Source organism: Lolium perenne, chromosome 3 (assembly GCF_019359855.2).
Source record: "Lolium perenne isolate Kyuss_39 chromosome 3, Kyuss_2.0, whole genome shotgun sequence".
Taxonomy (NCBI): domain Eukaryota; kingdom Viridiplantae; phylum Streptophyta; class Magnoliopsida; order Poales; family Poaceae; genus Lolium; species Lolium perenne.
The window spans coordinates 159,886,115-160,030,293 of NC_067246.2; positions in this window are offsets into that span (position 1 = coordinate 159,886,115).

The following is a 144,179-nucleotide window of genomic DNA, read 5'->3' on the forward strand; positions in this document are numbered from 1 at the left end:
AGAAATACATCGCCATGCTCGTCCGCATGAGCGTCCTCCACAAGCTCAAGGCCTTCAACAAGATCGTCACCAAGCGGATCGCCATGCTCACCATGGGCGTGATGGCCATCCCCAAGACCAAGATCCTCAAGATCCACCTCGGCGAGATCTTCGTCGCCACCCTCACCATGACCAACGTGGCCGAGGAGAGCCTCACCATGATCAAGATGAGAGACCCAACATTGAGCATCGTCCTCAACCGCGACAAGATCTTCAACCACATCCTCACCGTGAACCAAGTGAAGCAAGTGTTCAACTCCAACGCCAACCCAATGCTATGGTTGGCCATAGAAGACCTCCTATTCCACCTCTAGCCGCAAGAGTTGACGGCGCCCCTCCTCGTAGAAGAAACTTGGAGGATGAAGAGAACATGTATGGCAAGCTCAAGTTCAACATGCCCAAGTTCAAAGGTGAAGACGACGCCTTGAAGCATACCTCTCATGGGCACTCAAGGTGGACAAGATTTTCCGCATCCACAACTACTCCGGTGCCAAGAAAGTGGCTATGGCATCACTCGAGTTTGAAGACTACGCCAACACTTGGTGGGAGCAAGTCCTCACTCTCCGAGAAGAGAAGGGTGAACCTCCAATTGACACTTGGGAAGATATGAAAAAGGAGATGCATGCTCGCTTTGTCCCAAAGCACTACATGAAAGACCTCTTCAACAAGCTCCAAAACTTGAAGCAAGGCACCAAAACCGTTGAGGAGTTCTACAAGGAGATGGAGCTCACTATGATGCGAGCCAACATCCAAGAATCCGAGGAGCAAACCATTGCTCGCTTCTTCAATGGCCTTACTTATCCCATCAAGAGGATTGTCGAGTTCCAACCTTACTCCAACATGGTTGAGCTAGTCCACCAAGCATCGAAGGCCGAGCGCCAAGTGATTGAGGACATCAAGTACTCCAAGGCCAAGTCCTATTTCTCCTCCAAGCTCGCTACATCGACTCCTCCTACTACATCAACTCCTTATGCTACAAGTGCCAAGGCCGACGCATCCTCTACACCGTCCAAGAAGACGACTATCCAAAGTCGCATGAAGCAAACGGTCTCCTCCACCGCCTCCTCTAAGGCATCCACGGGACCCTCTAGTGTCACTTGCTTCAAGTGTGGCACCCAAGGTCACAAATCGTTTGAGTGCAAGAACACCAAGGTCATGATCACTATGGAGAATGGTGACATCGAGACTCTTGATGAAGATGAATATGAAGCCCTTGTGCAAGCCGCCGTGGCAAGTGAAGAAGCCTATGAACAAGAAAGTGGAGAAGATCCTCTCTTATGTGAGCATGACCCAAGTCCCTCACTTGTGGTCACAAGGGTGCTAACCACACAACCTCATGATATGGAAGAACAACGGTGCAACATCTTCCAAACCCGTGCCGGAATTGGTGGCAAGTCTATCAAGGTCATCATCGATGGTGGAAGTTGCCACAACCTTGCGAGCACCGAGTTGTGTGAGAAGCTCCACCTCACTCTCCGCAAGCATCCTCACCCTTACCATATCCAATGGTTGAGTGACAAGGGCAACGTCAAGATACAACATACCGTCACCGTCAACTTCAAGATCGGCCCTTATGAGGACACCATCGAGTGTGACGTGGTACCCATGACGGTGTGCCACATGTTGCTTGGCCGCCCTTGGCAATATGACAAGAAGGCTATACATGATGGACTCTCCAACACATACACCTTCAAGGTCAACGACAAGAAGTTCGAATTGCGCCCGATGACTCCTAGCCAAATCATCGCGGATAATGCGAAGGCTTTAGCGAGGGCACAACTCCGCACCCACCATAGTGAGATGAGAGGAGAGGGAGCGACCCATCACAAAGATAGTGAGCACCACAAGCCATATATGAGTGAGTCCAAGAGTGTCCTTCTAGCCACCAAGAGTGAGTGGAGAGAGCTACAAGAGAACCCATCCACCATATTGCACTATGTGCTCATATGCAAGGGACCCTCGTCGGAGACTAACGACTTAACCAACATTCCTCCGTCTTTGTTGTCTCTTTTGCAGGAATTTCAAGACGTCTTCCCCGACGAGCTCCCTCATGGACTACCACCACTCCGCGGCATAGAACACCGCATCGACCTCATACCCGGCGCTCCGCTCCCAAACCGTGCCGCCTACCGCACCAATCCCGAAGAGACCAAGGAGATCAATCGCCAAATTCAAGATCTCCTCGCAAAAGGGTACGTCCGAGAAAGCCTTAGCCCTTGTGCGGTTCCCGTGATTCTTGTGCCTAAACCGGATGAGACGCAACGGATGTGTATGGATTGTCGCCCCATCAATGCCATTACCGTCCGTTACCGCCATCCCATTCCGCGTTTAGATGACATGCTTGATGAACTTAGTGGTGCCACGATTTTCTCTAAAGTCGATTTGCGTAGTGGTTACCATCAAATCCGCATGGCTATTGGTGACGAATGGAAAACGGCATTCAAGACCAAACTTGGTCTCTATGAATGGCTCGTTATGCCTTTTGGTCTTTCCAATGCACCATCTACTTTCATGCGCCTCATGAATCACATCTTGCGTCCTCTCATTGGCAAGAGCGTGGTTGTCTACTTCGATGATATTCTTATTTATAGCAAAAACCTCGAGGACCATGTGCAACATGTGAGAGAAGTCTTGTGCATCTTGCGCCATGAAAAGCTTTATGCTAACCTCCCCAAATGCACATTTGCTCAAAACAAATTGGTTTTTCTTGGTTTTGTGGTTTCCGCTAATGGGATTGAAGTTGATTCTTCCAAGGTGGAGGCCATCCATAATTGGCCTACCCCTACAAATGTTGGCCAAGTCCGAAGCTTCCATGGACTTGCCGGGTTTTATCGCCGCTTTGTGAAAGATTTTAGCACCATCGCTTGCCCTTTGAATGAGCTTACCAAGAAGAATGTTCCGTTTGTTTGGGGCAAGGCCCAACAAAATGCTTTTGATGAGTTGAAGAAACGCCTTACCGAAGCTCCACTTCTTGTTCTTCCAAATTTTGCCAAAACTTTTGAGATTGAGTGTGATGCAAGTGGGCTTGGTATCGGTGGTGTTCTTATGCAAGAGGGCAAACCCGTGGCATACTATAGTGAGAAGTTAGATGGCGCACGCCTCAACTATCCTATATATGACAAGGAGCTCTACGCTTTGGTTCGTGTTCTTGAAGTTTGGCAACATTACCTTTGGCCAAAAGAGTTTATCATTCATTCCGACCATGAGTCCTTGAAATATTTGAAAAGCCAACACAACTTGAACAAACGACATGCAAAATGGGTCGAGTTCATTGAGTCCTTCCCATATGTGATCAAATACAAGAAGGGCAAGGACAATGTTGTGGCGGATGCTCTTTCCCGCAAAAACACCCTTTTGTTAACTCGTTTGGATTTTCATGTTTTGGGACTTGAAGAGATCAAAGAACTCTATCCTTCCGATTCTTTCTTTGCTCCCATTTTTGAGAAGTGCTCCGTTGAGCGAGGAGTGGATGATTTCTATTTGCATGATGGCTATTTGTTCAAAGCCAACAAGATTTGCATTCCGCGTCTTCGCTTCGAAAATTGCTTTTGCAAGAGTCTCATGGAGGAGGTCTTATGGGCCACTTTGGCCGTGACAAGACATATGCCATGCTCTCAACCCACTACTATTGGCCAAAGATGAAGCGAGATGTGGAGCGCCTTTGCCGTCGGTGCACAACATGCTTACAAGCTAAGTCTACCTCCAACCCTTATGGTCTCTACATGCCATTGCCTATTCCTTTTGCACCATGGACAGATATTAGCATGGATTTCGTTCTAGGCTTGCCTCGCACTAAGCATGGTCATGATTCCATATTTGTTGTAGTGGATAGATTCTCTAAGATGGCTCATTTCATACCTTGCCATAAGAGCGACGATGCTTCACACATTGCTTCATTGTTTTTCGGGAAATCGTTCGCCTACATGGAGTACCGCAAAGCATTGTGTCGGATCGAGACGTCAAGTTCATGAGCTATCTTTGGAAGTCGATCATGGCGAAGTTTGGAGTCAAGCTCTTGTTCTCATCATCATCGCACCCGCAAACGGACGGCCAAACGGAAGTGGTCAATCGAAGCCTCTCCACCCTCCTACGGGTCCTCGTGAAGAAAAACTTGAGGTCATGGGAGGAGTGCCTTCCTCACGCCGAGTTCGCCTACAACCGCGCCAAGCACAAGACTACATCAAGGAGCCCCTTCATGGTCGTCTATGGCTTCGAACCTTACACGGCACTCGACATACTTCCGCTTCCTCTCCACGAGCGCATCAACATGGACTTCGACAAGCGCGCCACCGCCATCAAGAAAATACATGAAGAGACAAGGGCAACCATACAAGAACATGTTCTTCGTCAAGCCAACCGCCTCAACGCCAAGAAGAAGGCAAGGATATTCGAAGAAGGAGACCTCGTTTGGATCCACCTCCGAAAGGAAAGGTTCCCTCATGAGCGCAACTCCAAGCTCAAGCCAAGAGGAGATGGCCCCTTCAAGGTCCTCAAGCGCATCAACGACAACGCTTACGTCATCGACATACCAACATCCAAGTACTTGGTGAGCAACACGTTCAACGTCTCGGACTTGTCACCCTATCATGGAGATGAGGAGGTGCAAGAGTCGAGGACGACTCTTTCCCAAGGGGAGATGATGTAGCCCCGGTCACCGACGTTGCTACACCAAGACCAACAAGTCCCCCAAGTGGACCGATGACACGAGCCCGAGTCAAAGCTCTTCATGATGAGGTGAACTCGCTCCTCACCACCCTTGATCTTGGTACCCCTTTGGATGGATTGCTACCTCATGCCGACGTGCTATGTGTCATTAGGTACAAGGCGCGTCAAGACCACGGAGAGGAGGAGACGCCAAGGTCAAGGGAAGGAGAGAAGCAGCTGGACATGGAGATGATCATGAAGCCAAAGCCAACGTCGCACGAAGCGCTCCAAGGAAGAGACGGACGCTGGCCGGTCCGGGACCCGGTCGGACCAGGACCTACAACCGGATGCCCGGTCATAGGCCCGGTCGACCGGGCGCAAACCGGGCCAGCTCCCTCGTACCGGACGACGACCGGAAACTTCGCAGTTTCCCGGTTTGCGCCCGGTCGACCGGACCCATGACCGGACGGCCCGGTCCCAGGCCCGGTCAGACCGGCCCCAAACCGGACCTGACGAGAATGCCCCACCAAACTGCCTTAACTTATCCATTCGCGTACCTGTTCGCCCTTGCTGGCCATGTATGACTATATAAGTAGCTGGAACCCCTCATTAGCTCTTTAGACTTGTTTTGAACTCAAACCTAAATTTGAGCTTAGTCTCCCTTGGGTATCATCCCTCTGTAATCAAGGCACCTCGGTTGTTGATTTGGAACTTGTTGAGTGAGATTCTAGTACAAGATACTCTCTCTCCCTCACCAAGCTCTTCTTCTCCAATCCCAATCTCTCACCGGGAATTCTGCCGCGTGCCTCTTCCGGGTGATTCTATTGGCGTGGTCCATCGAGCCACGGAGGTAAGCATCGGGTGTATCGGGGTGTGTGTGTGCGTGAGTCTCGGAGTTCCTCGTGTTCATCGCCGTGTTCTTCGTGTTCCTCGCGTTTTTCCCATCTTCCCCTTGGTTTCGAAGTCAATCCGCAAGATCGGGCCACACACGGGTCTTAGACCTCATCAGAGAGGTTAATGTGTTAGCAAATGCGATGTCCTCCATGGACCTATCATCTACCTCTCTCAACTCACTCGGTGTATCACTCATGTCCTCCAATTGGAAGCACTCAAACTCACATGTGGAGTGGTAGTCACTCAACTCACTATCACTCTCGCTCAAGTGGGCTAGGTGGCTCTCATGCTCACATGGGTTTGGTACTAACTCATCAATCAAGCATATGGGAGTAGGCTCGACTTTCTCATCTCCATGCGCCTCCTTGGTTGAAGGGAGATTCCCATGCTCAACCATCTCAACTCCATGCGCCTCCATAGGTGAAGGGAGAATCCCATACTCACCATGCTCAACTCCATCTCCTCCCAAGTCATCCTCCATCGGTGGCGCCGTAGTGTCGTGGAGAGCTATGCTCGGATCCACATCATCCTTGTGTTGGCCTTGTCGATCTTCATCTTGAAGTGTTGGCGTCGAAGGCTTCTTGGTGGCTTGAGCTTGGAGCTTGTCGAAGAAGAGTGTCTTGGCGCTTGGCTTTGTGCATTGCCATGCCTCATGACCCTTGGCCTTGCACACCTCACATAGGAGATTGGGACATTCCCGTGGAGGGTGGCCATGTTGCTTGCACTTGTAGCATCGGAGTCCATAGGCACGTGACGAGGTAGATGCCATTGTGGTGGTGGCACTAGAGGTGGAAGTCGCCGTATGAGGAAGGTATGCGCGATGTGCACTTGCCATCCTTGGAGTGGTAGTCACCATATGATGGTGGTTCTCGTCTCCATGTCGAGGCTCTCGTCTTCGGGCATCCTCACCATGGCTTGAGTGGTGTCGTCGAAGATCCGTGGAAGATGTGTGTCGATGGCGCTCATGGAGTAGCTTGTGTCGGCGGTGATCATGTGGCGACGTATGTCGATGGGGTCCATGAGTTGGTGATGGTCGACGACGATCATGTGATGGTGTGAGTCGATGACGGTCCTCGCCATGCCTAGATGATGGCTCATGCGACTTGGCATGTTGCTTGCGGCTTCTTGTGGAGCTTGGAGAAGAGTGTCGATGACGATCATGTTGGGGACGCTCTTGATGCTCCATATGGTGTAGTTGAGGTCGACTATCTTGTGCATAAGCACGCTCATGGTGGTGCCTTGTGGAGCTCGGAGTAGTGTGTCGATGACGCTCATGTTGAGGACGCTCTTGGTGAACCATATGATGGCGCCATCGTGGAGGTCCTCCATCTTCATATGTAGCTCCCTTGGCCAAGTATGGATGCGAGGGCGCATCGTCTTTGCTCCGTGTGGAGACTAGGCGAGGCTCCGCCATGGTGTCGATGTCGAAGTCGTGGCGTTGCTTCACCATGTCGTCCATGAGTGGTGAGCTAGTATCGATGTAGAGCTCGTCGATGTCGTCCTCGGGGTGGTGCTCCACCATGTCGTCCATGTCGTCCTCGAGGTGGTGCTCCACCATGTCGTCCATGCATGAGGAGCCATTGTCGATGTAGAAGCTCCTCGATGTCGGTCATGTCGGTGATGCTTGGGGAGCCATGGTCGTTGTCGAGCTCCTCGATGTCGGACATGCCGATGATGCTTGTGGAGCTAGAGTCGGTGTCGAGCTCCACATGTTCCTCCACATCCGCGGTGCTTGAGGAGGTGTCCTCCTCGAAGTACTCCATGTACTCCTCCGTGTCGTCTCCGTCGCTATACATGTTAGCACGATGGTATTTATATGGTGTATGTTAGTGGAAGAAGACTACCTCGATATCTTACCGTGGTATGATAAGATCGGGGCGATCCAAAAAGCCGAGGTTAAAATCAATTGTATCGGGTACTCACACAAAAGCACACGCAAAAGCTAGCAAATATGGTGTTAGGTGAGTATGGTGGAAAGCCAAAAGACGAAATCCGAAATCAAGTTTGTTGTTAAGAGTGGGTGAAGTCCAACGAAATCAAATGTCAAAGCGATGATCACTAGAAACACGGAAAAGATATGGAACACACACACGAGATGAACGGGGTTAGTGCGACCAAGGAATGAGCGGAAAAGTGTATGAAGCCCTTAATCAAGGGTGCTCGGTGTCACACTAACACAAGAAGAGATCAAAGCTTGGTTGCAAACGAAGAGACAACAAGATTTGCACGCGGCCTCTCTTCTCTTTTTCTCTCTTTTGCTTAAAAGCTTTTCCCTCTTTTGTATTTGGTGGCACTTGCACTCTTTTGTATCTATGGTGGCGCTTTGGACACTTTGGTATGTATGATGGCACTATGCACACTTGTGCTCTTTTTGTATTTTGGCGGCTTTTTCTCGCACTATGTTAGCGTTAGCTCGCTTTTGCTATCTTGCCACACGAGTTTTGCTTAGAAGCTTTACTCCACACGACACACACACCTCACAATCGGGGCCACGTGCAATGTCTCGCAACACTCGATAAGCAATGCTCGTAGGATAGATCGCAAAAGAAGAGGGGTTACAAGGTGGGGTGCAAGTTATACCTAGATGTTAGGCGGTGTCGGAACACACAACTTGCGATGACGAAGGGGTGTCGATGATGGTGGCGATGTTGCGCCGGAAACCGGGGTGCCAACGGTGTCGTCACGGTGTTGATGTAGGCGCGGAAGCGGAATAGACAACCGATGCACTCCAAATCGGAAACCGAGCAAATTAAGTCAATGCCCGAAAAGTTGGGTCAAAACGAGCGGTCGGAAGTTGGGCTCCAAAAATTTCGGAAAAGGTGTCAAAATTAGAGTCAAGATGAAAGGGGATAACTGTGAAAGTTTGGGATCAAACGGGCGCCGGAAAGTTGTCAAAATTTGGAGCAAAAGTGGAGTCAAAATGGGCGAAAACTGGGTCAAATCCGGTCCAGAACCCGGTCAAACCGGACCTGGGACCGGCCGGCCCGGTCCAGAACCGGATCTGGAACCGGATGGGCCCCTGGACTTGGTCCGGATGGCACCGGTCAGAGCCCCGGTTGCAGACCGGACGGCCCGGTTAGAAATCCGGTTGACCGGCCTGAGCTGATTTCTGCGCGAAGTGAGAGAATCCGAATGGAGCTAGCTGCTGGCGCGCGTGAGGAGCAAGCTGAGCAGAGGAAAAACGAGCTGGTGCTGGTCGCCTGTGAGATGGTGTGGCTTGGCCGGCCGTGCGTGCGCGTAGAGGAGCTGGCGCGGGATTGGAGGCGAGCGGCAAGGGCGCGCGGGCTGCAGGCGAGCGGCAAGGGCAGGGCGGGCGTGTGGTGGGCCAAGGCGGCGCGCGTGAGGAGCAGCGGGGCGGCTCGGAGAAGAAACTGTTCTTCACAGCTTTAGACAGGAAAAGGACTGGAATCGCTCAAATTCGCACCAAATTGGAAGAAATTGATGGGGAAAAATGGGGGAAAACATAGATCAATCACTCCAACATCAAATCCATGCACTAAAACCACTCAAAACGCAACGAAATCGCAGATCCGTCCAAAGGCAAATTAGGGCTATTTTTGGGGATTTTTGGGGAAAATATTCAGAGACGAAATTGGATGGGTGGGGGGTCAAATCCGCGGAAACCAAAGGCTGCTGATACCATATGATGAGGTCTAAGACCCCGTGTGTGGCCCGATCTCGCGGTTGACCCGAAATCCAAAGGGGAAGGAGAGGGAGAGCGCGAAGAACACGATGAACACGAAGAACACGAGGAACTCACGCACGCACACCTACCCGATACAACCGATTACTTACCCCCGTGGCTCGATGGACCACGCCGATAGAATCTCCTACGGAAGAGACCGCGGTAGAATTCCGAGGAGAGAGACCGGTGTTGGAGAAGGAGATCGGAGAGGGAGAGAGAGTGCTCGCACTAGAATCTCACTCACAGATCTAGATCAACAACAAGGGTTGCCTTGATTACAGAGGGATGAAACCCTAGGGAGACAAAGCTCATATCCATGTTTAAGCTATCATCTTGTCTAAGGGGTAAAGGAGGGGTCCTAGGTGCTTATATAGAGGTACAAGCCAGCTTGGGCCGAAAAGGTACGCAAGTGGATAACTTAGGCAGCTTGGGGAGTCATTCCCGTCGGATCCGGTTTGGGGCCGGTCCGACCGGGCCTGGGACCGGGTGGTCCGGTCCTGGGGCCGGTCGACCGGGCGGCAACCGGACAGTCCGGTCGTGGGGCCGGTCCAACCGGGTTCTGGGCCGGCCAGCCTTCTTCTCCTCTTTCCTTCTTCTTCTTCTTCTTCTTCTTCTTCTTCTTCTTCTTCTTCTCTTCTTCTTCTCTCTTCCTTGCACCATGATGAATGGCTCCTCTTCCCTTCCCTCGCTTACGTGCACCATGGGTGTTCCTCCTCTCCGGTCCTCGATGACTCTTGTACCTAATGACATATAACATGTCGACATGAGGTAGCATTCCATTCAAGGTATCTACGAGGTCGAGTATCGAGAGGAAGGAGTTCACCTTGTCGCGTGTAGCGTGGGTGAGGGTTGAAGGTCCACTTGGGGGACTCTTTGGCCCTGGTGTAGCGTCGACGATAGGCGGGGTTGCACTTGATGGTCTTGGTGTAGCGACGTCGGTGACCGGGGCTACATCAAGCAGGTTCCTCAACGTTTCAAACTCGGCATGAGATTGAAAGAAAAAGGCAAGTGACCAAATATCAGGAGCAAAAAATAATCCAAGAAAAGAAATTTTATTGTACATAGAGGATGACATGCGGGTCCCATTTTGCAGCAGCGGTCTCAACGTTTCCAAGGCGGCACAGGAGCAAAAGAAAAATGAAGTAGCCAGAAATCAGGGGGTGAAAAAAATCCAAGAAAAGAAAGATTTCAATTGGGCTGCATCTGGACATCTGGGCCTTCGAACTATCCTGGTGGGCCTTTTGACTCGTACAATTTCAGCCCACTCCAAAACAGGAAAGTTCGGATTTATCTAAAAAAACAGGAAAGTCCTATGCTTCGCAAAAACACAAAACAAGGAGATTCAACATATAAGTTTGTTTATGTAAAAATAAATATTTAATTTATCCGTTTGCAATAGCTCAGAGCGAAATACAATGTTTATTGGCTGCAAAATAATCAAGATATCACATGTTTCTTGTACGGGGAGGCTGACATCGGGGACCCATGAGCCAGCAGCGTCGTCAACGTTTTAAAGGCGGCAGGGGATGAAAAAAAAAAACCAAAAATCAGTTGGTAAAAAAATCGAAGAAAAGAAAACATTTATCGTTCTGAGAGGATGGCATGCGGGACCCATGAGGTAGCATCCTCAATGTTTATTGTTTATAGAGGCTGACATGTGGGACCCGTGAGCTAGCAGCCTCTCGACAACGTTTTAAAGGCGGCAGGAGATCGAAAGGAAAAATAAGACAAAAATCAATTGGTAAACAAAATCCATGTAAAGAAATATTTACCGTTCTGAGAGGATGACATGCGGGACCCATGAGGCAGCAGCATCCTCAACGATTCCAAGGCGGCAGGGGATCAAAAGAAAAAAAAGGAAATAGCCAGAAATTAATTAGGGGTCAAAAATAAATCCACCAAACGAAACTTTTATTGTTCATAGAGGATGACATGTGGGACCGACCTGCCAACAGCGTCCTCATCGTTTCAAAGGGGCAGGGGATCAAAAGAAAAAGGCAAATAGCCAGAAATTAGGGGTCAAACAATAACTCCAAGAAAGGACACTTTTATTGTTCGTAGAGGATGACATGCGGGACCCATAAGCCAGCAGCTTAGTCAACGTTTCAAAGGCGGCATGAGATCGAAAGAAAAAGGCACGTGACAAAATATCAGGAGCCAAAGATAATCCAAGAAAAGAAACTTTATTGTACATAGAGGATGACATGCGGGTCCCATTTAGCAGCAGCGGTCTCAACGTTTCAAATGCGGCTTGAGATCAAAAGAAAAAGAAAGTTGATTGTATATAGAGGATGACATGCGGGTCCCATGAGTCAGCAGCTTACTCAACGTTTCCAAGGCGGCAGGGGATCAAAAGAAAAAATCCAAGAAAAAACTTTTATAGTACATAAAGGATGACATGCGGGTCCCATGAGCCAGCAGGTTCCTCAACGTTTTCAAAGGCAGCATGAGATCGAAAGAAAAAGGCAAGTGACCAAAAATCAGAGGGTGGAAAATAATCCAAGAAAAGAAACTTTTATTGTACATACAGGATGACATGCGGGTCCCATTTTGCAGCAGCGGTCCCAATGTTTCAAATGCGACTTGAGATCAAAAGAAAAAGAAAGTAGCCAGAAATTAGGGGGTCAAAAAAATCCAAGAAAAGAAAGTTGATGGACATAGAGGATGACATGCGGTCCCATGAGCCAGCAGGTTCCTCAACGTTTCAAACGTGGCATGAGATCGAAAGAAAAAGGCAAGTGACCAAATATCAGGATCCAAAAATAATTCAAGAAAAGAAACTTGATTGTACATAGAGGCTGACATGTGGGACCTATGAGCCAACAGAGTCCTCAACGTTTCAAAGGCGGCAGGGGATCAGAAGAAAAAGGAAATAGCCAAAAATCAGAGGGTGAAAAAAAACCAAGAAAATGAACTTTTATAGTACATAGAGGATGACATGCGGGTCCCATGAGCCTGCAGGTTCCTCAACGTTTCAAACATGGCATGAGATCGAAAGAAAAAGGCAAGTGACCAAATATCAGGAGCCAAAAATAATTCAAGAAAAGAAACTTGATTGTACATAGAGGATGACATGCAGGTCCCAATTAGCAGCAGCGATATCACCATTTGAGAAGCGGCAGGGGATAGAAAGAATAAGGCAAGTGACCAAATATGAGGTGCCAAAAAAATCCAAGAAAAGAATGTTTTATAGTACATAGAGGATGATATGCGGGTCCCATTTAGCAGCAACGGTCTCACCGTTTGAGAGGCGGCAGGGGATCGAAAGAAAAAGATAATTGACCAAATATGAGGTGCCAAAAAAAATCCAAGAAAAGAAAGTTTTATAGTACATAGAGGATGACATGCGGGTCCCATTTAGCAGCAGCGGTCTCAACGTTTCCAAGGCGGCAAGGGATCAAAAGAAAAAGGAAGTAGCCAGAAATCAGGGGGTCAAAAAAAATCCAAGAATAGAAAGAATTTTGGTTCATAGAGGATGACATGCGGGACCCATGATCCTGCATCGTAAACGGCTCGATCGGAGAGCGTTGAACGAGATGTCGCGATCGAGAAAAAAAACAATGCCAGAGAGGCTGCCATCTGGGCCCTACATCCCTCGGCGGTGCGGATTTTCGTTGACTCGGCCGGCGAACCCGAGAATTCGAGATGCACCACGTCCCGGGCCACCATACGGAACGTTTTGGCCGTTTTCGTCGGGCTAGGTGGCCTCAAAAACGAGAAAAAAAAAGTTTTGACATGCACAACGGAGAGACCCAAAATCGTCGGCCATGGTACACCAGCAACCACGGCGCGACTTCAACTTCGTCGGCCATGGCAATTTTTCTTGTAGTGTTAGGGTTGCATCAACATGCGGATATTTTCCAGAGTAGGCTTAAACCACATTGTCGCCTGTCGGGGAAATCCCCAACCATCTTTTGGAAGTGTGATAACTCCCATGAGCTCATTTTCCCCTTGCTGCAGGTTACAACGACAAATACAACTAAATGCTGGTTCCCGAAATGCATAGTACGCGATGTACACACAATTTGACCTCATGAATGGAGTCAATGTTCCATCAGGAGCATTGCCATCATTTATCTTGAGGTTCATTGGATAATTCAGTCCAATGAACAGAGAGTGTGTGCCAAGGCTGTCAACTCGACTCCAATTGGGTCCAATCAGGGATAGTTCTTTCTCAAAAATATGTATGACAGGGGCAGGACACTCCCGCGGGATAAGGCCATTACCATCATGCAGAACTTCTACAGGCTCAAGGTGATCATTGCTACGTATATAGCGATCTTCATGGATGATCATCAAGCGCTTGCCATCGGCTGATCGAGCTAAAAACCATCTGCCAAATGGTTCCTCCATCGGTGATGGGATCACGAATGGCAGGGCAAGATTTGCATCTGCATTGTAAACGGAGACAAAAAAAAAGTGTTTGTATGGCTCAGGAAGACAATAATACCATAAGCTGCAACTTCACATTTGTAGGATCAAATGGAGGATGCAGTCATTATACTTGTATAAAAACTTGAAGAAATAGAAAATTTCCCATTTGAGATGTATGTTAATTACACTCATATTCATTGATGGTAGATACACGTCTCAACCTTATCTGATCCATGATTATAATGCTTTGAGTACATCGAATATTCAAATAATTTGAAAGTTTGCATGCATCAATTGATGAATAGGCCAGGGCTAAGCTCCTTATTCATATTCTGACAAGAGCATGCAGTAACTAATTCAGGAATGCATTCATATACTGCAATAATCTGGTTTGGGTTGACATATTAGTGCACTGCATATACTGTTGTAATTCGTTTGTAGCAATGGTTCAGTCAGGTTAGGATAATTAAATGGTGCACAGTCATTTGAAAGGTGAAAAAAAATCTTAATGAGCAATTAGTTAATTCAGTTACAATATATCATGAATGGGCTTGATATTAAAATGTATTGCGAAGTATATCATATGGACTGAAGAATTACCGGCCTGTGATTGATCCCAGCAATATGTGGTGCCGGTCCACCCATCCACCGCAATAATGAAGTCGTTGTGCTCGATGGCGTCACTGTAATCTACACCCCCACTAACATTGTCGAAAAATCTCCACTCCTGGCTACCATTAGCCAGGTAAGAGAGTCCAGAATTGAATAGAGCGATGAGCTTGTAATCTGAGTAATGTCCAGCTTTTGTGGGCACTTCGCAAATTACAATCTTCAACAAAAACATGGCACGCCCATACATTGTGTACCTTTCAGGAGGCAAGTCGGTGAAGCCAATCCATTCCTCCCGAAAAATGTTGCAAGTAGCCGACGATGGTAGGGAGATTTGTTGGTGCGTGTAGATGTTCGCGAGGAACCAGTTCCCACCACTTTCCACGCCGGCGATCCAGTCGCCATTCATGCCAACCCAGAATCTATTGTCCATGAACGGCAGGATGGCTGTGCGCCGAGGATGGTCGAGGGGCATAACGTGGTACACCGTGTGATGCGCACTACTATCATCATAGTGTCAATGGCAGAATCGGGCATCAGCAGGCAGGGTCCATCCAAATGGTGTAGATTCATGTTGTTAGCAACATGGTGGCACAGCTTTCTGGAGCATGCGGCCAGCCGGACATCGACTGTAACGTCCAGACTCTGGGCAATGAGATTGAACAGCTCGGCGGGGAGCTTCCCCCAGTCGCCATACAGCTGGTCGTCGTTCGATGCCGCCATGGAGACGAGATGGATTTAAGAGTGCGGATGCAAGTATGTGTGATTGGAATTTTGTAGGAGAGGTCGAGCGGGAAGGAGGAGTGTTGCGGTTCTGCGGAGGGGTGAGGAGAGAAAGCTATGCAAATGGGAGATCTAGAGGATGAAATAACTTGCTAGCAGCGGTTGGCGAGCGGAGAACGATGATGGAAATGAAGAGCCAAGGATCGATGGAAACGATGGAGGTGAAGAGTAGCAGTGGATATGACTTTTTTTATTCTTCAGCAGCTGCATCGAGGGGCCGAGTAAAACTTCGTCTAGGATAGCACGCCACTACGTCCTGGTGCAGTTACTGTCCCATCAAATCATTTTGACCACAGAAATGGTTTCTTTATTACAGTATAACTTAATTTTTTCGAACAATATATACTACTCCGTTTAATACTCACTCCGATTCATATTACTTTTCAAATGATATGGATGAATCTAGAACTAAAATGTGTCTAGATATATCCATATTATAGTCAACTAATATGAATCGGAGTTTGTTTGGTTCAAAGGATTTCTAAAGGTATCTTGTACGGAGTAGGATTTACACATAGGGATTTTTACTATAGAGCTTGCTTGATTCAAAGGATTGAGAACCCTCAAAAATACCTATGGATTGCTTTCTCTACAATCCTATCTCTTGGTAATATTGCTATGTGTCTATAACAACTATGAAATGAACTCAATCTCAATAGAAATTTCCTTTGTCTTTCCTAATCAAACAACTAGTTATTTTATGTCTTCATTTACAAATTAAGATAATTTTTAGGTTATGTGATCATCTTTTATGATCAAACTTACTTGATCAGCCGCGGAGGCGCAAAGGAGCAGTGGTGTGCATTAATACAGCCGCATGGGGAAGGCACAGCTAGCGACGATGAGACGTATCGCCAACATTGGCCTAGGGAACCGTCACCACCATTAATAAAAGCTATCCCTTTGGGAACCATGTCTCCCACTACTCATGTCACGAGCGCATGTGGGTTACGGATGGATGGGCTGGGAAGCCGGACAGAAAACATGACAACGAGGGGAAAAATGAATAAAAAGAATACAAAGTCGAAAATATTTCGAAAAATAAACTTTGTATGAAACTCCATGGAGGTAGTAAGATTTAAGCATTGGAACAGAGGTATTTTTCGAAGCACCTACATGTCTTTAGAAGACAAAAGGAAAACATGGAGTAAGGTTGTTTATTGTGCAAAAGTTTACGTCAAAATCTGGTTATTTGTGTAAAAATAAAATTGTGTTATGTGCAAAAACTGCACCAACAAGTGGTGGTATGTGCAATTTCCTCGGTTACACAAAAGGAAAGCCATTGATACATACTTAATTGTGAATAATTACAAAAGTAGTAGGCATGTAATAAGCGCACATGATTAAACTGCTATGCGAGATGTTCAGCCACGAGAAGTCATTCCCGCGCCTCTCTAGCATTGAAAATCACGCGTTCTGCGACTTCCATCAAAGAGACAAGCTGAGCTTTGATCCTATCTCCCAGATGAATGGCCTCGTCACAACTCCTACGAGCACAAGCCGTGATCTCATCCACTTCTAGGAAAGACACCGTCTGCCTGTACCGAAATATCTTGATCCCTAACTCTCTGTTCTCCTCCCGCATGCTGGCAAGATCCAACTTCATCCTCCGAGAAGATAAGCAAGGGGAGTGATCCTGCCAAAGGTAACAACAAACATATCGAGCGTTACCGGCAAACGAAGGGCACAAATTGGCTGATTAACGAATGTGGTCGCTGACATGTAGGACAGACATAAGTGGTGTCTACATGTCATTGACTCGAAGTACCCAAAAACCTGCAACCCAAAGTCAGCTAATATTAACCTCCGTCGAAGTAACATCCGTCTTCAGCTCCTTCATCCTCTTGAACGGCGGGGAAGCTAGCAACTTATCTTCTTCTACGACCTCTCGCTGGAACCTGATGATGAAGGATGAGAGATCCTGCGAACGGATGTGCTGCGCCTGCGCGTGCGATTCCCCAGGGCGCTTCTAGCGTAACTCGGAGTTCTCCACACCGAGATGCGAAAGTTCCGTTCCCGGGGCCTTCTTGACCCTAAGCCGAGATAGCTCCTGTGTAAGCCGACAAAAAATGTTCAAAATGCTACAGATCAGGCATATCATTACCAGGGATACCCGTGCAAACGAGGTAAGTTAATCTCTGGGATCTCGCCCAACGACCGCGGTTGGTCCAATGCCACCACATCTTCTCTGAGATTGACTAAATCCTTCACATCATCTTCTGCTCCGAGCTTGACCATCTCCTTTACATCATCTTCTCCTGCGAGCTTGATCATCTGCCTCCATCATCTTCTCCGGCGATATCGACCCTCTCATGCGGAACATAACAGATATAAGTCTGAGTATTACCAGCAAAATGAAGGTAATTAAAAGAGACGTAGTAACCCTTGTGTCCTAGCTCATCAACGGCGGGGACGCCGAGCCCGCATCGTCTCCTCCGAGATCTCCCTTTGCAGGCACGATTGTTAGAGACAGTGTACTTCTGGTAGTAGTATTTATGCGTGGGGCGCCAGTGGGTAGAGAAGCTCGGACTGCATCTTCTCCTCCGAGCACTTCCTTGGTAGACATGACAAATGAAACGAGGTGTTGATAGGGCAAAGGTGTCCGATCTTTCGATGAGAGTATGATAGCATCGATTTGTTGGTGGAGTTCGTGCTTGACGATCCGACTACACGTGCAAAGCTCGTGCGCCAATGCAATCTCTAGGACAATCTCCGGGAGTTACTGATCTTGCGGATGCGTGATCAGCCTGACCAGCGAGGGTCTTAATACCTGAAATCGAGAACAAGTAGGAACTAATGATGCAATCAGAATATTGCGGATATAGATGAAAGCTTTATTGAAAAAGGTGGGATTCCGAAATAGTCAGTCTTGTTCTGGGCGTTGGCCTCAAAAGAAGTACACGAGAGTTGCAGCATTGGCTAACTTTTAGTCTAATCAAAATCCGAGTCTAAACGTGAAGGCTATGGGGGTATTTAAATGAGGAAAAGGTGGGGTTTCGGCCAGCCATACGTATGGTGGCCGAACCAAACCCTAGAAGGCCTTTCCCTCTTCAATACGGACTCTAAAAAGTGGCTGACTTAATTCCTGCGAAAATGATATGGGCCTTGCCCAAAACTAAAGGTGACGCAGCACCATATTATGCTATGGATGAAATTATGAAGTGGAGAACTCTATATTTCGTCCATGTCTTCATCTCCTCTTATGGTGGCTTCAAAGTTCTGAAATCTCCTCTTGCGGCATCCTCTTCAATCCTCAAACGCTTGCTGCCATCTCCTCCATGCGTGATCATGCTCCAATGCTTGTCCTCCTCATCCATGCTAGGTCCATCATTCCTGATAGTTAAGTTGTTTGGCACGAGTTCGAGTGATTGGTCCTTGTATTTGTGTGGCTGTAGGTACATCGGTTGTATCAATAGATGGGATGTCCTCATCATTCCCCCCTTCTTGAATTGAAGTCGTCCTCAATGAAAGCTCCTCTTCTTCACCAAAGTAAGGCTTTAAATCTGCAATGTTAAATGTAGGACTAACCAGACCCAATTCTGTAGGAAGCTCAAGTTTATATGCATTATCATTTATATTCTCTAACACCTTAAAAGGACCAGCAACGCGTGGCATTAGCTTAGACTTGCGCAATTCAGGAAAACGATCTTTGCGCAAATGCAACCAAACAAGATCACCAACATCAAACACAACATGCTTTCTTCCTCTATCCCCAGCAAGTTTATATTTAGCATTCATGCGTTCTATGTTGTCATTAGTAGTCTCAAGCAATTTTAGTATCAATTCAGCACGGTCTGTAGCATCCAAATTATTTTGCACCGAAGATGGTAAAGGCAACAAATCAATAGGTGCACGTGGTACAAAACCATACACAATCTCAAAAGGGCACATCGTAGTGGTAGAATGCAGCGAACGATTGTAAGCAAATTCAATATAAGGTAAACATTCTTCCCACAATTTTAAGTTCTTCTTCAAAACAGCCGCATCATAGTAGATGACTGCCCAGGACTGGCGCGTGGTTGACGAGGGAGGAAATCTCTGTTGTGTAGCTTTTCGTTCCCTGGCAACGGCGCCAGAAAATAGCTTGATGTCTACGCACACTCCTTTTCCTATAGACAGTGTTGGGCCTCCAAGAGCAGAGGTTTGTAGAACAGCAGCAAGTTTTCCCTTAAGTGGATCACCCAAGGTTTATCGAACCCAGGGAGGAAGAGGTCAAAGATATCCCTCTCAAGCAACCCTGCAACCACAATACAAGAAGTCTGTTGTGTCCCCAACACACCTAATACACTTGTCAGATGTATAGGTGCACTAGTTCGGCGAAGAGATAGTGAGATGCAAATGATATGGATGAATATGAGTGGCAATAGCAATCTGAATAAAATATGGCAGCGAGTAAACATGCAACGGAACAGTAAACAAACGGAGATTCGATGTTTGGAAACAAGGCCTAGGGATCCTACTTTCACTAGTGGACACTCTCAACATTGATCACATAATAAAACCACTCTACACTCTCTTGTTGGATGATGAATACCACTAATTGTGTAGGGCTACGAGAGCACCTCAATGCCGGAGTTAACAAGCTCCACAACATTCGATATTCATCTTTAATTAACCTTAGAGTGCATGATAGATCAGCACAATTATACCATGTACTAACATAGCATGCACACTGTCACCATCACACTATGAAAGGAGGAATAGATCACATCAATACCATCATAGTAATAGTTAACTTCATAATCTACAAGAGATCACAATCATAAACTACGCCAAGTACTACATGATGCACACACTGATGCGGCCTAAGGCCACGTGGGTTGCCCGATCTCACGAATTGACCGAGGGAAAGGCGGGGGAGAGGAAGAACACGAAGAACACGGCGATGAACGCGATGAACACACGCAAACACACACCAACCCGATACAATTCCGGTTTACTCCTGATAGCCCGAACCACTATCCCGATAGAATCTCTCAAGGGAGAGACACGCGGTAGAATCCCCGAGAGGAAGATCGGTATACGATCGGTGGAATCACACGAGTGAGAGACCGGTGGTAGAATCACAAGTGTGAGAGACTAATCATATAAGGAGTGCCTTGTACAATAGATTATGGTAATCTAAGGAGGGGGTTTCCCTAATCCCAAAGGGATGGTGGAGGCATGAGCCTAAATCTCTCAAGTTCATTCCTAACCTAATGAAGGGGGAGGTGGGAGCCTATATATAGGGAGCCACTAAGGAGGGGTAGTTTAGGCATACAAGGGGGGTACGTGGGACTTGGCCCGAATTGACTTGGACACATAGGGGGGCGGATTGTCCGGCCTTAGTGGGGCGGATAATCCGAGCAGTCGTGCTTCATGCGCCGCCTCTTCTTGGCGACCTCGGGCGCTCTTCTTCCTTCTTCTCTTCCATGCCTCCGTGACCTCGGCCTTGAGTGTGGTTCTTGTCGTTGAAGCACATGATGAAGCGAAGACCGTAGGTCGGGCTACATCATCTCCCCCCACTTGAAAAAGAGTCGCCCTCGACGATGAGTCTTCATGAAGGTGTAGAGGAGGTAGATGAAACCAACGCTTGAATGTCCCTTCACTTGTCAAGAGCCCTATGAATAGCACAAGAAAAGCAAAGGAGCAATCAAAGCGTAGCCAAAGTTCAATGTATGTAGGAAGAGGGCGCAAGTAGAAGGAGGTCACCTTATCAAAGTGTCGGTGTGCTCTCATTGAGAGATCTTGTGTAGTGGAAGTGTGCGGGCAAAACCACTCATTGGAGCTCACTTGTATCATGCTCTCAAGAGCTCTTTTTGTCAACTCGTGCTCAATCGAGGTTGACATTGGATTTTGGGTACCTACACACACCATAGGCAAAACAAAGAACGTATGTGCATGGTATATGAACACATCATCCATCATGATGTTCCATTTCTTTTGCACATCACCATTAGCGTTAAGCCAAGCATCATAATAGATATGGTGAATATGCGGAGTAAACATGGGAACATGATCAACATGGATATATGCAAAGTCTCCAAAATTTGAGAGAGCTATGGGGGTAATCTCATTTACAAGCATATTAACACTATTGCAAGCCAAGCATTGGAAAGAGAAATTGTTCATCATTTTGGTTGCATTAATGGGAGAATATTGCAAGCATGTAGCACAAAACATGTTCAACATTTGATCATTGTTGTCGACAAACCTAGGGAAAGAGAAATTGTTCGGCAAGGTTGTCACAACACAAGCATCATTATCAACATTGCAAGCAATACATGGGAAAGAGAAATTGTTCGACATATTGCAAGCAATAGGATAGAAATCGAAACACTCATAGCATGGCATGGTCATGTTATCACAAGCAATCAAGTCCACATGATCAACAATGTTGGTATCAAGCAAAGCATCACATGGGAAAATGAAAGAAGCATATGACATAGCATTTGGATCATCCAACTCATGCATGCACTCACAAATCATCATGTCCACTAGTGGGATCATGGCATCATCAACACCCATATAGGTACCTTTGTAGTCCCGCTCATATGAGGTAGGTGTTGTGGAAGAGGTAGGCTCGATGTGGCCTCCATGTTCATCTTCAAGCAACAAGCATGGTGTGATATCATCATCTTCATGCACCATGTACATCTTCTCCATGATCGGCGTCTCGTCATCCATGGAACCTAATGAGACACAAGGAAACACACTAGAGGTAGAGGGTAAGTTGTTAGAATTCAAAATGCCCTCACATGACCTATCAACTACCACTCTCATCTCACTCGGTGTATCACTCATGTCCTCAAAGTGGTGTCTCTCGAGCTCACATATAGTGGAGTCACTCATCTCACATATAGTGGAGTCGCTCATCTCACATATAGTGGAGTCCCTCATCTCCATGGCAATGGCGTCGTCGATGTCCGAGCAACCTAGCAAAGAGGAAGACAACACAAGCGGGGTAGAGGTTAAGTTGTTAGAAATCGAAACATCCTCACTCGACTCATGGTGTGTATCACTCTTGCTCTCAAGGTGTTTGAAGTATGCGTTGCACTCGGCTTTATCTTTGGGTGTCATTTGGGCTTCTCGAGCATCTAGCTCGGCGAAGTATGCTCTCATCTCGGCTTGCTCTTGTGGGGTCATCATGTATATCACTAGGATAGGTGTATATGTATGGTGGAAGGAAAACTACACAAGTATCTCACCTATCAAGAAAGTATCGGAAAAATGGTTCAAGTCAAGAGCAAAATCGAAATGTATCGGGGTTACTCACACACACACTCAAAGCACACGCAAAAGGCTAAGAACTCTATATGTGGTGGGTAAGGGGTGGATAGCAAACGAAAAAGATCAACGGAAAAGTCTATTGTCAAATGTGGGTAAGATCCAAAATCAAATGTCAAAAGTGGTGATATATATCAAGGAAACACGGAAACACACACAAGGAAGAATAATGGGGTTAGCGCGACCAAGGAAGTGAGCAAGTAACAAAGATGGTCCTAACGAAGACTATTAGCTCGGTGTCGCGCCAACACAAGAGAGACCGTAGCTTGGTTGCATATGAGAGAAGCAACTAGATTTGCACAAATGTCACTCTTCTCTTTTCTCTCTTAGTGCTCACAAGCTTTGCACTCCTTTGTATCGGTGGACACACACTCTTTTTGTATTTCCTTTTTCCTTTTTCTCTTTTTTTTTCTATGCTTAGAAGCTTTCTTTTTCTCTATATATATGTCACACTCTTTCTTCTTTTGTGTATCTTTCTCACCGAGCTTGCTTCGGAGCTTTGCTCAACACAACGCACACACACCCTCTCACGGTCGTGACACTTGTGCAATGCTTCGCAACACTCGAAAAGCCACTCTCAATGGGATAGGTACACAAAGAAAGAAACGGGGCTACAAGGGGTGGGGCAAGTTATACCTATTGATGTTAGGCGGTGTCAAGCACACGAACTTGCGATGGCGAAGTGGGGGTGTCGATGACGATGATCGAGGTGGTGTCGATGATGGCGAAGAAGTTGCGCCGGAATCCGGGGTGCCAACGGCGTCGTCGCGGGGTTGATGTAGGCACGGAAGCGGAATAGACAACCGATGCACTCCAAATCGGAAACCGGGCAAAATAAGTCAATGCCCGAAAAGTTGGGTCAAAACGAGCGGTCGAAAGTTATGCTCCAAAAATCGTCAAAAATTAGACGTAGACTATGTGGAGTATTTGGGGGATGATGTTAAAATTTGGAGTCAAACGGGCGCCGGAAAGTTGTCAAAATTTGGGGCAAAAAGATGGGTTGGACGAAACTTGGACAGGAATTTCAGCGGCACTATTGGAGGCCGGCACTGCCGGCTGGGATTGGGCGGCACTGCCGGAGTGTGTACAGCGGCACTGCCGGTCGTCTTCGGGCGGCACTGCCGGCTTAGGTGACGCGTGCGATTTGTTGGCTGCTTGCTGGTTGAGGCACAGGGGAGCAAAAATGGAGAACGTGGAGGTGGTAGCCGGCCAGGGAATCAAGGCGCAGGCTGCAGGAGGCGGAAACGCGCGCGTGCGGGCGAGCTAGGGGCGAGCGGCGCGGGGCGAGCTTGGTGGCTTGAGCGCGCGTTGGGGCGAGCAGCGGAGGTGCGGGGACCTGTGGGGGCGTGGGCTGCTGGCGGCGGCCTGGCTGGGCCTGGTGCGGGCGGCGGCCTGGCTGGGCCTGGTGGCGTTTGAGGCGAGCGGCGGTCGCGAGTGGAGCCGAGCAAGGCGGCGCGCTGTTGGTGGTCAGGTCGAGCGGGGCCAGGGGCTAGCGTGGATGAGGTGAGGCGGGCGCGCGCTGTGGGCTGCTGGCCATGCGCGAAGCGGGCGAGCGATTGGAGCGGCGGCGTGGTGGCTTGCCTGGCGCGGGCGGGAGCTGGGTGAGGCCTGAGCGCGAGCGGGCGAGCGACGGCCTGGTGGTTGTGCTAGCGGATGGGCTCGGGCGCGCGTGGTGAGAAGTGAGGCGGCGGCGCTAGCTGGTGGTGGTGGGTTCTGTAGCGGATCGAGGTGAGGAAGATGGAGGCAAGCGCCGGCAGTGCCGCCGATGATAGGCCGGCAGTGCCGGGCAGCGAAGAACAGGACGAACAGTTCGAGGAACGCAGCGGAAATTGAAGTCAAAATTCGTCGATTCTGAGAGATTTAGTAGGAATTTGACCGCGAAATTTTGCAGGGGTGTAGATCAACACAAGAGACAATAGATCTGTGGACCAAAACCACAAACAACTCAACAAATCCAGAGATCCAAATTCGAGCTATTTTTTGGGGCAAAATTTTTTGGGGAAATTTTTGGGCGAAATTGGTGAAATTGGAGGGTCAAATTCGTGGCAACCTTTGCTCTGATACCATATGATGCGGCCTAAGGCCACGTGGGTTGCCCGATCTCACGAATTGACCGAGGGAAAGGCGGGGGAGAGGAAGAACACGAAAAACACGGCGATGAACGCGATGAACACACGCAAACACACACCAACCCGATACAATTCCGGTTTACTCCTGATAGCCCGAACCACTATCCCGATAGAATCTCTCAAGGGAGAGACACGCGGTAGAATCCCCGAGAGGAAGATCGGTATACGATCGGTGGAATCACACGAGTGAGAGACCGGTAGTAGAATCACAAGTGTGAGAGACTAATCATATAAGGAGTGCCTTGTACAATAGATTATGGTAATCTAAGGAGGGGGTTTCCCTAATCCCAAAGGGATGGTGGAGGCATGAGCCTAAATCTCTCAAGTTCATTCCTAACCTAATGAAGGGGGAGGTGGGAGCCTATATATAGGGAGCCACTAAGGAGGGGTAGTTTAGGCATACAAGGGGGGTACGTGGGACTTGGCCCGAATTGACTTGGACACATAGGGGGGCGGATTGTCCGGCCTTAGTGGGGCGGATAATCCGAGCAGTCGTGCTTCATGCGCCGTCTCTTCTTGGCGACCTCGGGCGCTCTTCTTCCTTCTTCTCTTCCATGCCTCCGTGACCTCGGCCTTGAGTGTGGTTCTTGTCGTTGAAGCACATGATGAAGCGAAGACCGTAGGTCGGGCTACATCACACACTGTCAACATTACATCATGGAGGAGGAATAGACTACTTTAATAACATCACTAGAGTAGCACATAGATGAATAGTGATACAAAACTCATATGAATCTCATTCATGTAAAGCAGCTGATGAGATCATTGTATTGAAGTACATGGAGAGAGATTAACCACATAGCTACCGGTACAACCCTTATCCTTGATGGAGAACTACTCCCTCCTCATGGGAGACAGCAGCGGTGATGAAGATGGCGGTGGTGTCGATGGAGATGCCTTCCGGGGGCACTTCCCCGTCCCGGCGGCGTGCCGAACGAGAGACTCTGTCCCCGCATCTTGGCTTCGCGATGGCGGCGGCTCTGGAAGGTTTCTCGTACCATGGCTTATCCGTCTCGAAGATTTAGGTCAGGGGGCTTCTTATAGGCGAAGAGGCGGAGTCGGAAGGGCTACGGAGGCGCCACACAACAGGGCGGCGTGCCCCCCTCCTGGGCCGCGCCAGCCACCTGTGTGGTGGCCCTGTGGCCCTTCTCTGGTCCCTCTCGGGTGTTCTGGAAGCTTCGTGGAATTATAAGATGATGGGCGTTGATTTCGTCCAATTCCGAGAATATTTCCTTACTAGGATTTCTGAAACCAAAAACAGCAGAAAACAGGAACTGGCACTTCGGCATCTTGTCAATAGGTTAGTTCCGGAAAACGCATAAAATCATCATAAAGTGTGAACAAAACATGTAAGTAATGTCATAAAACAAGCATGGAACATCAGAAATTATAGATACGTTGGAGACGTATCAGCATCCCCAAGCTTAGTTCCTACTCGTCCTCGAGTAGGTAAACGATAAAAAGATAATTTCTGAAGTGACATGCTACCAACATAATCTTGATCATACTATTGTAAAGCATATGAGATGAATGAAGTGATTCAAAGCAATGATAAAGACAATGAGTAAACAATTGTACCATATAGCAAAGACTTTTCATGAATAGTACTTTCAAGACAAGCATCAATAAGTCTTGCATAAGAGTTAACTCATAAAGCAATAAATTCAAAGTAAAGGCATTGAAGCAACACAAAGGAAGATTTAAGTTTCAGCGGTTGCTTTCAACTTGTAACATGTATATCTCATGGATATTTGTCAACATAAAGTAATATAAGAAGTGCAATAAGCAAGCATGTAAGAATCAATGCACAGTTGACACAAGTGTTTGCTTCTAAGATGGAAGGAAGTAGGTAAACTGACTCAACATAAAGTAGAAGAATGGCCCTTCGCAGAGGGAAGCATGGATTGCTATATTTGTGCTAGAGCTTTTATTTTGAAAACATAAAGAGAGCATAAAAGTAAAGTTTTGAGAGGTGTTTGTTGTTGTCAACGAATGGTAGTGGGCACTCTAACCCCCTTGCCAGACAGACTTTCAAAGAGTGGCTCCCATGAAATTTTATTTTTGGGTGGCACTCCTTCCAACCTTGCTTTCACAAACCATGGCTAACCGAATCCTCGGGTGCCTGCCAACAATCTCATAACTTGAAGGAGTGCCTTTTTATTTTAGTTTTATTTAGATGACACTCCTCCCCACCTTTGCTTTCTCAAGCCATGGCTAACCGAATCCTCGGGTGCCGTCCAACAATCACATACCATGGAGGAGTGTCTATTTGTAAAATTATGAAAATTAATTAATTTGGGGCTGGGAACCCCATTGCCAGCTCTTTTTGCAAAATTATTGGATAAGCGGATGAAGCCACTAGTCCATTGGTGAAAGTTGCCCAACAAGATTGAAAGATAAACACCACATACTTCCTCATGAGCTATAAAACATTGACACAAATAAGAGGTAATAACTTTTGAAGTGTTTAAAGATAGCACTCAAGCAATTTACTTTGGAATGGCAGAGAAATACCATGTAGTAGGTAGGTATGGTGGACACAAGTGGCATAGTTTTTGGCTCAAGGATTTTGGATGCACGAGAAGTATTCCCTCTCAATACAAGGCTTAGGCTAGCAAGGTTATTTGAAACAAACACAAGTATGAACCGGTACAGCAAAACTCACATAAAATACATATTGCAAGCATTATAAGACTCTACACTGTCTTCCTTGTTGTTCAAACCCTTACTAGAAAATATCTAGACCTTTAGAGAGACCAATCATGCAAACCAAATTTTAGCAAGCTCTATGTATTTCTTCACTAATAGGTGCAAAGTATATGATGCAAGAGCTTAATCATGAGCACAACAATTGCCAAGTATCAAGTTATTCAAGACATATTATACCAATTACTACATGTAGCATTTCCCGTTTCCAACCATATAACAATTAACGAAGCAGTTTCAACCTTCGCCATGAACATTAAAAGCTTAAGAACACATGTGTTCATATGAACCAGCGGAGCGTGTCTCTCTCCCACACAAGCATTTATTCAGAGAGTGAAAATAACAAAACGAAAATAAAAGCACACAGATGCTCCAAGTAAAGTACATAAGATGTGACCGAATAAAAATATAGTTTCAAGAGAAGTGACCTGATAATTTTGTCGATGAAGAAGGGGATGCCTTGGGCATCCCCAAGCTTAGATGCTTGAGTCTTCTTGAAATATGCAGGGATGAACCACCGGGGGCATCCCCAAGCTTAGAGCTTTCACTCTCCTTGATCATATTGTATCATCCTCCTCTCTTGACCCTTGAAAACTTCCTCCACACCAAACTCAAAACAAACTCATTAGAGGGTTAGTGCATAATCAAAAATTCACATGTTCAGAGGTGACACACTCATTCTTAACACTTCTGGACATTGCTCAAAGCTACTGGAAGTCAATGGAACAAACAAATCCATCCAACATAGCAAAAGAAGCAATGCGAAATAAAAGGCAGAATCTGTCAAAACAGAACAGTCCGTAAAGACGAATTTTTTAGAGGCACCAAACTTGCTCAGATGAAAATTCTCAAATTGAATGAAAGTTGCGTACATATCTGAGGATCACTCACGTAAATTGGCAGATTTTTCTGAGTTACCTACAGAGAACACTGCCCAAATTCGTGACAGACAGAAATCTGTTTCTGCGCAGTAATCCAAATCTAGTATCAACCTTGCTATCAAAGACTTTACTTGGCACAACAATGCAATAAATCAAAGATAAGGAGAGGTTGCTACAGTAGTAATAACTTCCAAGACTCAAATATAAAACAAAGTTACTGTAGTAAAATAAACACATGGCTTATCTCCCAAGAAGTGCTTTCTTTATAGCCATTAAGATGGGCTCAGCAGTTTTAATGATGCACTCGCAAGTAATAGTATTTGAAGCAAAAGAGAGCATCAAGAGGCAAATTCAAAACAAATTTAAGCCTAACATGCTTCCTACGAAAAGGAATCTTATAAATAAACAAATCATGTAGGCATAATGCAATAAGCATAGGAAAACTAGACAAACTCAACTTCAAGATTTTTAGCATATAGAGAGGTGTTTTAGTAACATGAAAAATTCTACAACCATATTTTCCTCTTTCATAATAATATCCAGTAGCATCATGAGCAAACACAACAATATAACTATCAAATGAAACATTCTTATCATGAGTCTCATGCATAAAATTATTACTACTCCCAACATAAGCATAGTCATTCTTATTAATTGTAGTGGGAGCAAATTCAACAAAGTAGCTATCATCAAATATAGGAGGCATATTGTAATCATAATTAGATTTATCCGCCATAGTAGGCGGCACCAAAAGACTACTATCATTATAATCATCATAAATAGAAGGAAAAGTATCATCAAAGAAAATTTTCTCCTCCATGCTTGGGGGACTAAAAATATCATGCTCATCAAAACCAGCTTCCCCAAGCTTAGAATTTTCCATATCATTAGCAACAGTGGTGTTCAAAGCATTCATACTAATAACATTGCCATTAGCATGCAAATAAGGTTCCACAGGTTTTTCAATTTTTGCAACACACCATTTATGTCTTAACTCAGGAAATAGATTAAATAGCTCACAGTTGTTTTCCATTATGCCTTACTAGTGTTTAACAAGAAACCAAAAGATGCAATTGCAGGATCTAAAGGAAATAGCTTCGAGCACTCACCCAGAAAATAGCTTAGTAACCGAGATCCGGAGTGTGAGTACCTTTTACCTTTCCTCCCCGGCAACGGCGCCAGATAATACTTGACTGCCCAGGACTGGCACGTGGTTGACGAGGGAGGAAATCTCTGTTGTGTAGCTTTTCGTTCCCCGGCAACGGCGCCAGAAAATAGCTTGATGTCTACGCACACTCCTTTTCCTGTAGACAGTGTTGGGCCTCCAAGAGCAGAGGTTTGTAGAACAGCAGCAAGTTTTCCCTTAAGTGGATCACCCAAGGTTTATCGAACTCAGGGAGGAAGAGGTCAAAGATATCCCTCTCAAGCAACCCTGCAACCACAATACAAGAAGTCTGTTGTGTCCCCAACACACCTAATACACTTGTCAGATGTATAGGTGCACTAGTTCGGCGAAGAGATAGTGAGATGCAAATGATATGGATGAATATGAGTGGCAATAGCAATCTGAATAAAATATGGCAGCGAGTAGACATGCAACGGAACAGTAAACAAACGGAGATTCGATGTTTCGAAACAAGGCCTAGGGATCCTACTTTCACTAGTGGACACTCTCAACATTGATCACATAGTAAAACCACTCTACACTCTCTTGTTGGATGATGAATACCACTAATTGTGTAGGGCTACGAGAGCACCTCAATGCCGGAGTTAACAAGCTCCACAACATTCGATATTCATATTTAATTAACTTTAGAGTGCATGATAGATCAAGACAATTATACCAAGTACTAACATAGCATGCACACTGTCACCATCGCACTATGAAAGGAGGAATAGATCACATCAATACCATCATAGTAATAGTTAACTTCATAATCTACAAGAGATCACAATCATAAACTACGCCAAGTACTACATGATGCACACACTGTCAACATTACATCATGGAGGAGGAATAGACTATTTTAATAACATCACTAGAGTAGCACATAGATGAATAGTGATACAAAACTCATATGAATCTCAATCATGTAAAGCAGCTCATGAGATCATTGTATTGAAGTACATGGAGAGAGATTAACCACATAGCTACCGGTACAACCCTTAGCCTCGATGGAGAACTACTCCCTCCTCATGGGAGACAGCAGCGGTGATGAAGATGGCGGTGGTGTCGATGGAGATGCCTTCCGGGGGCACTTGCCCATCCCGGCGGCGTGCCGGAACAGAGACTCCTGTCCCCCAGATCTTGGCTTCGCGATGGCGGCGGCTCTGGAAGGTTTCTCGTACCGTGGCTTATTCGTCTCGAAGATTTAGGTCAGGGGGCTTCCTATAGGCGAAGAGGCGGAGTCGGAAGGGCTACGGAGGCGCCACACAACAGGGCGGCGCGCCCCCCTCCTGGGCCGCGCCAGCCACCTGTGTGGTGGCCCTATGGCCCTCCTCTGGTCCCTCTCGGGTGTTCTGGAAGCTTCGTGGAATTATAAGATGCTGGGCGTTGATTTCGTCCAATTCCGAGAATATTTCCTTACTAGGATTTCTGAAACCAAAAACAGCAGAAAACAGGAACTGGCACTTCGGCATCTTGTCAATAGGTTAGTTCCGGAAAACGCATAAAATCATCATAAAGTGTGAACAAAACATGTAAGTAATGTCATAAAACAAGCATGGAACATCATAAATTATAGATATGTTGGAGACGTATCAGTAGACAATGTTCTATTTACTACTTCAGTTTGTCCATCAGTTTGGTGATGACATGTAGTACTAAACAGCAATTTAGTCCCCAACTTAGCCCATAAACATCTCCAAAAGTGGCTAAGAAACTTAGTATCACAATCAGAAACAAATCAGCAACATGTGTAGCATCATCTGTCTTGTGACATGGAATAAAGTGTGCCATCTTAGAAAACCGATCCACAACAACAAAGATACTATCCCTCCCCTTCTGTGTACGAGGCAAACCCAAAATGAAATCCATAGAAATATCCTCCCAAGGTACACTAGGAACAGGAAGAGGCATATATAAACCATGTGGATTAAGTCGAGACTTAGCTTTTTGACATGTAGTGTTGCGTGCCACAAATCTCTCAACATCTCGACGCATGCGTGGCCAAAAGAAGTGTGCAGCAAATACATCCTCCATCTTCTTCACACCAAAGTGACCCATCAATCCTCCTCCATGCGCCTCCTGTAACAACAAAAGACGAACGGAACTATCTGGGATGCATAGCTTGTTAGCACGGAACACAAATCCATCATTGAGGACGAATTTGTTCCATGTTCTACGATCTTTACAATTCAGCAACACATCTTTAAAATCAGCATCATGCAAGTATTGTTCCTTTATGGTTTCTAATCCAAAAATCTTAAAGTCAAGTTGAGATAGTGTTATCACCAGAATTTGACCGGATCAGAGGTGGGCCGTGATTAAAGATGGGCTTGAAGAATATACACGGAAGATATACATGAATCGGCCTTGTACACGAAGTTTGGGCTAGTTTGCCCGTGTATCTGTAAATATAGTAGGATACGTGTCGGTTAGGTAGAATTTGGCTCGTACACGGTTGGGATTATTCCCACGTTAGAAAGTCTACGGACTATAAATATGTATCTAGGGTTATTGAAGAAAACAACAATCACGTTCACCACAAACCAATCTAGGCGCATCGCCAACCCCTTGTTTCGAGGGTTTCTCCCGGGTAAGCATCATGCTGCCTAGATCGCATCTTGCGATCTAGGCAGTATACGTTTATTCGTCGTTCATGCGTTGCTCGTGCTGAAGCCTTGTTGATGGCGAGCAACGTAGTTATCATAGATGTGTTAGGGTTAGCATTGTTCTACCGCGTCATATGCTTTGCTCCATGCTATCCCTAGACATCTAGCCGCCTTTACACCTATCTTAGGTGTAAGGGCGGCACCTTGCTTGATCTGTGTTTAGTAGATCCGATCCGTTATGATTGCTCCTTGTTCTTCAAGGATTAGTTTAATATCTACATAGTTAGGCCTTGCAAACGGGTTGAAGGATCCAGTAGCACGTAGGGTGTAGTTTGCTAGCCCTAGATAAGATGTTCCGGGGATCAACTTCATGTTGGATTTTAGGCCTTATCTAGGGTTGGTTTATTATCACCTTACGTGGCTGCCAGGCTCAATCACGTGTAGGATGTTCTGATTATGCGGTGAAAACCCTAAATCGTCGTAGGTCGTTTTAGCTTTATATTGATCAAGCAGGACCACCATGTTATCGTAGACCTCATACGAATCATGGGTGGATCGGCTACTTGAGCCGATTCACAGGACAACCTGAGAGCCGATCGAGGCTCGTATTTAATGTTTACGTGTATGCCATGCAGGAAACTAAGCGAAGCAAATCCATCACCTTCCTGACCAGGTATAGGTCAGGTGGCACGCCCTTGCATCAGCATCGGGACGTGCGTGCAGAGGCTTTGCGGGCTGTCGCTCGAGGGACCAGGGCCAGCCGCAGTTCTGGGAGCCTCCCGGCTCTACGTGTTGCCCGTCGCTACTCGCCGGTGGGTTTCAGACGCCAACACATTCTGGCACGCCCGGTGGGACAGTCTTCAACGTCAACGGCATCATCATCCGAATCTGAGATGGCGGAAGGTCCTCCAGTCACGTACGAGGATCTGACTGAGGAGCTCAAGAAGAAGTACGACGATGTCAAAGCTATCTTCAAAGCCGACCTCATCGGCTCTTTCCAGAGGACCCGCTCACACGGCATCAGGTGGAAAGGGTTCTCACCTGAAGGCGCGCTCGATGGAGTGGACCTGTCTACCCCTTCAGAAGAGCGCACCAGGTCTCTACGTCAGGAGGTTAATCACATGGTAGCTCATTCGCTACACCGCCATTCTGAGAGCTTGGTGAACGCTTTGGAGCGTGTCACGCTTCGGGTGATCCAGGAAATCATGAGGCATCAGTACTCTCCGTCAGGACCTGCTCTAGGGACTCACCAAGGAGAGATACCACTCCAAACCCGACCACCGCTGCCGTTCGCGCTGGCAGCACCAGAAGTGCCGAGTTCACCGGCATTCATCGTCTACAAGATCGGTGGCGATCCTAGCGACTACCAGTTCTTGTATGAGGCGCCTAAGGAGATCCCTCACGGATGCACGTGCACATACGTGCCAGACTGCAGCAACTGGGCACTCACGAGCCAGACTGCAACAGCAGGGGTTTCTGGAACAGCAGGAGGGACTTCTGGATCAGATCTTGAGAAGCAGACTTGGCTAGCTAAGTATGCCACTCCAACAAACCTCCAAAGCTCAACTCCTGCAGCTAGCTCAGATCTTGAGAAGCAAGCGTGGCTAGCTAAGTACGCCACTCCAGCGAATCTTCAGAGCTCGACTCCTGCAGCTAGCACCGCGGATCAGATCAGTACAATCTTGAGAGACCAGTTCGGCATGGTGCCGAAAAGGAGGGCAATCGGATATTCCAAGCCGTACCCCAACGAGTACGATTTGATCCCACTACCACCCAAATATCGGCTCCCTGAATTCTCCAAGTTTAGTGGGTCAGATGGCTCCAGTTCAATCGAGCATGTGAGCCGATATTTGGCGCGGCTGGGCACGATCTCAGCCTCAGATGCACTACGCGTGAGGTTCTTCGCACAGTCCCTCACAGGATCGGCTTTCGGGTGGTACACCTCGCTGCCACCAGATTCAATCCGGACTTGGAAGCAGATGGAAGAGCAGTTCCACATGCAGTATCACTCAGAGGCTTCCGAGGCTGGCATTGCCGATCTAGCACAAGTACGACAGAAGCGCGGAGAAACAGTGTCAGAGTACATCCAGCGCTTCAGGACCATTAGGAACCGATGCTATTTGGCTCGTTTGACTGAAAAAGAAGCAGTCGAGCTGGCGGTGGTGGGTCTCGCATCGCCAATCAAGGATATGGCTTCCCAAGCAGATTACGCTTCACTGGCGCATATGGTTCAGAAACTGTCATCATATGAACAGCGCCACCCAGAGTTGTACCAGGACAAGTTCAAGCGTGCGGTAGTCCTGGTTGAGACAGAGGAAGGTGAAGGCTCTGCAGGAGATCAAGAGGTAGCAGTGGATGAATGGACTCGGGGGGGCAAGCCCCGTGTCCTGCAAGTGGGTCAAGCCACAAGGTCCTCCAAGAGGGTTTGACTTCGACGTGACCAAAGCTGAGCAAATTTTCGACCTCTTGCTCAAGGAGAAGCAGCTAAAGTTACCCGAAGGCCACAAATTCCCTACGGTGCAAGAGCTGAACGGCAAGCCATATTGCAAGTGGCACAACACGTTAACCCATACCACCAACGACTGCAGGGTGTGGCGTCAGCAGATCCAAATGGCGATAGAACAAGGGCGTCTAATTTTCAGCCAATACGCCATGAAAGTCGACACGCACCCCTTCCCCGCCGTTAACATGGTGGAGTACGCTTACCCCGGGAGGTGCCAGTTAGGTTTTTCATTCAGCATCAACATGGTCGGGCCTGTGCACCACCCTGGTAAGGACAGACACGAGGGCACCCGCTCTCGTGGCAAGGACAAGGAGGAAGCCGTTCCACGCGATCGGCTCCGAAACGATGGCAAGCGCTACATCACAGAGGGGGAAGTGAAGAATGTACGATATCAGCGACCTCTCTCTGATCATCTCCTCAACAAATATGTGAGTCAGTACGACCAACGCCGGCGATACAACGACGATGATGACAGAGATCGTCTGGCTAGCAGGGACGCCAGGAGACATCGTCGGCATGATCGAGACGAGGAGAGATATGAGCGCCATGCCAAGGAAAAATCAAGAGAGCAAGACGACGTGGACAGGCACTGGGACTGTCCTTTCTTCAAGCATTGCTGGGATTCAGGGATGAGCCGATTGCCTACAATCGGCAACTGTCCAGAGTGTAGACAGAAGAAGAAGGGCACAGGAGACATGTTAGTGTTCAAGCGTCTAGGACCTCTCCCATCTCGGAACAAGCAAGCTGAGTCCTCTCGGGTGGAAGATCTCGAGGAATTAGAAGACGAAGAAGAAGAATATAGATACCACCGGCCAAGGTGGTGCCCTGATGGACTCAGTCGTTCCCAGAAGCGTAGAGTTCAGCGACTACGTGGCTTGGAGGAAGCCGAAAGGTTATACCTGCACACGTTAAGGAAGGCGCGGCCTGATCTAGCCGCGAAAATTCAGCGAACTCTGGACGAAGAGGGTCGACCACAAAAGAAAGAGTGGCGCCCCAAACAGAAGAAAGCCGATGACGAGACATCGGCTGGCACGAACATGGTGTTCATCCTTCCAGCGGAGTTTTGTGCTCCTGGAACCGAAGAGGCACCAGTGGCACAACTTGACTGAGGCCGGTTATCTTTGAGAAGCCACGAGAAAGAAGTTACAGACACCTGAAGGCCCTATACTTACGAGGTTATATCAATGGGCAGCTAGTCAACAAGATGCTGGTCGACACCGGAGCGACAGTCAACATCATGCCATACTCCATGCTACGTCGGTTGGGACGCTCTAGCTCGGATCTGATCAAGACCAACGTTACACTGAGCGATTTCAATGGCCAAGCATCAGAAGCACAAGGTGTTCTGAACGTGGATCTGACCGTAGGAAGGAAAATGATGTAGCCCCGGTCACCGACGTTGCTACACCAAGACCATCAAGTGCAACCCCGCCTATCGTCGACACTACACCATGGCCAAAGAGTCCCCCAAGTGGACCTTCAACCCTAAACCACGCTACACGCGACAAGGTGAACTCCTTCCTCTCGATACTCGACCTCGTCAATACCTTGAATGGAATGCTACCTCATATCGGTGTGCTACATATCATTAGGTACAAGAATCATCGAGGAACCGGAGAGGAGGAACACCCATGGTGCAAGGAAGCGAGGGAAGGGAAGAGGAGCCATTCATCATGGTGCAAGGAAGAAGGAAGAAGAAGCAGAAGAAGGAGAAGGGCTCCAGCCGCCAGCCACAACAAGGCCGGCACTGCCGCCCCCACCTGGCCAAGATCGCCGGTGGGCACACCCAAGACCGCCCCCTCGACGCCGGATCGCCGGCCCAACCTGCTGAAGACGCCACGGAGACCAGGCCGGCACTGCCGCCCCATCTTCCCAAGACTGCCGGCCCCACCGGCATCGCGCCCCAAACACGCCGGCACCGCCGCCCCCTCGAAGTCAACTTCATCCCAGCCGTCTATTTATCATCTATGGTCACCATTCCTTTATTGTAATGCCCCTTTTACCCCTGGACGGATCTGGGCCTATATATACCTCTCTCCCCACCTCATTTAGGTTTAGACAAGATGATAGCTTAAACATGGATATGAGCTTTGTCTCCCTAGGGTTTCATCCCTCTGTAATCAAGGCAACCCTTGTTGTTGATCTAGATCTGTGAGTGAGATTCTAGTGCTAGCACTCTCTCTCCCTCTCCGATCTCCTTCTCCAACACCGGTCTCTCTCCTCGGAATTCTACCGCGGTCTCTTCCGTAGGAGATTCTATCGGCGTGGTCCATCGAGCCACGGGGGTAAGTAATCGGTTGTATCGGGTAGGTGTGCGTGCGTGAGTTCCTCGTGTTCTTCGTGTTCATCGTGTTCTTCGCGCTCTCCCTCTCCTTCCCCTTTGGATTTCGGGTCAACCGCGAGATCGGGCCACACACGGGGTCTTAGACCTCATCATATGGTATCAGCAGCCTTTGGTTTCCGCGAATTTGACCCTCCACCCACCCAATTTCGTTTCTAGAAAATTTCCCAAAAAATAGCCCTAATTTGCCTTTGGTCAGATCTGTGATTTTGTTGCGTTTTGTGTGGTTTTGATCCATGGATTTGATGTTCCTATGGTAGATCTACATCCCCTCCAAATTTCGCTGCCAAATTCCATCTATATCTCCGTGAATCGACGTTTTTCCGTCCCAATTTCCGCTGCGTTCGTCCTCCTGTTCGTCGAGTTCGTGCTCACCGGCACTGCCGGCCAACCGGCACTGCCGGCCAGGTCCCGGCGGCACTGCCGCTGCGCCTTTCTTCAACCTCACGCCCCCGCCTGAGCCGCTCCACGCGCAGCATCCGCCCCTGGCTCCACTCCCGGCCGGCCCCCGCAGCCCCAGCTCGCCCACCGCGCATCGGGCCCGGCCACCAAGCAGCGCCGCACTCGCACGCCTCCACCTGCTTGCCTTGGCCACCACCGCTCGCGCACGCCTCCACCAACGAGTCGCCCGCCGCCACCAGTGCCCGGCCCGCCGCCGGCTTCCGCTTCGCACAGGCTCCCGCTCAACTTGCTCCGGCCCGCTCCAAAAGCATCCGCTGCCCCTGCTCAGGCCACCACCACGCGCCGCCGCAACCAGCACGCCCCGGCCGCTTCACCACCAGCCGCGCACGCGCTCCCCAGCTCCACCTGGCCACTTCTGCCCAAGCGGCCGACCAAATCCATCGCTGGCTAGCAATCAGCCCGGCAGTGCCGGCCGAGTCGCCCCCGGCGGTGCCGGCCTATGCACTCCGGCGGTGCCGCTCGTCCCACCCCGGCAAAGGTGCCGGCCCCGATCAGTACACGCTGATTCAGTTTCGCTCCATTCTGACTCACATTTTTGCCCCACATTTTGACAACTTTCCGGCGCCCGTTTGACTCCAAACTTTCACAGTTATCCCTTTTCATATTGACTCTAATTTTGACACCGTTTCCGAAATTTTCCGACTCCAAAATTTTGACACCTTCGATCGCTCGTCGTGACCCAAATTTTCGGGCATTGACTTATTTTTGCTCGGTTTCCGTTTCGGAGTGCAAGGTTTGTCCAACAAGCTTCCGCGTCTACATCAACACCGCGGCAACACCTTCGGCACCCCGGACTCCGGCGCAACTACGACACCATCGTCGCCATCATCGCAAGTTGTGTGTTCCGACACCGCCTAACTTTTTCATCTAGGTATAACTTGCTCCCCACCTTGTAGCCCCTCTTCCTTTTGCGACCTATCCTATCGAGCATTGCTTATCAAGTGTTGCGAGACATTGCACGTGGCCCCGATTGTGAGGTGTGTGTGTCGTGTGGAGTAAAGCTTCTAAGCAAAAACTCGTGTGGCAAGATAGCAAAAGCGAGCTAACGCTAACATAGTGCGAGAAAAAGCCGCCAAAACACAAAAAGAGCAAAAGAGTGCAAGTGCCACCATACATATACAAAAGAGTGTCTAGTGCCACCAAATACAAAAGAGAAAAAGCTTTTAAGCAAAAGAGAGAAAAGAGAAGAGAGGCCGCGTGTGAATCTTGTTGTCTCTCAAGTTGCAACCAAAGCTTTGATCTCTTCTTGTGTTAGTGTGACACCGAGCACCCTTGCTTAAGGGCTTCTTACACTTTTCCGCTCATTCCTTGGTCGCACTAACCCCGTTCATCTCGTGTGTGCGTTCCATATCCTTTCCGTGTTTCCATGATCACCATTTGGACATTTGATTTTTGGAGCTTACCCACTCTTAACAACAAACTTGATTTCAGATTTTGACTTTTGGCTTTCCACCACACTCACCTACCACCATATTTGCTAGCTTTTGCGTGTGTCTTTGTGTGAGTGCCCGATACAATTGATTTTGACCTCGGCTTGTTGGATCGCCCCGATCTTATCACACCACGGTAAGGGTGCGAGGTAGTGTTCTTCCACTAACATCCAATATATAGATATTGTCATGCTAACATGTATAGCGACGGAGACGACACGGAGGAGTACATGGAGTACTTCGAGGAGGATGCCTCCTCAAGCACCGCGGATGTGGAGGAACATGTGGAGCTCGACACCGACTCTAGCTCCACAAGCATCATCGGCATGTCCGACATCGAGGAGCTCAACAACGACCATGGCTCCCCAAGCATCACCGACATGACCGACATCGAGGAGCTCTACATCGACAATGGCTCCTCATGCATGGACGACATGGTGGAGCACCACCTCGAGGACGACATGGACGACATGGTGGAGGACCACCCCGAGGACGACATCGACGAGCTCTACATCGACACTAGCTCACTACTCATGAACGACATGGTGGAGCAACGCCACGACTTCGACATCGACACCATGGCGGAGCCTCACCTAGTCTCTACACGGAGCAAAGACGATGCGCCCTCGCATCCATACTTGGCCAAGGGAGCTACATATGAAGATGGAGGACCTCCACGATGGCGCCATCATATGGTTCACCAAGAGCGTCCTCAACATGAGCGTCATCGACACACTACTCCGAGCTCCACAAGGCACCACCATGAGCGTGCTTATGCACAAGATCGTCGACCTCAAGTACATCATATGGAGCATCAAGAGCGTCCCCAACATGATCGCTGCCGACACTCTTCTCCAAGCTCCACAAGGCGCCACAAGCGACATGCCAAGCCACATGAGCCATCATCTAGGCATGTTGAGGATCGTCATCGACACACACCATCACATGATCGTCGTCGACCACCACCATCTCATGGATCCCATCGACACATGTCACCACGTGATCTTCACCGACACAAGCCACCCCATGAGCGCCATCGACAAACATCTTCCACGGATCTTCGACGACACCACTCAAGCCATGGTGATGATGCCCGAAGACGAGAGCCTCGACATGAAGACGACCACCGCCACCATACGGTGTCTACCACTCCGAGGATGGCAAGTGCACATCGTGCATACCTTCCTCATACGGCGACTTCCACCTCTAGTGCCACCACCACAATGGCCTCTACCTCGTCACATGCCTATGGACTCCGATGCTACAAGTGCAAGCAACAAGGCCACCCTCCACGGGAATGTCCCAATCTCCTATGTGAGGTGTGCAAGGCCAAGGGTCATGAGGCATGGCAATGCACAACGCCAAGCGCCAAGACGCTCTACTTCGACGAGCTACAAGCCCAAGCCACCAAGAAGCCTTCGACGCCCACACTTCAAGATGAAGATCACCAAGGTGAACTCAAGGATGTTGTGGATACGAGCCTAGCTCTCCACGACACTACGGCGCCACCGATGGAGGACGACTTGGGAGGCGATGGAGATGAGATGGTTGAGCATGGGAATTTCCCTTCACCCAAGGAGGCGCATGGAGATGAGAAAGTCGAACCTACTCCCCTATGCTTCATTGATGAGTTGGTACCAATCCCATGTGAGGATGAGAGCCACTTAGCCCACTTGAGTGAGAGTGATAGTGAGTTGAGTGACTTCCACCCCATATGCGAGTTTGAGTGCTTCCATTTGGAGGACATGAGTGATACACAAAGTGAGTTGAGAGAGGTAGATGATAGGTCCATGGAGAACATCGCATTTGCTAACACATTAACCTCTCCCTCGTTTGTGTCTTCTTATGTTGCACTAGGTTCCACGGAGGACGAGTTCCCGCTCATGGAGACGATGTACATGGTGCATGAAGATGATGATATCTCACCATGCTTGCTCCAAGATGGACATGTCGACCACATGGATCCTCCTACTTCCACAACACCTACCTCAAATGAGTCGGCCTACAAAGGTAACAACATAGGTGTTGATGATGCCATGATCCCACTAGTGGACATGATGACTTATGAGTGCATGCATGATCTCGATGATCCATTTGCTACTCCACATGCTACTTTCACTTTCCCATGTGATGCTTTGCTTGATAACATTGTTGATCATGTGGAAGTGAGTTCTTGTGATACCATGACCATGCCATGCTATGAGAGCTTCAATTTTTCCACCATTGCTTGCAATATGTCGACCACTTGCTCTTTACCATGTATTGCTTGCAATGATAATGACAATGATGCTATTAGCTTCCGCATGCTTTGCCCAAAATGTTTGCACTACTCCATGATCGTTGCATCCAAGATAGTGAACAATTCCCCTTTATTATGCTTGGTATGCAAACATGCTTATTTCATTGTCCATGAGATGGCCCCCATAGCCTTCTCCACTTTTGATGATCATGAGTTCCCACATGCCACGCATGCACCTTCATGCCGTTTGCACTATCGCCATGCATTTCATACTATCTTGCTTGACACTAATGGTGATGTGCACAAGTCTTGGAACATCATGATGGATGATGTGTTCCTTTACCATGCACACACGCTTTTTGTTCTATCTATTGTGTGTATAGGTACCCGAATGACAACTTCCACCGCTACGGAGCATGAGCTCACGAAACGCGCAATTGAGAGCTACCCCAACACGGACGAGATACATGATCCAACCCATGGGATTCACGCCAAAGGGTATGTTCCCAAACGCCTTCGCCCTCGTGTGTTTCCGGCTTGTCTTGTCGAGCTTCCGGTTTGGACCAATGCCTCGTCACCTCTTTTGCTTCTTATGCAACATATCTTGACACATCTTGTTGGCACAATGGTTGTTGTATGTCGTGATGCTTTCATCATACACTTCGAGAATCTCAAGGACCATGTCATACATGTGAGAGACACCTTATGCATCTTGTGCCACATGTCATTCATAAAGTTGCTCTCCTTTGGATTTCTCATTTCATCTTTGGCAATTGAAATGGATTCTTTGACACTTGAGGATAGCCATACTTGGCTCACGCCAACCATACTCTCCCAAGCTAGAAGTTTCCATCTCTTTGCCATTGCACATAACAATTTTGTCCAAAATTTTGCCGCCGATACTTGCCTTTTGATTGTTCCATTTGTGTGGGACAATACTACACCACACATTTTTGACACCTTACAACTCTTACATGCACAAATTTTTGCCCTTCCACATGTTGGATACACCCACACTCTTTTGGTTCCCATTTTTGCCAAATGCCTCTTGGAGCTTTCCCTTCGCAAGTGGTTTTTCTCCAAGTTCTTCTTCGACCGCGACTACCCAACTCTACAAGGGACAACCGTCATGGACTACCTCTTCGATGAGGAGGAACAAGAGTCGAGGACGACTCTTCCCCAAGGGGGGGGAGATGATGTAGCCCCGGTCACCGACGTTGCTACACCAAGACCATCAAGTGCAACCCCGCCTATCGTCGACACTACACCATGGCCAAAGAGTCCCCCAAGTGGACCTTCAACCCTAAACCACGCTACACGCGACAAGGTGAACTCCTTCCTCTCGATACTCGACCTCGTCAATACCTTGAATGGAATGCTACCTCATATCGGTGTGCTACATATCATTAGGTACAAGAATCATCGAGGAACCGGAGAGGAGGAACACCCATGGTGCAAGGAAGCGAGGGAAGGGAAGAGGAGCCATTCATCATGGTGCAAGGAAGAAGGAAGAAGAAGCAGAAGAAGGAGAAGGGCTCCAGCCGCCAGCCACGACAAGGCCGGCACTGCCGCTTCACTGGCCGGCATCGCCGGTGGGCACACCCGGCATCTGCCGCCCCACGACGCGGCATCGCGGCCCAACTCTTGAAGACGCCACGGAGACCAGGCCGGCATCGCCGCCCCATCTTCCCCAAGATCGCCCGGCCCCACCGGCACTGCCGCCCCAAACACGCCGGCACTGCCGGCCCCCCCCTCGAAGTCAACTTCATCCCAGCCGTCTATTTATCATCTATGGTCACCATTCCTTTATTGTAATGCCCCTTTTACCCCTGGACGGATCTGGGCCTATATATACCTCTCTCCCCACCTCATTTAGGTTTAGACAAGATGATAGCTTAAACATGGATATGAGCTTTGTCTCCCTAGGGTTTCATCCCTCTGTAATCAAGGCAACCCTTGTTGTTGATCTAGATCTGTGAGTGAGATTCTAGTGCTAGCACTCTCTCTCCCTCTCCGATCTCCTTCTCCAACACCGGTCTCTCTCCTCGGAATTCTACCGCGGTCTCTTCCGTAGGAGATTCTATCGGCGTGGTCCATCGAGCCACGGGGGTAAGTAATCGGTTGTATCGGGTAGGTGTGCGTGCGTGAGTTCCTCGTGTTCTTCGTGTTCATCGTGTTCTTCGCGCTCTCCCTCTCCTTCCCCTTTGGATTTCGGGTCAACCGCGAGATCGGGCCACACACGGGGTCTTAGACCTCATCAGAAAACCATCCCTACGATGTTCTTCATTGTCGATAGCAAGAGCACCTACGCTGTCCTGCTAGGGAGAGTTTGGATCCACGCCAATTGCTGCATCCCATCCACGATGCATCAATGCTTAATACAGTGGGATGGAGATGAAGTAGAGATCGTCCACGCAGATGACTCAGCTGAAATTTCAACGGCTGGCATGAACGTTTGGGAGACGGCAGGCCAAGAGCCACTCTCCGGCATCACTTTGGACGACTGTGAGCGCATCGACGTGACAAAAAACGGGGTGAGGCTGGTCTTATCCACCGGCCTGACCGTGTAACAAGAGCAAAGGCTATGGACGTACGTGGCAAGGCCGATCCTTGTGATCGGCCCCAAAAAATAAAAAGTGATGATCTTATCTCAAGCATGCCACGTAGTTGTAGTGACGCGCGAACAAGATGTAAACCTTCATTGAGCAATGCAATCAAAATGGGGGCCGATTCCAGCAATCGGCCCATATTATTATCCTCGTCGTACGTTTTGCCTGTGTTCAGCGTCGATCTAACAGGTGACGGAAAGCTAGGGTATGGGTTTACATCGGCTGATGAGCTAGAAGAAGTCGACATTGGTCCTGGGGATAAGCCACGACCAACTTTCATCAGCAAAAAGTTAGATCCACATCTCAGGAGCCAGATGATAGCTCTGTTGAAAGAATACCCTGATTGCTTTGCGTGGGATTACACAGAGATGCCTGGGTTATACAGGAGCATCATTGAGCATCGGCTCCCTCTCAAGAAAGGATTTCGGCCATTCCAACAACGAGCACGTCAGATGAAGGCAGAAATTCTCGAAGAAGTCAAGAAAGAGATCGAGAAAATGTTGGCCGCCGGGTTCATCAGGCCATGCAGGTATGCTGAATGGATCTCCAGTATCGTACCTGTAGAGAAAAAGGACGGCCGATGGCGTGTGGCCATAGATTTCCGAGATCTCAACAGAGCCACTCCAAAGGATGAATACCCAATGCCTGTGGCAGAAACATTGATCAATGCAGCTGCTGGCCACAAGGTGTTGAGTTTCATGGATGGCAATGCCGGCTACAACCAAATCTTCATGGCTCCAGAAGATATACACAAGACTGCATTCAGAGTACCAGGATCGGTGGGCTTGTTTGAATACGTGGTCATGACTTTTGGGCTGAAGAATGCCGGTGCAACATACCAACGAGCCATGAATTACATTTTTCATGATCTGATCGGCAAGTTGGTGGAAATTTACATCGACGACGTGGTGGTTAAGTCTGTCTCCATGGAAGGACACTTGGATGATTTGCGACGCATCCTAGACCGAACTCGAAAATTCGGGCTGAGAATGAATCCAAAGAAGTGTGCCTTTGGTGTGACGGCCGGTCAGTTCCTAGGTTTTTTGGTTCATGAACGAGGAATTGAGATCGGCACGAAAAGTCGGGAGGCGCACGTACCATGCAGCCACCTACCACGAAGAAGGAACTCCAACGTCTTATCGGCAAGATCAACTTCGTCCGACGGTTCATCTCTAATCTGTCAGGACGAATCGAGCCGTTCATGGCGTTGGTGAAGATCAAATCTGATGACGAGTTTCACTAGGGGGCAGAACAACAGCGAGCGTTTGACGAGATTAAGCGGTATCTAACAACGCCGCCTGTGCTAGTTCCACCTCAGCAAGATAGGCCGTTCTACATCTACTTGTCAGTAGCTGACACGTCCATTGCTTCAGTGGTGGTGCAACTCTATAAGGGTGTTGAAAAGGTCATTTTCTACCTCAACAGAAGGATGTTGGATGCAGAGACAAGGTATCCTGAGGTCGAGAAGTTATGCCTCTGCCTATTCTTCACCTGCACCAAGCTTCATCATATCCTGTTGACGGCAGAGATCATCGTCATATGCAAGTCAGACGTTGTCAAGCACATGCTGTCGGCTCCTGTTTTGAAAGGCCGACTTGGTAAGTGGATGTTTGCGTTATCGGAATTCGATCTCCGGTATCAGCCTGCGAAAGCAGTCAAGGGACAAGCGTTGGCCGATCTGATAGCCGAACGGATCAATACTAATATAGCAGCACTATCTGTACGTGCATGGGCTATGTTCTTCGATGGATCGGCTTGTGACGATGGTTGTGGCATCGGCATTTTGCTCGTGTCGCCTCGGGGGGCAACATATTTCTTCTCCATCAGGCTATCTACCCCTTGTACTAACAATGTCGCTGAGTATGAGGCAGTACGCAAGGGAATGGAGTTGCTTTTGGAAGCCGGGGCAGAGGCGGTGGAGCTTTTTGGAGACTCGAAGCTGGTGATCTCCCAGCTCACAGACGAATACAAGTGCGAGAGTGAGTCACTCTTCCCATATTGGATGGAATGTCGTGAGTCGATGACACAATTTCGGTACATCAACTTCAATTGGGTCCCAAGATCTCGAGAATACCGAGGCCAATGATCTCGCACGGATGGCGTCAGGATACAAGGACATACCAGACGGGTCAGAAGTTCAGGTGCAGTTCCTGGAACAGGATGACTGGAGAGCCGATATCTTCAATTACTTGAAGGATTCGGCTCGGGGGGCACCTAAACGGATAAGGTACAAGGCCATGAAATATGTCCTTATAGGAGACGACATGTTCTACAGGACGTTGGAAGGGTTATTACTCAAATGCCTGGGACCAACTGAGTCTAATCGGCTCTTACATGAGGTGCATGAAGGCGCCTGTGGGACTCACCAATTGGCTCATAAGATGAAGTGGCTGATCAGGCGATCAGGGTTTTATTGGCCCACCATGCTTGAGGATTGCTTCAAGTACTACAAGGGATGCCAAGCGTGTCAGATGTTCGGGAAGATCCAGATGGTACCCGCATCAGCGATGAACCCCATCATCAAGCCTTGGCCATTTCGAGGTTGGGGCATGGATATGATCGGCAAAATCCATCCTGCGTCGAGCAAAGGCCACGAGTGGATTCTGGCCATTACAGATTACTTCACCAAATGGGTGGAGGCCGTCCCTATGAAGAAGGTAAAATCGGAAGATGTTATCAAATTTGTGAAGGAACACGTCATTCATAGGTTCCGGATTCCTCAAACCATCACGACCGATGGAGGTTCGGTCTTCATCTCTAAAGAATTCAGAAAGTTCTGCGATGACATGGGAATTAAGCTGATCCGATCATCTCCATACTATGCTCAAGCCAACGGGCAAGCTGAAGCATCCAATCAGAGCCTGATCAAGCTGATTAAGAGGAAGATTGACGAGAACCCTAGGGTTTGGCGTGAAACATTGTCAGAAGCTTTCTGGGCCTATCGTATGTCATGCCATGGAGCTATAAAAACTTCGCCATACCAGCTCGTCTATGGGCAGGAAGCCGTATTGCCTTGGGAAATTACGGCTGGATCGAGACGTGTTACGTTTCAGAATGATCTAACAGCTGAAGAATATGCAGCCCTGATGAGTGATACTATTGAGGATGCAACGGAACTTAGACTTTGGTCCTTGGAGAAGATTAAAGAGAACAAAGCCAGGGTGGCTCGCGCATACAATAAGAAGGTGAGACCAAAGGAGTTTCAAGTTGGTGATCTAGTATGGGAAGCTGTGTTGCCATTAGGAACCAAGGATAAAGCATATGGCAAATGGTCTCCTAATTGGCACGGTCCATACAAAGTTGTCCAGGTTTTGAAGGGTAATGCATACATGCTTGAACAGCTGAATGGTGTTAAGTTCCCAGCAGCCGTCAATGGTCAACACCTCAAGAAATATTTCCCAAGCATGTGGGACGATGGACAGTGAAACATGGGGGCCGATGTATAAAATCGGCCAGTAAAAAAAAATTTATATGCAAATCACAGCCGATGCGCAGACATCGACTTGAGAAATATGGATACCAGTACAGCCGATGCATGGACATCGACTTTAGAATAATAAAAAGCCGATGCATGTTCATCGACTCTAGAGGAACAAGCTCAGTTGAGCAGGTTAACAGATCAGTTTCAGGCCAGAGTCCATGGCATTTGAGAGGATTCTCCCATTGGATTTGCCGAGGAGTTGAATCTGCGAGTTTGAGGTTGGAGGATGGCGTGGACACGGATTGGATCTGTTGGACCGTGTGAATAGGCAACTGGTTTGGCCTTAAAGCGTGTTTATGGTACAAGCCGATGCCCTGCCATCGGCTCTTTATGCATTGACTTCGTTCGACAATCGGCAAAATTAACGAGAACAAAATCAATAGAGGAATATTTTCTTCATTAATGAACGAGGTTTCTTACAGAGAAAGAGCCGATTGCTCGAAGGAGGAAGAACAAAAGATAGGTCTATTGACCAATCTACTATTACTACTAGACCTATACTAGTAGACCCTACTCTACGGGCCGTTGCTGCCCTCGTCGTCGGAGCTCTCGTCGGCGCTGCTGCCGGCGAGCTCCTCGTCGCTGCTCCCATAGCCCTCTATGGGAGCTTCCTCCTCGTCGTCGTCGTCGTCATCATCCGATCCGGCGTGGAAGCGCTTCGCCGGCGGATAGTCCTCGAGGGAGTCATCGTCGTCTTCTTCTTCCTCCTCCTCGGAGGAAGTGTAGCCGTCCCAGGAGAACGAGTCGTCCTCACTCGTCGCTTCCGGTTCCCCATCGGCAAGGAACTGTAGGTCGTCGTCACCGCTGGTCAAGGACTTGTCGTCCTCAGACCAGACGAAGGGCTTGTGGTCCTCGTTGTCCCACTCCGTTGCGGCGAGGATGTCGTGCGCCGCCAGCGAGCCCCACTCCGGCGTCGGCTCGCGAGATGAAGAAGATTGGGAGGAAAGATCTGACGAGGTGGAGGAGGACGAAGAGGAGAAGGACTGGGAAGAAAGATCCGACGAGGCGGAGGAGGAAGAAGAGGAAGACATTGCTATGGGAGTTGGGGAATTTTTGGGTGCCGATGGATAGAACTGAGCAAGGGGAGGAAGAGGCGAACTGATCGGTGCGGTTAAATAAAAGGGGGTACAATGGGTTTAATGCCACAGCGGTTTCCGAGGAAGTGGTGCCAAAAAGAAAAAAAAAACAACGGTCAAATCACGCGGAGAAGTTGAGAAGGCAAGGCATCATGATGAAGGATACTGCGGCGGTTTTGCCCTGCCACGACATGACCCAACGAAGAAAAAGCAGAGTGGTTTTGGAATTATCATTTCCAAAACCAGGGGGGCATGTGTTATCACCAGAATTTGACCGGATCAGAGGTGGGCCGTGATTAAAGATGGGCTTGAAGAATATACACGGAAGATATACATGAATCGACCTTGTACACGATGTTTGGGCTAGTTTGCCCGTGTATCTGTAAATATAGTAGGATACGTGTCGGTTAGGTAGAATTTGGCTCGTACACGGTTGGGATTATTCCCACGTTAGAAAGTCTACGGACTATATATATGTATCTAGGGTTATTGAAGAAAACAACAATCACGTTCACCACAAACCAATCTAGGCGCATCGCCAACCCCTTGTTTCGAGGGTTTCTCCCGGGTAAGCATCATGCTGCCTAGATCGCATCTTGCGATCTAGGCAGTATACGTTTATTCGTCGTTCATGCGTTGCTCGTGCTGAAGCCTTGTTGATGGCGAGCAACGTAGTTATCATAGATGTGTTAGGGTTAGCATTGTTCTACCGCGTCATATGCTTTGCTCCATGCTATCCCTAGACACCTAGCCGCCTTTACACCTATCTTAGGTGTAAGGGCGGCACCTTGCTTGATCTGTGTTTAGTAGATCCGATCCATTATGATTGCTCCTTGTTCTTCAAGGATTAGTTTAATATCTACATAGTTAGGCCTTGCAAACGGGTTGAAGGATCCAGTAGCACGTAGGGTGTAGTTTGCTAGCCCTAGATAAGATGTTCCGGGGATCAACTTCATGTTGGTTTTTAGGCCTTATCTAGGGTTGGTTTATTATCACCTTACGTGGCTGCCAGGCTCAATCACGTGTAGGATGTTCCGATTATGCGGTGAAAACCCTAAATCGTCGTAGGTCGTTTTAGCTTTATATTGATCAAGCAGGACCACCATGTTATCGTAGACCTCATACGAATCATGGGTGGATCGGCTCCTTGAGCCGATTCACAGGACAACCTGAGAGCCGATCGAGGCTCGTATTTAATGTTTACGTGTATGCCATGCAGGAAACTAAGCGAAGCAAATCCATCACCTTACTGACCAGGTATAGGTCAGGTGGCACGCCCTTGCATCAGCATCGGGACGTGCGTGCAGAGGCTTGCGGGCCGTCGCTCGAGGGACCAGGGCCAGCCGCAGTTCTGGGAGCCTCCCGGCTCTACGTGTTGCCCGTCGCTACTCGCCGGTGGGTTTCGGACGCCAACAGATAGCATAGTATAACGGCGCGATAAAGCATCAACAATAACATTATCTTTACCCTTTTTGTGTTTGATAACATAAGGAAAAGACTCTATAAACTCAACCCACTTTGCATGGCGATGAGTCAACTTAGCTTGACTATGAATATGCTTCAAAGATTCATGATCAGAATGTATAACAAATTCTTTAGGCCATAAATAATGTTGCCAAGTTTCTAATGTCCGAACCAGCGCATATAATTCTTTATCATAGGTAGAATAGTTCAGACTAGGCCCACTCAATTTTTCACTACAATATGCAACAGGTTTTCCCTCTTGTAATAACACACCTCCCAAACCAATTCCACTAGCATCACATTCAAGTTCAAAAGTCTTATTGAAATCAGGAAGTTGGAGTAATGGAGCACGTGTTAACTTATCTTTCAGAATCATGAAGGCTTCTTGTTGTGCATCGGCCCACACAAAGGGCACATCCTTCTTTGTAAGCTCATTCAGCGGCGCAGCAATGGATCCAAAATCTTTCACAAAGCGCCTATAGAAACCAGCGAGGCCAAGAAAACTCCTCACTTGTGTGACCGTCTTTGGCTGCGGCCAACTCTCAATTGCCTCAATCTTGGCTGGATCAACTTCAATACCATGCGCAGTAACAACATAGCCAAGAAACGCAACTCGATTGGTGCAAAAGGTGCACTTCTCAAGATTACCATACAAACGTGCATCACGTAAAGCATTGAAAACAACACGAAAATGATCCAAATGTTCCTCCAAAGATTTGCTATAAATCAGAATATCATCAAAGTATACCACCACAAAACGTCCAATAAAAGCACGTAAAACTTCGTTCATCAGTCTGATGAAAGTACTAGGTGCATTAGTTAAACCAAAGGGCATTACTAACCACTCATATAAGCCGAACTTAGTTTTAAACGATGTTTTCCATTCATCTCCTAATTGCATACGAATGTGGTGGTAACCACTACGCAAATCAACTTTAGAGAACATAATAGAACCACTCAATTCATCAAGCACATCATCTAAACGAGGTATAGGATGATGGTATCGAATGGTAATATTATTAATAGCTCTACAATCAGTACACATGCGTGAAGAACCATCCTTCTTAGGTACCAAGATAATAGGAACATCACATGGGCTAAGAGACTCACGAATGTAACCTTTATCTTGTAGAACCTGAATTTGTCACTGAATCTCTTTCATCTCTTTAGGATTGGTACGGTATGGTGCACGGTTGGGCAGCGAAGCTCCTGGAATCAAGTCAATCTGGTGTTCTATGCCACGAATAGGTGGCAATCCAGGTGGAACATCTTGTGGGAATACATCAATGAATTCCTGCAAAAGTTTAGCAACCGCAGGTGGCAAAGAAGGAGGCATATCCTCAAATGAAAACAGAACTTCTTTGCAAATAATAGCATAACATTGAGTAGTGTTCACATCAAGTTCGGCAATATCAGATTTGCTAGCAAGCAAACAAGGATTCTTCAAACGAATTTCAGTGGCATGGCTTGAATCAGATTTAGTATTAGTCTTATGAGGCACAAAATCTGCAGCAACAATCTGATTTTCACTCTTAGTTTTCTCCTCGTTTTTACTCTACTAGCTCTAGCAAGATCATCTTTTAGTATTTGTTCAGGAGTCATAGTGTCAACACCCGGATTTTTAAGTCCAGATGCCTATTATGCCATTCCTCGCAATCCCAGGAATATTGTTTTTGCGAGACATAATAGATTGATATCACAACACATCATTCATTACATACCATAATTGTCTTACAAATAAAGGATCACATGATCCAGTCTCATTACAATAATAGAAGTTCTATTTATTCATTACATAACACATAGCGGAAGCGAAAGTATCGTAGTAGTAGTCCATCTATTCCACAGGCAACTGTTGACGTCAGGAGTGATCCTAGTTGTCGTAGACGTCCTGCTGTCCTTCTTCCGGGTTCTGGTACTCGTCTTCATAGTCTGGCCATTTGAATAGCCAGGGACACAGCCATGAGTACTTTAAAGTACTCGCAAACTAATACTAAGGTAAAATACTATCAACTATAGTAAGGGGGTTCTAAGTTCTAGTTTCATTTGCATAAAGCCAATTTTATTTCATAAACACTTTAATAATCAGAGCCTCTTCATTTAACTAACTCAAGTGGGAACATTAGTGTCATTCCCACAACTCAGTTGTGATTCAAAGTCAAAGTCACCTTTCAATTCAAATCACAAGTCCCATTCATATTTTTAGAAAAGTTCTGATGACGGAACAGTATGGCCTTTCCAACTGTCCATAACCGCGGACGCGGCTATTCGAATAGGTTTAACTCTGCAGAGGTTGTACACTTGTGCCACAACAATTGCAATAGTTCGTCAGGGGTAACTGGCCCTGATTTATCGTACGCAGTACGCGAACTACCAATCCTAACCTTTCATTTACATATTCTAGTATAGGCACCTCTCCCCATGAGCTTGGCCTCCCAGTGAAGACACGCGGTCAGCCTGGGAACTGCACAGGGCTTGGGCCGGACATTCACCTCATTTCACGTCATTTCACATCACTTCACCAGTACGGAGGCAGCCTCGGCATAACCCCTATGACGCTTGTTTAGAGGGAACCCATACTAAAATACATAAGTTTCCAGCTAAGCCTTACCCAGATTCAGGTATTGTGGGGGTACTTGTAAAATTGGAATGGTATCGCATCCGAACCCAACCATCAGTTTTTGGTAAATTCACCAAGTCATTCACCAGTCATATTCACCTTCAAAATCTCTCAATAGAATGACTCATCATTCCAAGGTTTTCAAAGTCATTTCAATTCACAAGTTCCCAACTAGAGTAGTCACTTTTTAATATTGAGCGCTAGCCATTAGTTATGAGGGGTGCTAAGTATCTTGGAGCTTGCTAGGCTAAGTGTGATTCTCTTGTACTACTCTATAATTCAACCAAGTGAATCATAAATCAAAAAGTAACTTTGATAAATAAAATCAAGTAAAGCTTGTAAAGTAAAAACTTGGGATAGGTTCATAAAGTAAAATGTAATGGTGCCTTGCTCTTGTAGAGCTTTGCACTTGGCAAGAATATAAACTTGCAACCAAAATAGTTTGCATTAGTCTAGCTTGCATTGGTAATAGCTTGCCTTGATTGGTGATGTGATCAAAGTTTTCTTGCTCTTCCTCTTGGTAGAAAACCTCTTCCTCTTGATAGTCTCCGGTACTAGCGTCTATAAACGAATAGAGGATACAATCACCAAACAACACTTAAGTATTCTTAATTAGCCTTAATGGCTCACACAATTGATCTAGCATCACTACTTAACATTTATCCAAAAATTATTCTAGGGTTTCTTTATTTAATCATTAGGAAAATAATTTCCTCTCATTGAAAATTGGAATTAGGGTTTCTCTTTGGTTTGGGAGAAATAATTTCCTCTCATTGAATTCTTCTTAAGATTTAATCTTCTCAAATAACCAGGGATGATACCATGTTGACCAAGGTCAACAATTTACACTTATCATTTGAGAAAAATAATTTAAATGAGATTCATCATCTCATGTGATTTAAATAACCATTGCAAATTAAATACTATTATGATTTAATTTCTACAAGTGAGCAAGTATGAGCCTAAGTAAATAAAGGTCAACACATTACTTCATATCACTTGAGAAAGGATTTAAATGAGGTGCTACACCTCATAGATTTAAATTCTAAAATTGGGATATAGTTTAAATGGACTAGTATTGACTACTTAGCCAATATTTTGCTTCTAGGCCATGATCATGTACAGAAACTATATCATATTTTTACATAGTAAATTAGGGTTTGTTAAATGCGAATTATTGCAATTGGATTCACTTCAAAATTCAAAATGGTTGATTTTTAAGATTTATTTGAATACTGAAAAGTATCTGTTTTGTTATTTTTGCTATTCAAAAACTACACAAGGTATGGGGTTGAGACCAGTGAGGTTAGTTAGAAAATTTCATAAGCTTTCTATAGCATTTTGAATCACCAGATTTGGATTTGTAGATTTAAAACTATTCAATTTATAGCACGGCATCAGTATTGAAATTTGCTGAAACGAATTAATTCTAAATTGATTTACGGGCTTAGGCGGGAAAGGAGATGGGCCAGAATGGTTTAAACTGCGAAACTGGCCCAGTCCAGTAACGTTTTACAGCCGCGGGCCAGCTGACATGGTGGGGTCTACACGTCAGCGATACACACAGCCGAATCGGTATGCTCTAACCCGGACCGCGCGATTAGAAGTGGATCCGACGGTCGACCGTCGTCGTCGTCGATGGGGGAGGAGGGCTTGCTGCGACGGCGAGGTAGGGGGTCGGCGGCGTGACGGAGCTCCGGCGAGGGGCGGCGAGGGTCGCAGTTGAACGAGGAGTCGACGGCGAGGTCAGCGGTAGTCGGGGGAGGGCTTGAGGTTGACGGAATCGACGGCGGCGAGGAGCTACTGTGGCGGCGGACTTCGGCCAAATTCCGACGAGCTAGTGTTTAATTGAGGAGGGGAAGTGGTCGAGGATGATCAGAAGGAAGAGGTGAAGCGAATGGTGTGAAGAATTCGTCCAGGGAGTGCTTGCTTTTATAGGGGGTCGAGGTGCTGCGGGTGCCCGTGGGAGGTCGTCCATGGCGCCGGCGTCTGGAGCGGTGAAGGGGCAAGCTAGGGGGCGCGTTGTGTAGGCGACGGCTAGGCGGAGCTAGCGCGCGTGAAGGGACGGCAGAGGAAGGACGGGAGCGTGCTGGATCATCGTCGAGAGCTTGCAGTACGGGCGCGGCAGATTTTTGATGATGGCGATGGTGACAAGGCGGCCGCGGGCTCTGGAGCATGTCTACGGCGTAGAGGAGAGGTTGGCGACGCGCGATGCAGAGGTAGGCATGTAGGGGGAGGACGAGGCTGTCGGGGCGAGGACGTGCACTGGCGCGTCCAGTGACATGCCAAGGCGCGCTCACCACGTGCCTGGCAAGGTTTCTGGCGCGTCTGGGCGAGCTTGTTCCGGCCAATGCCAAGCTGTGGCGAGCTAGGGCTGGGTACCGTCGGTGTCCTGATGCTATGTAGATTCTCCAGGACAAGAAGAAAAAGTGAGGAGAGGATCAGAGAGAGATTGGGCATGGGTGATGGCATGAGCACGGCATGGTGAGGTGGTGATCATTTCTCTCTTTCACCAGTGGTTGCAAAGTCATGGCTTGATCCAGAGGAGGTACCAGGACCACAATGATCACAATTGGAAAGGGGTTGAGGCAAAAATCTGATGGATATAAGCATGTAACACAATTTCCAGATTGTGCACACAAGGTGCTCGACACAATGGCCGCATGAAGATTTTGTTTGAAATTTGGAAATCTTTTTGGTGGAGCTCAATCATATAATTAAAGGGTTGGAATGGTGGTGGTTGGGTTCAATTTGGAGTTGTTTTGCAAAGTTTCAAATTTGAGGTTGATCTTCACTTTGCTTCACATACACTATTTGTCATATTTATACTGGTCAACCTAGTCAACTCTAGCCATGGTGGTCAACATGAAAGTTACTCACCTTGACATGGTCTTGGATGACATGGCTTTGGTTGACCAAGTTTGGTTGGAGAAAAGTCAAAGCCAGGGGGGGTAAAGTAGTGAACATTTTATAAAATGGCAATATGACCATTATCACATGTATGTAAGTTTTGAGATTTGCTTTGATTTGATTCTTGTTTCTTTGATGCAATTGTGTTGGTTTATCATATATAAACATTTTACAAGCAAGAGATCAGGCAATGGTGGCCTTTGGTGAAGATTTGCAAAGTTGGTCTTATGTGTATGTGAGTAAAAACGGAATTATCTCACCATTTGAATTCTCACCATTTGATTTGACTTTTCTTGACTCTAATGTGGTTCTTATGAGTTTAGAAACATTTTAAGACCATTGAAACCAATTCAAATGGTCTTGCTCAAAGATTTGCAAAAATGGCCATAACACATAAGAGGTGGTGTGTCACTTTTCAATATTCTTGTAAATTGTTGATCTTGCCTCACTTGGGCATGGGTTAGGGTCAATTTAGTATTATATTATTTTGAGAGATGGTTTCACATCATTTGGTCAAGGTTTAAAGTCATAGGGCAAGAATTGGGTATTATGGCTATGTGTCACATATGCCTCTATGCATATGTAGCATTTGAGTTCTAGTTTGACTTAGCTTGACCCAATTGGTGTTGTTGAGTGTTGAAATGGTATATAGGAGTGATCCCTCCATTCACAACATGTATTAGGGTCAAGATTCTTAAATTCACATATTGGCTATTTTACTCTCATATGCCTTTATGGCATTTTTAGTTTCTTTTTATTTTCTTTTGTTTCAACTTGGATTTGATTTGATAAGTACTAGGTAAGGTGTATGAAGGTTTTCCAAACCTCTAAGCAAAGTAGAAAAGCTTAGGGTAAAGATTTATAGAAATAGCCATAGGCACATATGCCTTTTTCTTATTTAATTTCCTTTTATTTTATTTTAACTAGGATGGTGAAAAGAGGGGTGAGTTTTAGGGTTTAAGATTATTTCAAACTACTTTAACAAGCAATCATAGCAATAACACAAGAATTAAGCAAGATCACTATGTATCATACCTAATTTAATAAAAGTTTTTGTTGGTTCCAAAATTTGGAACTAGGGAAATTCATTGGTTTTGTTTTAAATTTTTGGGATGTTACACATAGGTTTGAGACCAATTTCTTTTCATCATGCATAAGAGAATACTGATTAGTTCTACCATTATGAACAGATTCTCTATCAAATTGCCAAGGTCTACCAAGTAACAAAGAACAAGCTTGCATAGGTACAACATCACAATCAACAAAATCAGAATATGTACAAATAGTAAAATGCACACGTGTAGTTCTTGTTACCTTGAGCTTCCGAGAGTTCTCAAACCATTGAATGTAGTATGGATGTGTTCGCTGTCATGTGGGGAGAGAAAGTGATATGGGCACGGAGGCCTATGTGGAGCCCCGATTCAGGACTCCACCAGCTTATTTATCCTAGTTTATGTAATGGTCATATGTGGGCCAATTAGGGTTTTTAATAAATTGAGTCAGTTTGGTTTGGGCCTGTCCAAACCAAGGTAGAGAGGCCCACTAGGGGCTGGCCGGCCACTCCATCCCTCATATAAGGTGGAGGCACGGCTAGGGTTTAGATAGAACAAGTTTAGTCTAAAGTTTAGGTTTTACCTAGTTGCGTGTGTTCACGTGTATCATCCCTCCGGGGGTACGGCGCTGCCGTTTATCTATATTATCCGCTGCGAAGGTTCTTGTGTTCATAAAGGATTGTCTAGCTCAGGTTTGAGGCGTATCGATTCATCGATCCGTTGCTTGCTGGATTCGTTCCCTCTTCTCCAGGCTGCGTTCATCGCGTTGTTGGGAGGAATCTCTACCCCAGGTTCTCGCTGTGAAAGATCGGGCATCAACTAGGAGGATCCACTGGGTTCCTCCCATATCATGTGGTATCAGATTTCTGGGTTGCTCACAGCGAGGTTTTGTTGATCGATCGCATCTAGATCGGTTTACATCGGAGAAGGTTGGCTCTAGATCGGAGGAGATTGGCTCTCGGTCAAAGGAGGTTGAGTTGGAGGAAGTTTGGAGCTGTTTGGGCGAGGTTTTGCCATTGTTTCGGGCAGTTTCTGCGGCCAGAATCGCGACTTTTCGAGTTCGGAATCGCGAGGAAGAAGAAGATTTCCGTCAGGAGACCGGCACTGCCGGCCTTGACAGACCGGCACTGCCGGCCATACCGGCACTGCCGGCCTCGGAACACCGGCACTGCCGGCCTCGCAGATTTTGACAGTTTTCTCTGCCGCGGCAGGATTTCTGCCAGTTTCTCTGCCGCGACAGGAATTTTCTGCCGTGAGCCTGTTTTTGCTGTTTTCTGCTGATTGTTTGCTTCGCGCACAGCTATGGTTTCTTCACGTTTTGGTGGCATTGAAGATAGGAAGGATGATATCTATCATGATTACCTTCGTATTGTGACGGGTTTGCACTTCGATGCATCTACCATCAAGTGGAGGTTGGCTAGTTCTGCGACACCGACGGAATATCAACTTTGGGAATCACACATTGAAGGTGGATTTGCGAGATGCAAGGAGTTTGATAGTTCTTTTGGTGGCCAGACGGAGTTTGCTATTGCATACCGGCGTGTTGATGATGTTGTGGCTGGTTGGTACCGTAATGCTCTTATAGTTCAGGGTATCATTGGTCTACGGTCTAGTTGGGCAGATTTCAAGCAGTTTCTGCGTCATAACTTTCATTTTGCGAGCTTGAGTAAGCCGGTGGTGTGCTCTAACACTACCGTGGAGGAGGATGTTCCAGTGTCGACAGTCATTGAGGAGAGGAAACCTGGCTCTGATACCAAGAGCGCTACTGTGACTGTTGAGGAGGATGTACCATTGAGCGGGCTGAATATGCAACTCAAGAAGGTACAAGATGATGTTTGCAAGACAGTTGACAAGGTTTAGCGGTGGAGTTTGTTTCAGACTCAGTGCTTTATCAAGGGCAAGGCTTGCAAGTTGATGATTGATGGTGGTAGCTGTACTAATGGCATTAGCAAGGCGATGGTGGCAGCATTGGGGTTGTCTACATGGCGTCTTCCTGAACCTAAACGTCTTGAGTGGTTGAATAGCTGTGGTATGCTGAAGATTACTCACAAGGTGCGTGTGCCATTTACAGTTGGTGATTATATTGATGAGATCGAGTGCGATGTGTTGCCATTGGAGGTGTGTGGATTGCTACTTGGGCGTCCTTGGCAGTATGATCGCAATGTGACACATGCTGGGCGAGCGAATACATATTCTTTTATGCATGGTGGCAAACAGCGGACTTTGAAGCCTATGGGTGATGATCATATCAAGTCCGATGTGGAGTTAGTGGTGCGTAAAGAGAAGTTGCACAAGCCTAAAGTGCAGCAAGAGGTGCATGATGTTCCGAGCATTGATGTTGGTGATGTTTCAGCCAAGCCTGTAGATGACAAGCCAGTTCTTGTTGGTGACAAGCCGGATGAAGCTACACTTGTTGTTGATGTGGATGTTGCAGCTTGTGCTAATGTTCATTTTGGTGTTGATGCTAGTATGCAGACTGATGATGTTTGTGCTGATGGTGTTTCAGTACATGTGGCGCAGATGCGCGTGGGAGGAGTGGGAGGCGAGCGCGTCAGTGGAGACAGTGGGCAGCGGCACTACCGTGCTAGGAGTACTGCAGTCCAGTTTTCCGCGACACCGCGGATGCATCGAGGCAAGGATGGACGTGTGAGACATCTATGTGGTCCAGGAATTACACATCTTGTGCAGGGTCATGTGCAGCGACACAAGGGTCCATCAAAACCTCGCAAGAAGAAGGAATTGGCACCGAAGTCCAAGCTCATGTGGAGAAGAAAGGAGGCGCCAAGTGCTGTATCAAGTCAAGCAGGCCGCGAGGGAGGATGTGGTGTGGAAGGCAAGCAAGACTTGAAGACGGCGAGGACGTGTCATGTTCATATCACGTCACCTTTTCCAGAAGACCCTCACGCGTTGGGGACAACGCTTCTTGAAGGGGGGGAGGATGATATGGGCACGGAGGCCTATGTGGAGCCCCGATTCAGGACTCCACCAGCTTATTTATCCTAGTTTATGTAATGGTCATATGTGGGCCAATTAGGGTTTTTAATAAATTGAGTCAGTTTGGTTTGGGCCTGTCCAAACCAAGGTAGAGAGGCCCACTAGGGGCTGGCCGGCCACTCCATCCCTCATATAAGGTGGAGGCACGGCTAGGGTTTAGATAGAACAAGTTTAGTCTAAAGTTTAGGTTTTACCTAGTTGCGTGTGTTCACGTGTATCATCCCTCCGGGGGTACGGCGCTGCCGTTTATCTATATTATCCGCTGCGAAGGTTCTTGTGTTCATCAAGGATTGTCTAGCTCAGGTTTGAGGCGTATCGATTCATCGATCCGTTGCTTGCTGGATTCGTTCCCTCTTCTCCAGGCTGCGTTCATCGCGTTGTTGGGAGGAATCTCTACCCCAGGTTCTCGCTGTGAAAGATCGGGCATCAACTAGGAGGATCCACTGGGTTCCTCCCATATCAGAAAGCTTCTCCACAATGTCAATGCTAGCCAGATTATTGCAGCTCCCTCCATCAATGATGATCCTTATAGCTCGCTCTTTTACAACGCCTCTTGTTTGAAACAGATTGTGGCGTTGATCATGCTCAGCTTTGCTCAATTGCACGCTCAACACACGCTATGCAACTAAGCTCCTGTACTGATCAGCAGTGTCAGCATCCATTACCTCTATCTATCTCTCTCAGAATCAGAATTGGCACCATCACGTGCAGCAATAAGGGCCAATGTATCTTCATCAAAGTCACTTGCAGAATCATATTCTCCATCTTCACGCACAAACATCACACGCTTGGTTCTACATTCTCTCTCTATGTGACCAAATCCCAAGCATTTGCGACATTGAATGTCGCGCGTCTTCCCCGTGGAGGCCATGGAAGAGGAACTCCGAGGAGGACCAGCAGATGGTGGTGGAGTAGCAGCAGGTGGTGCTCGTGATGCAGGCGCGGTGTACTTCGAGGTAGTAGTTGCTGGTGCAGTCCCACGAGATGGTGGCGCTTATTGTTGCGGAGACCACGACGATGTACGACATGCAGAAACATTAGCTCTTCTCCATGGTGGTTGACGATCCTGCACTTCACGTTCAGCTTTGCAAGCAAGATGAAACAAGCGAGTAATAGTGTTGTACTCCTTATAATCTAAAATATGCTGAATCTCTTTATTCAAACCACCAAAGAAACGTGCAAGCATAGCCTCATTATCCTCTACAACACCACAGCGAATCATACCAGTTTGCAATTCTTGATAATAGTCTTCTACAGAATTTTTCCCTTGTTCTAAGCGAGACAATTTCTTAAGTAAATCACACTAATAATGTGGAGGAACAAAACGAGTATGCATAGCAAGTTTTAAACCAACCCAAGTAGTAGGAATATTAGCAGGATGTGCTCTACAATGTTCAGACCACCAAATAGAAGCAAAATCTTTGAACTCACAAGTAGCAGCACTAACACGCAAGTGATCAGGGTATTTTAAACATGCAAAGTGTTGCTCTACTTCCAATTCTCATGTAAGATATGCATCAGGATTATATCTACCCTCAAATGGCGGAATATTCAATTTAAGTTTAGCAACATGATCATCATCACGTACCAGCCGTGGAGGTGGGCGAGCGTTGCGGTTCAGTTGCCGTGGACGACCAGGTGCAGGTTGTTCGACTTCCTCGCCGTCCAGCACGTTCTCATCTACCAGCTCGTCCTCATCCCCTCCATATTCTTCATATCCTTCATCAGAAGGCGCGTCTGGTGCGGCTGCTGCAGCAGGAGCGGTACCCGCAGGCACATCCGCACGAGGAACGCGGCGTGCGCGTCGTCACCCGTTGTCGCGAGGTGGCGACAACCGAGTCAAGAGTGTGACCCCCAAAACCGGTACCATGAGGATCCCAGCGAATCCGCCGAAATCCGCACGATATCGATTTTAGGAGACGGACCCCCAAGTGCCTCGTACACGCCAAAGCATGCACGCGATGCGGGTGGAATCAATCACGAGAGGTAACATTACAACAGGATTACAATAGATCCCACAAGATATAGATATATTACAACAACAACTCCAACGAGTCAATATACAAATACAACATAAGATCCAAATCATACGGAAGATCAAATATGTCCGAGTACGGACAAGATACAGATTTGGACTAAGAGTCCTGAAGATAACCAGTGGCGTCCATAACCCTGCCCAGGCCAAGCCGGAAGGGTAACCTTGCTAGCGTCGTCTTCATAGAACATATCTTCATACCTGCCGGTTATGTCCCGTAGAAGCAACAATAAGTACGGGTTCGTACCTAACAAGACTTAAAGACGTATAAGCATTCGTCAACCAGTCATCCTTTGTACTTGAGGCACGCGGGGGACTTAGAGGACGCAAGAGGAACATCATATGGAATATGGTGGGGTTTAGCGGTAGCGCGCAAGCACTAAAAACCTATAGAGACAGTCTACAACAGTCGTCTATCAGAGAAGGCGAGAGAGCGCATAAACTAATAGTTCTATACTCTGCAAACATAACACAGCCGATGTGTTCCCCCCTCACAAGGAAGTAATTACAAGGGCACTCACACGGTTGACAAGTTTTAACCATTTATTATTAGAGTTGTTATATCTTACTATGCAAGTTATTAGTATTGAAACAACAGGTGCAAGTTGTCTATGGTCGAGTCATACAGCTCCAAGTCGTCCATAACCATGGACACTGCTTATCGATAAGATGTAACCCTGCAGGGGTGCTCAAATGTGCCCACACGCACGATCAACCCACTTGCGACAGGTGGATATAACGACTCGCACTCTCCTTCAGGACAACAATGTCCAGGAAGCCACCTAACCAAGTTGAACCCGTATCGAAGTCCGACCGTATCTCCGAAGCGGACATAGCTATGTGCACCAGCGTGCTAGGTGGTTTAAACACACACTGGGGCGATAAACCACTTCACAGAGGCTCCGCGACCTATAGGTGCATACCAGAAACAAGGGATACAAGGCACCCAAGGGCTTCCCAAAATAAATAAGTAACATGCTAGCATGCACGCAAACAACAAATGGCAAAACATTACGAAACTAGTTGTGGCCTGATGTAGCCCCGCTCACCGACGTCGCTACACCAAGACCAACAAGTCCCCCAAGTGGACCGATGACACGAGCCCGAGTGAAAGCTCTACATGATGAGGTGAACTCGCTCCTCACCACCCTTGATCTTGGTACACATTTGGATGGAATGCTACCTCATACCGATGTGCTATGTGTCATTAGGTACAAGGCGCATCAAGACCCCGGAGAGGAGGACAAGCCAAGGTCAAGGGAAGGAGAGAAGCAGCTGGACATGGAGATGATCATGAAGCCGAAGCCGACGTCGCTCGAAGCGCTCCAAGGAAGAGACGGACGCTGGCCGGTCCAGGACCCGGTCAGACCGGACCCACAACCGGACGCCCCGGTCACAGGCCCGGTCAACCGGGCGCAAACCGGCGCAGCCCCCTCGTACCGGACGACGACCGGATACTTCGCAGATTTCCGGTTTGCGCCCGGTCGACCGGACCCATGATCGGACAGCCCGGTCACAGGCCCAGTCAGACCGGACCCAAACCGGATCTGACGGGAATGACCCACCAAACTGCCTTAACTTATCCATTCGCGTACCTGTTCGCCCTTGCTGGCCATGTGTGCCTATATAAGTAGCTTGGACCCCTCCTTTACTCTTTAGACTTGTTTTGAACTCAAACCTACCTTTGAGCTTAGTCTCCCTTGGGTATCATCCCTCTGTAATCAAGGCACCTTGGTTGTTGACTTTGATCTTGTTGAGTGAGATTCTAGTACAAGTTACTCTCTCTCCCTCACCAAGCTCTTCCTCTCCAACCCCAATCTCTCTCCGGGAATTCTGCCGCGTGCCTCTTCCTCGGAGATTCTATTGGCGTGGTCCATCGAGCCACAGAGGTAAGCATCGGGTGTATCGGATTGGTGTGCGTGTGTGAGTCTCGGAGTTCCTCGTGTTCGTCGTGTTCTTCGTGTTCTTCGCACTCTCCCACCTCTTCCCTTGGATTTCGGGGTCAAGCTGCGAGATCGGGCCACTCCCGGGGTCTTAGACCTCATCATATGGTATCAACAGCTCTTGGTTACCGCGGATTTGACCCTCCACCCACCCGATTTCGTTTCTAGAAAATTTTCCAAAAAATCCCCAAAAATAGCCCCAAATTGCCTCTTGACCGATCTGTGATTTGGTTGCGTTTTGAGTGGTTTTGATCCGTGGATCTGGTGTTATTGTGCTTGATCTACTATTTCCCCAACTTTGAGCCTCCAATTCCATCGTTTCCCGTCGATTTGTTCTTTTGGATTTGGTTTGGGGAAGAACAGGAGAGAGAAAACTCCAAATCGTGAAACCCGGTTGCGAACCCGGTCAACCGGACCCCAGACCGGACGAGCCAGCCCAGAACCCGGTCGACCGGGCGGCAACCGGATCATCCGGTCCTCGGTCCGGTCCAACCGGACCCCAGACCGGGCGCATCTTCGCACCCTCCTTCGAGCTCGTTTTCCGGCGATCACCACCACCACCACCATCATCGCAGGTATAACTTGCAACTTTCCCCTTGTAACCCCTCTTCCTTTTGCGATCTATCCCATCGAGCATTGCTTGTTTAGTGTTGCGAGACATTGCACGTGGCCCTGCATTGTGAGGTGTGTGTGTCGTGTTGAGTAAAGCATCCAAGCAAACACTCGTGTGGCAAGATAGCAAAAGCGAGGCTAACGCTAACATAGTGCGTCAAAAAGCCCCAAAAACACAAAAAGAGTGCGAGTAGCACCATACATCCATACATCCATACATACAAAAGTGTCCAAGTGCCACCAAAGATACAAACGAGTGCAAGTGCCACCATATACAAAAGAGAAAAAGCTTTTAAGCAAAAGAGAGATACGAGAAGAGAGGCCGCGTGTGAATCTTGTTGTCTCTTCCTTTGCAACCGAAGCTTTGGCTCTCCTTGTGTTAGTGTGACACCGAGCACTTATACATACACTTTTGCGCTCACTTTTGGTCGCACTAACCCCGCTTATCTCGTGTGTGTGTTCCACAACTTTTCCGTGTTTATAGTGATCTTCACATTGACATTTGGATTTTTGGACCTTACCCACTTTTAACAACATACTCGATCTTCGATTTGTCTTTTGGCTTTCCACAACACTCGCCTAACACCATAGTTGCTAGCTTTTGCCTGTGGTTTTGCGTGTGTCCCGATACACTTGATCTTGCTTTCGGCTTGGTGGATTGCCTCAATACTATCTTACCTTGGTAAGAGTGCGAGGTAGTCTCCTTCCACTAACATACACAACATAGTTCTTGTCTTTCCATCATGGATAGGAACGGAGATACCCCAAGGGATGATGAAGTCCTTCGCAACACCGAGAGGTTGGTGACTCAACACAACCTATGGACGCATCGACAAGAGTTCAAGGAGCAACTAGCCCTCTTCGAGACGCGCATCGATGAGCAATACGATGAGGTGGCTCACAACTTCTCCGCCGTGAACCAAGACTTGGCTCTTCTTTGTGAAGCTACGGACAACTTGAATGGCCAAATGGCGGCTAATGATGCAAACATGGAGCGGCGCATGGATAACCTCGAGCGCGCCATCACCAACTTGGGTCGCCATCGCCGACACCGCTCTACTTCCTCTTCATCAAGCTCGCCACAAGATTACTACTCTCATGGTGGCCTTTCGTCCTCAAGCTCTTCCTCAAGGCATGAAGACCATCATCGACCTCATCGCCCACATGCTCGTCATGAAGACTCTCGCTCCAACTCTAGGCGTGGAGAAATACATCGCCATGCTCGTCCACATGAGCGACCTCCACAAGACCAAGTTGATGAGGTCTAAGACCCCGTGTGTGGCCCGATCTCGCGGATTGACGTCGAAACCAAGGGGGAAGATGGGAAAACGCGAGGAACACGAAGAACACGGCGATGAACACGAGGAACTCCGAGACTCACGCACACACACACCCCGATACACCCGATGCTTACCTCCGTGGCTCGATGGACCACGCCAATAGAATCTCCGAGGAAGAGACACGCGGTAGAATTCCCCGGGGAGAGATTGGGATTGGAGAAGAAGAGCTTGGTGAGGGAGATAGAGTATCTTGTACTAGAATCTCACTCAACAAGTTCCAAATCAACAACCAAGGTGCCTTGATTACAGAGGGATGATACCCAAGGGAGACTAAGCTCAAATTTAGGTTTGAGTTCAAAACAAGTCTAAAGAGCTAATGAGGGGTTCCAGCTACTTATATAGTCATACACGGCCAGCAAGGGCGAACAGGTACGCAAATGGATAAGTTAAGACAGTTTGGTGGGGCATTCTCGTCAGGTCCGGTTTGGGGCCGGTCTGACCGGGCCTGTGACCGGGCCGTCCGGTCATGGGTCCGGTCGACCGGGCGCAAACCGGGAAACTGCGAAGTTTCCGGTCCTGGGTCCGGTCGTCGTCCGGTACGAGGGAGCTGGCCCGGTTTGCGCCCGGTCGACCGGGCCTATGACCGGGGCGTCCGGTTGTAGGTCCGGTCTGACCGGGTCCTGGACCGGCCAGCGTCCGTCTCTTCCTTGGAGCGCTTCGTGCGACGTCGGCTTCGGCTTCATGATCATCTCCATGCCCAGTTGCTTCTCTCCTTCCCTTGACCTTGGCGTCTTCTCCTCTCCGTGGTCTTGACACGCCTTGTACCTAATGACACATAGTACGTCGGCATGAGGTAGCAATCCATCCAAAGGGGTACCAAGATCAAGGGTGGTGAGGAGCGAGTTCACCTCATCATGAAGAGCTTTGACTCGGGCTCGTGTCATCGGTCCACTTGGGGGACTTGTTGGTCTTGGTGTAGCGACGTCGGTGACCGGGGCTACATCACAAGTCCTACAACAAGATCGTCACCAAGCGGATCGCCATGCCCACCATGGGCGTGACGACCAACCCCAAGACCAAGGTCCTCAAGATCAACCTCGGCGAGATCTCCGTCGCCACCCTCGCCATGACCAACGTGGACGAGGCGAGCCACACCATGATCAAGATGAGAGACCCAACCTTGAGCATCGTCAACAACCACGACAAGATCTTCAACCACATCCTCACCGTGACCCAAGTGAAGCAAGTGTGCACCTCCAACGCCAACCCAATGCTATGGTTGGCCGTAGAAGAACTCCTATTCCTCCTCTAGCCGCAAGAGATGAAGGCGCCCCTCCTCGTAGAAGAAACTTGGAGGATGAAGAAAACATGTTTGGAAGGCTCAAATTCACCATGCCAAAGTTCAAGGGTGAAGAAGATGCCGAGGCCTACCTCTCATGGGCACTCAAGGTTGACAAGATATTCCGCATCCACAACTACTCCGGTGCCAAGAAAGTGGCTATGGCATCACTTGAGTTTGAGGATTACGCCAACACTTGGTGGGAGCAAGTCCTCACTCTTAGGGAAGAAAAGGGTGAACCTCCTATTGACACTTGGGAAGAGATGAAGAAAGAGATGCATGCTCGCTTTGTCCCAAATCACTACATGACCGACCTCTTCAACAAGCTCCAAAAGTTGAAGCAAGGCACCAAGACCGTTGAGGAGTTCTACAAGGAGATGGAGCTCACTATGACGCGAGCCAACATCCAAGAGTCCGAGGAACAAACCATTGCTCGTTTCTTCAATGGCCTCAATTACCCCATCAAGCGAATTGTGGAGTTCCAACCATACTCCAACATGGTTGAGTTGGTCCACCAAGCATCGAAGGCCGAGCGCCAAGTGATTGAGGACATCAAGTACTCCAAGGCCAAGACCTACTTCTCCTCCAAGCTCGCTACATCGACTCCTCCTACTACATCAACTCCTCATACTACAAGTGCCAAGGCCGACGCATCCTCTACACCATCCAAGAAACCGACTATCCAAAGTCGTATGAAGTAAACGGTCTCCTCCACCGCCTCCTCTAAGGCATCCACGGGACCCTCTAGTGTCACTTGCTTCAAGTGTGGCACCCAAGGTCACAAATCGTTTGAGTGCAAGAACACCAAGGTTATGATCACTATGGCGAATGGTGACATCGAGACGCTAGATGAAGATGAATACGAGGCCCTTGTGCAAGCCGCCGTGGAAAGTGAAGAAGCTTATGAGCAAGAAAGTGGAGAAGATCCTCTCTTATGTGAACATGACCCAAGTCCCTCACTTGTGGTCACAAGGGTGCTAACAACACAACCTCACGCTATGGAAGAACAACGGTGCAACATCTTCCAAACCCGTGCCGGAATTGGTGGCAAGTCGATCAAGGTCATCATAGATGGTGGAAGTTGCCATAACCTTGCTAGCACCGAGTTGTGTGAGAAGCTCAACCTCACTCTCCGCAAGCATCCTCACCCTTACCATATCCAATGGTTGAGTGACAAGGGCAACGCCAAGATACAACATACCGTCACCGTCACTTTCAAGATTGGACCTTATGAGGATACTATTGAGTGTGACGTGGTACCCATGACGGTGTGCCACATGTTGCTTGGCTGCCCTTGGCAATATGACAAGAAGGCTATACATGATGGACTCTCCAACACATACACCTTCAAGGTCAACGACAAGAAGTTCGAGTTGCGCCCGATGACTCCTAGCCAAATCATCGCGGATAATGCGAAGGCTTTAGCGAGGGCACAACTCCGCACCCACCATAGTGAGACGAGAGGAGAGGGAGCGACCCACCACAAAGATAGTGAGCGCCACAAGCCATATATGAGTGAGACCAAGAGTGTTCTCCTAGCCACCAAGAGTGAGTGGAGAGAGGTCCAAGAGAACCCATCCACCATATTGCACTACGTGCTCATATGCAAGGGACCATCGTCGGCGACTAACGACTTAACCAATATTCCTTCGTCTTTGTTGTCTCTTTTGAAGGAGTTTCAAGACGTCTTCCCCGACGAGCTCCCTCATGGACTACCATCACTTCGAGGCATCGAACACCGCATCGACCTCATACCCGGCGCTCCACTTCCAAACCGTGCCGCCTACCGCACCAACCCCGAAGAGACAAAGGAGATCCAACGCCAAATTCAAGATCTCCTCGCCAAAGGGTATGTTCGCGAAAGCCTTAGCCCTTGTGCGGTTCCCGTGATTCTTGTGCCTAAACCGGATGAGACGCAACGGATGTGTATGGATTGTCGCCCCATCAATGCCATTACCGTCCGTTACCGCCATCCCATTCCGCGTTTAGATGACATGCTTGATGAGTTAAGCGGTGCCACGATTTTCTCTAAAATCGATTTGCGTAGTGGCTACCATCAAATCCGCATGGCCATTGGTGATGAATGGAAAACGGCATTCAAGACCAAACTCGGTCTCTATGAATGGCTCGTTATGCCTTTCGGTCTTTCCAATGCTCCTTCTACTTTCATGCGCCTCATGAATCACATCTTGCGTCCTCTCATTGGCAAGAGCGTGGTTGTCTATTTCGATGATATTCTCATTTATAGCAAAAACCTCGAGGACCATGTGCAACGTGTGAGAGAGGTCTTGTGCATCTTGCGTCATGAAAAGCTTTATGCTAACCTCCCCAAGTGCACCTTTGCTCAAAACAAGTTGGTTTTCCTTGGCTTTGTGGTTTCCGCTAATGGGATTGAAGTTGATTCTTCCAAGGTGGAGGCCATCCATAATTGGCCTACCCCTACAAATGTTGGCCTAGTCCGAAGTTTCCATGGACTTGCCGGGTTTTACCGCCGCTTTGTGAAAGATTTTAGCACCATTGCTTGCCCTTTGAATGAGCTTACCAAGAAGAATGTTCCGTTTGTTTGGGGCAAGGCCCAACAAAATGCTTTTGATGAGTTGAAGAAACGCCTTACCGAAGCTCCACTTCTTGTTCTTCCAAATTTTGCCAAAACTTTTGAGATTGAGTGTGATGCAAGTGGGCTTGGTATTGGTGGTGTTCTTATGCAAGAGGGCAAACCCGTGGCATACTATAGTGAGAAGTTGGATGGCGCACGCCTCAACTATCCTATATATGACAAGGAGCTCTACGCTTTGGTTCATGTTCTTGAAGTTTGGCAACACTATCTTTGGCCAAAAGAATTTATCATTCATTCCGACCATGAGTCCTTGAAATATTTGAAAAGCCAACACAACTTGAACAAACGACATGCAAAATGGGTCGAGTTCATTGAGTCCTTCCCATATGTGATCAAATACAAGAAGGGCAAGGACAATGTTGTGGCGGATGCTCTTTCCCGCAAAAACACCCTTTTGCTTACTCGTTTGGATTTTCATGTCTTGGAACTTGAAGAGATCAAAGAACTCTATCCTTCCGATTCTTTCTTTGCTCCCATATTTGAGAAGTGCTCCGTTGAACGAGGAGTGGATGATTTCTATTTGCATGATGGCTACTTGTTTAAAGCTAACAAGATTTGCATTCCCAAGTCTTCGCTTCAAAAATTGCTTTTGCAAGAGTCACATGGAGGTGGTCTTATGGGTCACTTTGGACGTGACAAGACATATGCCATGCTCTCAACCCACTACTATTGGCCAAAGATGAAGCGAGATGTGGAACGCCTTTGCCGCCGGTGCACCACTTGCTTACAAGCTAAGTCTACCTCCAACCCTTATGGTCTTTACACTCCATTGCCTATTCCATATGCACCATGGACCGATATTAGCATGGATTTTGTTTTAGGCTTTCCTCGCACTAAGCATGGTCATGATTCTATATTCGTGGTAGTGGATAGATTCTCTAAGATGGCTCATTTCATACCTTGCCATAAGAGCGACGATGCTTCACACATTGCTTCATTGTTTTTCAGGGAAATTGTACGCCTACATGGAGTACCGCAAAGCATTGTGTCGGATCGAGACGTCAAGTTCATGAGTTATCTTTGGAAGTCGCTCATGGCAAAGTTTGGAGTGAAGCTCTTATTCTCATCATCCTCGCACCCGCAAACGGACGGCCAAACGGAAGTGGTCAATCGAAGCCTCTCCACCCTCCTACTCATCCTCGTGAAGAAGAACTTGAAGTCATGGGAGGAGTGCCTTCCTCACGCGGAGTTCGCCTACAACCGCGCCAAGCACAAGACTACGTCAAGGAGCCCCTTCATGGTCGTCTATGGCTTCGAACCTTACATGGCACTCGACATACTTCCGCTTCCCCTCCACGAGCGGATCAACATGGACTTCGACAAGCGCACCGCCGCCGTCAAGAAACTACATGAAGAAACAAGAGCGACCATACAAGAACATGTGCTTCGTCAAGCAAACCGCATCAACGCCAAGAAGAAGGCAAGAATATTCCAAGAAGGAGACCTCGTTTGGATCCACCTCCGGAAGGAAAGGTTCCCTCATGAGCGCAACTCCAAGCTCAAGCCAAGAGGAGATGGCCCCTTCAAGGTCCTCAAACGCATCAACAACAACGCTTACGTCATCGACATACCAACATCCAAGTACTTGGTGAGCAACACGTTCAACGTCTCGGACTTGTCACCCTATCATGGAGATGAGGAGGTACAAGAGTCGAGGACGACTCTTTCCCAAGGGGGGGAGATGATGTAGCCCCGCTCACCGACGTCGCTACACCAAGAACAACAAGTCCCCCAAGTGGACCGATGACACGAGCCCGAGTGAAAGCTCTACATGATGAGGTGAACTCGCTCCTCACCACCCTTGATCTTGGTACACATTTGGATGGAATGCTACCTCATACCGATGTGCTATGTGTCATTAGGTACAAGGCGCATCAAGACCCCGGAGAGGAGGACAAGCCAAGGTCAAGGGAAGGAGAGAAGCAGCTGGACATGGAGATGATCATGAAGCCGAAGCCGACGTCGCTCGAAGCGCTCCAAGGAAGAGACGGACGCTGGCCGGTCCAGGACCCGGTGATGAGGTCTAAGACCCCGTGTGTGGCCCGATCTCGCGGATTGACTTCGAAACCAAGAGGGGAGATGGGAAAACGCGAGGAACACGAAGAACACGATGAACACGAGGAACTCCGAGACTCACGCACGCACACCAACCCGATACACCCGATACTTACCCCCGTGGCTCGATGGACCACGCCAATAGAATCACCCGGAAGAGGCACGCGGCAGAATTCCCGGTGAGAGATTGGTGTTGGAGAAAAGGGGATTGGTGAGGGGGAGAGAGTAGCTTGTACTAGAATCTCACTCAACAATAACCAGATCAACAACAAGGATGGCCTTGATTACAGAGGGATGATACCCAAGGGAGACTAAGCTCAAAGTTAGGTTTGAGTTCAAAACAAGTCTAAAGAGCTAATGAGGGGTTCCAGCTACATATATAGTCACACATGGCCAGCAAGGGCGAACAGGTACGCGAATGGATAAGTTAAGGCAGTTTGGTGGGGCATTCTCGTCAGGTCCGGTTTGGGGCCGGTCTGACCGGGCCTGGGGCCAGGCTGTCCGGTTTGGGGCCCGATCCGGCCAGGATGTGGGGCCGTCCGGTCATGGGTCCGGTCGACCGGCGCAAACCGGAAACCGCGAAGTTTCCGGTCCTGGGTCCGGTCGTCGTCCGGTACGAGGGAGCTGGCCCGGTTTGCGCCCGGTCGACCGGGCCTATGACCGGGGCGTCCGGTTGTAGGTCCGGTCTGACCGGGTCCTGGACCGGCCAGCGTCCGTCTCTTCCTTGGAGCGCTTCGGGCGACGTCGGCTTCGGCTTCATGATCATCTCCATGTCCAGTTGCTTCTCTCCTTCCCTTGACCATGGCGTCTTCTCCTCTCCGTGGTCTTGACGCGCCTTGTACCTAATGACACATAGCACGTCGACATGAGGTAGCAATCCATCCAAAGGGGTACCAAGATCAAGGGTGGTGAGGAGCGAGTTCACCTCATCATGGAGAGCCTTGACTCGGGCTCGTGTCATCGGTCCACTTGGGGGACTTGTTGGTCTTGGTGTGGAGGTGACCGAAGGCCACCCCGCATCATCTCCCCCCCCCCTTGGGAAAGAGTCGCCCTCGACTCTTGTTCCTCCTCATCTTCATGATATGGCGACAAGTCCGCAACGTTGAAGGTGTTGCTCACCAAGTACTTGGAGGTGGGGATGTCGATGACGTAAGCGTTGTTGTTGATGCGTTTGAGGACCTTGAAGGGTCCATCTCCTCTTGGCTTGAGCTTGGAGTTGCGCTCACGAGGGAACCTTTCCTTCCGGAGGTGGATCCAAACGAGGTCTCCTTCTTGAAATATCCTTTCCTTCTTCTTGGCGTTGAGGCAGGTAGCTTGACGAAGCACATGTTCTTGTATGGTTGCCCTTGTCTCTTCATGTAGTTTCTTCACGTCGGCGGCGCGCTTGGCGAAGTCCATGTTCGTCCGCTCGTGAAGGGGAAGTGGTAGTATGTCGAGTGCCGTGAGCGGCTCGAACCCGTAGACGACCATGAAGGGACTCCTTGATGTAGTCGAGTGCTTGGCGCGGTTGTAGGCGAACTCCGCGTGTGGAATGCATTCCTCCCATGACTTCAAGTTCTTCTTCACGAGGATGCGTAGGAGGGTGGAGAGGCTTCGATTGACCACTTCCGTTTGGCCGTCCGTTTGCGGGTGCGAGGATGATGAAAATAAGAGCTTCACTCCAAACTTTGCCATGAGCGTCTTCCAAAGATAACTCATGAACTTGACGTCTCGATCTGACACAATGCTTTGCGGTACTCCATGTAAGCGAACAATTTCCCTGAAAAACAACGAAGCAATGTGTGAAGCATCGTCGCTCTTATGGCAAGGTATGAAATGAGCCATCTTAGAGAATCTATCCACTACCACGAATATAGAATCATGACCATGCTTAGTGCGAGGCAATCCTAGAACAAAATCCATGCTAATATCGGTCCATGGTGCATATGGAATAGGCAATGGGGTATAAAGACCATAGGGATTGGAGGTAGACTTAGCTTGTAAGCATGTGGTGCACCGGCGGCAAAGGCGTTCGACGTCGCGGTACATTCTTGGCCAATAGTAGTGGGTTGAGAGCATGGCATATGTCTTCTCTCGACCAAAGTGACCCATAAGACCTCCTCCATGAGACTCTTGCAAAAGCAATTTTCGAAGCGAAGACTCGGGAATGCAAATCTTGTTAGCTTTAAACAAATAGCCATCATGCAAATAGAAATCATCCACTCCTCGCTCAACGGAGCACTTCTCAAAAATGGGAGCAAAGAAAGAATCGGAAGGATAGAGTTCTTTGATCTCTTCAAGTCCCAAAACATGAGAATCCAAACGAGTTAGCAAAAGGGTGTTTTTGCGGGAAAGAGCATCCGCCACAACATTGTCCTTGCCCTTCTTGTATTTGATCACATATGGGAAGGACTCAATGAATTCGACCCATTTTGCATGTCGTTTGTTCAAGTTGTGTTGGCTTTTCAAATATTTCAAGGACTCATGGTCGGAATGAATGATAAACTCTTTTGGCCAAAGATAGTGTTGCCAAACTTCAAGAACACGAACCAAAGCGTAGAGCTCCTTGTCATATATAGGATAGTTGAGGCGTGCGCCATCCAACTTCTCACTATAGTATGCCACGGGTTTGCCCTCTTGCATAAGAACACCACCAATACCAAGCCCACTCGCATCACACTCAATCTCAAAAGTTTTGGCAAAATTTGGAAGAACAAGAAGTGGAGCTTCGGTAAGGCGTTTCTTCAACTCATCAAAAGCATTTTGTTGGGCCTTGCCCCAAACAAACGGAACATTCTTTTTGGTAAGCTCATTCAAAGGACAAGCAATGGTGCTAAAGTCTTTCACAAAGCGGCGGTAAAACCCGGCAAGTCCATGGAAGCTTCGGACTTGGCCAACATTTGTAGGGGTAGGCCAATTATGGATGGCCTCCACCTTGGAAGAATCAACTTCAATCCCATTAGCAGAAACCACAAAACCAAGAAAAACCAATTTGTTTTGAGCAAATGTGCACTTGGGGAGGTTAGCATAAAGCTTTTCATGGCGCAAGATGCACAAGACTTCTCTCACATGTTGCACATGGTCCTCGAGGTTTTTGCTATAAACAAGAATATCATCGAAGTAGACAACCATGCTCTTGCCAATGAGAGGACGCAAGATGTGATTCATGAGGCGCATGAAAGTAGAAGGAGCATTGGAAAGACCGAAAGGCATAACGAGCCATTCATAGAGACCAAGTTTGGTCTTGAATGCCGTTTTCCATTCATCACCAATAGCCATGCGGATTTGATGGTAACCACTACGCAAATCGACTTTAGAGAAAATCGTGGCACCACTAAGTTCATCAAGCATATCATCTAAACGCGGAATGGGATGGCGGTAACGGACGGTAATGGCATTGATGGGGCGACAATCCATACACATCCGTTGCGTCTCATCCGGTTTAGGCACAAGAATCACGGGAACCGCACAAGGGCTAAGGCTTTCTCGGACGTACCCTTTGGCGAGGAGATCTTGAATTTGGCGGTTGATCTCCTTGGTCTCTTCGGGGTTGGTGCGGTAGGCGGCACGGTTTGGAAGTGGAGCACCGGGTATGAGGTCGATGCGGTGTTCTATGCCTCGGAGTGGTGGTAGTCCATGAGGGAGCTCGTCGGGGAAGACGTCTTGAAATTCCTGCAAAAGAGACAACAAAGACGGAGGAATGTTGGTTAAGTCGTTAGCCGCCGACGAGGGTCCCTTGCATATGAGCACATAGTGCAATATGGTGGATGGGTTCTCTTGTAGCTCTCTCCACTCACTCTTGGTGGCTAGAAGAACACTCTTGGACTCACTCATATATGGCTTGTGGCGCTCACTATCTTTGTGGTGGGTCGCTCCCTCTCCTCTCATCTCACTATGGGTGCGGAGTTGTGCCCTCGCTAACGCCTTCGCATTATCCGCGATGATTTGGCTAGGAGTCATCGGGCGCAACTCGAACTTCTTGTCGTTGACCTTGAAGGTGTATGTGTTGGAGAGTCCATCATGTATAGCCTTCTTGTCATATTGCCAAGGGCGGCCAAGCAACATGTGGCACACCGTCATGGGTACCACGTCACACTCGATGGTGTCCTCATAAGGGCCGATCTTGAAGTTGACGGTGACGGTATGTTGTATCTTGACGTTGCCCTTGTCACTCAACCGTTGTATATGGTAAGGGTGAGGATGCTTGCGGAGAGTGAGGTGGAGCTTCTCACACAACTCGGTGCTTGCAAGGTTATGGCAACTTCCACCATCTATGATGACCTTGATCGACTTGCCACCAATTCCGGCACGGGTTTGGAAGATGTTGCACCGTTGTTCTTCCATATCATGAGGTTGTGTGGTTAGCACCCTTGTGACCACAAGTGAGGGACTTGGGTCATGCTCACATAAGAGAGGATCTTCTCCACTTTCTTGCTCATAAGCTTCTTCACTTTCCACGGTGGCTTGCACAAGGGCTTCATATTCATCTTCATCAAGAGTCTCGATGTCACCATTCTCCATAGTGATCATGACCTTGGTGTTCTTGCACTCAAACGATTTGTGACCTTGGGTGCCACACTTGAAGCAAGTGACACTAGAGGGTCCCGTGGATGCCTTAGAGGAGGCGGTGGAGGAGACCGTTTGCTTCATGCGACTTTGGATAGTCGGTTTCTTGGAAGGTGTAGAGGATGCGTCGGCCTTGGCACTTGTAGCATAAGGAGTTGATGTAGTAGGAGGAGTCGATGTAGCGAGCTTTGAGGAGAAATAGGACTTGGCCTTGGAGTACTTGATGTCCTCAATCACTTGGCGCTCGGCCTTCGATGCTTGGTGGACTAACTCAACCATGTTGGAGTAGGGTTGAAACTCGACAATCCTCTTGATAGGATAAGTAAGGCCATTGAAGAAACGAGCAATTGTTTGTTCCTCGGACTCTTGGATGTTGGCTCGCATCATAGTGAGCTCCATCTCCTTGTAGAACTCCTCAACGGTCTTGGTGCCTTGCTTCAACTTTTGGAGCTTGTTGAAGAGGTCGGTCATGTAGTGCATTGGGACAAAGCGAGCATGCATCTCCTTCTTCATATCTTCCCAAGTGTCAATTGGAGGTTCACCCTTCTCTTCTCGAAGAGTGAGGACTTGCTCCCACCAAGTGTTGGCGTAGTCTTCAAACTCGAGTGATGCCATAGCCACTTTCTTGGCACCGGAGTAGTTATGGATGCGGAAGATCTTGTCCACCTTGAGTGCCCATGAGAGGTAAGCTTCGGCGTCGTCTTCACCTTTGAACTTGGGCATGTTGAACTTGAGCTTGCCATACATGTTCTCTTCATCCTCCAAGTTTCTTCTACGAGGAGGGGCGCCTTCATCTCTTGCGGCTAGAGGTGGAATAGGAGGTCTTCTACGGCCAACCATAGCATTGGGTTGGCGTTGGAGTTGAACGCTTGCTTCACTTGGTTCTCGGTGAGGATGTTGTTGAAGATCTTGTCGCGGTTGAGGACGATGCTCAATGTTGGGTCTCTCATCTTGATCATGGTGTAGTTCTCCTCGTCCACGTTGGTCATGTCGAGGGTGGCGACGAAGATCTCGCCGAGGTGGATCTTGAGGATCTTGGTCTTGGGGATGGCCATCACGCCCATGGTGGGCATGGCGATCCGCTTGGTGACGATCTTGGTGAAGGTCTTGAGCTTGTGGAGGACGCTCATGTGGACGAGCATGACGATGTATTTCTCCACGCCTAGAGTTGGAGCGGGAGTCTTCATGACGAGCATGTGAGCGATGAGGTCGATGATGGTCTTCATGCCTTGAAGAAGAGCTTGAGGACGAAAGGCCACCATGAGAATAGTAATCTTGTGGCGAGCTTGATGAAGAGGAAGTGGAGCGGTGTCGACGATGACGACCCAAGTTGGTGATGGCGCGCTCGAGGCTATCCATGCGCCGCTCCATGTTGGCATCATTGGCCGCCATTTGGCCATTCAAGTTGTCCGTAGCTTCACGAAGAAGAGCCAAATCTTGGTTCACGGTGGAGAAGTTGTGAGCCACCTCTTCATATTGCTCATCGATGCGGGTCTCGAAGAGTGAGAGTTGCTCCTTGAACTCTTGTCGTTGCGTCCATAGGTTGTGTTGAGTAGCCAACCTCTCGGTGTTGCGGAGGATCTCTTCATCCCTATTGGTATCTCCGTTCCTATCCATGATGGAAAGACAAGAACTATGTTGTGTATGTTAGTGGAAGGAGACTACCTCGCACTCTTACCAAGGTAAGATAGTATTGAGGCAATCCACCAAACCGAAAGTAAGATCAAGTGTATCGGGAACACACGCAAAACCACACGCAAAAGCTAGCAAATATGGTGTTAGGCGAGTGTTGTGGAAAGCCAAAAGACAAATCCAAGATCGAGTATGTTGTTAAAAGTGGATAAGGACCAAAAATCCAAATGTCAATGTGAAGATCACTATAAACACGGAAAAAGTTGTGGAACACACACACGAGATAAGCGGGGTTAGTGCAACCAAAAGTGAGCGAAAAAGTGTATGTATAAGTGCTCGGTGTCACACTAACACAAGGAGAGCCAAAGCTTTGGTTGCAAAGGAAGAGACAACAAGATTCACACGTGGCCTCTCTTCTCCTATCTCTCTTTGCTTAAAAGCTTTTTCTCTTTTGTATATGGCGGCACTTGCACTCGTTTGTATCTTTGGTGGCACGTGGACACTTTTGTATGTATGGGCGTATGGATGTATGGATGTATGGATGTATGGATGTATGGATGTATGGATGTATGGTGCTACTCGCACTCTTTTTGTGTTTTTGGGGCTTTTTCACGCACTATGTTAGCGTTAGCCTCGCTTTTGCTATCTTGCCACACGAGTGTTTGCTTGGGTGCCTTACTCAACGCGACACACACACCTCACAATGCGGGGCCACGTGCAATGTCTCGCAATACTAGACAAGCAATGCTCGATGGGATAGATCGCAAAAGGAAGAGGGGTTACAAGGTGAAACCTGCAAGTTATACCTGCGATGATGGTGGTGGTGGTGGTGGTGATCGCCGGATGTCGAGGTCGAAGGAGGGCGCGAAGATGCGCCCGGTCTGAGGTCCGGTTGGACCGGATCCTGGACCGGCCTGTCCGGTTGCCGCCCGGTCGACCGGGTTCTGTGCTGGCTCGTCCGGTCTGTGGCCCGGTTGACCGGGTCCGAAACCGGATTTCACGATTTGGAGCTTTCTCTCTCCTGTTCTTCCCCAAACCAAATCCAAATCGACCAAAACGAAGGGAAACGATGGAATCGGAGGCTCAAAGTTGGGGAAATAGTAGATCAAGCACAACAACACCAGATCCACGGACCAAAACCACTCAAAACGCAACCAAATCACAGATCGGTCAAGAGGCAATTTAGGGCTATTTTTTGGAAATTTTTTGATGAGGTCTAAGACCCCGTGTGTGGCCCGATCTCGCAGCTTGACCCCGAAATCCAAGGGAAGAGGTGGGAGAGCGCGAAGAACACGAAGAACACGACGAACACGAGGAACTCCGAGACTCACGCACGCACATCAACCCGATACACCCGATACTTACCCCCGTGGCTCGATGGACCACGCCAATAGAATCACCCGGAAGAGGCACGCGGCAGAATTCCCGGTGAGAGATTGGTGTTGGAGAAGAAGAGATTGGTGAGGGAGAGAGAGTAGCTTGTACTAGAATCTCACTCAACAATATCTCAATCAACAACAAGGATGGCCTTGATTACAGAGGGATGATACCCAAGGGAGACTAAGCTCAAAATTAGGTTTGAGTTCAAAACAAGTCTAACCCTAATCTGGAGGAAGGGGTGAGGTACTTATAGGTCCAGATTCGTACAGGGGTAAAATAGGCACTACATAAATTATCCTGGTCCATAGATGCGAAATCAACGGCTGAGATGAAGTCAACAGGGGCTTGGCCGTGCCGGTCTGCGATGATGGTTGGCCGGCAGTGCCGGTGGGGCAGCGATGCCGTGGTCGCGTCTGCGGCTGGAGGGGCCGGTGCCGGTGTCCCGAGGCCCGGCGATGCCGGTGCGAGCAGGCCGGCGATGCCGGTGGCTTGAGGCCGGCAAGGTGCCGGGTGAGCAGGCCGGCAGTGCCGGTGCACCGGAGGCCGGCAGCGGCCGCCCGAGGGAGTCCTTCGGCGGCCACTCTTCTCCTCCTCCTTCCTTGTCCATCTTCGGGTCTGCTGCGACGTCCTTCTCTCGAGGTTTATATCTGATAACACAAAGCATATCGGCCTGAGGTAGCAGTCCGTCCAATGGGGTATCAAGATCAAGGGTAATGAGGAGTGAGTTCACCTTATCATGTAGCGCTTTGACTCGGGCTCGTGTCATCGGTCCACTTGGGGGACTTGTTGGTCTTGGTGTAGCGACGTCGGTGACCGGGGCTACATCATCTCCCCCCCCTTGGGAAAGAGTCGTCCTCGACTCTTGCACTTCCTCATCTCCATGATAGGGTGACAAATCCGAGACGTTGAACGTGTTGCTCACCAAGTACTTGGATGTTGGTATGTCGATGACGTAAGCGTTGTCGTTGATGCGTTTGAGGACCTTGAAGGGGCCATCTCCTCTTGGCTTGAGCTTGGAGTTGCGCTCATGGGGGAACCGTTCCTTCCGGAGGTGGATCCAAACGAGGTCTCCTTCTTCGAATATCCTTGCCTTCTTCTTGGCGTTGATGTGGTTGGCTTGACGAAGAACATGTGCTTGTATGGTTGCCCTTGTCTCTTCATGTAGTTTCTTGACGGCGGCGGCGCGCTTGTCGAAGTCCATGTTGATGCGCTCGTGGAGGGGAAGCGGAAGTATGTCGAGTGCCGTGTAAGGTTCGAAGCCGTAGACGACCATGAAGGGGCTCCTTGATGTAGTCTTGTGCTTGGCGCGGTTGTAGGCGAACTCGCCGTGAGGGAGGCACTCCTCCCATGACCTCAAGTTTTTCTTCACGAGGACCCGTAGGAGGGTGGAGAGGCTTCGATTGACCACTTCCGTTTGGCCGTCCGTTTGCGGGTGCGATGATGATGAGAACAAGAGCTTGACTCCAAACTTCGCCATGATCGACTTCCAAAGATAGCTCATGAACTTGACGTCTCGATCCGACACAATGCTTTGCGGTACTCCATGTAGGCGAACGATTTCCCTGAAAAACAATGAAGCAATGTGTGAAGCATCGTCGCTCTTATGGCAAGGTATGAAATGAGCCACCTTAGAGAATCTATCCACTACAACAAATATGGAATCATGACCATGCTTAGTGCGAGGCAAGCCTAGAACGAAATCCATGCTAATATCGGTCCATGGTGCATAAGGAATAGGCAATGGTATGTAGAGACCATAAGGGTTGGAGGTAGACTTAGCTTGTAAGCATGTTGTGCACCGACGCAAAGGCGCTCCACATCTCGCTTCATCTTTGGCCAATAGTAGTGGGTTGAGAGCATGGCATATGTCTTGTCACGGCCAAAGTGGCCCATAAGACCTCCTCCATGAGACTCTTGCAAAAGCAATTTTCGAAGCGAAGACTCCTGGGAATGCAAATCTTGTTAGCTTTGAACAAATAGCCATCATGCAAATAGAAATCATCCACTCCTCGCTCAACGGAGCACTTCTCAAAAATGGGAGCAAAGAAAGAATCGGAAGGATAGAGTTCTTTGATCTCTTCAAGTCCCAAAACATGAAAATCCAAACGAGTTAGCAAAAGGGTGTTTTTGCGGGAAAGAGCATCCGCCACAACATTGTCCTTGCCCTTCTTGTATTTGATCACATATGGGAAGGACTCAATGAACTCGACCCATTTTGCATGTCGTTTGTTCAAGTTGTGTTGGCTTTTCAAATATTTTAAGGACTCATGGTCGGAATGAATGATAAACTCTTTTGGCCAAAGATAGTGTTGCCAAACTTCAAGAACGCGAACCAAAGCGTAGAGCTCCTTGTCATATATAGGATAGTTGAGGCGTGCGCCATCCAACTTCTCACTATAGTATGCCACGGGTTTGCCCTCTTGCATAAGCACACCACCAATACCAAGCCCACTTGCGTCACACTCAATCTCAAAAGTTTTTGCAAAATTTGGAAGAACAAGAAGTGGAGCTTCGGTAAGGCGTTTCTTCAACTCATCAAAAGCATTTTGTTGGGCCTTGCCCCAAACAAATGGAACATTCTTTTTGGTAAGTTCATTCAAAGGACACGCAATGGTGCTAAAGTCTTTGACAAAGCGGCGGTAAAACCCGGCAAGTCCATGGAAGCTTCGGACTTGGCCAACATTTGTAGGGGTAGGCCAATTATGGATGGCCTCCACCTTGGAAGAATCAACTTCAATCCCATTAGCGGAAACCACAAAACCAAGAAAAACCAATTTGTTTTGAGCAAATGTGCACTTGGGGAGGTTAGCATAAAGCTTTTCATGGCGCAAGATGCACAAGACTTCTCTCACATGTTGCACATGGTCCTCGAGGTTTTTGCTATAAATAAGAATATCATCGAAGTAGACAACCACACTCTTGCCAATGAGAGGACGCAAGATGTGATTCATGAGGCGCATGAAAGTAGATGGTGCATTGGAAAGACCAAAAGGCATAACGAGCCATTCATAGAGACCAAGTTTGGTCTTGAATGCCATTTTCCATTCATCACCACTAGCCATGCGGATTTGATGGTAACCACTACGCAAATCGACTTTGGAGAAAATCGTGGCACCACTAAGTTCATCAAGCATGTCATCTAAACGCGGAATGGGATGGCGGTAACGGACGGTAATGGCATTGATGGGGCGACAATCCATACACATCCGTTGCGTCTCATCCGGTTTAGGCACAAGAATCACGGGAACCGCACAAGGGCTAAGGCTTTCTCGGACGTACCCTTTTGCGAGGAGATCTTGAATTTGGCGGTTGATCTCCTTGGTCTCTTCGGGGTTGGTGCGGTAGGCGGCACGGTTTGGAAACGGAGCGCCGGGTATGAGGTCGATGCGGTGTTCTATGCCGCGGATTGGTGGTAGTCCATGAGGGAGCTCGTCGGGGAAGACGTCTCGAAATTCCTGCAAAAGAGACAACAAAGACGGAGGAATGTTGGTTAAGTCGTTAGTCTCCGACGCGGGTCCCTTGCATATGAGCACATAGTGCAATATGGTGGATGGGTTCTCTTGGAGCTCTCTCCACTCACTCTTGGTGGCTAGAAGGACACTCTTGGGCTCACTCATATATGGCTTGTGGCGCTCACTCTCTTTGTGGTGGGTCGCTCCCTCTCCTCTCATCTCACTATGGGTGCGGAGTTGTGCCCTCGCTAAAGCCTTCGCATTATCCGCGATGATTTGGCTAGGAGTCATCGGGCGCAACTCGAACTTCTTGTCGTTGACCTTGAAGGTGTATGTGTTGGAGAGTCCATCATGTATAGCCTTCTTGTCATATTGCCAAGGGCGGCCAAGCAACATGTGGCACACCGTCATGGGTACCACGTCACACTCGATAGTGTCCTCATAAGGGCCGATCTTGAAGTTGACGGTGACGGTATGTTGTATCTTGACGTTGCCCTTGTCACTCAACCATTGGATATGGTAGGGGTGAGGATGCTTGCGGAGAGTGAGGTGGAGCTTCTCACACAACTCGGTGCTCGCAAGGTTATGGCAACTTCCACCATCGATGATGACCTTGATAGACTTGCCACCAATTCCGGCACGGGTTTGGAAGATGTTGCACCGTTGTTCTTCCATATCATGAGGTTGTGTGGTTAGCACCCTTGTGACCACAAGTGAGGGACTTGGGTCATGCTCACATAAGAGAGGATCTTCTCCACTTTCTTGCTCATAAGCTTCTTCACTTGCCACGGCGGCTTGCACAAGGGCTTCATATTCATCCTCATCAAGAGTGTCGATGTCACCATTCTCCATAGTGATCATGACCTTGGTGTTCTTGCACTCAAACGATTTGTGACCTTGGGTGCCACACTTGAAGCAAGTGACACTAGAGGGTCCCGTGGATGCCTTAGAGGAGGCGGTGGAGGAGACCGTTTGCTTCATGCGACTTTGGATAGTCGGCTTCTTGGAAGGTGTAGAGGATGCGTCGGCCTTGGCACTTGTAGCATAAGGAGTTGATGTAGTAGGAGGAGTCGATGTAGCGAGCTTGGAGGAGAAATAGGACTTGGCCTTGGAGTACTTGATGTCCTCAATCACTTGGCGCTCGGCCTTCGATGCTTGGTGGACTAGCTCAACCATGTTGGAGTAAGGTTGGAACTCGACAATCCTCTTGATGGGATAAGTAAGGCCATTGAAGAAGCGAGCAATGGTTTGCTCCTCGGATTCTTGGATGTTGGCTCGCATCATAGTGAGCTCCATCTCCTTGTAGAACTCCTCAACGGTTTGGGTGCCTTGCTTCAACTTTTGGAGCTTGTTGAAGAGGTCTTTCATGTAGTGCTTTGGGACAAAGCGAGCATGCATCTCCTTCTTCATATCTTCCCAAGTGTCAATTGGAGGTTCACCCTTTTCTTCGCGAAGAGTGAGGACTTGCTCCCACCAAGTGTTGGCGTAGTCTTCAAACTCGAGTGATGCCATAGCCACTTTCTTGGCACCGGAGTAGTTGTGGATGCGGAAGATCTTGTCCACCTTGAGTGCCCATGAGAGGTATGCTTCGGCGTCGTCTTCACCTTTGAACTTGGGCATGTTGAACTTGAGCTTGCCATACATGTTCTCTTCATCCTCCAAGTTTCTTCTACGAGGAGGGGCGCCGTCATCTCTTGCGGCTTGAGGTGGAATAGGAGGTCTTCTACGGCCAACCATAGCATTGGGTTGGCGTTGGAGTTGAACACTTGCTTCACTTGGTTCACGGTGAGGATGTGGTTGAAGATCTTGTCGCGGTTGAGGACGATGCTCAATGTTGGGTCTCTCATCTTGATCATGGTGTAGTTCTCCTCGTCCACGTTGATCATGGTGAGGGTGGCGACGAAGATCTCGCCGAGGTGGATCTTGAGGATCTTGGTCTTGGGGATGGCCATCACGCCCATGGTGAGCATGGCGATCCGCTTGGTGACGATCTTGTTGAAGGCCTTGAGCTTGTGGAGGACGCTCATGTGGACGAGCATGGCGATGTATTTCTCCACGCCTAGAGTTGGAGCGGGAGTCTTCATGACGAGCATGTGAGCGATGAGGTCGATGATGGTCTTCACGCCTTGAGGAAGAGCTTGGGGACGAAAGGCCACCATGAGAGTAATGGTCTTCATGCCTTGAGGAAGAGCTTGATGAAGAGGAAGTAGAGCGGTGTCGACGATGGCGACCCAAGTTGGTGATGGCGCGCTCGAGGCTATCCATGCGCCGCTCCATGTTGGCATCATTGGCCGCCATTTGGCCATTCAAGTTGTCCGTAGCTTCACGAAGAAGGGCCAAGTCGTGGTTCACGGTGGAGAAGTTGTGAGCCACTTCATCGTATTGCTCATCAATGCGCGTCTTGAAGAGGGAGAGTTGCTCCTTGAACTCTTGTCGTTGTGTCCATAGGTTGTGTTGAGTAGCCAACCTCTCGGTGTTGCGGAGGATCTCTTCCTCCCTATTGGTATCTCCGTTCCTATCTATGATGCAAAGACAAGAACTATGTTGTGTATGTTAGTGGAAGGAGACTACCTCGTACCCTTACCAAGGTAAGATAGTATTGAGGCAATCCACCAAACCGAAAGCAAGATCAAGTGTATCGGGAACACACGCAAAACCACACGCAAAAGCTAGCAAATATGGTGTTAGGCGAGTGTTGTGGAAAGCCAAAAGACAAATCCAAGATCGAGTATGTTGTTAAAAGTGGGTGAGGTCCAAAAATTAAGTGTCCAAATGGTGATCACAAAAACACGGAAAAGTTGTGGAACACACACACGAGATAAGCGGGGTTAGTGCAACCAAAAGTGAGCGGAAAAGTGTATGTATAAGTGCTCGGTGTCGCACTAACACAAGGAGAGTCAAAGCTTTGGTTGCAAAGGAAGAGACAACAAGATTCACACGCGGCCTCTCTTCTCGTATCTCTCTTTGCTTAAAAGCTTGTTCTCTCTTGTATATGTTGGCACTTGCACTCGTTTGTATCTTTGGTGGCACGTGGACACTTTGTATGTATGGGCGTATGGATGTATGGATGTATGGATGTATGGTGCTACTCGCACTCTTTTTGTGTTTTTGGGGCTTTTTCACACACTATGTTAGCGTTAGCCTCGCTTTTGCTATCTTGCCACACGAGTGTTTGCTTGGATGCTTTACTCAACACGACACACACACCTCACAATGCGGGGCCACGTGCAATGTCTCGCAACACTAAACAAGCAATGCTCGGGAAGGTTGGATCGCAAAAGGAGCGAGGAGTTGCAAGTTATACCTCGATGTGTCGTAGGCGGTGATGATCACACAACTTGCAATATGGTGGAAGGATCAAGAGTACGTTTGCAAGTCGGGGTGCCGAGTGTGTCGTCGCTTGCGTCGTAGCTGCGGGTTAGATTTACACACAAGGCACTCAAACCAGAACAAGCAAACACAAAGGTGAAAACGTGGTCGAAATGTGGCTGGTGAGCTTGGCTGGTCCCTGGCGGCAGTGCCGGCCTGAATCGGGCGGCAGTGCCGGCCTGGATGCGGCGGCAGTGCCGGCCTGGACGGCAGTGCCGGCCTGATGGGGGCGGCAGTGCCGGTCCCTGACGAACGGCTCGAGCTGTTCTTCGCGAAAAACGGCCCAAATTCGACCAAAACGTCAGAAATCGATGGAATTGAGGTCTAGAAAGTGGGGAAAACGTAGATCAACCAGAGGGGCACGAAATCCATGGATCAAAACCACTCAAAACGCAACCAAATCACAGATCGGTCAAAAGGCAATTTGGGGCTATTTTTTGGGAAATTTTCTAGAAACGAAATTGGGTGGGTGGAGGGTCAGATCTGCGGTAACCAAGAGCTGCTGATACCATATGATGAGGTCTAAGACCCCGTGTGTGGCCCGATCTCGCAGCTTGACCCCGAAATCCAAGGGAAGAGGTGGGAGAGCGCGAAGAACACGAAGAACACGACGAACACGAGGAACTCCGAGACTCACGCACGCACACCAACCCGATACACCCGATACTTACCCCCGTGGCTCGATGGACCACGCCAATAGAATCACCCGGAAGAGGCACGCGGCAGAATTCCCGGTGAGAGATTGGTGTTGGAGAAGAAGAGATTGGTGAGGGAGAGAGAGCAGCTTGTACTAGAATCTCACTCAACAATATCTCAATCAACAACAAGGATGGCCTTGATTACAGAGGGATGATACCCAAGGGAGACTAAGCTCAAAATTAGGTTTGAGTTCAAAACAAGTCTAACCCTAATCTGGAGGAAGGGGTGAGGTACTTATAGGTCCAGATTCGTACAGGGGTAAAATCGGCACTACATAAATTATCCTGGTCCATAGATGCGAAATCAACGGCTGAGATGAAGTCAACAGGGGCTTGGCCGGCAGTGCCGGTGATGGTTGGCCGGCAGTGCCGGTGGGGCCGGCAGTGCCGCTGGTCGCGTCTGCAGCTGGAGGGGCCGGCAGTGCCGGTGTCCTGAGGCCGGCAGTGCCGGTGCGAGCAGGCCGGCAAAGATGCCGTGGTTTGAGGCCGGCGATGCCGGGTGAGCAGGCCGCAGCAGCCGTGCACCGGAGGCCGGCAAAGGCCGGCCCTGAGGGGAGTCCTTCGGCGGCCACTCTTCTCCTCCTCCTTCCTTGTCCATCTTCGGGTCTGCTGCGACGTCCTTCTCTCGAGGTTTATATCTGATAACACAAAGCATATCGGCCTGAGGTAGCAGTCCGTCCAATGGGGTATCAAGATCAAGGGTAATGAGGAGTGAGTTCACCTTATCATGTAGCGCTTTGACTCGGGCTCGTGTCATCGGTCCACTTGGGGGACTTGTTGGTCTTGGTGTAGCGACGTCGGTGACCGGGGCTACATCAATTTTCTAGGAACGAAATCGGGTGGGTGGGAGGTCAAATCCGCGGTAACCAAGAGCTGCTGATACCATATGATGAGGTCTAAGACCCCGTGTGTGGCCCGATCTCGCGGATTGACTTCGAAACCAAGAGGGGAGATGGGAAAACGCGAGGAACACGAAGAACACGACGAACACGAGGAACTCCGAGACTCACGCACGCACACCAACCCGATACACCCGATACTTACCCCCGTGGCTCGATGGACCACGCCAATAGAATCACCCGGAAGAGGCACGCGGCAGAATTCCCGGTGAGAGATTGGTGTTGGAGAAAAGGGGATTGGTGAGGGGGAGAGAGTAGCTTGTACTAGAATCTCACTCAACAATAACCAGATCAACAACAAGGATGGCCTTGATTACAGAGGGATGATACCCAAGGGAGACTAAGCTCAAAGTTAGGTTTGAGTTCAAAACAAGTCTAAAGAGCTAATGAGGGGTTCCAGCTACTTATATAGTCACACATGGCCAGCAAGGGCGAACAGGTACGCGAATGGATAAGTTAAGGCAGTTTGGTGGGGCATTCTCGTCAGGTCCGGTTTGGGGCCGGTCTGACCGGGCCTGGGGCCGGGCTGTCCGGTTTGGGGCCGGTCCGACCGGGCCTGTGACCGGGCCGTCCGGTCATGGGTCCGGTCGACCGGGCGCAAACCGGGAAACTGCGAAGTTTCCGGTCCTGGGTCCGGTCGTCGTCCGGTACGAGGGAGCTGGCCCGGTTTGCGCCCGGTCGACCGGGCCTATGACCGGGGCGTCCGGTTGTAGGTCCGGTCTGACCGGGTCCTGGACCGGCCAGCGTCCGTCTCTTCCTTGGAGCGCTTCGGGCGACGTCGGCTTCGGCTTCATGATCATCTCCATGTCCAGTTGCTTCTCTCCTTCCCTTGACCATGGCGTCTTCTCCTCTCCGTGGTCTTGACGCGCCTTGTACCTAATGACACATAGCACGTCGGCATGAGGTAGCAATCCATCCAAAGGGGTACCAAGATCAAGGGTGGTGAGGAGCGAGTTCACCTCATCATGGAGAGCCTTGACTCGGGCTCGTGTCATCGGTCCACTTGGGGGACTTGTTGGTCTTGGTGTGGAGGTGACCGAAGGCCACCCCGCATCACCCGGTCAGACCGGACCCACAACCGGACGCCCCGGTCACAAGCCCGGTCAACCGGGCGCAAACCGGCGCAGCCCCCTCGTACCGGACGACGACCGGATACTTCGCAGATTTCCGGTTTGCGCCCGGTCGACCGGACCCATGACCGGACAGCCCGGTCACAGGCCCGGTCAGACCGGACCCAAACCGGATCTGACGGGAATGACCCACCAAACTGCCTTAACTTATCCATTCGCGTACCTGTTCGCCCTTGCTGGCCATGTGTGCCTATATAAGTAGCTTGGACCCCTCCTTTACTCTTTAGACTTGTTTTGAACTCAAACCTACCTTTGAGCTTAGTCTCCCTTGGGTATCATCCCTCTGTAATCAAGGCACCTTGGTTGTTGACTTTGATCTTATTGAGTGAGATTCTAGTACAAGTTACTCTCTCTCCCTCACCAAGCTCTTCCTCTCCAACCCCAATCTCTCTCCGGGAATTCTGCCGCGTGCCTCTTCCTCGGAGATTCTATTGGCGTGGTCCATCGAGCCACGAAGGTAAGCATCGGGTGTATCGGGTTGGTGTGCGTGTGTGAGTCTCGGAGTTCCTCGTGTTCGTCGTGTTCTTCGTGTTCTTCGCACTCTCCCACCTCTTCCCTTGGATTTCGGGGTCAAGCTGCGAGATCGGGCCACTCCCGGGGTCTTAGACCTCATCATGGCCACTGGACAAAGCTGTTGATTCCATCAGTGGTCGAGGGGAGACCCAGAAACATACCCACGTGTGGTTAGAGCGCTCAGTCTCGGAACAGATAACAAGAACTCACGGTCCTAGGTTTTAAAGAAACACAAGTGAGCCGTCATAAAACGAGCAACTGACCCACCGATGCCTCCGCTAACAAATATTAACAAGTAACCATGATACTCTCCAACAGATATAACCATGTAGCATGTGTCATGATTCCTCAAACTGATAACCCGATAAGATAACAATAACTATAACGAGATATAAACAGCACTAGCATGCACTACGACTCGCAAGGCAGACTCGATAACCAAACAACAGCTGTAGGAGGTGGTGGTGGCAATATGGGCTGCTTGAGGTAACAAGTGGAAAGGACACGTGACAAGAACACAACTTAAGGATAACATGAGGGAGAAGGCAAAATAAAATAGGTAAGCGACTTCTGCAGGGGCAGGAGTATAAGGGAAATGCTTGCCTGTTAAAGCTTGCCGAGGGACATCCGGAGATCTTGTCCTATCTCACCACACCACTTCGTGATCCTATCCGGGAGGAAGCAAAGCGCTACAAAAAGCAACGGATACACATCTTACTACTATGGCAAAAGAATCAGCATGATCATGATATGATATGCAGGGCATGGCAAACATGATGCGGCGATGCAACTTATCCAAATTAATCGGAGTCGGAACCCCGGACAAACAATTAGGTTGGGGTTGCATTTCTACCGGAAAATTTAAGGGTTTTTTTAGCATGGCAAAACATGGCAGGGGTGCGCTACTTCAATATTAAACGGAGCGGGGAAACCTTAGGTGGATATCCGAAATACTCCGCATATATGTGAGGCGAACATGCTTAACTAACATCGTGCGACATGATGCGAGATGGAAAAAGATGAATGGATGGCATATTCATGTTCCTCTCATTTTTCTGAACAACTTTCATATATAACACTTTTAATTTCGAGTTACCAATTAAAAGTTATTAGCATAATGGTTTTTATCATTTAAAATAAATAAAACAGGTTTTATTAAACTAGAAAAGGACCCAGAAAACATTTCATATGGGGGGGAGGACCCCGGGTTGATTTTCAAAACATGCAGGGGGTTATCGTGTAAGGCACCAGTGCAAGGACTGCGGGTGGATAAGGATAAAATTCCAGGGGGCTCCGTGCAAAACAGGAATGGATCTGGATCTGGATTGTTTTCTCACCGAAGAGTTACCTAGCCCAGAGGATGACGGACGGGGCCCGCGACGCCAGCGTGGCTGCCAGCGTGGCGAAGCATCCACACGCGCACGGAACGTGTTCGACGGAGGGGCGCACGCAGGCAGGCGGTGATCACCGCAGCTCAGCATGGCGAGCGCGCGGGCGTTGCAGAGGCCTCTAGGTTGCGGAAGCTGGTGCGACCGACTCTCCTCATCGACGTGGACCAGGATGAGGCGGCGCCGGGAGCGGGGGACCATCGGGCGACGCCGGCGGCGAGGTACTGTGAAGGAGGTGGCCGGCATCAACAAGAGCAAACGATAGAGAGGGAGGTAGGGGTCGGGACAAGGTCGAGGAGGACGCCCTGCTCACCTTGAAGCACAAGGGGTAGACGGCGGGGACGGAGGTTGTCGATGGCGGCCGGAATCAGCGAGTTTTTCCGCCGGACACGAGGAAGAAACGGCGAAGTTGGTGTCGATACGGAGCGCTCGGGGACGATTCCTTCGGGGAGGGTGACGAGGAAGGCTAGGCGCGTCTCCTGGTGCTCTTGGCTCGTCGCGGGAGCCTCTTTAACGGCGGCGCCATGGCGAGGTGTGCGTTCCCGTGGGGTTGTCTGCAGCAGAGAAAAGAGAAGGGGAGAAGGAGAGGTTGGCGGCGGCAAGGAGGGAGAGAGGAGTGCGACTACGGTTTGGCGCCAGCAAATAAAGGAGGGGGAAGGGGAGCAGGTGGCCGCGGTGGTTGGAAAGGGGAGGGAGGACCACGGGTCACGCCATCCTCGTGGTCGAGGAAGACGACAGGAGAGGAGGTCGTACCGCTTTGGTGCGGGCTGGGCTGAGCCAAAGAGAGAAAGAATAGAAGAGAGAGATGGGCCGCCGGTGGAAAGAAGGAATGGGCCAGGGGAGAGAGGTGGCATGGATCTAGAGGGTTAGGGTTTGGTTTTATTTTTAAAAACTCTTTCTCTTTTCTTTTCAAAACTGTTTTGCAAATTTGAATTCAAACCAAAATTCAAACCTTATTTTGAAAGAAAAGCATTTAAATTATTTTATTGTTTTGATATATTTTCTTTTAGGGTTTGTTTTAAAAGAAAGAGAAGAGGAGGTGTTATATGAGAACCATATGAGAGGGAAAAGGAAAAACTTAGGGATTATAAAATAAATTTTATTTTGTAAAAACATGGATGAGATGTGATAAGGGGTGTCCCGATCTTCTCAGTAAGCGACGGTGGTGATGAACACTCGATGGTAGCAGCGGATGAAATCGATGATGATGATGCGGATAACTTGTATGACGCCGACGAAGTCTCTCGATTGATTCCTGATGCCAATGCAACAGCTCTCAACCCTGCAAGATATTCGCAACTCCACACACTTGCGCACGTAGCCGCCGACCACGAAGCGGTAAATTGCAATCTTCTAATCCCCAATGGAACAGCAGATCACACAAACTTTCAGTAGCAATAAAACTCCAGATCGCAACGAATTGGAGAGTAGTATTCAATAGTTTTGCATAGCAAACAACTAAGAACTAGGGTTTATCTTAAACGTGGTCTAAAGCAACTTTGGGGGCGTCCCAGGGACTTATATAGGCGTTCGGGACGACCTCAGGTCGAAAAAGTACGGAAATAACCGACCCAGAATAGATCTGGTCGAGACAGACTCGGACTCGGCCGGTCTGGGGGCCGGTCGACCGGGCCTGGGACCGGGTGGTCCGGTCCTAAACCGGGTCTGTGACCGGGCGGAAACCGGACGAAGGGTCCATGTTCCCTGGATGTGGCCCGGATGGCACCGGTTCAAAATCCGGTTTGTGACCGGGTGGCCCGGCGCCACGGCCGGTCTGACCGGGCCTGGAACCGGCCTGAAGAACTCCTCCTCTCGCGCATGCCTCCCGCTCCTCCCTCGCGCGTCCATGGGATGTCTTCTCGTCCAGCTCCATGTCCAGCTTCACGTCCAGCTTCTTGTCCAGCTGCTCCTCTCCTCCTCGTGCGATGCTTGGTTCCTCCTCATACCTGATCATACACAAGTAATACGACTTAGGTAGTATAAAGTTCTCGTCAATCAAAGTATCGTTTAGGAACAAGTTCACCTGTTGTTTAAGTAGCTTCGCACGAGCTCGTGTCATTGGTCCAATCCTAACTTCATTGGACTTGAGCTTCACGACTTCATCTTCATCTTGCAATGACGGAGGTAGTAGTGAGGTAGGGATGTCCTCATCATCTCCCCTTCAAAAGGCGTCGACCTCGACGCTCCAAGGTCTTCTCCGTCATATGGTGTCAAATCAGCAACATTGAAAGAATTATCGACACCAAACTCATCAACTGGAAGATCTATCGAGTATGCATTATCATTGATCTTGGCAAGCACTTTGTAAGGACCAGCACCACGAGGCTTCAACTTAGACTTCCGCAGCTTCGGGAACCTATCCTTGCGAAAATGTACCCAGACCATATCACCAGGCTTGAACAACATCTCTTTGCGCTTCTTGTTCATCCTTGCAGCATTGCTCTTGCCTTTCTTTTCTATCAACTCTTTAGTCTTCACATGTATTTTCTTCACAAAATCTGCCCTCTTGGATGCCTCCATATTAACTCTCTCATGTATGGGCAAAGGCAACAAGTCAAGTGGAGTAATGGGTTTGAAACCATACACCACCTCAAAAGGACACAGCTACTGTGGTAGAGTGTACCGCCTGTTGTAAGCAAACTCCACATGCGGCAAACACTCTTCCCACTCCTTCAGGTTCTTCTTGATCATGGATCTCAACAGTTGTGACAAGGTTCGATTCACCACCTCAGTTTGACCATCAGTTTGGGGATGACAAGTAGTACTGAACAATAGCTTTGTCCCCAGCTTCCCCCAAAGTGTCTTCCAGAAGTAGCTCATGAACTTCACATCACGATCAGAAACAATAGTCTTCGGAACTCCATGTAGTCGAACAATCTCCCTGAAAAACAGGTTAGCAATATGCGACGCATCGTCGCTTTTGTGGCAGGCAATAAAGTGTGACATTTTAGAAAATCTGTCCACTACCACAAATATAGAATCATGGCCTCTCTTAGTACGCGGCAAACCCAACACAAAATCCATACTAATATCTTCCCAAGGTGTAGTAGGTGCCGGTAAAGGAGTATATAAACCGTGAGGCTTCAGCTTGGACTTGGACTTGTTGCAAGTAATGCACCTCTTGACATACCTGTCCACGTCCCGCCTCATCTTTGGCCAATAAAAGTGATCAGCGAGCATGAGTAGCGTCTTCTCACGCCCAAAGTGACCCATCAAACCTCCAGCATGAGATTCCTGCAATAAGAGCAAACGCACAGACGACTCTGGAACACATAGTTTGTTAGCTCTAAACAAGAACCCATCGTGTATGTGATATTTTTCCCATGCTTTACCAATAACACATAAGCGGTATGGTTCAGCAAAATCATGATCAGTCGCATATAAATCACATAACACCTCTAATCCAGGAATTTTAACATCAAGATGGGTTAATAGCATAGTTTTCCTAGATAGAGCATCAGCAACAATATTATCTTTTCCCTTCTTATGCTTAATAATGTACGGAAAAGACTCAATAAACTCAACCCACTTAGCAAGACGCCTATGCAAAGTAGATTGGGCTTTCAGATATTTCAAAGCTTCATGATCAGAATGTATGATAAATTCTTTTGGCCACAAATAATGTTGCCAAACCTCAAGAACTCTAATTAAAGCATACAATTCTTTATCATATATTGAATAGTTCAACTTAGCACCAGAAAGTTTCTCAGAAAAATATGCAATTGGGCGACTCTCTTGCATCAACACACCACCAATTCCAATACCACTAGCATCACATTCAATCTCAAATTGCTTATTGAAATCAGGAAGTGCAAGCAACGGTGCAGAAGTTAACAATCGTTTCAGTTCATCAAAAGCATGATCTTGGGCAACGCCCCACTCAAAAGCAACACCCTTTTTAGTCAATTCATTCAAAGGTGCAGCAATAGTAGAAAAATTGGGCACAAAACGGCGATAAAACCCAGCTAGACCATGAAAACTTCTTACTTGACTCACATTCATGGGAGTAGGCCAATTTTGAATAGCTTCAATTTTAGACACATCTACTTCTACTCCATGCTTAGAGACAACATAACCCAGAAATATGACCTTATCTTTGCAAAATGTGCACTTCTCAAGATTACCATAGAGTTTACTATCACGCAACACTTGCAAAACATGTCGAATATGTATAATATGATCAGATTCATTGCGGCTGTAGATTAATATATCATCAAAATACACAACCACAAACTTGCCAATAAAATCACGCAAAACATGGTTCATCAGTCTCATGAAAGTGCTAGGTGCATTAGTCAAACCAAAAGGCATTACTAACCACTCATATAAACCAAATTTTGTTTTAAAGGCGGTTTTCCACTCATCCCCTTCTTTCATCCTAATTTGATGATAACCACTACGCAAATCAATTGTAGTGAAAACAGCAGCACCACTCAATTCATCTAGCATATCCTCTAAACGGGGAATAGGATGACGATATCGAATAGTAATGTTGTTTATCGCTCTACAATCTACGCACATACGCCATGTACCATCTTTCTTAGGAACAAGAATAACAGGAACAGCACAAGGACTAAGGCTTATGCGGATATAACCTTTGTCGAGTAGCGCTTGTACTTGCTTCTGTATCTCTTTCGTTTCTTCGGGATTCGTTCTATATGGCGCCCTATTGGGCAGCGATGCTCCGGGGATCAAGTCAATTTGATGCTCAATACCTCGCAATGGTGGAAGTCCTGCAGGTACTTCTTCCGGAAACACGTCGCTGAATTCCTGCAAAACATTAGAAACACCAAGAGGAAGAGGGGTCATGTCGTTAGAAACCAAAACCGTACCCTTGTACATGAGCACAATAGGCATGGCTGTAGGATCCTCACAAAATTCTCTCATGTCTTGTTTGGTGGCTAATGAGACTAAGGAATTCACTCTCTCACTTTTCGTTATATCACTCACGGCATTACAATTCTCTCGTCTATCTATGGATGCATCCTCCAAGTTTACTTCAATCTTCTGACGAGACTCATTGACAATTTGCTGTGGTGACATAGGCTGTAAGTTAATTTTCTTGCCCTTGAACTCCAAGTGATATGTATTGGCGCGGCCATTGTGTTGCACAGAACGGTCATAAAGCCATGGCCGGCCCAACAGCAGGTGACAAACCGTCATAGGAACCACATCAAATTCAATGGAATCCTTATACGGTCCAATCTCAAAATCAACTCGCACCATGTGGCTCACCTTCATCTCACCATTATTGCTCAACCACTGAATATAATATGGATGTGGGTGCGGTAGATACTTGATTTCAGCTTGGCACATAACTCTTTGCTTGCTAGATTGCGACAACTCCCGCCATCAATAATGACCTTGCAAGCTTTATCAGGACCAACTAGTGCCTTTGTTTGGAACAAATTACAGCTACTGTGGAGATGCACTTGACTGCACATTAAGAACACGCTGCGAGACAACAATAGTTTGAGCTTCAGAAGGAAAAGCATCATAACCATCACTATCATAATCATCCTCATCTGGAGCATTTGGATCAACATCATCTCCAGTTTCATACTCATTGTCCTCATTAATTATCATAACTTTACGATTAGGACAATCCTTCTTGAAGTGACCCTTGCCACCACATGTATGACAAACCATATCACGGTTATGCCATTGCCGACATGTTAGAACTAGTTCCACTTGCTGCAGGAGCGGGCTTCTTTGTGTTGGTGACACTAGAGACCGGCTTGCTAGACGAAGTAGGAACATCTGCAGGGCGCGAAGATGGCGCCATGGAGGGCGGCGCGCGGGGTGTGTAGCGCCCAGCGCCTGTAGCACGGCCCTTCATTTGCAGTTCTTCAGCCAATCGTGACTCGGCCTTCTCTTGCATGATGTAGTAGCTCATTCATAGTAGCGTAGCCGTGATGACGCACAATGCCCTTGATGTTAAATCTGAGACCATTCAGAAATCGCTGTAATGTCATCTCAAGAGACTCACGGACACGGGCACGCTGCATAAGCATCTCCATCTCCATGTAGTAAGCATCAACCGTCAATACACCTTGTTTCAATTGGGTCAACTTGTCAAAGACGGAACGCAAGTAATTGGTAGGCACAAAACGAGCTCTCATTGCCGCCTTCATAGCACGCCAAGTGATAATAGGCAGCTCACCATCTTCTTCTCGAGCACGCACAAGCCCATCCCACCAACGCAATGCATAGCCATCAAATTCAGAGGAAGCAAGCTTGATCTTCCTATCTTCGATAGTCGGGATGTAAACGCCATAATCTCTCAATCTTCAGCTCCCATGTAAGATATTCTTCAACATCAGTACCTCCTTCAAATCTGGAAATTGAGAACTTGGGCTTACCCAAACCATCGTCTTGTTGTTGAGGAACACGTTGGGCTCCGACGGGGACAAAACCACGACCACGGAACGCATCTCCAACGCCACGTCCAAGACCACGACCAACACCACGCCCTTGAGCATTAGCAGCGTCAGCATTGTCACCTTGCACACTGCCATCTTCATCAGGTGGTGGTTGTTGTTGCACCATTGTACGTATCTCACCAACGGCGGTTGTCAAAGCTTGTATAGATGCTTGAAGAGTCGTCACCGATGTTTGAACGGTGTTAACCGCTGTAGTAGTCTCATCGACCTTCAAGTGAACACTCTGAATATCCTTGTCCAACACATCACTAGCAACTCGTATTTCACGTTGCATGTGATCACGAAGTGCCTCAAATTCACGCCAAGTAACTGGTGTAGCGGCGTCCTTTTTTCTCGCATCACATCAACATTCTCGGTAGAAGACATGATTAGTAGGTTAGTGCACTAAACAAAGATCTTTGGTGGTACTCTCACAACTCACTCAAAACTGATAAGAAAGGTAAATCTTACCGCTCCAAAGTGAATTAGTATTGCTTACCAACTTGGATCGACGGACTAGTGCACGGATGTAGCGAAGCGAATATCAAGGGTATAAGAACAAATCACACGACAAAGCAGGATATATGTGGGGCTGTAGGTGGGCTACCTATTTGCACCAATAACAAGCTCTAGCGCTGACCGTAGACAACCAATGATACTCACACAAGGCGATATAATGGGGCAATGCAACTATATGTAGGAAAAGTTGCAATGCACTAGAGAGACGCTAGCAAAGCTCAACGAGACAGGCACAAGATTGCTCAACTACGGGTGCAGTAAAGTAAACTTAGGCCTTCACTTGATTCAACTAGCACAACACTTTTCTTTTTGGATTTTCTATTTGTAGAACACACGCAGCTATGTAGCTCTTTTTGCTTCTTTTCAATTTTCTCCTTTTTTTTTTGATTTTCTGACACAACTCCTTGATAACACGGCCAACAGAAAATGCAAAGCACCAAAACCCTAACGAGCAGCCTGTCGAGCGGTAAAACTAGTCTCTTCTGGGTAAGTTCCTAGTCACTTTATATCGATAGGCTGTGTCTATGGTTGGGAACAAACACACTGTACGCTATGTGTACTCGGAGTAACAAAACTGACACGATATGATAAACTAGATGATAGAGAAAAACACAAACCCTAACAATTCTACTAGATGAAAGATAACGATACGCAAAAACAACTACGAAAAGCAACTAAAACTCGAAATTAGTGCAATCTAAGGCTATGGCAAACCCTAACCCTAACTTTTTATGGCTTTTTCTGGATAGGAAAACACTCACAACTCAACTATGGGGTGGATTGTGGATGGCTTACCGAGGAAAACTGGAAATCTGATACCAAGATGATAAGGGGTGTCCCGATCTTCTTAGTAAGCGACGGTGGTGATGAACACTCGATGGTAGCAGCGGATGAAATCGATGATGATGATGCGGATAACTTGTATGACGCCGACGAAGTCTCTTGATTGATTCCTGATGCCAATGCAACAGCTCTCAACCCTGCAAGATATTCGCAACTCCACACACTTGCGCACGTAGCCGCCGACCACGAAGCGGTAAATTGCAATCTTCTAATCCCCAATGGAACAGCAGATCACACAAACTTTCAGTAGCAATAAAACTCCAGATCGCAACGAATTGGAGAGTAGTATTCAATAGTTTTGCATAGCAAACAACTAAGAACTAGGGTTTATCTTAAACGTGGTCTAAAGCAACTTTGGGGGCGTCCCAGGGACTTATATAGGCGTTCGGGACGACCTCAGGTCGAAAAAGTACGGAAATAACCGACCCAGAATAGATCTGGTCGAGACAGACTCGGACTCGGCCGGTCTGGGGGCCGGTCGACCGGGCCTGGGACCGGGTGGTCCGTTCCTAAACCGGGTCTGTGACCGGGCGGAAACCGGACGAAGGGTCCATGTTCCCTGGATGTGGCCCGGATGGCACCGGTTCAAAATCCGGTTTGTGACCGGGTGGCCCGGCGCCACGGCCGGTCTGACCGGGCCTGGAACCGGCCTGAAGAACTCCTCCTCTCGCGCATGCCTCCCGCTCCTCCCTCGCGCGTCCATGGGATGTCTTCTCGTCCAGCTCCATGTCCAGCTTCACGTCCAGCTTCTTGTCCAGCTGCTCCTCTCCTCCTCGTGCGATGCTTGGTTCCTCCTCATACCTGATCATACACAAGTAATACGACTTAGGTAGTATAAAGTTCTCGTCAATCAAAGTATCGTTTAGGAACAAGTTCATCTGTTGTTTAAGTAGCTTCGCACGAGCTCGTGTCATTGGTCCAATCCTAACTTCATTGGACTTGAGCTTCACAGCTTCATCTTCATCTTGCAATGACGGAGGTAGTAGTGAGGTAGGGATGTCCTCATCAAGATGCATGCATGATGTTATGATGATGCATAAAAGAAAAGCACAAGCAAATTCTAGTAGGTGGTCCTACCCTGGGCCGTTACAATCGACACCACTAACAAGGGATCGCGCCCCGAGATCCCACGTCTAGGTACGGGGGGAGAGAGGTGAACTATCGGATCTTCAGGCGATGTGTCGATCTCCTCGACACCACTAACAAGAGTTCTTGCTCCATGTTGAACAGTCGAAACCAACAACAAGAAGTCGTTGTTCCGCTGTTGATGATGCGCTTTCGTCGAGACCTCCGAAGATCGGACCTAATAGGCGAGGGGCAAAGATCGTCCAACCCACGTCGGAACCTAGGACTCAGAGACTCAGATAAGAGAGAAGACTCAAAACTCGCATAGGTAAGAGGAGAAAGAATAAAGGTAACGAGAAAAAATAGAGCTAATCAGATCTATCCAACGATGTTTCAGAAAATAGGTTTTGACACTCTAAACTCAACGACCGTTGGCAAGGTTATCCTAAAGGCTGGACTAGTGGGGTATCGACAACCTGATGCTCTAATACCAACTTGTGACGCCCCAAAACCGGTACCATGAGGATCCCAGCGAATCCGCCGAAATCCGCACGATATCGATTTTAGGAGACGCACCACCAAGTGCCTCGTACACGCCAAAGCATGCACGCGATGCGGGTGGAATCAATCACGAGAGGTAACATTACAACAGGATTATAATAGAGCCCACAAGATACAGATATATTACAACAACAACTCCAACGAGTCGAGATACAAATACAACATAAGATCCAAATCATACAGAAGATCAAATATGTCCGAGTACGGACAAGATACAAATTTGGACTAAGAGTCCTGAAGATAACCAGTGGCGTCCATAACCCTGCCCAGGCCAAGCCGGAAGGGTAACCTTGCTAACGTCGTCTTCATCGAACATATCTTCATACCTGCCCGGTTATGTCCCGTAGAAGCAGCAATAAGTACGGGTTCGTACTTAACAAGACTTCAAGACGTATAAGCATTCGTCAACCAGTCATCCTTTGTACTTGAGGCATGTAGGGGACTTAGAGGACGCAAGAGGAACGTCATAGGCAATATGGTGGGGTTTAGCGGCAGCGCGCAAGCACTAAAAACCTATAGAGACACTCTACAACAGTCGTTTATCAGAGAAGGTGAGAGAGCGCATAAACTAATAGTTCTATACTCTACAAACATAACACAGCCGATGTTCCTCCCTCGCAAGGACTTACAAGGGGACTCACACGGTTGACAAGTTTTAACCATTTATTATTAGAGTTTTTCTATCTTACTATGCAAGTTATTAGTATTGAAACAACAGGTGCAAGTTGTCTATGGTCGAGTCATACAGCTCCAAGTCGTCCATAACCGTGGACACGGCTTATTGATAAGATGTAACCCTGCAGGGGTGCCCAAATGTGCCCACACGCACGATCAACCCACTTGCGACAGGTGGATATAACGACTCGCACTCTCCTTCACGACAACAATGTCCAGGAAGCCACCTAACCAAGTTGAACCCGTATCGAAGTCCGGCCGTATCTCCGTAGAGGACTTAGCTATGTGCGCCATTGTGCTAGGTGGTTTAAACACACACTGAGGCGATAAACCACTTCACAGAGGCTCCGCGACCTATACGTGCATACCAGAAACAAGGGATACAAGGCACCCAGGGGCTTCCCAAAATAAATAAGTAACGTGCTGGCATGCACGCAAACAACAAATGGCAAAACATTACGAAACTAGTTGTGGCCACTGGACAAAGCTGTAGATTCCGTCAGTGGTCGAGGGGAGACCCAGAAACATACCCATGTGTGGTTAGAGCGCTCAGTCTCGGAACAGATAACAAGAACTCGGGGTCCTAGGTTTTAAAGAAACACAAGTGAGCCGTCATAAAACGAGCAACTGACCCACCGATGCCTCCGCTAACAAATATTAACAAGTAACCATGACACTCTCCAACAGATATAACCATGTAGCATGTGTCATGATTCCTCAAACTGATAACCCGATAAGATAACAATAACGGTAACGAGATATAAACAACACTAGCATGCACTACGACTCGCAAGGCAGACTCGATAACCAAACAACAGCTGTAGGAGGTGGTGGTGGCAATATGGGCTTCTTGAGGTAACAAATGGAAAAGACACGTGACAAGAACGCGACTTAAGGATAGCATGAGGGAGAAGGCAAAATAAAATAGGTAAGCGACTTCTGCAGGGGCAGGAGTATAAGGGAAATGCTTGCCTGTTAGTGCTTGCCGAGGGACATCCGGAGATCTTGTCGTATCTCACCACACCACTTCGTGATCCTATCCAGGAAGAAGCAAAGCGCTACAACAAGCAACGGATGCACATCTTACTACTACGGCAAAAGAATCAGCATGATCATGATATGATATGCAGGGCATGGCAAACATGATGCGGCGATGCAACTTATCCAAATTAATCGGAGTCGGAACCCCGAACAAACAATTAGGTTGGAGTTGCATTTCTATCAGCAAATTTAAGGGTTGTTTAGCATGGCAAAACATGGCAGGGGTGCGCTACTTCAATATTAAACGGAGCGGGGAAACCTTAGGTGGATATCCGAAATACTCCGCATATATGTGAGGCGAACATGCTTAACTAACATCGTGCGACATGATGCGAGATGCAAACATATGAATGGATGGCATATTCATGTTCCTCTCATTTTTCTGAACAATTTTCATATATAACACTTTTAATTTCGAGTTACCAATTAAAAGTTATTAGCATAATGGTTTTTATCATTTAAAATAAATAAAACAGGTTTTATTAAATTAGAAAAGGACCCAGAAAACATTTCATACGGGGGGGAGGACCCCGGGTTGATTTTCAAAACATGCAGGGGGTTATCGTGTAAAGCACCAGTGCAAGGACTGCGGGTGGATAAGGATAAAATTCCAGGGAGCTCCGTGCAAAACAGGAATGGATCTGGATATGGATTGTTTTCTCACCGAAGAGTTACCTAGCCCAGAGGATGATGGACGGGGCCCACGACGCATGCGTGGCTGCCAGCGTGGCGAAGCATCCACACGCGCACGGAACGTGTTCGACGGAGGGGCGCACGCGGGCAGGCGGTGATCACCGCGGCTCAGCATGGCGAGCGCGCGGGCGTTGTAGAGGCCTCCAGGATGCGGAAGCTGGTGCGACCGACGCTCCTCGTCGACGCGGGGGACCATCGGGCGACGTCGGCGGCGAGGTACTGTGAAGGAGCTGGTCAGCATCAACAAGAGCAAACGATAGAGAGGGAGGTAGGGGTCGGGACAAGGTCGAGGAGGAAGCTCTGCTCGCCGTGAAGCTCAAGGGGTAGACGACGGGGATGGAGGTTGTCGATGGCGGCCGGAATCAGCGAGTTTTTCCGCCGGACACGAGGAAGAAACGGCGAAGTTGGTGTCGATACAGAGCGCTCGGGGACGATTCCTTCGGGGAGGGTGACGAGGAAGGCTAGGCGCGTCTCCTGGTGATCTTGGCTCGTCGCGGGAGCCTCTGTAGCGGCGGCGCCATGGCGAGGTGTGCGTTCCCGTGGGGTTGTCTGCAGCAGAGAAAAGAGAAGGGGAGAAGGAGAGGTTGGCGGCGGCAAGGAGGGAGAGAGGAGTGCGGCTAGGGTTTGGCGCCAGCAGATAAAGGAGGTGGGAGAGGAGCAGGTAACCGCGGTGGTTGGAAAGGGGAGGGAGGACCACGGGTCACGCCATCCTCGTGGTCGAGGAAGATGACATCAGAGGAGGTCGTACTGCTTCGGTGCGGGCTGGGCTGGGCCAAAGAGAGAAAGAAGAGAAGAGAGAGATGGGCCGCTGGTGGAAAGAAGGAATGGGCCAGGGGAGAGAGGTGGCATGGATCTAGAGGGTTAGGGTTTGGTTTTATTTTTAAAAACTCTTTCTCTTTTCTTTTCAAAACTGTTTTGCAAATTTGAATTCAAACCAGAATTCAAACCTTATTTTGAAAGAAAAGCATTTAAATTATTTTATTGTTTAGATATATTTTCTTTTATGGTTTGTTTTAAAAGAAAGAGAAGAGGAGGTGTTATATGAGAACCATATGAGAGGGAAAAGGAAAAACTTAGGGATTATAAAATAAATTTTATTTTGTAAAAACATGGATGAGATGCATGCAAGATGTTATGATGATGCATAAGAGAAAAGCACAAGCAAATTCTAGTAGGGGTTCCTACCCTGGGCCGTTACAAAGAGCTCCTAGAACTTGACATCGAGCTTGGACTTGAAACCTGTCTCCACTACAAGAAAAGTTCAAATAGACAACGTCCCAAAATCGTTCGCTAAGGGCCATTTTTCGTCGCCTATGGGCCTAACCTGACGATATGGGTTCTGTGGTCCAAATGCGTCAGGCAAAGTCCTACCACGTTTTTGTCGGTCCGTCGCGTTCGGGCGCCCTTCCGCCACGGAAAATCGGACCGCTGCAGATGTGTTTTCGGGAGCACGTTGACTGCTGACGTCATGCAAACTGACACATGGCAGACGCCGTTAACTGGTAGTTAATGGCGTTAACCGGCTGAAATCCCGTGGTAGATGGTAGGCCCACACGAGGCCTGCCACGCCTTAAGCGGGCCGGCCCATTTAGTTTGCGGGCCGGGCCAGCTGACTTAGTTTGACCGGTCAACTATACAGCTGGGCTGGTCCACTAGGTGCGTGGGCCGGGCCTAACCTCTAAGGTTGACTAGTCAAAAGTTAAATGGGCCGGCCCACTAAGCATGTGGGCTGGGTCGAGTGCACTCGTTTGACCCGTCAACAGGCAAAAGGGCCGGCCCACTAGACATGCGGGGCCCACATTCCTGTTATCGGGCCGGCCCATTTAACAAGTGGGGTCCACCATAAAGCAAGTGGGTCGGCCCAAGAAGTTATTGGGCCGGCCCAATTAGCATGTGGGTCCCACTTTTCTGCTATCGGGCCGGCCCATTTAGTAAGTGGGGTCCACCATAGATCAACTGGGCTGGCCCACAAAGCTAGTGGGTCGGCCCAAAAAACACAGGTGGGTCCCACTATCCTGTTAAAGGGCCGTACCAGTTATTATGTGGGGTCCACCACAAAAGCAATTGGGTTGGCCCAACATGTTAGTGGGCCGTCCCAATAAGCTTGTGGGGGCCACTATCGTGCTAACGGGCCGGCCCAGTTAATATGTGGGGTCCACCGCAAATCAGGTGGGCTGGCCCAACGAGTTAGCGGGCCGGCCCAATAAGCTTGTGGGGCCCACTTTTCTGCTAACGGGCCGGCCCATTTACCAAATGGGCTGGCCCAATTGGCACGTGGGCCCACTTTTCTGTTACAGGGCCGGCCCAGTTAGTGGGTGGGGTCCACCTTAAAGTAAGTGGGCTGGCGCAATTAGTGGGTGGGGTCCACCCTAAATCAAGTGGGCTGGCCCAATAAGTAAGTGGGTCAGCCCTTTTAGTTGTTGTTTATATGCCGGCATAATAGGGGCTTTAGGATTTTGCGGGCCGGCACATATGTGATTTCGCTTAATTGGGACGTTTAAGGGATGGGAATTTTTGATTTAGATACTAAGAATATTTACGCAGCACATGATTTCTGTCGGATAGCCTCACTTACCACAAGCACCAGAGAAAAAATGCGCGAAAAAACTATAAAAACTAACTAAATATTACATCAGCTGCAACGCTTTGAAAAAATATTACAGAACCCAGAGAAATTGAATGGTAATTAAACCTAGCAATACAATGAAGCAATTCGGCAATCTTTTAAGTTGTCCATGCAGCACCTATATCTGAAACAAAGACATTACAAGTTAAGACAGCAACAATTTAAAGGCAAAGAGACTACAATATTGTTTGCCAAAGAATTTGGAACTCATCATTTCGTCGTTATAACAAGATCATTGTAATGCGCACAATAAGCAAACAAAGAGTGCATGCCGCATACCAATAGCCTATATAACAGAGCACGTTAGAATGAAACAACAGACTTACTACTGTCGAGTCCCATGCAAACCATCATGTTCAGGGAGTACAAAATTGGCATGAACAACATAGTAGCAGGCTATAAATTTTGTAACAACGACTGAGCAAGATGAAGTTATGATGGCTACATCTACAGAGCAGGGAATGTAAACCAAATATAGAAGTTACGATGGCAAAAGCTAAAGAGGAGGGAATGTGAACCAACATGTGCCAAGTGCAATTACTTCAAATTGACCGTGAACTAAATAATACTCCTGAACTTATAGTGAATGGGATGCAAATCAAGATGTTTCGGGATATAAACTTGTAATGAGCAACACATAGAGGATAGTTAATGTTGGAGCTTAGGATGGACCTGATACAGAATATAGTGGGATCACATGTGAACTTGTATAAGAGGGAATGCAAACCAATATGTTCAGCATTCCAAATGTGAGTGTCATGCCAAGTCATAGAAACAAGTCAATAATGCATCTTTTGAAGAACAAGATGGCACACAAAATTATTATCGAGTAGTATGACAAGTTTATTTGTGCTACAGGCTAGATAGCAGAGTGATAGCATGCCAAACTAAGTCCTTACTTTGTAAGCTTACAATGAACTACATAAAAAACAATGGCATCACCTGTAGTACAGAGAATGCAAGCCAACATGTTCATGGAGTAAAAAATTGGCACAAACAACATAGTAGCAGGCCATAATTTTTGTAACAACGACTGAGCAAGATAAAGTTATGATGGCTAGATCTACAGAGCAGGGAATGTAAACCAAATATAGAAGTTACGATGCCAAAAGATATAGCGCAGGGAATGCGAACCAACATGTGCAATTACTTAAAATTGGCCAGGAAGAATCAGATGGCAGACAAAATTATGATGGAAGTAGCTGCTGTGACGAGTTCAAATAAATTTGTACTGCAGGATGGCAGAGTGATAGCATGCAGGAACTAATAGCAGGCAGTTACTTTGTTAGCTTACGACGAAGTAGATAGAAATAACAATGGCATCACCTGTAGTACAGGGAATAAAAACCAACATGTTCAGAGAGAATAAGATTGGCATGAACAAAATAGTAGCAGCCTATAATTTTTGTAACAACGACTGTGATGAGGTCTAAGACCCCGTGTGTGGCCCGATCTCGCGGATTGACTTCGAAACCAAGGGGGAAGATGGGAAAACGCGAGGAACACGAAGAACACGGCAATGAACACGAGGAACTCCGAGACTCACGCACACACACACCCCGATACACCCGATGCTTACCTCCGTGGCTCGATGGACCACGCCAATAGAATCTCCGAGGAAGAGACACGCGGTAGAATTCCCCGGGGAGAGATTGGGATTGGAGAAGAAGAGCTTGGTGAGGGAGAGAGAGTATCTTGTACTAGAATCTCACTCAACAAGTTCCAAATCAACAACCAAGGTGCCTTGATTACAGAGGGATGATACCCAAGGGAGACTAAGCTCAAATTTAGGTTTGAGTTCACAACAAGTCTGAAGAGCTAATGAGGGGTCCCAGCTACTTATATAGTCATACATGGCCAGCAAGGGCGAACAGGTACGCGAATGGATAAGTTAAGGCAGTTTGGTGGGGCATTCTCGTCAGGTCCGGTTTGGGGCCGGTCTGACCGGGCCTGGGACCGGGCCGTCCGGTCATGGGTCCGATCGGCCGATCGGCGCAAACCGGAAACCGCGAAGTTTCCGGTCGTCGTCCGTACGAGGAGCTGGCCCGGTTTGCGCCCGGTCGGCCGACCGGGCCTATGACCGGGGCGTCCGGTTGTAGGTCCGGTCTGACCGGGTCCTGGACCGGCCAGCGTCCGTCTCTTCCTTGGAGCGCTTCGTGCGACGTTGGCTTCGGCTTCATGATCATCTCCATGTCCAGTTGCTTCTCTCCTTCCCTTGACCTTGGCGCCTCCTCCTCTCCGTGGTCTTGACGCGCCTTGTACCTAATGACACATAGCACGTCGGCATGAGGTAGCAATCCATCCAAAGGGGTACCAAGATCAAGGGTGGTGAGGAGCGAGTTCACCTCATCATGAAGAGCTTTGACTCGGGCTCGTGTCATCGGTCCACTTGGGGGACTTGTTGGTCTTGGTGTAGCAACGTCGGTGACCGGGGCTACATCATCTCCCCCCCCTTGGGAAAGAGTCGTCCTCGACTCTTGCACCTCGTCATCTCCATGATAGGGTGACAAGTCCGAGACGTTGAACGTGTTGCTCACCAAGTACTTGGATGTTGGTATGTCGATGACGTAAGCGTTGTCGTTGATGCGCTTGAGGACCTTGAAGGGGCCATCTCCTCTTGGCTTGAGCTTGGAGTTGCGCTCATTAGGGAACCTTTCCTTTCGGAGGTGGATCCAAACGAGGTCTCCTTCGTCGAATATCCTTGCCTTCTTCTTGGCGTTGAGGCGGTTGGCTTGACGAAGAACATGTTCTTGTATGGTTGCCCTTGTCTCTTCATGTAGTTTCTTGATGGCGGCGGCGCGCTTGTCGAAGTCCATGTTGATGCGCTCGTGGAGGGGAAGCGGAAGTATGTCGAGTGCCGTGTAAGGTTCGAAGCCATAGACGACCATGAAGGGGCTCCTTGATGTAGTCTTGTGCTTGGCGCGGTTGTAGGCAAACTCGGCGTGGGGAAGGCAGTCCTCCCATGACCTCAAGTTTTTCTTCACGAGGACCCGTAGGAGGGTGGAGAGGCTTCGATTGACCACTTCCGTTTGGCCGTCCGTTTGCGGGTGCGATGATGATGAGAACAAGAGCTTGACTCCAAACTTCGCCATGATCGACTTCCAAAGATAGCTCATGAACTTGACGTCTCGATCCGACACAATGCTTTGCGGTATTCCATGTAGGCGAACGATTTCCCTGAAAAACAATGAAGCAATGTGTGAAGCATCGTCGCTCTTATGGCAAGGTATGAAATGAGCCATCTTAGAGAATCTATCCACTACAACAAATATGGAATCATGACCATGCTTAGTGCGAGGCAAGCCTAGAACGAAATCCATGCTAATATCGGTCCATGGTGCAAAAGGAATAGGCAATGGCATGTAAAGTCCATAAGGGTTGGAGGTAGACTTAGCTTGTAAGCATGTTGTGCACCGACGGCAAAGGCGCTCCACATCTCGCTTCATCTTTGGCCAATAGTAGTGGGTTGAGAGCATGGCATATGTCTTGTCGCGGCCAAAATGGCCCATAAGACCTCCTCCATGAGACTCTTTCAAAAGCAATTTTCGAAGCGAAGACTCGGGAATGCAAATCTTGTTAGCTTTGAACAAATAGCCATCATGCAAATAGAAATCATCCACTCCTCGCTCAACGGAGCACTTCTCAAAAATGGGAGCAAAGAAAGAATCGGAAGGATAGAGTTCTTTGATCTCTTTGATCCCAAAACATGAAAATCCAAACGAGTTAGCAAAAGGGTGTTTTTGCGGGAAAGAGCATCCGCCACAACATTGTCCTTGCCCTTCTTGTATTTGATCACATATGGGAAGGACTCAATGAACTCGACCCATTTTGCATGTCGTTTGTTCAAGTTGTGTTGGCTTTTCAAATATTTCAAGGACTCGTTGTCGGAATGAATGATAAACTCTTTTGGCCAAAGATAGTGTTGCCAAACTTCAAGAACACGAACCAAAGCGTAGAGCTCCTTGTCATATATAGGATAGTTGAGGCGTGCGCCATCTAACTTCTCACTATAGTATGCCACGGGTTTGCCCTCTTGCATAAGAACACCACCAATACCAAGCCCACTTGCGTCACACTCAATCTCAAAAGTTTTTGCAAAATTTGGAAGAACAAGAAGTGGAGCTTCGGTAAGGCGTTTCTTCAACTCATCAAAAGCATTTTGTTGGGCCTTGCCCCAAACAAACGGAACATTCTTCTTGGTAAGCTCATTCAAAGGGCAAGCAATGGTGCTAAAGTCTTTGACAAAGCGGCGGTAAAACCCGGCAAGTCCATGGAAGCTTCGGACTTGGCCAACATTTGTAGGGGTAGGCCAATTATGGATGGCCTCCACCTTGGAAGAATCAACTTCAATCCCATTAGCGGAAACCACAAAACCAAGAAAAACCAATTTGTTTTGAGCAAATGTGCACTTGGGGAGGTTAGCATAAAGCTTTTCATGGCGCAAGATGCACAAGACTTCTCTCACATGTTGCACATGGTCCTCGAGGTTTTTGCTATAAATAAGAATATCATCGAAGTAAACAACCACGCTCTTGCCAATGAGAGGACGCAAGATGTGATTCATGAGGCGCATGAAAGTAGATGGTGCATTGGAAAGACCAAAAGGCATAACGAGCCATTCATAGAGACCAAGTTTGGTCTTGAATGCCGTTTCCATTCATCACCAATAGCCATGCGGATTTGATGGTAACCACTACGCAAATCGACTTTGGAGAAAATTGTGGCACCACTAAGTTCATCAAGCATGTCATCTAAACGCGGAATGGGATGGCGGTAACGGACGGTAATGGCATTGATGGGGCGACAATCCATACACATCCGTTGCGTCTCATCCGGTTTAGGCACAAGAATCACGGGAACCGCACAAGGGCTAAGGCTTTCTCGGACGTACCCTTTTGCGAGGAGATCTTGAATTTGGCGGTTGATCTCCTTGGTCTCTTCGGGGTTGGTGCGGTAGGCGGCACGGTTTGGAAGCGGAGCGCCGGGTATGAGGTCGATGCGGTGTTCTATGCCGCGGAGTGGTGGTAGTCCATGAGGGAGCTCGTCGGGGAAGACGTCTCGAAATTCCTGCAAAAGAGACAACAAAGACGGAGGAATGTTGGTTAAGTCGTTAGTCTCCGACGCGGGTCCCTTGCATATGAGCACATAGTGCAATATGGTGGATGGGTTCTCTTGGAGCTCTCTCCACTCACTCTTGGTGGCTAGAAGGACACTCTTGGGCTCACTCATATATGGCTTGTGGCGCTCACTCTCTTTGTGGTGGGTCGCTCCCTCTCCTCTCATCTCACTATGGATGCGGAGTTGTGCCCTCGCTAAAGCCTTCGCATTATCCGCGATGATTTGGCTAGGAGTCATCGGGCGCAACTCGAACTTCTTGTCGTTGACCTTGAAGGTGTATGTGTTGGAGAGTCCATCATGTATAGCCTTCTTGTCATATTGCCAAGGGCGGCCAAGCAACATGTGGCACACCGTCATGGGTACCACGTCACACTCGATGGTGTCCTCATAAGGGCCGATCTTGAAGTTGACGGTGACGGTATGTTGTATCTTGACGTTGCCCTTGTCACTCAACCATTGGATATGGTAGGGGTGAGGATGCTTGCGGAGAGTGAGGTGGAGCTTCTCACACAACTCGGTGCTCGCAAGGTTATGGCAACTTCCACCATCGATGATGACCTTGATAGACTTGCCACCAATTCCGGCACGGGTTTGGAAGATGTTGCACCGTTGTTCTTCCATATCATGGGGTTGTGTGGTTAGCACCCTTGTGACCACAAGTGAGGGACTTGGGTCATGCTCACATAAGAGAGGATCTTCTCCACTATCTTGCTCATAAGCTTCTTCACTTGCCACGGCGGCTTGCACAAGGGCTTCATATTCATCCTCATCAAGAGTCTCGATGTCACCATTCTCCATAGTGATCATGACCTTTGTGTTCTTGCACTCAAACGATTTGTGACCTTGGGTGCCACACTTGAAGCAAGTGACACTAGAGGGTCCCGTGGATGCCTTAGAGGAGGCGGTGGAGGAGACCGTTTGCTTCATGCGACTTTGGATAGTCGGTTTCTTGGAAGGTGTAGAGGATGCGTCGGCCTTGGCACTTGTAGCATAAGGAGTTGATGTAGTAGGAGGAGTCGATGTAGCGAGCTTGGAGGAGAAATAGGACTTGGCCTTGGAGTACTTGATGTCCTCAATCACTTGGCGCTCGGCCTTCGATGCTTGGTGGACTAGCTCAACCATGTTGGAGTAAGGTTGGAACTCGACAATCCTCTTGATGGGATAAGTAAGGCCATTGAAGAAGCGAGCAATGGTTTGCTCCTCGGATTCTTGGATGTTGGCTCGCATCATAGTGAGCTCCATCTCCTTGTAGAACTCCTCAACGGTTTGGGTGCCTTGCTTCAACTTTTGGAGCTTGTTGAAGAGGTCTTTCATGTAGTGCTTTGGGACAAAGCGAGCATGCATCTCCTTCTTCATATCTTCCCAAGTGTCAATTGGAGGTTCACCCTTTTCTTCGCGAAGAGTGAGGACTTGCTCCCACCAAGTGTTGGCGTAGTCTTCAAACTCGAGTGATGCCATAGCCACTTTCTTGGCACCGGAGTAGTTGTGGATGCGGAAGATCTTGTCCACCTTGAGTGCCCATGAGAGGTAAGCTTCGGCGTCGTCTTCACCTTTGAACTTGGGCATGTTGAACTTGAGCTTGCCATACATGTTCTCTTCATCCTCCAAGTTTCTTCTACGAGGAGGGGCGCCGTCAACTCTTGCGGCTAGAGGTGGAATAGGAGGTCTTCGATGGCCAACCATAGCATTGGGTTGGCGTTGGAGTTGAACACTTGCTTCACTTGGTTCACGGTGAGGATGTGGTTGAAGATCTTGTCGCGGTTGAGGACGATGCTCAATGTTGGGTCTCTCATCTTGATCATGGTGTAGTTCTCCTCGTCCACGTTGATCATGGTGAGGGTGGCGACGAAGATCTCGCCGAGGTGGATCTTGAGGATCTTGGTCTTGGGGACGGCCATCACGCTCATGGTGAGCATGGCGATCCACTTGGTGACGATCTTGTTGAAGGTCTTGAGCTTGTGGAGGACGCTCATGTGGACGAGCATGGCGATGTATTTCTCCACGCCTAGAGTTGGAGCGGGAGTCTTCATGACGAGCATGTGAGCGATGAGGTCGATGATGGTCTTCACGCCTTGAAGAAGAGCTTGGGGACGAAAGGCCACCATGAGAGTAATGGTCTTCATGCCTTGAGGAAGAGCTTGATGAAGAGGAAGTAGAGCGGTGTCGACGATGGCGACCCAAGTTGGTGATGGCGCGCTCGAGGCTATCCATGCGCCGCTCCATGTTGGCATCATTGGCCGCCATTTGGCCATTCAAGTTGTCCGTAGCTTCACGAAGAAGGGCCAAGTCATGGTTCACGGTAGAGAAGTTGTGAGCCACTTCATTGTATTGCTCATCGATGCGCGTCTCGAAGAGGGAGAGTTGCTCCTTGAACTCTTGTCGTTGCGTCCATAGGTTGTGTTGGGTAGCCAACCTCTCGGTGTTGCGAAGGATCTCTTCATCCCTATTGGTATCTCCGTTCCTATCCATGATGGAAAGACAAGAACTATGTTGTGTATGTTAGTGGAAGGAGACTACCTCGCACTCTTACCAAGGTAAGATAGTATTGAGGCAATCCACCAAACCGAAAGCAAGATCAAGTGTATCGGGGACACACGCAAAACCACACGCAAAAGCTAGCAAATATGGTGTTAGGCGAGTGTTGTGGAATGCCAAAAGACAAATCCAAGATCGAGTATGTTGTCAAAAGTGGGTAAGGTCCAAAAATCCAAATGTCAATGTGAAGATCACTATAAACACGGAAAAAGTTGTGGAACACACACACGAGATAAGCGGGGTTAGTGCAACCAAAAGTGAGCGGAAAAGTGTATGTATAAGTGCTCGGTGTCACACTAACACAAGGAGAGCCAAAGCTTTAGTTGCAAAGGAAGAGACAACAAGATTCACACGTGGCCTCTCTTCTCCTATCTCTCTTGGCTTAAAAGCTTTTTTTTTCTCTTTTGTATATGGCGGCACTTGCACTCGTTTGTATCTTTGGTGGCACGTGGACACTTTGTATGTATGGGCGTATGGATGTATGGATGTATGGATGTATGGTGCTACTCGCACTCTTTTTGTGTTTTTGGGGCTTTTTGACGCACTATGTTAGCGTTAGCCTCGCTTTTGCTATCTTGCCACACGAGTGTTTGCTTGGGTGCCTTACTCAACGCGACACACACACCTCACAATGCGGGGCCACGTGCAATGTCTCGCAACACTAGACAAGCAATGCTCGATGGGATAGATCGCAAAAGGAAGAGGGGTTACAAGGTGACCTGCAAGTTATACCTGCGATGATGGTGGTGGTGGTGGTGGTGGTGGAGATCGCCGGAAGACGAGGTCGAAGGAGTGGCGTTGCGTTGCCCGGTCGGAGGCCCGGTTGGACCGGGTTCTGGACCGGCTTGCCCGGTTTGCCGCCCGGTTGACCGGGTGCTGGGCCGGCTCGGCCGGTCGTGGGCCCGGTTGACCGGCTGCTCAACCGGATTTCGCGGGATGAACTTTCTCTCTCCTGTTCTTCACGAAAACCAAGCCAAATCGACCAAATCGAGGGGAAACGATGGAATTGGAGGCTAAAAGTTGGGGAAATAGTAGATCAAGCACAACAACACCAGATCCACGGACCAAAACCACTCAAAACGCAACCAAATCACAGATCGGTCAAAAGGCAATTTAGGGCTATTTTTGGGGATTTTTTGGAAAATTTTCTAGGGACGAAATCGGGTGGGTGGGAGGTCAAATCCGCGGTAACCAAGAGCTGCTGATACCATATGATGAGGTCTAAGACCCCGTGTGTGGCCCGATCTCGCGGATTGACTTCGAAACCAAGGGGGAAGATGGGAAAACGCGAGGAACACGAAGAACACGGCGATGAACACGAGGAACTCCGAGACTCACGCACACACACACCCCGATACACCCGATGCTTACCTCCGTGGCTCGATGGACCACGCCAATAGAATCTCCGAGGAAGAGACACGCGGTAGAATTCCCCGGGGAGAGATTGGGATTGGAGAAGAAGAGCTTGGTGAGGGAGAGAGAGTATCTTGTACTAGAATCTCACTCAACAAGTTCCAAATCAACAACCAAGGTGCCTTGATTACAGAGGGATGATACCCAAGGGAGACTAAGCTCAAATTTAGGTTTGAGTTCACAACAAGTCTGAAGAGCTAATGAGGGGTCCCAGCTACTTATATAGTCATACATGGCCAGCAAGGGCGAACAGGTACGCGAATGGATAAGTTAAGGCAGTTTGGTGGGGCATTCTCGTCAGGTCCGGTTTGGGGCCGGTCTGACCGGGCCTGGGACCGGGCCGTCCGGTCATGGGTCCGGTCGACCGGGCGCAAACCGGGAAACTGCGAAGTTTCCGGTCGTCGTCCGGTACGAGGGAGCTGGCCCGGTTTGCGCCCGGTCGACCGGGCCTATGACCGGGGCGTCCGGTTGTAGGTCCGGTCTGACCGGGTCCTGGACCGGCCAGCGTCCGTCTCTTCCTTGGAGCGCTTCGTGCGACGTTGGCTTCGGCTTCATGATCATCTCCATGTCCAGTTGCTTCTCTCCTTCCCTTGACCTTGGCGCCTCCTCCTCTCCGTGGTCTTGACGCGCCTTGTACCTAATGACACATAGCACGTCGGCATGAGGTAGCAATCCATCCAAAGGGGTACCAAGATCAAGGGTGGTGAGGAGCGAGTTCACCTCATCATGAAGAGCTTTGACTCGGGCTCGTGTCATCGGTCCACTTGGGGGACTTGTTGGTCTTGGTGTAGCAACGTCGGTGACCGGGGCTACATCAGACTGAGCAAGATAGAAGTTATGATGGCTACATCTACAGAGCAGGGAATGCAAACCAAAATGTTCAATCGCTTAAAGTTAGCAATGAACTAGTAAATAGTAGGTGTTACGGTCATAGCTAGGAATGAACTAAAAGAGCTTCAGAAAAACAAGCATCTGAACCCAGAATATGGCGCTAAAACAAGGGACTTACATTAGGAGAAGCACTCTGTGGGAGTCACAGTAGATCTTCGTGGGGTTGATAGATCCGGTGATGAAGTACACTACATGTGTTACTTGGGGTTGGAGAGACGACCATTACACTTTATGAGTCACAGTAGATCTTTTAAGTTGTCCATGCAGCACCTATATCTGAAACAAAGACATTACAAGTTAAGACAGCAACAATTTAAAGGCAAAGAGACTACAATATTGTTTGCCAAAGAATTTGGAACTCATCATTTCGTCGTTATAACAAGATCATTGTAATGCGCACAATAAGCAAACAAAGAGTGCATGCCGCATACCAATAGCCTATATAACAGAGCATGTTAGAATGAAACAACAGACTTACTACTGTCGAGTCCCATGCAAACCATCATGTTCAGGGAGTACAAAATTGGCATGAACAACATAGTAGCAGGCTATAAATTTTGTAACAACGATTGAGCAAGATGAAGTTATGATGGCTACATCTACAGAGCAGGGAATGTAAACCAAATATAGAAGTTACGATGGCAAAAGCTAAAGAGGAGGGAATGTGAACCAACATGTGCCAAGTGCAATTACTTCAAATTGACCGTGAACTAAATAATACTCCTGAACTTATAGTGAATGGGATGCAAATCAAGATGTTTCGGGATATAAACTTGTAATGAGCAACACATAGAGGATAGTTAATGTTGGAGCTTAGGATGGACCTGATATAGAATATAGTGGGATCACATGTGAACTTGTATAAGAGGGAATGCAAACCAATATGTTCAGCATTCCATATGTGAGTGTCATGCCAAGTCATAGAAACAAGTCAATAATGCATCTTTTGAAGAACAAGATGGCACACAAAATTATTATCGAGTAGTATGACAAGTTTATTTGTGCTACAGGCTAGATAGCAGAGTGATAGCATGCCAAACTAAGTCCTTACTTTGTAAGCTTACAATGAACTACATAAAAAACAATGGCATCACCTGTAGTACAGAGAATGCAAGCCAACATGTTCATGGAGTAAAAAATTGGCACAAACAACATAGTAGCAGGCCATAATTTTTGTAACAACGACTGAGCAAGATAAAGTTATGATGGCTAGATCTACAGAGCAGGGAATGTAAACCAAATATAGAAGTTACGATGCCAAAAGATATAGAGCAGGGAATGCGAACCAACATGTGCAATTACTTAAAATTGGCCATGAAGAATCAGATGGCAGACAAAATTATGATGGAAGTAGCTGCTGTGACGAGTTCAAATAAATTTGTACTGCAGGATGGCAGAGTGATAGCATGCAGGAACTAATAGCAGGCAGTTACTTTGTTAGCTTACGACGAAGTAGATAGAAATAACAATGGCATCACCTGTAGTACAGGGAATAAAAACCAACATGTTCAGAGAGAATAAGATTGGCATGAATAAAATAGTAGCAGCCTATAATTTTTGTAACAACGACTGAGCAAGATAGAAGTTATGATGGCTACATCTACAGAGCAGGGAATGCAAACCAAAATGTTCAATCGCTTAAAGTTAGCAATGAACTAGTAAATAGTAGGTGTTACGGTCATAGCTAGGAATGAACTAAAAGAGCTTCAGAAAAACAAGCATCTGAACCCAGAATATGGCGCTAAAACAAGGGACTTACATTAGGAGAAGCACTCTGTGGGAGTCACAGTAGATCTTCGTGGGGTTGATAGATCCGGTGATGAAGTACACTACATGTGTTACTTGGGGTTGGAGAGACGACCATTACACTTTATGGTTACTCATCTCATTTGCAAAAATGTAACGGCGCATCGTTAGCACAAACAAGTTACCCCAAGATTAAACAAGAACTTGCAGGCAAGCAATAGAAAAGCGACAGTAGAAGAGTTTAGATCATGCACGGCGCCGGTGAAGCAGACCCGGTTCATACACAGCGGTGTCGGTGAGCAAGATCCGATGCGGTGGACGACGGATCCGGCAAAGCGGCTCCGGTGGGGCGGACGATACCGCAGCTGAAGCGACTATGGTAGACTGCTGGACGAGCATATGGTTTCGAGGTTCGGCGGGGATGATCCGGTCCGGTTGATGACGGCGTCGATGAAGCGGCTCCAGCAGGAAGCCGGATGACGAGGATCGCGAGGCCTCGGGTAGGCCAGGGAAGTCCGGCGGGGATGTTCCGGTGCGGTGGTCGTGGAGGTGGTAGAGAGAGGGACTTGAGAAGTTCCGGTGGGTGGTCTCAGATGAGAGACTGAAGAAAATGTATTTTTTTGGGAGGGTTTCCGGTCTAGGGAGGTGGTGATCGAAAAAATGACAGGCAAACCCCTCACCAACCGACTTTGCTGTCATCTCCACAGGGGTATAATGGGAATTTTGAAGCGTGTGAAATTTTTGTATTTTGTGGGCGGGAAGTTTTTCCGCTATGAGATTTTGAATTTGGCTACGGTCCAAGTATAATGATAAAAAATTGTGACACCGTACTAGTACCTCTGTTCAAAGCCGAGTGCAAAATCAAATCATCATCACGTTGAATATAGGTCACTACCATGATCATGATCTATCTTCTTAATCCCATTCAAAAATGCGTTTGAAATATTTCACGATTGGTCGGAGATTTTGCCGCCCGACTGAGATTAAATTAAACCACACGTTCGACAATTCAAACTTGAGACCTTGGCTATGATACCATTTAAGTTTGAACTGATTGAAAAAGGCTAGGCAATTAATTTATATAACATCCACATGAACAACTACCAAGTTGATCCCAACCGCAGATAAATGCATCCACCAACAAAAGTAGGAACGATGCCTTAATCTAAGGAAACATTTCACAAGACCAATGTACTCACTATGTTAGTGTTCATCTCCAATTATCTATGGCATTTTCTTAGTCTTTGGGAGATTATAACGAACTTGATTGGCCTCGTGCAGTAGGGCATCACATGCTTCTAATCTCGATCTCAACATGTCAACTTTTGTTCTTAGCATAGCTGTCGCAACTCGTTCTACTTGGAGTTGTTCCTCCAAAACTTGAGTAGAGAAAGACTTGGACTTTGGCTTCAAAACCCAGCATTTCGCAGGAAAGAGTTTTTGGTGACATCTTTATCTTTCCCGGGTTTTGCCATCTCGAATTTCATATTAGCCTGACAAGTTTTGAGTTGTGTAAAAAGTAGTTCAGGGCCAATGGGTCATGTGGGTCGGACTTGAACAAGAATTGGGTCGGTAGAGCCGACCCTGAGTGACCCGTTGGGTCAGCCGGGCCGACACATCTCTAATCTCACATCAGCTTATACGTAGCGTCGCTCTCACGGACGTGGTTGAAGGTCTGATCTTGCCACTTCCCGAACTAGTTTGTCAACGCAAGAAACACTCTGCAAGTTGAGTCGATTTGTTCTGGCCATACACGCACGTAGCAGTAACAAATTTGCCAAACAGAAACTCACTTTAATAGTTAATCAAGCAGTCAAGTCGATCGATCGATTTGTAGCTACTAGCTAGGTGCAGAACTCAGGCATAACCTGTTTGTGTTGAGCCTCTATTTTTTCTTTGTTTCATGTATGTTCCAAATTTGAAAGTATACTTATTTTTATTTGTCTACTGAATTATATAGAAAAATACCTTTAATACACACTCTAAAATTTGGGTCAACCCAAAATACCCGTTGGGCCAACGGGGCCGTCGACTATTTTTATATGGGTCGGCCCATGGCCTCGCAAATTGGCCTCATGGCCAAGAGGGCCAGGTCCAAGGCCAGGTCCGGGCCGACCCATTCCCATCCCGTGTAAAAAGAAAAGTTATTACAGAGAAAAATGCAGATGGTAGATTTAATGTGTACGAACTACTTTTAATCATACAAGTTGGCATGCCTGACTATAATAAGGACCATCTATCTTGCTAGCAGGCATAATTATTAAGGTATTATTAATGGGCTACCATGTTCGTAGTCCTTCGAAGAAACAACCTTTATTGCATTACGAGCAGAAAACAGTTCACACGTGCGCTCAGATTCAAATTTTCAGCATGCAGCTGATTTATGGTTTAATTGAAGTACACATCAGGATATTATTTCACACAAAATACAACAGTCACGTGGAACATATCTAATTTTAGTACAACAACAAAATTTGCAATTATTACAGACCAGGAAATTTTGAACGAAATTTTGAGCAGTAATTAATTACAGCATTGGCATCAGCAGTTCACTTGACTGAACAACAGAATCAAAGTTTATTTAGACACCTTCAATTCCCAGACACATCACAATTGGCTTACCATGACAAGTGCATAGGAGATTCTTTAGAACATTTTCTGTCAAAGTTTGCCTATTTTTCAATTCATGTATCTCTTGGCGTGTGTTGGCAATTATTTCATCAGCATCTTTGTTTTTCCGCCCAAATATATCAACTGCCTCTTGGAGTGCATCCCCCAAATCTCTTTGTGCCGGATTAAGTTGACCAATAGATACCATGGGCCTATGCGAGCAATATGCACTCTCACTGCTGCTTTGTGAAACATCAATACTTGAGGCACTGGCCCTTGCTTCTGGCTTTGTAGCTTTATTTGAAGCCTGAAATTTAGATAAAATAAGTTACAACATCATATGATGCAATAAAAGACCTCCAATTTCAAGAGCATCATTGAGATGATATAACATAGCAAGCAATCAAAAATAGAGCCTCGTACATCTATTTCTTCTGGAACGGTTGGTGTACTGGACTCAGTGGACCAATGAGAGCACGTACCACTGTCACTGTTGCTCTGTGAAATGACCGCAACACTTGATAAATGGGTTGTCCCTACTGACATTACAGCTTTGTTTGCAGGCTGAAACTAAGACAAAACAAGTTAAAATGCAATACAATACAAGGCAAACAAACATCACTGTTGACATATGTTTGAAAGAACCATGGGCAGATATAACAAAGAAACCAGTTAAGCCACATGCCTCTTAGAACAAACCAAACTAGATCATGGCGATGATGTATACAATGAACCAAGCAACTAGACATCATGTGCCCAATAACGAAGCCAGGTCACTGCACAGAACAAATCTAGCAAATAGCCAAATACAGTCAAAAGATGTGCATGTTGGATTGGATACAATTAGAAAAAATAATGTATGATTCATTTAAGCATGACTCAGATAGTGCCTTCGACATCGTAGAAGGTCATTGCAACAATTAATTGTATGGCTTGTATGAAGTGCCATAACATTTAAATTAAGCATAACGAGGCATTGCTTAATCTGAGAACTGAGTGCTAGCTCAGTGGCAAGGCTTGCGAGTGCGTAGCCAGCCCACCCGGGTTCGAGTCCCAACGGGACCGAATTAAACGGGGTGTTATCTAGCGCGTATAAATTCGCTACTGGAGAGGTCTCATCATCTATCTCGCAACGTATAGCCAAGGGAGGGAATCTTCCTACGTTGGTCAATGTTTAGGCAATGCTTAATCTTGAATTCATGATCAAACTCAAACAAAAAAGGGCAAATAACCAGTAGCACCATGTGCATCATGTATAATAGATTACTAAAAAATGAATGAAGCAATCGAACATGGCGCCTATTATATAAACAACCAGATCATTTGAATATGGATATACCACATCATGTCAATGGGACTCAGAAAAACAAAGCTAGACATTTAAACAAGTAATATAACTATTTTTTCACAATGTTTCAAGTAGAATAGGAAGCTAGGTTAGGAATAAAGCAATCATGTTTCAAGTAGAATAGGAAGCTAGGTTAGGAATAAAGCAATAAAAAAACACGAAGTGCATCATTTCAGCTAGGATCATTTCTATCAAACTTCATGCACTAGCCATGGAACAACAGGCAAACTCAATGAAGCAACCAACAAAAAGATAACATAATAGAATTTCAGGACTTGTATTAACATAACCAAATCATGTAACTTATACCCAGACATGCCGGATGCCAGATGGGTCAAAGGCAGTGTGCAATGTTCCATATGGTCATTGTTTATATTTTATTAGATTCCATTAGGCAACTTAGGTAGTGCAACATACAGAAAATGATGCAATTGAACTACGCACATGAGGTAAATTAACATTCCAAAAAAAACAGGGAACTTACGTGAGCTTTTTTTGAGTCACACGGACCTCATCAGGTACTTGCACAGATGAACCTGGTGCCTCACTGTTTCTTCTCTGCATGAAGGAGAGGCCAATTGTAAACAGAAACATGATCCAAGATATAGAAGTTTGCATTAAGCAATATACGAAAAACAGCAGGTACTTACATGATTATAGGTGAGCTTTACTCTACGTTTCTGAGTGTAAGATGTGCCTGCTGCACGTGTAATAACAAACAGTTACGAGTCAAGGCTTTGCTATAATTAAATTGACACCAAACATTAGTAGAAGCATTATGACGTGCATAAACATGTAATACAAGATCACATAAAGATATCAAACGTGATGTAACTAGAGTAGTAGCCTACGGCCAAATAGTGAGAAATTGTAATCGTGTCAATTGTGGACTTGTATAGCCTACCCCAACTTGTTTGGGAATAAAGGTTTTGTTGTTGTTGTTGTTGTCAATCGTGGACATGTAGAGCATTCAACGGCTCATGACTGGTGGCTCATATTTTGTAGAGTTTCAGCGAATGAGTGGGTTAGGTCACTCAGACCACCACACTCAGTATTTATATCATCTGAGTTAGGGTTACAATACCACTGGACATGGGCCTCTATGGGCCTCAGACTGGATACAATATTACTACAACGCTACTACTAAACTCACTCATGGTCCAACACACCCCCTCAAGATGATCATGGGTAAACAACCATGGCCATCTTGCAACAACAACATGACACATATGACAACTACCAGTAATGAACTTTCAGCATAACTCCTAGGATACATGACAACATTGCACTTTCCATCATCTTGTCATCTCGATTCATCTCTTCATCAGCAGCGAAGACATCCAGCTTCAACCATCTGGGATACGCACAACTCCTAACCATACACGTCCTAAACAACCCCGGCTGCCTCACCACACAAGTTCCGCAGAACCATCCACACTCGCCTCAATGTCCTCAGCCTCTCTTCTCCACTCTTCCCGGCCACTGACCTCTTCCCTCTCTCCCACAAACCCCCAGCCAAATCCTGCCTCAACCATCCACTCCTCAAGCACCCATGCCTATCCCCCGGTCAGGCCTCAACCAGTCTCACCTCAGGCACGCATGCCTTTCCCCTGGACATATCCACAACCATCACCATCACCATTAAACCGTAGCCTCATCAACTCCATCACGACTCAACCGCATCATCATCAACTCCATCACAACATATCCTCACAGCCTCACATCTCCATTTTCTCCTTACTTCCACTCGGATGGCGCCTCGTCTGCGCGCCCTGGCCAACCTGGCGGACCGCACCTGGCCGCATCGACCGGCTCGCGCTGGTCAACGTCCAACACCAACCTCCGGCTCCGCCCTGCGCTCAAAGGCTCGCCCCACTCCGCACGCCTCCAACTTCTCCCCCTCACACGGATCCAGATCTCTCTGCCACGGATTCACTTCATCTTCTCTCCTTTCTAAACCAAAACGATCATCACCCTCTTCTTTCTCCCCGCGCGAGCAGCCGTCAATCTCACACAACTCACATCGCTACGTGTGATAGCCGCAACCCACGCAGAGCACCTGATGCGTCCTCCCGCCGCCTGGATTTCTGCATCTCAACAGTGGTTTTTGTGGTCAAAGGAAGAACTTGTATGGTACTGTTTATGGCGGCTAGCACTAGCAGGATTTATACGTTGCCGGAGGTGAAGGTGGTGGAGGAGGAGAAGGAGAAGGCGGAGATGGAGGTAGAGTCCCGAGGTGGAGGAGGTTACCGGAGGAGAGGAGGAGGTTACCGGAGGAGAAGGAGGTCACCGGAGTAGGAGGAGGTCACCGGAGTAGGAGGAGGTCACCGGAGTAGTAGTCGTCTTCGGAGGCCGTCGGTGAGTATTGCAAGGAGAAGAGTAGGAGGGAAAGAGAAGAAGGGGAGATGTGAGGAAGGAGAAGAGGGATGAGGGCCGGCTTGACTATATAGTGTGGGTTACCGCCGGCGCATAGGTGTGGAATCGAGCCGAGCCGAGCCGGCTCGTGGCTCGGCTCGGCCAGGCTCGATGAAACTCGAGCCAAGCCTGGTCTCGGCTTGTCACTGAAACTTTCCTATAAAGTAGGCTCGTGGCTCGGCTCGGTGGGCTCGTGAGCTCGCCAGCAGAGGCCAGCCCATCTGCCTCAATCTCTCTGTTTCTCTCGAGCGAATCCCACCAGCGATAGAAAGATCTAAGTTCTGAGCGTAGGTTTCCTCGTCCGCCGCCGGCGCAACCGCAGCTGCCACCACTCTGCCTCAGTCTGCTCATCTCCGACCAACCCCAAGTCCCTCTGATGTAGCCCCGGTCACCGACGTCGCTACACCAAGACCAACAAGTCCCCCAAGTGGACCGATGACACGAGCCCGAGTCAAAGCACTACATGATGAGGTGAACTCGCTCCTCACCACCCTTGATCTTGGTACACCTTTGGATGGATTGCTACCTCATGCCGACGTGTTATGTGTCATTAGGTACAAGGAGCATCAAGGTCACCAAGAGGAGGATACGCCATGGTCAAAGGGAGGAGAGGAGCAGCTGGACAAGAAGATGGACATGAAGATGGACATGGAGCTGGACAGGAAGTCGCCCGAAGAGCGCAAGGAAGAGAAGACGGACGGCCAGCCCAGAACCCGGTCGACCGGCTCCCTGACCGGACCACCCGGTCCACAGCCCGGTCTGACCGGCCTCCTGACCGGACCGCCCGGTCAGCAACCGGGATTTGCGCTCGTGACATCCGGGCGCCATCCAGGGGACTTGGAGCCTCGTCCGGTCGCCGCCCGGTCCCAGCCCGGTGCGAAACCGGACCGCCGGTCCACGAGCCCGGTCGACCGGCCCCCTGACCGGCCCGCCCGGTCACAGGCCCGGTCTGACCGGCCTCCTGACCGGCCTGCACGACTTAAGTTATATTTTCGGCCCGAACTTACCTTTTCGGCCCATGACGCCTTGTAAGACTATAAATACCCCCAGGACGCCCCTTTAGCTCTTTAGACTTGTTTTGAACTCAAACCTAAATTTGAGCTTAGTCTCCCTTGGGTATCATCCCTCTGTAATCAAGGCACCTTGGTTGTTGATTTGGAACTTGTTGAGTGAGATTCTAGTACAAGATACTCTCTCTCCCTCACCAAGCTCTTCTTCTCCAATCCCAATCTCTCCCCGGGGAATTCTACCGCGTGTCTCTTCCTCGGAGATTCTATTGGCGTGGTCCATCGAGCCACGGAGGTAAGCATCGGGTGTATCGGGGTGTGTGTGTGCGTGAGTCTCGGAGTTCCTCGTGTTCATCGCCGTGTTCTTCGTGTTCCTCGCGTTTTCCCATCTTCCCCCTTGGTTTCGAAGTCAATCCGCGAGATCGGGCCACACACGGGGTCTTAGACCTCATCATATGGTATCAGCAGCTCTTGGTTACCGCGGATTTGACCTCCCACCCACCCGATTTCGTCCCTAGAAAATTTTCCAAAAAATCCCCAAAAATAGCCCTAAATTGCCTCTTGACCGATCTGTGATTTGGTTGCGTTTTGAGTGGTTTTGGTCCGTGGATCTGGTGTTGTTGTGCTTGATCTACTATTTCCCCAACTTTTAGCCTCCAATTCCATCGTTTCCCCTCGATTTGGTCGATTTGGCTTGGTTTTCGTGAAGAACAGGAGAGAGAAAGCTTCATCCCGCGAAATCCGGTTGAGCAGCCGGTCAACCGGGCCCACGACCGGCCGAGCCGGCCCAGAACCCGGTCAACTAGGCGGCAAACCGGGCAAGCCGGTCCACAACCCGGTCCAACCGGGCCTCCGACCGGGCGACGCAACGCCACTCCTTCGACCTCGTCTTCCGGCGATCTCCACCACCACCACCACCACCACCACCATCATCGCAGGTATAACTTGCAGGTCACCTTGTAACCCCTCTTCCTTTTGCGATCTATCCCATCGAGCATTGCTTGTTTAGTGTTGCGAGACATTGCACGTGGCCCCGCATTGTGAGGTGTGTGTGTCGCGTTGAGTAAGGCACCCAAGCAAACACTCGTGTGGCAAGATAGCAAAAGCGAGGCTAACGCTAACATAGTGCGTCAAAAAGCCCCAAAAACACAAAAAGAGTGCGAGTAGCACCATACATCCATACATCCATACATCCATACGCCCATATACACAAAAGTGTCCACGTGCCACCAAAGATACAAACGAGTGCAAGTGCCGCCATATACAAAAGAGAAAAAGCTTTTAAGCAAAGAGAGATAGGAGAAGAGAGGCCACGTGTGAATCTTGTTGTCTCTTCCTTTGCAACCAAAGCTTTGGCTCTCCTTGTGTTAGTGTGACACCGAGCACTTATACATACACTTTTCCGCTCACTTTTGGTTGCACTAACCCCATTTATCTCGTGTGTGTGTTCCACATCTTTTTCCGTGTTTATAGTGATCTTCACATTGACATTTGGATTTTTGGACTTTACCCACTTTTAACAACATACTCGATCTTGGATTTGTCTTTTGGCTTTCCACAACACTCGCCTAACACCATATTTGCTAGCTTTTGCGTGTGGTTTTGCGTGTGTCCCCGATACACTTGATCTTGCTTTCGGTTTGGTGGATTGCCTCAATACTATCTTACCTTGGTAAGGGTACGAGGTAGTCTCCTTCCACTAACATACACAACATAGTTCTTGTCTTTGCATCATGGATAGGACCGGAGATACCAATAGGGATGAAGAGATCCTTCGCAACACCGAGAGGTTGGCTACTCAACACAACCTATGGACGCAACGACAAGAGTTCAAGGAGCAACTCTCTCTCTTCGAGACGCGCATCGATGAGCAATACAATGAGGTGGCTCACAACTTCTCCACCGTCAACCAAGACTTGGCCCTTCTTCGTGAAGCTACGGACAACTTGAATGGCCAAATGGCGGCCAATGATGCCAACATGGAGCGGCGCATGGATAGCCTCGAGCGCGCCATCACCAACTTGGGTCGCCATCGTCGACACCGTTCTACTTCCTCTTCATCAAGCTCTTCCTCAAGGCATGAAGACCATTACTCTCATGGTGGCATTTCATCCCCAAGCTCTTCCTCAAGGCGTGAAGACCATCATCGACCTCATCGCCAACATGCTCGTCATGAAGACTCTCACTCCAACTCTAGGCGTGGAGAAATACATCGCCATGCTCGTCCACATGAGCGTCCTCCACAAGCTCAAGGCCTTCACCAAGATCGTCACCAAGCGGATCGCCATGCCCACCATGGGCGTGATGGCCATCCCCAAGACCAAGATCCTCAAGATCCACCTCGGCGAGATCTTCGTCGCCACCCTCACCATGATCAACGTGGACGAGGAGAACTACACCATGATCAAGATGAGAGACCCAACATTGAGCATCGTCCTCAACCGCGACAAGATCTTCAACCACATCCTCACCGTGAACCAAGTGAAGCAAGTGTTCAACTCCAACGCCAACCCAATGCTATGGTTGGCCATAGAAGACCTCTTATTCCACCTCTAGCCGCACGAGTTGACGGCGCCCCTCCTCGTAGAAGAAACTTGGAGGATGAAGAGAACATGTATGGCAAGCTCAAGTTCAACATGCCCAAGTTCAAAGGTGAAGACAGCCTTGAAGCTTACCTCTCATGGGCACTCAAGGTGGACAAGATCTTCCGCATCCACAACTACTCCGGTGCCAAGAAAGTGGCTATGGCATCACTCGAGTTTGAAGACTACGCCAACACTTGGTGGGGGCAAGTCCTCACTCTTCGCGAAGAAAAGGGTGAACCTCCAATTGACACTTGGGAAGATATGAAGAAGGAGATGCATGCTCGCTTTGTCCCAAAGCACTACATGAAAGACCTCTTCAACAAGCTCCAAAAGTTGAAGCAAGGCACCCAAACCGTTGAGGAGTTCTACAAGGAGATGGAGCTCACTATGATGCGAGCCAACATCCAAGAATCCGAGGAGCAAACCATTGCTCGCTTCTTCAATGGCCTTACTTATCCCATCAAGAGGATTGTCGAGTTCCAACCTTACTCCAACATGGTTGAGCTAGTCCACCAAGCATCGAAGGCCGAGCGCCAAGTGATTGAGGACATCAAGTACTCCAAGGCCAAGTCCTATTTCTCCTCCAAGCTCGCTACATCGACTCCTCCTACTACATCAACTCCTTATGCTATAAGTGCCAAGGCCGACGCATCCTCTACACCTTCCAAGAAACCGACTATCCAAAGTCGCATGAAGCAAACGGTCTCCTCCACCGCCTCCTCTAAGGCATCCACGGGACCCTCTAGTGTCACTTGCTTCAAGTGTGGCACCCAAGGTCACAAATCGTTTGAGTGCAAGAACACCAAGGTCATGATCACTATGGAGAATGGTGACATCGAGACTCTTGATGAGGATGAATATGAAGCCCTTGTGCAAGCCGCCGTGGCAAGTGAAGAAGCTTATGAACAAGATAGTGGAGAAGATCCTCTCTTATGTGAGCATGACCCAAGTCCCTCACTTGTGGTCACAAGGGTGCTAACCACACAACCTCATGCTATGGAAGACCAACGGTGCAACATCTTCCAAACCCGTGCCGGAATTGGTGGCAAGTCGATCAAGGTCATCATAGATGGTGGAAGTTGCCATAACCTTGCAAGCACCGAGTTGTGTGAGAAGCTCCACCTTACTCTCCGCAAGCATCCTCACCCCTACCATATTCAATGGTTGAGTGACAAGGGCAACGTCAAGATACAACATACCGTCACTGTCAACTTCAAGATAGGCCCTTACGAGGACACCATCGAGTGTGACGTGGTACCCATGACGGTGTGCCACATGTTGCTTGGCCGCCCTTGGCAATATGACAAGAAGGCTATACATGATGGACTCTCCAACACATACACCTTCAAGGTCAACGACAAGAAGTTCGAGTTGCGCCCGATGACTCCTAGCCAAATCATCGCGGACAATGCGAAGGCTTTAGCGAGGGCACAACTCCACACCCACCATAGTGAGATGAGAGGAGAGGGAGCGACCCACCACAAAGAGAGTGAGCGCCACAAGCCATATATGAGTGAGTCCAAGAGTGTCCTTCTAGCCACCAAGAGTGAGTGGAGAGAGCTCCAAGAGAACCCATCCACCATATTGCACTATGTGCTCATATGCAAGGGACCCGCGTCGGAGACTAACGACTTAACCAACATTCCTCCGCCTTTGTTGTCTCTTTTGCAGGAATTTCAAGACGTCTTCCCCGACGAGCTCCCTCATGGACTACCACCACTCCGCGGCATAGAACACCGCATCGACCTCATACCCGGCGCTCCGCTCCCAAACCGTGCCGCCTACCGCACCAACCCCGAAGAGACCAAGGAGATCAACCGTCAAATTCAAGATCTCCTCGCCAAAGGGTATGTCCGTGAAAGCCTTAGCCCTTGTGCGGTTCCCGTGATCCTTGTGCCTAAACCGGATGAGACGCAACGGATGTGTATGGATTGTCGCCCCATCAATGCCATTACCGTCCGTTACCGCCATCCCATTCCGCGTTTAGATGACATGCTAGATGAACTTAGTGGTGCCACGATTTTCTCTAAAGTCGATTTGCGTAGTGGTTACCATCAAATCCGCATGGCTATTGGTGATGAATGGAAAACGGCATTCAAGACCAAACTTGGTCTCTATGAATGGCTCGTTATGCCTTTCGGCCTTTCCAATGCACCATCTACTTTCATGCGCCTCATGAATCACATCTTGCGTCCTCTCATTGGCAAGAGCGTGGTTGTTTACTTCGATGATATTCTTATTTATAGCAAAAACCTCGAGGACCATGTGCAACATGTGAGAGAAGTCTTGTGCATCTTGCGCCATGAAAAGCTTTATGCTAACCTCCCCAAGTGCACATTTGCTCAAAACAAATTGGTTTTTCTTGGTTTTGTGGTTTCCGCTAATGGGATTGAAGTTGATTCTTCCAAGGTGGAGGCCATCCATAATTGGCCTACCCCTACAAATGTTGGCCAAGTCCGAAGCTTCCATGGACTTGCCGGGTTTTACCGCCGCTTTGTCAAAGACTTTAGCACCATTGCTTGCCCTTTGAATGAGCTTACCAAGAAGAATGTTCCGTTTGTTTGGGGCAACGCCCAACAAAATGCTTTTGATGAGTTGAAGAAACGCCTTACCGAAGCTCCACTTCTTGTTCTTCCAAATTTTGCAAAAACTTTTGAGATTGAGTGTGATGCAAGTGGGCTTGGTATTGGTGGTGTTCTTATGCAAGAGGGCAAACCCGTGGCATACTATAGTGAGAAGTTAGATGGCGCACGCCTCAACTATCCTATATATGACAAGGAGCTCTACGCTTTGGTTCGTGTTCTTGAAGTTTGGCAACACTATCTTTGGCCAAAAGAGTTTATCATTCATTCCGACCACGAGTCCTTGAAATATTTGAAAAGCCAACACAACTTGAACAAACGACATGCAAAATGGGTCGAGTTCATTGAGTCCTTCCCATATGTGATCAAATACAAGAAGGGCAAGGACAATGTTGTGGCGGATGCTCTTTCCCGCAAAAACACCCTTTTGCTAACTCGTTTGGATTTTCATGTTTTGGGACTTGAAGAGATCAAAGAACTCTATCCTTCCGATTCTTTCTTTGCTCCCATTTTTGAGAAGTGCTCCGTTGAGCGAGGAGTGGATGATTTCTATTTGCATAATGGCTATTTGTTCAAAGCCAACAAGATTTGCATTCCCGTGTCTTCGCTTCGAAAATTGCTTTTGCAAGAGTCACATGGAGGAGGTCTTATGGGCCACTTTGGCCGTGACAAGACATATGCCATGCTCTCAACCCACTACTATTGGCCAAAGATGAAGCGAGATGTGGAGCGCCTTTGCCGTCGGTGCACAACATGCTTACAAGCTAAGTCTACCTCCAACCCTTATGGTCTTTACATGCCATTGCCTATTCCTTATGCACCATGGACCGATATTAGCATGGATTTCGTTCTAGGCTTGCCTCGCACTAAGAATGGTCGTGATTCCATATTTGTTGTAGTGGATAGATTCTCTAAGATGGCTCATTTCATACCTTGCCATAAGAGCGACGATGCTTCACACATTGCTTCATTGTTTTTCAGGGAAATCGTTCGCCTACATGGAGTACCACAAAGCATTGTGTCGGATCGAGACGTCAAGTTCATGAGTTATCTTTGGAAGTCGATCATGGCGAAGTTTGGAGTCAAGCTCTTGTTCTCATCATCATCGCACCCGCAAACGGACGGCCAAACGGAAGTGGTCAATCGAAGCCTCTCCACCCTCCTACGGGTCCTCGTGAAGAAAAACTTGAGGTCATGGGAGGAGTGCCTTCCCCACGCCGAGTTCGCCTACAACCACGCCAAGCACAAGACTACATCAAGGAGCCCCTTCATGGTCGTCTATGGCTTCGAACCTTACACGGCACTCGACATACTTCCGCTTCCTCTCCACGAGCGCATCAACATGGACTTCGACAAGCGCCGCCGCCGTCAAGAAACTACATGAAGAGACAAGGGCAACCATACAAGAACATGTTCTTCGTCAAGCCAACCGCCTCAACGCCAAGAAGAAGGCAAGGATATTCGAAGAAGGAGACCTCGTTTGGATCCACCTCCGAAAGGAAAGGTTCCCTCATGAGCGCAACTCCAAGCTCAAGCCAAGAGGAGATGGCCCCTTCAAGGTCCTCAAGCGCATCAACGACAACGCTTACGTCATCGACATACCAACATCCAAGTACTTGGTGAGCAACACGTTCAACGTCTCGGACTTGTCACCCTATCATGGAGATGAGGAGGTGCAAGAGTCGAGGACGACTCTTTCCCAAGGGGGGGGAGATGATGTAGCCCCGGTCACCGACGTCGCTACACCAAGACCAACAAGTCCCCCAAGTGGACCGATGACACGAGCCCGAGTCAAAGCACTACATGATGAGGTGAACTCGCTCCTCACCACCCTTGATCTTGGTACACCTTTGGATGGATTGCTACCTCATGCCGACGTGTTATGTGTCATTAGGTACAAGGAGCATCAAGGTCACCAAGAGGAGGATACGCCATGGTCAAAGGGAGGAGAGGAGCAGCTGGACAAGAAGGTGGACATGAAGATGGACATGGAGCTGGACAGGAAGTCGCCCGAAGAGCGCAAGGAAGAGAAGACGGACGGCCGGCCCGGAACCCGGTCGGCCGGCTCCCTGACCGGACCACCCGGTCCACAGCCCGGTCTGACCGGCCTCCTGACCGGACCGCCCGGTCAGCAACCGGGATTTGCGCTCGTGACATCCGGGCGCCATCCAGGGGACTTGGAGCCTCGTCCGGTCGCCGCCCGGTCCCAGGCCCGGTCTGAAACCGGACCGCCCGGTCACAGGCCCGGTCGACCGGCCCCCTGACCGGCCCGCCCGGTCACAGGCCCGGTCTGACCGGCCTCCTGACCGGCCTGCACGACTTAAGTTATATTTTCGGCCCGAACTTACCTTTTCGGCCCATGACGCCTTGTAAGACTATAAATACCCCCAGGACGCCCCTTTAGCTCTTTAGACTTGTTTTGAACTCAAACCTAAATTTGAGCTTAGTCTCCCTTGGGTATCATCCCTCTGTAATCAAGGCACCTTGGTTGTTGATTTGGAACTTGTTGAGTGAGATTCTAGTACAAGATACTCTCTCTCCCTCACCAAGCTCTTCTTCTCCAATCCCAATCTCTCCCCGGGGAATTCTACCGCGTGTCTCTTCCTCGGAGATTCTATTGGCGTGGTCCATCGAGCCACGGAGGTAAGCATCGGGTGTATCGGGGTGTGTGTGTGCGTGAGTCTCGGAGTTCCTCGTGTTCATCGCCGTGTTCTTCGTGTTCCTCGCGTTTTCCCATCTTCCCCCTTGGTTTCGAAGTCAATCCGCGAGATCGGGCCACACACGGGGTCTTAGACCTCATCACCCTCCGCTCGTCGCCCTTCTCGTCTACGCTGGTCGCCGTGACCAGACCCACCTGACCACCGCCCCCATTTGTTGCTCCAGACCCACTCAATTTCTTGCGGCGCCACGCGTATACGGCTAGCGCGCACCGGCAGTCCACGGTGCGTTGTTTGCCTGTGTCCCTTGGTTCTCGCCTGCAGCGTGTTCCAGACTTTCACTAGATCGTAACTCATGCTTGGAAGTTAGATGGTCCAGAGCAACAAGGCCTGGTTGTGTACGATACCAACTGCTAGATGGCAACACTGGATTAGCTGAAACATAGTGAGGCATCTTGACATGGCATGCAGATTTTGGTTTGATCGAATTAACATTTTCAGCTCTTGCAATGTTTGACTCGTAGTATATATATATATATATGCTATTCTCGAACCGGTTCGAGAATAACTATTCTCGAACCCTTTCTGAACTTCCGGGTGTTTTCCTAGTGAACTTCTCGACGGAATACCCGAATTGCATGTTCGTGCGGATAGTATTTTCATGATGATTTTCAAACCGCTTATCGGATTGATGCGTATAATATACAGTTGGATTCGCACGGAAATTTCGCAACTTTTTCGTGCTAATTGTTTTCCCAAATTCCATATTGATTAAAACTAATTTGAAATATACAAAACGACATTTTCGCGGATTTCTCTATTTATGTACAGTTTTGGGGTTCCAATTTTCAAACCGTTTATCGGAATGATGCGTATGATATGCCGTTGGAAAGGTGCTGACTAGGCGCACCTTTTTCATGAAGAACACTTTTCTAAATTCTTTATAGTTTAAGAGCAGATTTGAAAATACGTGATTACATTTTTCGAACTTCTCGGTTTTTCGAACTGTTTTTGGGGCTTATTTCCGAACTACTTATCGGAATGTTCCAAATGATATTGCGTTGAAAAGATAATGATTAGGCGAATCTTTTTCATGTTGAATGTTTCTCCAAATTCTAAATGGTTTTAGTTTAATTTCAGAAATACATAAAAGTGAAGATAACACCGATACAAGAACATTTCGAAATTGGCTCATCTAGATTGATTAGGTGTGGCATTGCGATATGTTGGAGTATTAGTAGAGTTATATTAGTGCTAATTGTACGTTGAGTTGGTCGATTTGCGCAATCGGTGGTTGTATGGACGATTTCTATGCGTATGATTTCCGTCCAGAAAAACAGAGTGCATGAGGTGCTCGAATATAGAAGTGAACTTCCTTATATCTGTTAGTGAACTTCCGATCGCGGTATAAAAGTTTCAGGCATGTAATAAAATTATAGCGAACTTCTGTGGATTGAACTTCTTCTCCCCTGAATCTGAACTTCCCGACGTACTTCAATATTGTACAGGGCGAACTTCCGAAACTTTAGTCTAGTTTACCGGTGTTCGATGTAAAGTGAACTTCTCATACAAACAAAGTGCACTTTAGAACTTACTTTTAACTGATATTATGCGTCCAATAAGACTGAACTGTCAAGATAAAAAAAAAGTGAACTTAGCCAAGAATAAAAGGTGAATGGAATTGAACTATTCGGTTAATTGAAGATGACTTCTCAACTTGCACGGTGCAATTTTGATCTTTATTATTGTGCGCGTTTTACTAAAATGGCCAGCACATATGGCACTAACTTCCTTAAAACAAAATTGAACTTCCAGAATAAATAAAAATGAACTTTTTTTATTACGCATCAACAAAAGTATATGTTATTCATTTCCCCAAATTTTTACAAGTAATCAGAGCTAAAGGCAAAAGTGAAGCACTTCACGGAGGAAAAATGTTACATAACATTTCAATGGCATTTAAGCCACGGTGACACAGTAGCAAGTAGCACTTCAGCAAGTTGCTGTTTTAATCCCCGGCAGCGCGCACAGGACTGCTAGGGTATGTGCTGGTGGTGTCTGCGCACAACGAACTTCATGGGGATGCCCAGTGAACTCTTTTTGGTGCTCTACGTCCAGTTCAAGCTGCAACTGCACAAGGGAGCAGAAAATAAGATCAAATATCAGAAGTGTCACTTATGAACTATCACAATGTAAGTATGCTTGACTAAAACAGGCTAAAATAAACTTCAGAAATCATGTCTAATACTTTATTTTACATATTCTAATATATAATCTATTTTTGTGCGCTGCACAAAAATCATTTTTTGCCTGCAACAGTACAAACACAGTTGGTAAAGACGCCCAAAAAAAGTAGCCAAGCTGGAAGCAGCGGCCTACAAGTTCAGAGCTACTCCCGTGAGAGCATCTGCTTCATTCAAAGAAATTGCAACACTAATTAAATAGCTACGGTAGCAGCAGCTCCACCTGCCGCTGGATTGAAGTCCAGAAGTTGATGTCCCCTGCTTGCTGCCTTTCTTGGATCCAAACCGAGGAGCTCCAGTCAAGCCATGAAACATTCTATCAGGCCAGCGGCAATGCTAGATTCTGCACATTAGTATTTACAAAAGTAAATTTCATGAATAATCCATCCATCCAGTAGTATTTTAGGCAAGTAAAAAATATTCGTCACACTCATTGCTATCTTTACTTCATGGTTACTACACATTTTCTATCGTCTAAGTTCAGGTTGAGACAGATCAACTACCTGCGTGTTGTGCTGACATAGAGCAATACGACGGAGAGGTAGGTCCTCCTCTTACCGCTGCTGTATCTTCGCGGACTGATGCTTTGATATGGATATCCGGGCCTGGTACTCTAGGACAGCCATTGATATGATATTTGGGTCTAAGGTTGTACCAGTAGTTTATTATAATCTTGTTATTAGGAGATAATAATGTAGCCAGGTCATGCTGTGGGCCATCTAGGGTTTTAATAGAGTCCGTTTGACTTGGGCCTGTCCAAGTCAAACTAGGTTAGGCCCAATAAGGGCTGGCCGGCCACCCCACCCCTCATATAAGGTGGAGGTGCGGCTAGGGTTTAGGGTAGTCTAGTTTTGATTCAGATCATGTAGAACCTTGGGTTCCAGTTATCACTATCCCTGCGGGGTTGGCTCCATGACGGCATTTCGGACGTTCGTCTAGTTATCCAATAAAGATGTGTGAGTTCTTGAGTTGTCAAGAGTAATCATATGTGCTTGAGTATCCTTGAATCTGTCGAGGAAGTTCAAGATCTATCGGTCCTATGGATCAACAAGGTGCATCGTGAAAGATCGGAACAACCATCCTCATCATGTGGTATCAGATTGCTAGGTTGATCACGGTGCAGATTGGTTTGTTGCTCAGTTGTTTCTGCTTGATTGCTGTGGCTACCATTGGGTACGTCGCCGCCATACTGTTGGTGAAGATCAAGGAGGAGGAAGTGGGCGGCAGAGTCAAGTTTCAAGAACATCTGCAAGAAGGCCTTCGTTCGGATGTGGGCAGCAGCGTCAAGGTTGAAGATCGACCGAGTTCGGAAGATCGGTCTACGTGCCTGCAATGTTTTTTGTTCAGCAGATAGATTATTTGCGGGTCGCGTCGGGGACGAGTATCACTTGATCTCGGTTCGAGCGACCACGTCAAGCTGTTTAATCGCAGGTTTTAATCAAGGCAGTTTAAGTGGCATTGAGTTTATTTGGAAAGATGTGGATCGGTTGGCATCACGTGGACTGATTGGACTCCATAAGCTAGTAGGTTGATTTGGTATAGTTTTGACGTGAGATTTTTTTTTCGTGAGCCAGCAAAGGAAAGGAAAGAGGTCATTTGCATCAAGGATGGAAAAAGGAATTCAAAGAAAGTTTGGTACGCGTCGTGTGCTGTTCAGCTCGCCATGGATTACATTGGAAAGATAGAACAGGAGGAGACGAACGTGGTGCGCCAAACAATCGTCAGGAGGCCGGCATCCACGATCGGCAGGCCGTCTGTTGCACCGGCCGGGCCGGCACCATGTCCGGCGCACCGGCCGCCACACCGGACGATTTGGGCGCCTCGCTCGGCAGGGCCGGCTGTTAGACCGAACAGCTCGGGGAAAACCGGGTTCCGCACTGGTGCACACCGGGGCAATTCCAGGGAGCGGAAGGTTCGCCCAGCGCCAAGGCCGGCAGACCGGGCCTCAGGCCAGTTGCACCGGCGCCCAGGCCGGACGGACCGGGGCCCTGGCCAGCAGTTCCATGCGTGCAGTTGGGCAGTACTGGCGTCTAGACCAGCAGCACCACTTGTGTTGCTGCTGTTTGTTCGTCACGGAGTGGAAGAAAGTTTGCTCGTCAAGGAGGAAGATATTGGTGTTTCAGAAGGGTGCATACTCAAGTGTTCTCAACTTATTTGGATCCAAGGCGGACAGGAATCTGTTCTGTTTGTTTTAGGTGATATGTATGGTGCGCTTCAGTTGCATTTGAAAGGATACTTGTGTCTTCAATCAGGTTGATGGCGTCGAAGACCAAATGGCGCCAAGGACAAGTCAAGCTAGTCGAGAGGGAGGATGAGGTGTGGAAGACTGGCGAGGCTTGAGGATGAAGTTCGGCGATGTTCTTATCTGACGCTACCCTTTTTCTAGCAGACCCACACGCGTTGGGGACAACGCTTTTTGAAGAAGGGGAGAGATGATATGGATATCCGGGCCTGGTACTCTAGGACAGCCATTGATATGATATTTGGGTCTAAGGTTGTACCAGTAGTTTATTATAATCTTGTTAGGGTTTGCCATAGCCTTAGATTATTATTCGAATATTGATTCGAATAATAATCCAACGGGTATCAGATTTCCAGTTTTCCTCGGTAAGCCATCCACAATCCACCCCATAGTTGAGTTGTGAGTGTTTTCCTATCCAGAAAAAGCCATAAAAAGTTAGGGTTAGGGTTTGCCATAGCCTTAGATTGCACTAATTTCGAGTTTTAGTTGCTTTTCGTAGTTGTTTTTGCGTATCTTTATCGTTCATCTAGTAGAATTGTTAGGGTTTGTGTTTTCTCTATCATCTAGTTTATCATAGTGTGTCAGTTTTGTTACTCCGAGTCCACATAGCGTACAGTGTGCTTGTTCCCAACCATAGACACAGCCTATCGATATAAGTGACTAGGAACTTCCCCAGAAGAGACTAGTTTTACCGCTCGACAGGCTGCTCGTTAGGGTTTTGGTGCTTTGCAATTTCTGTTGGCCGTGTTATCAAGGAGTTGCGCAAAAAAAAAAAAAAAAAAAAGAGAAAATTGAAAAGAAGCAAAAAGAGCTACATCGCTGCGTGTGTTATACAAACAGAAAATCCAAAAAGAAAAAGTGAAGTGCTAGTTGAATCAAGTGAAGGCCTAAGTTTACTTTCCTGCACCCGTAGTTGAGCAATCTTGTGCCTGTCTCGTTGAGCTTTGCTAGCGTCTCTCTAGTGCATTGCAACCTTTCCCACATATAGTTGCATTGCCCCATTATATCGCCTTGTGTGAGTATCATTGGTTGTCTACGGTCAGCGCTAGAGCTTGTTATTGGTGCAAATAGGTAGCCTACCTACAGCCCCACATATATCCTGCTTTGTCGTGTGATTTGTTCTTATACCCTTGATATTCGCTTCGCTACATCCGTGCACTAGTCCGTCAATCCAAGTTGGTAAGCAATTCTATTCACTTTGGAGCGGTAAGATTTACCTTTCTTATCAGTTTTGAGTGAGTTGTGAGCGTACCACCAAAGATTTTGTTTAGTGCACTAACCTACTAATCATGTCTTCTTCTGAGTTTGACGTGATGCAGAAAAAGCCCGACGACACACCAGTAACTTGGCGTGAATATGAGGGTCTTCGTGATCATTTGCAACGTGAAATACGAGTTGCTAGTGATGTGTTGGACAAGGAAATGCAAGGTGTTCACTTGAAGGTCGATGAGGCGACTACAGCGGTTCACGCCGTTCAAACATCCGTGACAACTATGCAAGAATCTATACAAGCGTTGACAAACGCTGTTGAGATACGTACGATGGTGCAACCACAACAACCACCGCATGATGATGATGGCAGTGTGCAAGGTGACAATGCGGATGCTGCTGCCGCTCATGGCATGGGACGTGGTGTTGGTCGTGTTCTTCCACATGGTGTCAATCGCGGACTTGCTGAACTTGGAGCCCGCCGTGTTCCTCAACAACAAGACGATGGTTTGGGTAAGCCCAAGTTCTCAATTCCCAGATTTGAAGGAGGTATTGATGTTGAAGAATATCTTACATGGGAGCTGAAGATTGAGAGACTATGGCGTTTACATCCTGATTATACTGAAGATAGGAAGATCAAACTTGCTTCCTCTGAATTTGATGGCTACGCATTGCGTTGGTGGGATGCTCTTGTTCAGAATCGAGATGAAGCTGGGGAGCTGCCTATTATCACTTGGCGTACTATGAAGGCGGCAATGAGAGCTCGTTTTGTTCCTACCAATTACTTGCGTTCTGTCTTTGACAAGTTGACCCAATTGAAGCAAGGTGTGTTGACAGTTGATGCTTATTACATGGAGATGGAGATGCTTATGCAGCGTGCCCGTGTCCGTGAGTCTCTTGAGATGACACTACAGCGTTTTCTGAATGGTCTGCGGTTTAATATCAAGGGAATTGTGCGTCATCACAGCTACGCTACTATGAATGAGCTACTACATCATGCAAGAGAAGCTGAGTCACAGTTGGCTGAAGAAGCGCAACAGAGGGGCCGTGCTACAGGTGCAGGGCGTTACACGCCTAGGCAGCCACCCTCCACGGCGCCATCTACGCGTCCTACGGATGTTCCTTCTTCGTCTAGCAAGCCGGTCTCCAATGTGTCTCACACAAAGAAGCCCGTCCCTGCAGCAAGTGGAACTGGTTCTAGTATGTCGACAGCGCGCAACCGTGATATGCTTTGTCATACATGTGGTGGCAAGGGTCACTTCAAGAAGGATTGTCCTAATCGCAAAGTTATGATCATTAATGAGGACAATGAGTATGAAACTGGAGATGATGTTGATCCAAATGCTCCAGATGAGGATGATTATGATAGCGATGGTTATGATGCTTTTCCTTCTGAAGCTCAAACTATTGTTGTCTCGCAGCGTGTTCTTAATGTGCAGTCAAGTGCATCTACACAGCGCTGTAATTTGTTTCAAACAAAGGCACTAGTTGGTCCTGATAAAGCTTGCAAGGTCATTATTGATGGCGGGAGTTGTCGCAATCTAGCAAGCAAAGAGTTATGTGCCAAGCTGAAACTGAAGTATCTACCGCACCCGCATCCATATTATATTCAGTGGTTGAGCAATAATGGTGAGATGAAGGTGAGCCACATGGTGCGAGTTGATTTTGAGATTGGACCGTATAAGGATTCCATTGATTTTGATGTGGTTCCTATGACGGTTTGTCACCTGCTGTTGGGCTGGCCATGGCTCTATGACCGTTCTGTGCAACACAATGGCCGCGCCAATACATATCACTTGGAGTTCAAGGGCAAGAAAATTAACTTACAGCCTATGTCACCACAGCAAATTGTCAATGAGTCTCGTCAGAAGATTGAAGTGAACTTGGAGGATGCATCCATAGATAGGCGAGAGAATTGTAATGCCGTGAGTGATATAACGAAAAGTGAGAGAGTGAATTCCTTAGTCTCATTAGCCACCAAACAAGACATGAGAGAATTTTGTGAGGATCCTACAGCCATGCCTATTGTGCTCATGTACAAGGGTACGGTTTTGGTTTCTAACGACATGACCCCTCTTCCTCTTGGTGTTTCTAATGTTTTGCAGGAATTCAGCGACGTGTTTCCGGAAGAGGTACCCGCAGGACTTCCACCATTGCGAGGTATTGAGCATCAAATTGACTTGATTCCCGGAGCATCGCTGCCCAATAGGGCGCCATATAGAACGAATCCCGAAGAGACGAAGGAGATACAGAAGCAAGTACAAGCGCTACTCGACAAAGGTTATATCCGCATAAGCCTTAGTCCTTGTGCTGTTCCTGTTATTCTTGTTCCTAAGAAAGATGGTACATGGCGTATGTGCGTAGATTGTAGAGCGATAAACAACATTACTATTCGATATCGTCATCCTATTCCCCGTTTAGAGGATATGCTAGATGAATTGAGTGGTGCTGCTGTTTTCACTAAAATTGATTTGCGTAGTGGTTATCATCAAATTAGGATGAAAGAAGGGGATGAGTGGAAAACCGCCTTTAAAACAAAATTTGGTTTATATGAGTGGTTAGTAATGCCTTTTGGTTTGACTAATGCACCTAGCACTTTCATGAGATTGATGAACCATGTTTTGCGTGATTTTATTGGCAAGTTTGTGGTTGTGTATTTTGATGACATATTAATCTACAGCCGCAATGAATCTGATCATATTATACATATTCGACATGTTTTGCAAGTGTTGCGTGATAGTAAACTCTATGGTAATCTTGAGAAGTGCACATTTTGCAAAGATAAGGTCATATTTCTGGGTTATGTTGTCTCTAAGCATGGAGTAGAAGTAGATATGTCTAAAATTGAAGCTATTCAAAATTGGCCTACTCCCATGAATGTGAGTCAAGTTAGAAGTTTTCATGGTCTAGCTGGGTTTTATCGCCGTTTTGTGCCCAATTTTTCTACTATTGCTGCACCTTTGAATGAATTGACTAAAAAGGGTGTTGTCTTTGAGTGGGGCGTTGCCCAAGATCATGCTTTTGATGAACTGAAACGATTGTTAACTTCTGCACCGTTGCTTGCACTTCCTGATTTCAATAAGCAATTTGAGATTGAATGTGATGCTAGTGGTATTGGAATTGGTGGTGTGTTGATGCAAGAGGGTCGGCCAATTGCATATTTTTCTGAGAAACTTTCTGGTGCTAAGTTGAACTATCCTATCTATGATAAAGAATTGTATGCTTTAATTAGAGTTCTTGAGGTTTGGCAACATTATTTGTGGCCAAAAGAATTTATCATACATTCTGATCATGAAGCTTTGAAATATCTGAAAGCCCAATCTACTTTGCATAGGCGTCTTGCTAAGTGGGTTGAGTTCATTGAGTCTTTTCCATACATTATTAAGCATAAGAAGGGAAAAGATAATATTGTTGCTGATGCTCTATCTAGGAAGACTATGCTATTAACCCATCTTGATGTTAAAATTCCTGGATTAGAGGTGTTATGTGATTTATATGCGACTGATCATGATTTTGCTGAACCATACCGCTTGTGTGTTATTGGTAAAGCATGGGAAAAGTATCACATACACGATGGGTTCTTGTTTAGAGCTAACAAATTATGTGTTCCAGAATCGTCTGTGCGTTTGCTCTTATTGCAGGAATCTCATGCTGGAGGTTTGATGGGTCACTTTGGGCGTGAGAAGACGCTACTCATGCTCGCTGATCATTTTTATTGGCCAAAGATGAGGCGGGACGTGGACAGGTATGTGAAGAGGTGCATTACTTGCAACAAGTCCAAGTCCAAGCTGAAGCCTCACGGTTTGTATACTCCGTTACCGGCACCTACTACACCTTGGGAGGATATTAGTATGGATTTTGTGTTGGGTTTGCCGCGTACTAAGAGAGGCCATGATTCTATATTTGTGGTAGTGGATAGATTTTCTAAAATGTCACACTTTATTGCCTGCCACAAAAGCGACGATGCGTCGCATATTGCTAACCTGTTTTTCAGGGAGATTGTTCGACTACATGGAGTCCCGAAGACTATTGTTTCTGATCGTGATGTGAAGTTCATGAGCTACTTCTGGAAGACACTTTGGGGCAAGCTGGGGACAAAGCTATTGTTCAGTACTACTTGTCATCCCCAAACTGATGGTCAAACTGAAGTGGTGAATCGAACCTTGTCACAACTGTTGAGATCCATGATCAAGAAGAACTTGAAGGAGTGGGAAGAGTGTTTGCCGCATGTGGAGTTTGCTTACAACAGGGCGGTACACTCTACCACGGAGCTGTGTCCTTTTGAGGTGGTGTATGGTTTCAAACCCATTACTCCACTTGACTTGTTGCCTTTGCCCGTACATGAGCGAGTTAATATGGAGGCATCCAAGAGGGCAGATTTTGTGCGTCAGATCCATGTGAAGACTAAAGAGTTGATAGAAAAGAAAGGCAAGAGCAATGCTGCAAGGATGAACAAGAAGCGCAAAGAGATGTTGTTCAAGCCTGGTGATATGGTGCAGGTACATTTTCGCAAGGATAGGTTCCGAAGCTACGGAAGTCTAAGTTGAAGCCTCGTGGTGCTGGTCCTTACAAAGTGCTTGCCAAGATCAATGATAATGCATACTCAATAGATCTTCCAGTTGATGAGTTTGGTGTCGATAATTCTTTCAATGTTGCTGATTTGACACCATATGACGGAGAAGACCTTGGAGCGTCGAGGTCGACGCCTTTTGAAGGGGGGGAGATGATGAGGACATCCCTACTACACCACTACCTCCGTCATTGATAAATGAAGATGAACCTCTTTGTGAAGCTCAAGTCCAACGAAGTTCGGATTGGACCAATTACAAGGGCTCGTGCGAAGCTACTTAAACAACAGGTGAACTTGTTTCTAAACGATACTTTGATTGATGAGAACTTTATACTGCCTAAGTCCTATTACTTATGTATCATCAGGTATCAAGAGGAGACGAGCATCGCACGAGGAGTAGAGGAGCAGCTGGACGTGAAGACGGACGTCAAGATGGACGTGAAGCTGGACATGGAGCTGGACATGAAGATATCTCATGGACGCGCGAGGGAGGAGCGGGAGGCATGCGCGAGAGGAGAAGTCGACGTCCAGGCCGGTCCAGCGCCCGGTTAGACCGGCCTCCAGACCGGCCAGCCCGGTCCCTGGCCCGGTTGACCGGGCGGCAACCGGACCGGATTTATCGTACCGGAGCGAAACCGGATCTTTGCGAAGTTTCCGGTTTGCCGCCCGGTCGCCCGGACCACAGCCCGGCCCGCCCGGTCCACAGCCCGGTTGACCGGATTCCAGGACCGGACCAGTCCGAGTGCATCTCGACCAGATCTATTACGGGTCGGTTTTCTTTGTATCTTTCGACCAGAACTCGTCCCGGACGCCTATATAAGTGCCTTGGACGACCCCTAGCTGCTTTAGACCAAGTTTAAGATAAACCCTAGTTCATAGTTGTTTGCTAAGCAAAACTATTGTTCCCCAACTCTCCAATTCGTTGCGATCCGGAGTTTTATGCTACTGAAAGTTTGTGTGATCTGCTGTTCCATTGGGGATTAGAAGATTGCAATCTACCGCTTAGTGGTCGGCGGCTACGTGCGCAAGTGTGTGGAGTTGCGAATATCTTGCGGGGTTGAGAGCTGTTGCATTGGCATCGGGAATCAATCGAGAGACTTCGTCGGCGTCATACAAGTTATCCTCCTCATCATCATCGATTTCATCATTGCTACCATCGTGTGTTCATCACCACCCGTCGCTTGCGAGAAGATCGGGCAACCCCTTATCATCTTGGTATCAGAGCGTGACCCCTCTGATACCAAGATGATAAGGGGTTGCCCGATCTTCTCAGTAAGCGACGGGTGGTGATGAACACACGATGGTAGCAGCGGATGGAATCGATGATGATGAGGAGGATAACTTGTATGACGCCGACGAAGTCTCTCGATTGATTCCTGATGCCAATGCAACAGCTCTCAACCCTACAAGATATTCGCAACTCCACACACTTGCGCACGTAGCCGCCGACCACGAAGCGGTAGATTGCAATCTTCTAATCCCCAATGGAACAGCAGTTCACACAAACTTTCAAGAGCATAAAACTCCGTGATCGCAACTAATTGGAGAGTTGGGGAAGAATAGTTTTGCTTAGCAAACAACTATGAACTAGGGTTTATCTTAAACGTGGTCTAAAACAGCTAGGGGTCGTCCAAGGCACTTATATAGGCGTCCGGACGAAGTTCTGTCGAAAAGATACAAAGAAAACCGACCCGAATAGATCTGGTCGAGACGCACTGATCTGGTCCGGTCTGGAATCCGGTCAACCGGGCCAGTGACCGGGCTGCCTGGCATAGAACCCGGTCAACCGGGCCAGTGACCGGGCGGCCTGGCATAGAACCCGGTCAACCGGGCGGCAAACCGGAAAGTTCGCAAAAATCCGGTTTTTGCCCGGTACGATAAATCCCATCCGGTTGGCGCCGGTCAGCGGGCCAGGGACCGGGCGGGCCGGTCCGGAGGCCGGTCTAACCGGGTGTTGGACCGGCCTGGACGTCGTCTTCTCCTCTCGCGCCTTCCTCCCGCTCCTCCCTCGCGCGACCATGAGATATCTTCATGTCCAGCTCCATGTCCAGCTTCACGTCCATCTTGACGTCCGTCTTCATGTCCAGCTGCTTCTCTACTCCTCGTGCAATGCTCGTCTCCTCTTGATACCTGATGATACATAAGTAATAGGACTTAGGTAGTATAAAGTTCTCATCAATCAAAGTATCATTTAGGAACAAGTTCACCTGTTGTTTAAGTAGCTTCGCACGAGCTCTTGTAATTGGACCAATCCGAACTTCATCGGACTTGAGCTTCACAGCAGGTTCATCTTCATTCATCAATGACGGAGGTAGTGGTGTAGTAGGGATGTCCTCATCATCTCCCCCCCCTTCAAAAGGCGTCGACCTCGACGCTCCAAGGTCTTCTCCGTCATATGGTGTCAAATCAGCAACATTGAAAGAATTACTGACACCAAACTCATCAACTGGAAGATCTATTGAGTATGCATTATCATTGATCTTGGCAAGCACTTTGTAAGGACCAGCACCACGAGGCTTCAACTTAGACTTCCGTAGCTTCGGGAACCTATCCTTGCGAAAATGTACCCAGACCATATCACCAGGCTTGAACAACATCTCTTTGCGCTTCTTGTTCATCCTTGCAGCATTGCTCTTGCCTTTCTTTTCTATCAACTCTTTAGTCTTCACATGGATCTTACGCACAAAATCTGCCCTCTTGGATGCCTCCAT